At 36.9% G+C, this 123,894-nt stretch overlaps 6 protein-coding genes across 7 annotated transcripts; 4 read left to right on the top strand and 2 right to left on the bottom strand.

Moving 5' to 3' along the window:
• Positions 1-6,555: 6,555 nt before the first annotated feature.
• On the top strand, positions 6,556-12,277 carry LOC141341242 (cell surface glycoprotein CD200 receptor 1-A). The gene is made up of 7 exons (XM_073846393.1): positions 6,556-6,851; positions 7,684-7,740; positions 9,423-9,722; positions 9,990-10,262; positions 11,350-11,470; positions 11,589-11,652; positions 11,803-12,277. The coding sequence occupies exons 1-7, from the start codon at positions 6,782-6,784 to the stop codon at positions 11,893-11,895; spliced, it is 978 nt and encodes a 325-aa protein (XP_073702494.1). The 5' UTR covers positions 6,556-6,781; the 3' UTR covers positions 11,896-12,277.
• Positions 12,278-19,651: 7,374 nt separating this feature from the next.
• Positions 19,652-23,175, bottom strand: LOC141340457 (uncharacterized). Its single transcript, XM_073845434.1, has 2 exons — positions 23,075-23,175; positions 19,652-20,021 (listed from the first exon to the last, which is right to left on the bottom strand). Exons 1-2 carry the CDS (start codon positions 23,159-23,161, stop codon positions 19,842-19,844), a joined length of 267 nt encoding a protein of 88 aa, XP_073701535.1. The 5' UTR covers positions 23,162-23,175; the 3' UTR covers positions 19,652-19,841.
• Positions 23,176-24,906: 1,731 nt separating this feature from the next.
• LOC141340064 (uncharacterized) lies at positions 24,907-30,713 on the top strand. The gene is made up of 5 exons (XM_073845000.1): positions 24,907-25,020; positions 27,968-28,279; positions 28,397-28,456; positions 28,920-29,039; positions 29,596-30,713. Exons 1-5 carry the CDS (start codon positions 24,969-24,971, stop codon positions 29,685-29,687), a joined length of 636 nt encoding a protein of 211 aa, XP_073701101.1. The 5' UTR covers positions 24,907-24,968; the 3' UTR covers positions 29,688-30,713.
• A 13,200-nt stretch (positions 30,714-43,913) lies between these two features.
• On the bottom strand, positions 43,914-52,866 carry LOC141340557 (serine/threonine-protein kinase pim-3-like). Its single transcript, XM_073845583.1, has 7 exons — positions 52,851-52,866; positions 45,774-46,040; positions 45,518-45,597; positions 45,344-45,394; positions 44,881-45,253; positions 44,541-44,720; positions 43,914-44,456 (listed from the first exon to the last, which is right to left on the bottom strand). The coding sequence occupies exons 1-7, from the start codon at positions 52,864-52,866 to the stop codon at positions 44,365-44,367; spliced, it is 1,059 nt and encodes a 352-aa protein (XP_073701684.1). The 3' UTR covers positions 43,914-44,364.
• Positions 50,218-65,516, top strand: LOC141340556 (OX-2 membrane glycoprotein). Of its 2 annotated transcripts, none has more exons than XM_073845582.1 (9): positions 50,218-50,305; positions 54,806-54,911; positions 54,995-55,070; positions 55,151-55,467; positions 57,857-58,186; positions 60,295-60,579; positions 62,760-62,861; positions 63,593-63,653; positions 63,832-65,516. In XM_073845582.1, the coding sequence occupies exons 3-8, from the start codon at positions 55,024-55,026 to the stop codon at positions 63,649-63,651; spliced, it is 1,140 nt and encodes a 379-aa protein (XP_073701683.1). In that variant the 5' UTR covers positions 50,218-50,305; positions 54,806-54,911; positions 54,995-55,023; the 3' UTR covers positions 63,652-63,653; positions 63,832-65,516. The 2 variants fall into 2 exon arrangements, with proteins under 2 accessions (XP_073701683.1, XP_073701682.1); XM_073845581.1 differs by having other exon boundaries at positions 55,147-55,467.
• Positions 65,517-111,341: 45,825 nt separating this feature from the next.
• LOC141341232 (nectin 1a-like) lies at positions 111,342-117,352 on the top strand. The gene is made up of 5 exons (XM_073846384.1): positions 111,342-111,475; positions 112,321-112,632; positions 114,554-114,662; positions 115,789-115,937; positions 116,945-117,352. Exons 1-5 carry the CDS (start codon positions 111,412-111,414, stop codon positions 116,977-116,979), a joined length of 669 nt encoding a protein of 222 aa, XP_073702485.1. The 5' UTR covers positions 111,342-111,411; the 3' UTR covers positions 116,980-117,352.
• Positions 117,353-123,894: the final 6,542 nt, after the last annotated feature.

Here is a 123,894-nt window from a genome sequence, read left to right as displayed (position 1 = left end):
TGTCAGAAATGTCAGAAATATGCTCATATCCTGGGCGGGGCTTAAGCAGTATGAAGTCATAGTGCTCAGAAAATCAAAACAGCTTGATATTTAAGGAGTAAATGGATTTTTATCATTGTAAGGTGGTAGTGCAAACACCACGATGAAGTGAATTTTGCATCCGATGTCCCCTTTAAGAAACGGTTCTCTTAAGAACTGATAACTGACAACCTAAAATGGTTCTTCTATTGCATCACTGTGAAAGCCCCCCATTTGGAACATTTGGATGGGGGTATTTAAATATAAATGTAAACTAAGAAAGAGCAGCCTCTGAGCAACACATTTGTTTCCTTTGGCCTACTTCAGCACAGGTGATTTCTGGGAGATTCCTCACACTGTGCAGATGTGAGTTGCTCCCACTCATACAGTATATATGTGACCCTGGACCACAAAACCAGTCATAAGGTTAAATTTGACAAAACTGATTTATAGCTCAATAAATAAGCTTTCTATTGATGTATGGTTTGTTAGGATAGGACAATATTTGGCTGAAATCTGAGGATGCAAAAAAATCAAAAAGACTGAGAAAATCACCTTTAAAGTTGTCCAAATTAGGTTCTTAACAATGCATATTACAAATCAAAAATGACATTTTGATATGTTTACAGTAGGAATTTTACAAAAAATCTTCATGGAACATGAACTTTACTTAATTTCTCAATGATTTTTGGCATAAAAGAAAAATCAAAAATTTTGACCCATGCAATGTATTTTTGGCTATTGCTACAAACATACCCCAGCGACTTAAGACTGGTTTTGTGGTCCAGGGTCACATATAAGTAATATATTTTTTATGTATATTTTAAGTACTTAGATACTGTAATGTCCAGTGGTGGAAGTAGTTGTACTTCGTTACTGTACTTAAGTACATTTTTCAAGTATCTGTACTTTACTGGAGTAGTTTTATTTTGAGTAACTTTCACTTTTACTTCACTACATTCCAAAGCATAAGATCGTACTTTTTACTTCACTACATTCATAAAAACATATCGTTACTCATAATATATCACGTGTTCCGAGACGCAGAAGCAGTGTCTGATTCTGAACTGAACTGATTCTTTTCAATGAACCTGTTAAATCGGTTCGCAAATCGCAACAAATGATTCATTCACGAATTGGACTGATCCAACTGCAGCTGTTCTCGAGTCGACAACTCACTGATTCAAATGAGCCGTTTAGAGCGAGTCTCCAGTCAACTGAATTCACATGTGAGCGCGCGCGCGACTGATTCTGCGAAAAGTAAGTTATAATGTCAAATTTTAGGATTAATTTATTGTAATTGTCAGTTGTTTGCGAACTAAATCTGCTGTAAAGGGTGATATATGTAAGCCCACTGAAATGATTGAATGCAGACACATAAACATCTTTGTCTTTATGTTTTAGGTCAAAAAACGAAACAAAATAACAGATTAAATAAAACAACTCATGCACGTTCATATTCCTCGCTGCTGTAATGTTAACAGTTTTATTAAAATGCTACGCATTTAGCCCTATGTGACTTCTGTTTTTATATTGTTTATTAACAGTATCAATTTTTATATTGTTTAGATCAACTAGCCTAGTAGACAGATATAAATGTTTATTCATAACCATACTGAAAATAAGTAAATATTGCGGATGCTAACTGCCTAACAAGCTTGCTGGTGCTAAATTGAGGTAATTTTCGGATATGAAGTCCAAATATTTATAATCAACCAACTAGACAGATTACATCTGAGGGAAAAAGAAAATATGTGATGTTCAGAACATGGTAACAACAGTATTATCAAAGTGGGAAGTGATGCCCTCTGGGGGCATTTGGCCAGGGGTGTTTTTACAAGGCAGACAATGTTTGAGAAGAAAACTAAAATGAAAATATAGTTATATTTTGCTTAAAATGTTCTTCCTAACTTCAGACCTTATTCTCATATCATTTATAACATTCTGCAAAACAACAAGCTTTAAAACACTTTTTTCTTAATGGTGAAAATGAGATCAGGTACATCGCGATGTAAGCTTCATAGTGAACATTATCACTCTCGTCAACCTAGTCCATATCAACAACAAAAATATATCTTGGCTCCATATAGGCTAGTGGTTATTTTGGGAATATCCAAGGCATTTTGAACAGTAGGATTATGAAAAAATATATGCTAATATAAAATTAAATTAAGTAGCCTGTATAAAACTGCTAAATAAATCTTTCTATCAGTACTTTTTTTACTTAAGTACACAAAAAAGTAGTACTTTTGTTCTTTCACTCAAGTAAAATAGAAAAATTACTACTTTTACTTTTACTGGAGTAATATTTTATTATACGTATCTGTACTTTTATTCAAGTACTTGAATTGTGTACTTCGTCCACCACTGGTAATGTCCCATGATATCTTGTGTGGCAATCAAAACCAAGCTTAAACGACAAACCACCACATTGAGACCTAGCCCCCCAGAAGACCACAGTTGTGGATTTAGGTCTGAGAGGAGGAAAACCACAGTAAAGTGTATATAGGCCAGTCAGTCTCATATTATTTTTCTGTATTATTATTCCCAGTTGAACTTCCTCAGCTAACTGCTGCACACTCATTCTCAAGCGTTTTCAGGGCGATGAGTGTTCTTGCTGAACTAAAAATATCCCCACTAATAATAAGTGGAATTTTTGTCATTGTGTAAGCACTGGACATACTGGCCTCACAAGATCAAATCATCTTCAAGTTGTTTGGTTCAAGCCCTTTCTGGAGCTAATGCAGTAAAGTCAGCAGAGAGGTAAACAAAGCGTGAGGGGAAGGTGTTGATAATGAAGGTTTTGTTATATGTCAGCAGAAAAAGGTCAATTCTGATTGCGTTGCAGATTGCAAAGTGTGTGCTTTTTCTAATCTGTAGTGCTTCATCAGACATCTCACCACACCAACACACATTTGATCTGACAAAGGCTAATATCCATATGTGATTGGAGTGGGGCATGGCTAACCACATCCTGTGCGACTGCATCTGTCTGAACTATGCACAACATCTGCACAAGAATTAACTGACTGTGCTATTTTTCATAACCCCGTTTAACAAGCAAGAATTGTCCAGCAACTGAAATTCAGTTATGCCGAAACTTGAGAATTAGCCAAATTCAGCCTACTGAGATATCAAAAATACTGAAATTAGTCAAACTAGTACCACATATGTTGAGTTCCAAAATTTAGTTTATATGTTCAGTGTGAATTTTTTTTTTTTTAATTCTTCTTTCATGTTACAGTGTTGTTTTAGACCCCATTGACTTTAATTGCACGGGCATAAGCAGCCAAAATATTATCACTTTACACAAAATAGGTTTGAAGCAACATGAGGTTGTGTAACCCCCGGTTTTACAGACAAGGCTCAAGCATAGCCCTAGACTAAAATGTTAAGTCTAATCTGTTTCAACTGAAAGAAACTTACACTGACATATATTAACATATATCAGTGCACACCAGTAATGTTTTTTTTCTAAGGCATGTTTATAAAAAATATTTAAGTGTCCTAATTGAACTATGGCCTAATCTTTTAAAATTTTAGTTTAGTTTAGTTCTTTTGTGAACTATGTCTTTAATACCTTTCCAGTACCTTATTTGTTTGTTTGTTTCCTTGCTTGTTTGATTTATCACATGTGGAAAACTTCTTTTTTTATTTTTGTACAAATTGGTGCCATTGTGCTTATACATCTCAAAAGATAATTTCAAATGGCTTTGGAACTTCTGTACTCGTTTTAACCATTTTAGATGGCTCAAAAAGGACCAGAAATGGCACAAAAAGACACAAAACCATTTTTAAATTTGTCATATCTAAGTCGTTTGTTTCCTTTGTTGAAATGGGCTATTTTTCTTACTGCTATTATCTGTAGGAGCCGTCTTTCTGCTGCCTAACATTTGCATGCGGCCGTTGCATTTCGCCCCCACCTATCGCATGAGTCGAACAAAATCTTCAAATCAGTAATGAAACAGCGATAGCCCTCCACTTAATCATCATGAATGAATAATGAATGTATGTATGCATATATCTACAAACACACAAAACAAATGACCGCCAGTATGTCTGAAGGAAAAATCAATAGATTTTCTAGAGCTAATACAGAAAAATATTTTTTTAACAATTATAAAATAATAATTCTAGATGTCATAATTAATAACCACCCATTTGACAGAAGTAATGTTTATAAATGAATGATTTAGTTGGAGATATATTGAAAATTTTCACTTTGTTCTCATAGTTTTTATTAGAATACAATTCACATCTGGACTGGTGGTCACATATTATTCAACAAACCTGAAAGCTCAATAGAAACCATCACAGACATTTCTAATAGTTTCCACTACAAATACCATTACAAACCATCAACTTTTAACTATAAAAATCATTAAAAATGGATTCCTGTGTTTTGGGACATATTCCATTAGGATTTAGTGGTTTTAACAAGCCACCAATAGAAGGTGACCAGTTACCAGAAACCCACAAGCACATTACAGTTTCCATTAAAACCAGTACAATTCCCATGATAACCAGTAAAACCATTAAAATTTTTGGTTCCACTTTACCATAGGTGGCCTTAACTACTATGAACTTACATTTAAATTAATCATTTAGTACAATGTACTTATCATATTCATGTTTTTACATTGTATTTATATATATTTTTAAAAAAACCTATATATAATTACCACTGTTGACCCATCCCTTAGACCCTAACCCACCCTTAAACCTACCCATACCACCAAACCTGTCCCTAACCTTACCCATATCCCACCTTAATAGAAGCAAAAGTGTTTTGCAATGCAATATGACCACATTAAGTACATAATAGTTAATAGTTATACATAATAGTTAAGATCACCTAATATAAAGTGTGACCCAATTTTTTTTTTTACTAATGTAGTTCATACACATATGATCAGAATTCTATACTGTTACTGGAAATTTTGGTTTGTCGACTGGCGGATATAGTAAAGGTAACAGTATGTGCCAATAAAAAAGTAGATGTGGCTGTGTAATTAGTCTTATAACATATGTGACCCTGGACCACAAAACCAGTCATAAGGTTAAATTTTAAAAAACTGAGATGTATACATCATATGAAAGCTCAATAAATAAGCTTTCTATTGATATATGGTTTGTTAGGATAGGACAATATTTGGCCGAGATACATCTATTTGAAAATCTGGAATCTAAGGGTGCAAAAAAATCAAAATACTGAGAAAATCACCTTTAAAGTTGTCCAAATTAAGTTCTTAACAATGCATATTACTAATCAAAAATTACATTTTGATATATTTATAGTAGGAATTTTACAAAAAATCTTCATGGAACATGATCTTTACTTAATTTCCTAATGATTTTTGGCATAAAAGAAAAATCAATAATTTTGACCCATACCATGTATTTTTGGCTATTGCTACAAACATACCCCAGCGACTTAAGACTGGTTTTGTGGTCCAGGGTCACATATAGTCACACTAGCATTATCAGAAATTAACTCCTTCAGGGTGAAAATGTCTTGATTCATTTTGTGCTTCTGACTTTATGGTGATCCCTACTTCAAGGTCCACTGAAGTGCTTTGAAACACGCTGCGTTATTCTATGTGTTGACCTCATTTCAACTGAAACAGGAAGACAGGGCGGGACATATCAAGCAGTCCCTCCCCTTATTTAAATAACCAATAGCATTTCGCTCATCCATATCGCGTTGTCTATATATATAGCATTCTGTGTAAAATTTAAAAGGGTTTGTACGTTTTGTGGTCTGTGCCAGTGGTTCGTGTGACACAACATGAAGTCTGACTGCTTTTGCCTCAATGGAAAGCATATTTATTTACACTGTCTGAATCATTCCCTATCCCCTCTATAGTGCAGTACATGCCATTCACCGTGCAGAAAATACTAATTCTGCGAAAAGTAACAGCTTCAGCTTATATTTATAGCGTAGGTTGCGGGATGCTTCGGATTCTAAAGAGCATTGATTGGACAGAAAGTTTGATGAGAAGCTGAAGTGCAGGTTGATGTCATCAAAATCGTTGATCCATATTGTCGGAAATTATAAGCTGTATGTTTTGAATGCTTATATCTTCTAAATGTGAAGTTTTGGAGCACAGTAGCTTATAGATAACCTTAAGACTAGCATAGTCATACTAAATACTTCAATTTTGATTTCATGGGGACTTTAACATTTTTATAACATAGTAAAGAATTAATAAAAAACAATCAGGCCTCATTCATAGATTTGTAAAGTAATTTGTAATTTGTTAAATAAAACAATAAAATTAACCAGCAAATATCAGCATCAACACATCACACACTGTCAAACTGCAATCTTGCACTGAGAAAACGCTCTCACATGACAGCCGTGGTTACCAAGCAGGAAGTCAGCATTTTCATGTGGGAGAAGATATGAAATAATGAAAAAAATGGAGGAGTGTACAATAGCGTCACACTGCTGGAGGAAACAAAAGGAGGAGAATTCAGACAAGTGAAAAGAGAATGAGTGAAGATTGATAGAGAGATAAGCAGATGTGAAAAAAACATTTGAAGCTACAAATCAGCATGCGATACTTCAGCCTCAAGACTTGGATTAAGTCAGTCTAAATCTAAATTAATACTAAGGAAAAAAAATTCATGACATTTCAGAATTGCTTTTGAACATGGTACTTTGAAGATACTTTCACTTCAAGTGCGCATAACCTGCGAGTTTAGAGATAAAGGACGTTTAAAGGTCAGAGACGAAAAGTCTGGCCAAAGGTTAGTAGCGATGGCGAATAGTTGGACATTGACGGTGATCATCCTCTTGAGTATCATTTTGGCAAGAAGTCAAACAAGAGGTGAGTTTATATATATTTTTTTAATATTCTCATTAGTACTCTTTAGTCTTTAGTACGCTTTGTATGTGGATGATTGGGCCTTCTGATCTAATATCATCTTTGCCGGGTCTCGACACGTTTTGTTGATTTCTAATGGAATTTCATACATTTATAAGTGTCCTAGAATGTTCAAGTACTTGCTTTATGGTTAAAATCTTGGCATTGTTTAAATCAATAGTACAATAATACATTTTTAAGGCTTAGTAACTGTCGCTCATTTGGGGAAAGTCTATTTTTATAATGTTCCACTCAGAATGCAAGGATATTTATAGTGGATGAAAAATCTGTTCTCTCACGTGCATGTGATGCATTGTGTTTGTTTCTATCTGTGTTTGTTGCTATTTCGAGAGGACATGCCATGACGAAGCGCTCTTCCTCTCTGGGGGGATTCTTAGGGGGAGATGAGTTGCTGAGGTTTTTGAGGCTGACAGATGCATCTGAAAAGAAACTGTAAATCTAGAGCAAGCCCTAAGAGCAGTTTACATGGAATTAAATGACATTTGACTGTTGGCAATAATGCTATTTAATGTGGTAGCTGGCGTGGTGTGGCAGCCGTTGATTTAGGCCAGGTGTTCAAACTGCATGTTCTTCAGAATCAGGCCTCATTCTTTGTGTGCTACAATAATGGAAACCAATCTTTGTCTAATCTTTGAGCAATATTGAACAGCTCTGATTAACAACTTTAATATTCTGAATTTGAATTTGAATTCTCACTCGAGTGAATGATTGTGTTTCCATGTGCTGAGCCTCACATTAACCTGTTACTAACACGCTGTGCCGCTAACTGTCCTAGGAGATCAAGGCACTGTTTCACATCAGAATCAAGCTTCTGCGATTGAAAAACTGACAGGTCAGACAACGTACACTTTTATTGATTTATTTATATCTATTTGTCTAAATACACTGCAATTTTTCATGGAAAGGGTACAAAATAAGAACAGAAACTATTATAAAATTCATTAATTGCATATCCATACTGTTCATAGCGTTTTTAAAACCATTTTAAATGCATTAGATTTATATTTAACAGCTGCTTTTCAAGTGGACATAGTATTTCATCTAATATGTTTATCCCCCCAAAAAAGGTTCCATTTGTTAACATTAGTTGACTATATTAGTTAACATAAACTAACAATGAAATATACTTGTAAAACATTTATTAATCTCAGTTCATAGTAATTTCAACATTTACTAATACAGTACATTATTAAAAATCAATGTTTTATCTGCTAACATGAACTAATGTTAACGACTAATAAATAATGTAAATAACATTAACTAATGAACCTTATTGTAACGTGTCATTTGTCATGTATTAACTGAACGAACAATGAACAATACATTTTTTACTCTTTTTTTCAACTTGATTAATGTTAGATAATAAAAATAGAGTTGTTCATTGTTTGTTCATGTTAGTTCACAGTGCATTAACTAATGTTAACAAACTTGTGATTTTGATAATGCATTAGTAAATGCTGAAATGTGACCCTGAACCACAAAACCAGTCTTTAGTTGCACGGCATGGGTATATTTGTAGCAATAGCCAACAATACACTGTATGAGTTAAAATTATAATTTTTTATGCCAAAAATTATTAGGATATTAAGTAAAGATCATGTTCAATGAAGATATTTTGTAAATTTCCTACTGTAAATATAACAAAACCTAATTTCTGATTAGTAATATGCATTGCTAAGAACTTCATTTGGGCAACATTTAGATTTTTTTGCACCTTCAGATTCTAGATTTTCAGTTGTATCTTGGCCAAATATTATCCTATCCTAACAAAGCTAATTTATCCAGCTTTTCAAATGATATATAAATCTCACTTTCCAAAAATTGACCCTTATGACTGGTTTTGTGATCCAGGCTCACAAATTAACATTTACCAAGGTTAATAAATGCTGTAGAAGTGTTGTTCATTCTTGTATAACATACCTTTATTGAGTTTTACAAAATATGCACAAAAGAACAACTCACCAGAACATACCCCAGGCAGAATAAACAATAAATAAAAAAATAAAAAAAATTAAAACTCTAAGCATATTTTTATTTATGTATTCCGTATAAACATTCTTAGGCTCCATAAGTTCACACATCCAAAGCTTCTTCAATATCTCAATTTTTTACAAAGTTCAAAAACACCTTCATTCTTAGTTCATAGTAACTAATGTAGTTAACTAATGTTAGCTAACAAACTTTATTGTAAAGTGTTACCACATTAACATTATATAGTGAACTTTACTGACGAAAAGTACGAACTGTGTTACATCTTTTGTCAGAACAGAGCAGCTGTACATGCTGTAACTATTTTAGGCTTAGAAGAAGGAAATGACACACCAAAGGATAAAACTAGTCTGGCATGGCAGGGAGAGATAAGTTTAGTGTATAGAGAAAAAAAGACAAAATGTGTTTCAGCCATATTTTATTTAAATTAGTTAATAATTTACCTCAAACTGTAAAAAGAACAAAAAAATCCAATATTTAATCTAATTTTGTACAATTTATCAATTTATATATTTATTTTTGCAGTTTTCAAAGAGCAGACCTTTTTTTCGGGCACCAATGTGACTTTACGGTGTGGCAATGTCACTGATGTCAAATGGAGTGAATTAATTTATATTGTCTGGAACATCAGCCTGCAAGGCAAAAAATGTTGGCTTGGTTTGTCACCCAAGATGGACGGCACATGCAAAGATGGAAAGAGGCTGTTCAACACCTCAGATGGAGTTTCCTTATTCATTCCTAATATTTCAATAGAAGATGAAGGATTTTACTCTTGTGATGCATCATATAAAGGAGGAAGCTATATGGTTAATGTGTCTGTAAGCGGTGAGTTCAAACACATTATTGCAAAACTATTGTAAAAACTGAAATCTTTTATAGTGTACATCACAGGTTAGGTATAATTACACTCTCTGATGTTAGTTTCATTTCTGATAGACTAGTGTTTCTCAGTGTTCCAGTGTAGTCATGAACTACTGATGACTTCAGTTCATTGCACACACACACATACACAAATAGTATTTAGAGCTAACAATAAGGCCAGTGGTACTGTACTGATATCATACTAATAAATTAAAGGTTTTTTGTTTTTAGTTATCCAACTTTCCACCAAGCAGGACAGAAAAAACAGTCAAAGGATTGCTGTCTGCCAGGCCACATATAAAAAGACAGCACCCACTCTACATTGGGAACCTGCCTTGAACTATTGCTCCAATATCAGTTCTTTCAATAATGGCATGTATGTTATGATGGAAAGTAGAGTATGTCTGTCAGATAAGGTCAATATCAGTGAGCTCACCTGTGTGGCCACATACACCTCTGAGTCCGGCTCTGTGCAGCAGAAGAGCACACTTCACTTCACAACAGGTTAGTACACTGTATTTGAAAAGAATAAGCAGTTGATTTCATGTGGATCAGTAGTAAATTATAGGGGTTAATTTTTACAAATCAGATTTCTAAAATAAGCTTTTTTTTTTTTTTTTTCAACCATAGCTTTTCTTTGTCCACATGTGTTAGCTTTTTAATCTTAAACTATGAAAATTCAGCATAAAAATGTTGCATTATTTAAAAAATATCTAAAAAGAGTGAGATCATAATAAACCTTTTCCATATCCAGTGATTCATACACTTATTTACCAAAAAGACGACAGCGTCAGTGAAAGGTTTCATATGAAATACAAGATGATGCAATGTATATAGTGAAACAAAAATGTATCCAGACACCTTTAACAAATCTCATATTATAACAAAGTTTATTCGCAATAGTTTAGAAAATGGTAATAAAATATGACAAGAACTCAGAGTTAGACTGTATCAGAACAAATTCATCTTGACCATTAAAACTGAATTACAGTCAAACCAAAATTTATTCAGACACCTTCAACATTTTTCAAATTATCACAGTTTATTTGCTGTGTCAAATCTAATTTTTGGTCCCAACTTTTTTTTTTTAATCAGTTTTACTGGTAGTCCACTGTATGAAGAATTTTTGGGTATAATATGTCACAGTTTACTTTATTTTGCTATGCTCACTTACACAAATGAAATACAGTTCCTGCACCCACTATAAAAAAATATCAAAAATTATAATTTTTGGTTAACTGTTTAAAATAAAAATCAAGGTATTTTACTCAACACATCATGTTGAGAAGTTTTTGAGGGGAAAAAAAGCACAAAATTCTTGTTATATGCATGTATATACAAGTTAATCGTTTTTTCTTTTCAAGAAAGGTTACTTTTTTAAATGTCCACAGGGTTAAAACTCTTAGTATTTTAAGAAAAAAACTCTTTGAAGAAAAAATGTTTGTTTAATGGACAGCACAAAACACACAACTCTCATACAGAATAAGCTCTCATTCAGTACAGCACATTAATTAAAGTTTTTTTTTATATATATATGTTGCATTGTAACATTAATTATATTCCAAAGTAAACTAATTCTCTCTCTTTACAGGTTCAACAGAGTCAAAGTCCTCATTTCAATCGGAAGTTATCGCCATACTAGTTGCTTTTGTTTGTTTAATTCTTGTATCTCTGGGGGTTTACTTTCTATGCCGAAAGTTTTACGACATAAGGTGGGATGATTTATTGTCTTGATTCAGCACTGTTAAACTGAATTACTTTGCATAGTATGATGACTAATTATTAGACAAATATCTTATCGACATGTTTGTCTTTGCTTTTTCTTTTTAGCGCATTGAAGAGTTTTTGCTGCAAATCCAAAATCTCAACACCAGCTGAAGACAAACCACCCCAGGTAAGACATTTCTGTCAAACCCTGTTTGTTATACTACACCAAACTGCTTTATTCACCACACAGAGTGTAATTTTCAAAAATTCAGTGTGTATCCATTGTGAAAAAAGTGTTTTGTGTGGCTCACTGAAGCGTTTGTCTCTGTGTATAAAGCCTGCTGATGTTGAAGAGGTGGAACCCTATGCAAGTTACATACAGAGAGTCAACTCCATCTACAACTCCTCAGCTGAACTTTTCAACGCTTGAGAGACGCTCACTTTTCATGATGAAACAGGATACCAGTGCAAAGATATGACTGTGGTCAAAATTACACATGAAAAACAATACTAGTGGAACAATAGTCATCTCAGGAGAGCATCCCCGAAGCAAACAGCGCCTGACTGAGGAGCAAAAGCCACACTGAGTCAAAAGATGAAAGGTGATGACAAAGGAACATTTGTCTTAGTATGTGATGAGGAATAACTGGGACAACTTCAGCGTCAGCGATATCACTAATATGTAGATTTGTAGTCAGAGAACAAACCTGGTTAGATATGAATCATTTGAACAAATCAAACGTGTACATATTTATATATAATGTTTCCTTGATTAATACTAACCAGATCTAACGCAGAGAACTTATTTTACATTGCACATAATTCAAACTATGTAAATAAACTAGATTATTGCACTTTTCAGTATTGTGTACGTTCTTATAGTTTGGTCTTTGAGTTTAATAATTATTTTTAACCCTCAGGTATTGTTCATTTAAGATGGAATCCCTTCAAAACACCAAATATTAAAGAAAAAACATCATAGAAAAGAAATATAGTAGCCTACACTCATTTCGTAAATATTATATAATTATGGTTTCCAGTCAGTTTTGAGCGCTAATAACACAAGCGTCCTAAATGAGCAAACAGGTAGCGAGGGGCAAAAACTAACGCGGGGTTAATTGTAACACACGTGGTTTAACCCTTGTGCGACCATATTTGTCCATTTCAGTTTTGCAACAATGCAATATTTGCTAAAAGGCATTCATTCTCTCTGCAAGGCTTCAAATTTTACATTTTTACAAATTTTAAATTTATTTTTGCCATTTTTTCAAATTTGCCATATATATATATATATATATATATATTTTTTTTTTATCTAACACTACATAAAAAATATAAATGCCTCAATCTTATAAATAAAGAAAAAGAATTCTGCTTAGCATTTAGTATATGGAAATGAATTACTATTTTTCATTTTTCAAAAAAACAAAACAAAAAAACACCTGTGGCATTGTGTAAACAATCCAGCATTTAAAGGGTTACAATTCTGAAAGTTAATAAATGTTTGGCATCTATGGATAGAACAGATGCTGGTTAAAAATCGACTTCAGTGAAAGTGTAAAAAAAAATTAATAAATCATATTTTTATGACAGTTTTTAGACATGGACATTTTTGTCCATTTTGCACCCATGTGTACCTTTTTTTGACACACAAGGGTTAAGCTGTCATATGGTAATGTTACAATGTGCCCCTCAGGTGTTAAAATGTACCCCACCTACAGGGCATTTTGTAACATTTCACTTCCTTTCTTTTGAGGTAAATAACCAAAAACGTATACACTGTAATTATGAAACGAAGCAACATATTTGTACTAGACAAGTGTGAAATTAATGTGGAGAAAATTATACTCTGAACTCCGCGTGGATTTAAATAAACTGAGAAATTCCTGAAATTCATGCCCCACGCTGTAGTTAGATGAACTACTCTCAACCTTCACATATTAATAGTTTGATAGGAGTGATGTCGATTGTATCTGTACAAACAGGCGTTTCACATCAGTCACAGACGGTCAGTGTTACATTAGGAGTGACAGATCTGCCTTCTCGAGGAGATTGGTTGTTTATTTTTAAAAATGCAACTGTGTGAGATTTGTGGTCAAGCTGTGGAGATACAGGCCCTCTGAATCTTAGTCATTTGTCCCCCTGAGAAGACCTCTCACATTGTCCCCTTCATTCAGTGTGATTCACTGTTTAGGGGAACGATGTGGAAACTAAGGGGTAACTGTACACCTTTCTGAATTCTTGTCACTGGAAAGGAAAGATCAGGTACGCCCTCAGATATCACAGATACTCCTGCCGAAACTGAAACTGGTGGGATGTCATCGACTTTTTTCTTCAGTTTTTTTATTTTGTCGCGGGATTCCCCAAGAACTATGACAGTGTGAATTTTCATTCGGTCCAAATTTAGATCTTAAAGATTTCTACCTTTGTTCTGCGACCACCCTCTACGATCAGACTCTACATGCGACATGAATAGCATATTGCTCCATCTAGTGGTTATTTTTGGTAGCATTTCTCATTGAAACACCATATGAATGTCGCCCTCAGAGTTGAAAGTTGAAAGTTGAAAGTTTATTTGCACATATAACATTTAAAATACAGCTTTGCAAATCCAATAAAAAAGAAAAAATGAAAATACTGTGCAGGAGAGAGTGAGAAGACCCTGAGGTCTTATAAAACCACCTCCCCAAAATCCCATTAAATGGAAATAAAGTTACATGATCAAACAAGACAATACAATCACACATCAAGGATTTAAATATAACAAATTAACAAGATAAACTCATTTATATGTTAACATTATTTTCAGCTCTCTTTTGAAAGAGTTTAGAGTGGTTTTAGTCTTTAAAGCGGAGTCTAAATGATTCCAGAGGAAAGGCCCTCTATATTTCAGTGTAGATTGATTGGCCGTAGTTCTACAAAAAGGAAGATAAAAGTCTTTGCAGCGCCTTGTGGAATAAGCATGAACATCCGAAGAATACATGAAAAAATTATTAAAAACTCTGGGCATAATATTTGTCATATTCACATACTTGTACATAAAGATATTTATGCAATAGATGTTAACATTAAATATAGTCAAAATGTTATATTTTATGAAAAGCGGAGCAGATGATGACAATCTATTTGATTTACTCATAATTCTTAAGATTTTCTTTTGTATTAATAGAATCTTATTTAGATATGTTTGGCATGTTGCACCCCAAACAATATTACAGTACAGAATGTGGGGATAAATTAAACTATAATATAATGTTTTCATACATAAAATATCAATTAAAGAGCGAACTCTACTCAATATACCAACAGATTTCATTATTTTTCTACAAACATGTTGAATATGATATTTCCAGGTTAGTTTTTGGTCGACAATGACACCTAAAAATTTTATTTGGTTCACTTGGCTAATTTTTAAACCATCAATTGATACCTCTATGTCCTGACAATCTCCTTTATTTTTTGTGCTAAAAATCATATAATTAGTTTTTTGTATATTAAGAGAGAGTTGATTTACTTTAAACCATTTAGAAATGTTTTGTAACTCTTCGTTTGCTTCTCTTATCAATGTGTCAATGTTAGAATGAGATAATAGAAGACATGTATCGTCAGCAAACATAAGTGGCATAACATTTTTACAAACAAATCTTAAATCATTAATATAAATTAGAAATAATAGAGGTCCCAAAATGGACCCCTGCGGTACCCCGCATAATAGTTTTCCCCTACTTGAGCTCAGATTGTTAACATAAACAAATTGCTCTCTCTCATCCAAATAGTTTTGTACCCAATTTAAGGCTATATGTTTAATGCCATAATTTTCTAATTTTGCTAAAAGAATATTATGATTTATTGTGTCGAATGCTTTTGACAAATCTAAAAATATACCAATAGTGTTATTTTTTTTATGCAGATTTTTTGTAATTTTATCGACAAACTGTAAAAGAGCCATTTCTGTAGACATGTTCTCTCTGAAGCCATACTGGTGATCATATAAGATCAAATTTTCTGTAAAGTGTTTTAATATCCTTTTATAAACTAATTTTTCCAGTATTTTAGAAAACAAAGGTAAAACCGAAATTGGTCGATAATTATTAAATAAATGCGAATTCCCAGACTTAAACAAAGGAGTTACTTTAGCTAATTTGAGATCTCTTGGTACAACACCTGTTTTAAGTGACAAAGAGAGAACATAGGTTACAGGCTCAATAATAGAGGAAGCTACTTTCTTTATGAGACTAGCTCTAATTTCATCATGTCCTGGAGCTGTGTCCTTCATCTTTAATATGATTTCAAGCACTTCATTAGGAGTTGGAGGATCAAATTCATTTAAACAGGGATAAGGCAAATCAAAAATTTGTGAAGTAAATTTTCCTGTATTCACAATGTTTTTTGCCAGTGAAGGACCAACATTCACAAAGAAATCATTGAAACCGTTTGCTATATCGATAGGGTTTTGATAATTCTCGATACCATCAGATAACTGAGATGGAATACCTCGAATTGTTTGTTTTTTATTTAATAATTCATTTATAACATTCCAGGTGTTTTTTATATTTTCACATGAATTTCCTAACTTTTCAGAAAAATATTTTTTCTTGGCATCTTTTAGAACTTTGCTGAATCTGTTTTTATATTTTTTATAATACGCAGTATTTAACGGTGTGGGGCTAATGAGAGATTTTTTATACAACTTATTTTTAGTAATGGAAGATTTTCTTAATGCAGGTGTAAACCATGGCTTAGAAATATTCCTGTTTTTACTTCTACTTTGTACCAATGGAAAACATTTATTAAACAAAGATGAAAATATATTCATAAATGTCTGATAAGCTGTTTCGGCATCCTGATGTCCGAAGACCTGATTCCATGATATCTCAGCCAATGACCTTTTAAAAGACTCAACATATTTAGAAGTAAGTCTACGATGTTTCATACTATAGGTTGGCTTTTTTTGCAGAGAATTTGTAAAAAACAGAAATACAGGGAGATGATCTGAAATATCAGTAAGCATTACACCTGATGTGATTGAATTTACAAAATGATTAGTTAGTATATTGTCAATTAAAGTTGCCGATGAAGACGTTATCCTTGTTGGTTTATCAATAAGTGGATAAAAATAATAAGAATAAAGTGTATTCAAGAACTCAATGGAGGAATTAGATTCATGTTTCAAAAGATCAATGTTGAAATCTCCAAGAAGAATGCAAGTCCTATTCTTATCACTTATAATTTCCAACGTAGAGGACAAAGCCTCATTAAAAATGTCAATATCATTATCAGGTGGTCGATAAATGCAACCAATAATTACAGTTTGACCCCCAAAACAGCCACATTTTGAAATTTCTATAAAAACTGCTTCTGCATCAGTTTCAGAAAAATGAATACTCAAATCTTTCCTTTCAAAGAATTCAAAATCGTCATGAATAAAAAGAGAAACTCCACCACCGTTTCTATTAGTTCTACAAAAATGTACTGCGTTGTATTGAGGTAAGGAGTAAAATTGTCTGATGTCCTCTTTCAGCCAAGTTTCAGTCAGAGCAAACACAGAAAACTGATGTTCCAAAGTTGATAGAAACTGCATGAATAAATCAAAATTCTTAGGTAGACTACGGATATTCAAATGAAAAGCGGAAAACATATCCTGATTATAATTTGATTTACTTTTAGACAGTGCATTAAATTCAACTTCATTATAATAATGACATGTATCACTCGACCTTAAATTTAAACTATTTTTATCTGGATCAACCAGGTCATTATATGATCTATCCTCATCAATATCATATGGATTAAAGACCAAATTACCTGCAGAGAAACTATGTGAAAAGGACATGAAGAGTTAAAAACAAAACAAAAGGCAACAGTCAAATACCTTCACATGTAAGGCATTTTAACTGAATCGAGGAGGATGTACAATCAGTTGGTCATACTTTAGGAAAGCGATGTTCCCCTTTTTCCTCTCTTCTCTAAGCTTGGGAAGCAATTCCTTTCGCTTCATGCGGACCTTGTCAGAGTAGTCCTCATTAATATAGATGTTTGTGCCTTTTAGGGACTTTGCTCTCTTCAGTATTTCTTGTTTGTCCTTGTACCGAAGAAGTTCAATCAGAATAGATCTTGGTCGTCCAGTAGAATCATATTTCCCAATTCGATGTCCTCTTTCAAATTCAATATGCTTTGGTTCCATTTTAAGATGCTCCAGAAAAAGTTTCTTTACTTTTGCTTCGGTTTCAATCCATGTTTCAGACTTTACATCAGGAACTCCATCAATCACAATGTTCTTTTTTCTTGATATGTTATCCATATAATCCAGTTTACCTGTTAAGCTGTTTAAAGAAGCTTGGTATTCACCAAAACTTTCTGCAATGGCTTGATGTTTTTCTGCCATCTTGCTTGATTTAGCTTTTATCTCATCTACTTCAGCCTGAGAAAACTGGAGACTTGTTTTTAGGTCCTGAATGTCTTTAGTCACACTTTGGACATCTTTGAAAAGGTTGTCCATACGAACACACATAGAGTCCACAATCACTTGAACACATGATTTAAAACTCTTCTCTTGTTGATCAAGAAGTTCTTTAAAATAAGTTTTTAGTTGTTCAAGCATCTCCTGGACCATAGGCAATGACACAGAGTCGTCCTCACCTTTTCTTGGCATTTTGATGTTATCAGATTTTGATGTTATCAGAGCTTGATTTGTAGAACCAGGCTGGACCAGCTTGAGTAGGCCTTGTTTACAATCTGACAAATATCACTTTAGTTGTCAACCATCCACCTTTCGTAATCCACAATCCAAATGTATCTTGAAGTATAGGAAAAACACCTGGAATGAAGTTAGTCAAGATAGTAATGCCAGGAACATCCACTCCAACAAAGAATAGTATCAGCCAGCCATGTCACTCGGCGGCCATGTCGGCGGCCATGTAAAAACAGCTGATAAAAACATTGATGGACTCCGGTTGACTCCAGATGAAGTGGAAGCCTGCATGTTGGTAAAAAAACAAAAAAACAAAAACAAATCCGTCATTATGGCGTTTTATCTTTAAACCTTTGCTTCTGACTAAAATATGAATTCATCGTCCATTAGTTTACAACTGTTTTGTACTGATTTTGCTTGTAAACGACGCATATTTTTCTTCTGATTAATGACAGGTTACGTTTTCAGTGAAAAAACAAAAGTAATTTTATGGATAGAGAACTCGTATCCCTGCTGAAAAAAAACAGCTAAAACCAGCCTATTCTGGCTGGTTTTAGCTGGTTCAAGCTGGAAGTAGCTGGTTTTAGCTGGTCTCCCAGCCTGACCACCCTGGCCAGGCTGGAAAAGTGGCCAAAACCCCTCTAAAACCAACCTGCTGACCAGCCATGACCAGCTAAAACCAGCCAACCATCCTAGACTGGTTTTAGCTGTTTTTTCAGCAGGGATTTTAGTCGAAAGTGATGTTTTAAAGTTAGCAGTTGTTGTTGTTTTTTTTACTCGACAAGATGTGGATTACTTGTGGATTATTGTGATGTTTTTATCAGCTGTTTGGACTCTCATTCTGACGGCACCCATTCACCTTTGGAAGATTTGCAAGTGATGCAATGCTAAATTTCTCCAAATCTTTTCCGATGAAGAAAATAAACTCATCTATATATTGGGTGGCCTGAGGGTAAGTACATTTTCAGCAAATTTTCATTTGTGTAAAAACTAATAAGCATGCGCAAAAAATACAAATTAAAACAAATGAACAGCTGTTTAAATGTATTATTATATAAAATATAATGTATAAAAAATGCATGTGACAGAAATGTGACATTCACATTTCACATTTCCTTTATTATAATGTATAATTGTATGTAATGTTTTATTATTTTATATGATTATATAAATGGCTCTCGTCTGAATGTATGTGGTTTTATTGTGTTCACTTGTTGCCCAGCATTCATCATATCAAACAGATCTGACTCTTCTTTAATGAGTCACTTAATTAGTCACCTACTGATTACTATTTTTAGTTTTCATCACTGGAAAAATATAAATCTCTCGAGTTTCATTATACAAATCACTTTATGTAACACACATACACACAATACAGAAAGACAGACATAATATGCACGTTTATTCACTATGCATGTAGATGAAGGTAGTAATTACTCATAATGCTTTAAAATATCAAAAATCTTTACATTTCAAAAATATTTTACTCCAAATATGCAGTGACAAAACCAGAGCTCAAATTAAATCATTATTTAAAAAACCCTGAATAAATAAAAAGAAATCCTTGCAAAGCTAAATATCATTGCAAGTTGCAACCTATACAAAGTAAACAAGCCTTTATAGTTGTGCTTGTGTATCTCAGGTGTCCATTCCGGCTGAATTCAGCCACATGAGCATCTCAGCGCTCAGCCCATGAGCACATAATCATCTGAACTGTCTTCTGTGATGTTGTGCTTGGCCGTGTTAGTTGTGTTTTGAGGGAGCTTTACAACAGCATAATCACAGTCGTTGTCCTCCTCGTCTCGGGCAGGTCTGTTTGGATTGATGTTACCGTGGTCAATGGAGGCATAGAGCACATCTTCCGTCTGTGGATCAGAGAAAACACAAGCATGTGAATTATGCAGATGTAGTCTTCAAATAGGCTTTAAAAAGTCAGTATTGCATTAATGTGCAACCAAGGCCATGGAAAACAATGTTACTGTATGTATAACAATGGAGTACTTTCAGTGCTGTTGTTGCATATATTTTTTTATCAGGTTGTGTGGCCTAAAGAGGGTGGTGAAAACAGGGTGTATTCTTGTGGTTAAAGATTCAGGGCTAATTGCATAAACACAGCTATTATGTAAGACTGTTTAAAGATCTAATTCAATAATAGGTGATTGGTCTTTGCAGTCAGACTCAAATTAGAGCAATGTAAACACCCAGTCAAAAGTTTTTGAACACTAAGATTTTTAAAGAAGTCTCTTCTGCTCACCAAGCCTGCATTTATTTGATCCAAAGTACAGCAAATACAGTACAATTTTGAAACATTTTTACTATTTAAAATAACAGCTGAGTAGATTTTTTTCAGGTTTCTTTAATGAACAGAAAGTTCAGACGAACAGCATTTATCTGATTTATCTTTTGTCTGTATCATCACTTTTGATCCACTTAAAGCATCCTTGCTAAATAAAAGTATTAATTTCTATAATTACAGAAGTTACAAAAGTTTTTTTATTTCAGATAAATGCTGATCTTTGGATCTCTACTCAGCTGTTTTCAACCTAATACTTTTTTTGAGCAGCAAATCAGCATATTAGAATGATTTCTGAAGGGTCATGTGACACTGAATACTGGAGTAATGATGCTGAAAATTTACCTTTGATCACAGGAGTAAATTAAAATTTTTAAATATATTCAGATAGAAAAAAGTTATTTTACATAGTAAAAAATGTCAAAATGTTACTGTTTTGCTGTACTTTGGATCAAATAAATGTAGGCTTGGTGAGCATAACATTAATAATCTTTTGATGTTTTTATATATAACTGTCTTTAAAGAAAAAAACAGTCTTGAAGAAGAAATAAGATAACGGGAATAAAATAAAATAATACAAATAAACATGGCTTCCTCATTAAAAAAAGAAAAAGAAATAAGCATTAAATCCATGTTTTATTAATGCTTTTTTATGAAACTAGCTAAAATGAAAATTTACCTTAAAAAACAATCAAAATAGCTTTTGCTAATATACAATTTGATGTAAATGGCTTTAAAAATGAGATGACTAATAATACAAGTAAAAAATACATATATAAACAGAATATATAAAATAATAAAATGTCTTCTTGTCATTTTTTCCCTCTCTTCATTACTAAAAATAAATAAATAAGCATTATAGACATTAAATAATTGCTTGGTTATCGGTAAACTCACTATATTTTAGACTATGAGGAAGTTATTGTGCTCTGGAGGCTTATCAGAAACCACTTTCCATCGGAAGTGTCATTAAACAAAAATGATGTAAGTTACTGATATATCACATACATAATAGTAATGATTCATTCATTGCACTGAATTTTTTTTGTGCTGTAATTTTACAGTGTATACAATTGTGTGTTTGTAAGTGAGTGTTTATGTAAAATACACTACCAGTTTGAAACAGTAAGATTTTTAAAGTTTTTCTAAAGAAGTCTCTTCTGCTCACCAAGCCTGCATTTGTTTGATCCAAAATACAGCAAAAGCAGTAGTATTGTAAAACTATTTAAAATAACAGTTTTCTAATTGAATATATTTTAAAATGTAATTTATTCCTGTGATCAAAGCTCAATTTTCAGCATCATTAGTCTGGAGTCTTCAGTGTCACATGATCATTCAGAAATCATTCAGATATGCTGATTTGCTGGTCAAACTGTTCAAAATTGTATCTGAAATAAAAAGCTTTTGTTACACTATACACCATAACATTCAAACACTTGGAGTTATGTTTTTTGGAAATTAATACTTTTATTTAGCAAGGATGCTTCAAATTGTTCAGAAGAGATGATTAAGGCATTTAAAATGTTACAAAAGATTTCTATTTCAGATAAAAGCTGTTCTTCTGAACGTTCTATTCATAAAAGAACACTGAAAAAATCTACTCAGCTGTTTTTAACAATAATAATAAATGTTTTTGAGCTGCAAATCAGAATACTATGATTTATGAAGGATCATGTGGCTGGAGTAACAATGCTAAAAACTGCTTTGAAATCACAGATATAAATTGATTACATTTTAGTTATTTTAAATAGTAAAAATATTTCAGTATTTTACTGTTTCTGTTGTACTTTGGATCTAATAAATGCAGGCTTGGTGAGCAGGAGAAACTTCTTTGAAAAACATAAAAAAACGTACTGTTCAAAAACTTTTGACTGGTAGTTTACAGTGGTCTAATTTGAGTCTGAATGCGAAGACTAATCACCTATTTGTTAATTATATCTTAAAACAGTCTTACATAGTGGCTGTGTTTATGCAGTTAACCCTGAATCTTTAACCACAAGAATACACCCTATTTTTACCACCCTCTTTAGGCCACACAACCTGATAAAAAAAATACTTAAGTCTTACTGTAACACAAAAAGATGAGAAGTTCTCTATAATGATGCAATATAATTGTAACTAAGTGTAATTTTTCTAAAGCATTAGTTAATTTATGAATTTGAATGTGATTGCACTGAAAAATTCTATTTGTCTATTTATCCATTTGTCCTTTAAATGCATAACCAGCATTTTGAAACTTAAAGTTCAAAGTCATTTGCTTTGACACACTTTCCCACCTGGATTCTATTTCTGTCTCATCGTGAGTATCATTTGGAGAAACAGGAAAAACCAATGTGACTAAATGTTTATCATTTGAATATGACAGTAAAGAGACTCATTCAGAGGAGACATTATGAAGCCCCAAAATGCAAAACAAGCAAACGCGTCAACCGTTTTTTTTTTTAAGACGGAACAACTTTGAAAGCCAAAAATACCTGACATAAGATCTAAACAAACGCCCTCTTTTTTTAACATGATGCTATCAGGAGTGTGAATCTGAACACCAGGACTACAGATATAAGAGCTACACGAAAGTAAAACAACATTCAAACTGTTTCAAATGAATATTATGATTTGTATTCTTACCTTTGTGTCTCCTGCTGTTTCTCTCTGATTGTCATTTTCTGCTCCAGAAAACATAAAGTGCATAAAGTTACTGAACAGTGTATCCATTCCTAATATACAATTATCACAGATTTTCTCCTCTTCATCACAAAACTAAAACAATTGAATTAGCCATCAGCTACAGAAGTGCACACAGAGAAGCATAGTGTGAACCACATCAACTTTGACCTAAAATTGAACACATACTTGTGTTTTGTGTCAAAAGTCTGCTAAACCATGTAAGACACTTCCTTATTAACACATTGCATTAGCTGCTTTATCAAAACATATCATCTGAATAATTCGCTTACCATTGCTTTTAGGTTTCTTCTTTCTGAGGATAAAAAAAAAAGTATATTATAGTCACATAAAATTCTCCATTTCAGAAACATTCAAATAATCAGCTGGTATACTCTGACACTGCCATAATAAGCAATATTTGACATTACTTTTTACATCCCAATAAAAAATAAAAATAAAAAAACAGATATTATATAGACTGCTAGTATAGATCTCAGTACATAATATCAATCTATTCAATTGACCTACCTTCGGTTGCAACTTAAAAAGCTTCCCATAGTTCCAACAAGCTCAGTATGGTTTGTACGCCGCGGTAGAAATATTGAAGCTACAACCACAAACTGCAAACTGCTGAAACACTGTGGTCTGAACTCAGTTTCTAACCTGCCAATCAGACAGCAAAAAGATATAAGAGAAGGATGGAGAGAGTGATTCAGTATGAAGCGGTCAAACAACAGAGTGCTTGTATTTCCTGTGTTTTGAGGTTTTCATTTGCCTTCGAGTGCATGACACGAAGACTCATTTTCATGTATGTATGTATGTGTGTGTGTGTGTGTGTGTGTGTGTGTGTGTGTGTGTGTGTGTGTGTGTGTGTTCACATCTATTAGTGGTCATGCTTATTCCCTATATGTGTACTTGTTTAGCCTACATTGTGAGGACCAAATGTCAAGTAATTAGTAGGCAAAATCATGAAAATGTATCATTGTGGAGCAATTTTGTTAGGCCCTTCAGGGAAAACAGCTTATAAATTATTCGAAATTGTGTGTGTGTGTGTGTGTGTGTGTGTGTGTGTGTGTGTGTGTGTGTGTGTGTGTGTGTGTGTGTGTGTGTGTGTGTGTGTGTGTGTGTGTGTGTGTGTGTGTGTGTGTGTGTGTGTGTGTGAGTGAGTGAGTGAGTGGGTGCTATTCCGCGATATCTTTTCTGTGACAGATCTGCTCTATTATTTTCACTTCTCTCTTAGACGTCGTTTTCTGCAAATAACCGTGACCAGGAAAACAAACACGATGTCTGATATATTCTTTCATTTCCAAAAGGGTGAAAATAAATGCACCCATATCTTCAAAGATATGACACATGTTCGGTTTCTGACAGTTGATGCGCTGCTTAGGCACAGGAAGTTGTGCGTTTCCTTCCAGACCACAAGGTAGATACTCATTCTGTAACTGGCCTAAACTACTTTGCGTTTTTGACAGGAAATTGGACTAGCTTTATAATAGGCTATGTTAAATTACAATTGATTTGAATGCTTTCTTGTTTGTAGTGATATCAAATATGAATGCTTTTTTGACATTGTAATTTCGGTCAGAGGACAGCGGTGCGAGACTCTATCTCTGCACTGTCTCCATTAGCCCTGTAGAGGTCAGTATGACAACACTTGAAGCACGGAAACAGTACCTTTATTTTGTAGGAAAAAAACAAAAACACTCATAGAAAGAGTATACAACAATACCACCGCAACCTTGTTGCACCGTGTGCCAGCAGGAAGTGTGTAAGGCACACTTTTCTAAAGACAGCAAGCATTTGACAACTTAGCCTTGATGTCAAACATATTTACTTATGGTGGATTCCAGCGGGGATGAAAAATTATCAGTGCATCATCTTCTTTACTCTTTTGGATATTACTTTGGGTGAGAGTTATAATCTTATGTAATATTATTTTTAAGGTGGATTACTGTTAAATATTATTTAATGACAGCCAATCAAAAAGGTTTTTATTTTTAATTTTTATTATTATTATTTGTTTTGTTTTTTTTACAATAGGATGTTAAGTTGTACAAAATGTGATTTTTAAATGACACTATGACAGCGATCAGTGTTCAGGTCAGGTAGACACACTGCTTAAAAATAAAGGCTCTTTAATGGCACTGATGGTTACACGAAGAACATTTAACATCCATAGAATCTTTCAAATGTTTGAAAGGTTCTCTAGAGTGGAAAAAGGTTCTTCAGACTATTAAAATGTTCTTAGCACTCACAAAAATAGTAGTTGATTGACAGGGTCTTTGGGGGAAACAAAAATGGTGCCTGTGTTATTGAAATATGTCTGGAACCTTCATTTAAAGAGTGTATGTGAGCAAATGCAGGATTTACCTAAACCTCTAATCTAATATTTGACACTGAACCACAAAACCAGTCATAAGGGTCAATTTTTTAAACACCATCTGAAAGCTGAATAAATAGGTTTTCCATTGATGTTTGGTTTGTTAGTGATGCAAATGTTCAATTCCACGTCAGATGGGTGGGTAGAAAAAGTTACAAATTTATTCAAAGTTTTCTAAAGATATATGAGTAACAAAACAAATTCAAAAATAACCAGAAGGACAACAAGAAAGAGATTCACGTCATAAACGACTCTCATTGTTAAAGATAGGTGTGTCAATCCAATCAAATAGAACCAAATCTAATAAAGTGTAATTAAATATAGTCAAATTAGAAATCTAAGAAAAGTAAGTCTAATAGAAAGATTAGACTAGGTACAGCCAGTATCAGAGTGAAAGGAGAGCGGAGAGAGAAAGGAGAAGTAAAAAAGTCTAAATCAGGGGTGTAGTTTGAACACTTCTTATACCCTAAAACCAGACCAGACAAAGAATATGTCTAATTTTGATTAACATTAATGTCTTCGCAGCTTGTGACCAAAACATTACTAATTTGCATGTTTGCCCACCGACCCAAACTTCCTCTAATCTTTAAAAAGATAGATGAAGATATGAACATCTGTGTGTGTTGGAGTTAATGATAGATATGATAAAATGTATGAAAATAACATACAGCATACAGTCTCATGTCTCAAAGGGTCAGTCAGGGTAAAACCGTTAGGGAATTGAATAGATATTCTTAAAATTATTAATAATGATATGAATATAATAATTCATAAGACATATTCATAATACAATTAATAATGTATAATCTTTGATATGAATTGCAAATTCGTGTTAATTTCATAAAGTTGACACATCAGTTAGGATAGGACAATATTTGGCCAGGATACAACTAATGATTTTTGGCATTAAAGAAAAATCGAAAATTTTAACCCATACAATGTATTTTTGGCTATTGTTACAAATATACCCATGCTACTTAAGACTGCTTAAGGCTTTGTGGTTCAGGGTCACATATTGTGACAAGCAGGTTTAGGGAGCACAATCATAACTAGTTAGGGAGGATTACTGACTGCCTTTAAAGATACCTTTAAAATGAAAACAAATATTTGGTAGCTAATTACTGATTGATTTAGTTGTGACACATCACAAAGCATGCTTTTTATAGTCCTGAGCCTTTTTGTCAGATGGCCTATATTTCTGTCCAGCTGTGAAAAGTCTTGAAAGGCAGTGGTTGAGCATGTGCTCTAGTTTGATAGAGACATTTGTTGTGCACAAACTCAGCCAAATATATAGGAAGTATAAACACTTAATCAGATATAACCATTTAACAATATTAAGTCTAGCAAGCATCTGGGTTTCATCCTACCCCAGAATAGCACACGCATATCTCAAAGATATCTGTTAAAGACCTCTTGATCTGAAAAGCGTCTGGCAGATGTCTGTAAGATGTCAGTTTAACATGCATTCTAAATCATAAACATCTAAAAGACATCTAATAGACGTCTATTTGACATCTGATAGGAAACATCCAATAGACGCAATGCAGATGAGCAAACTACGTCTTGCAGATGTAAATGCAGACGTCACATCTCCGAGATGTGCGTTTGCTATCAGGGACAGTTTTAATTTCCCACAGAAATGTGTCATGTTGCTCTGTTGACTATTTACATGCTTTAAAAACTCTTAAACGCCGTGATGATGCACACGTTCCAAGTGACCCCTAATTACTTTTACATCATAACATTTGTTAAATGTGTTAGTAAAGAGACATATATCATCTTCAGGGGCTGTTGTTCTGATGGCTTGACTGTCTACTTTAAAGGAGTAGTTCACTTTCAGAACAAAAATTTACAGATAATGCACTCACCCCCTTGTCATCCAAGATGTTCATGTCTTTCTTTCTTCAGTCGTTAAGGACATTATGTTTTTGGAGGAAAACATTTCAAACATTTCTATGGTGCCCCCGAGTTTTGAACTTCCAAAATGCAGCTTGAAATGGCTCTAAATGATCACAGCTGAGGAAAGAAAGGTCTTATCTATCAAAACGATCGGTTATTTTCTACAAAAAAATGCTATATATACTTTTTAATCTCAATTGCTGGTCTTGTCTAGCTCTGTGTGTACTCTGTGTAGAGATTAAAAAGTATATAAATTGTAAATGTTTTTATAAAATAACCAATTGTTTCACTAGATAAGACCCTTCTTCCTCGTCTGGGGTCATTTAGAGCCCTTTAAAGCGGCATTTAAACTGCATTTTGGAAGTTCAAACTTGGGGGCACCATAGAAGTCCATTTTATAGAGAAATCCTGAAATTTTTCCTCAAAAAACAATTTCTTTACGACTGAAGAAAGAAAGACATGAACATCTTGGATGACAAGGGGGTGAGTACATTATCTGTACATTTTTGTTCTGAAAGTGAACTACTCCTTTAAGTGTATGATTTTTGAACTTGATTGTTTCTCTTTTGTAAAAGGTGCACACATATCTATAATGAAGGGATGGTCTGTAATGTTTCCTCTCCCTGAACCTCCACTGGGGACGTCCATTAATTCCATTGAATGGAAATACCACAAAGTCAACAAAACAATTTTACTGGCCATGGTTAATCTTAATAAAGAACAAGAATCAAAAATCTTCAGCAAGAGGACTGGAATGCAAATCATGAAGAATGGTACACTTCACATTGAAGATGTAAAAGATGAAGACTCTGGAAACTACTCTTGCACCGTCATTTTCCATAATCATAAGATGCGGATAGAGCGGATTTATCTTCAAGTACTTGATGGTACCTTTCTCTTCTATTTTACGCTTAACTCCAAGTCATTTATCTGATGTGATTCTCATGATAATCAGACAACATTGTAGCATCTGTCAAAGGTTTGTATATTTGTTGTTTTCTCAGTTGAAGACTTGACGACTGAACCGAACAGCATAATGTACACCACAACATTTAAACCATCAGGTACCTTTAAATTTACTGGACATTAGATTAAGAGCACATTCTGCAACTCAAATAACAGTATGACTTTTTTTTTTTCTCAAAGAAAATGTTGATTCTGTCTTTTCACACATATTTTACCTAACAAACACTTTTAAAATAATGGGTGCTTATTGTGAAACTGCAAAGCATTAAGTCACTTCCCCATTAGTAGTGTAAGGATGAGTAGTGAAACTATTTTAAAAGGGTCATATCATGTATTTCATTTTTTTGGGTGTTTAAAAAAGTATCCGTCACACCGCATTGTCACTAATTGACTGTCTTTCTAAGCAGCCACCCCACACAAAAATGTAAATATAATAAAAAATAAAATAAGTTTCCTTGTGATACAACCTTCAGAGAAACAAAAATACTGAATCTACTTGACTTGTTACAGCTAATTAATATTTGTTTCCTATTTGTTTTCTACTATTTCCTTTCCCTGTAGAGCCCAGTTTTACTGAAACAGCATTGATTGCAATAGCTGTATGCTCAGCATTTGCAGTCCTTTTAATTGTGGCCACTATTCTCATCTTCAAATGTAGAAAAAAGTGTTGCCTCACTTCAGGTCAGTGTGATTGTAATTTATTTTATTATCTTCCTCTTTTATATTTATCATACAGATCAAAAATGAAAATGTCATCATTTACTCACACCTCATGTCATATAATCCATATTTAACTTTCTTTCTGCCATAAAACACTTAAGATATTTTAAGTAATGTCATGGCTGTTATGCTCCACAATTACTATTATCCAGTTTGGTCCATATGAGCTGTAACAATAGCTTTGTGTAATGAATAGACTAAAATGTAACACTGAATGTAAATTAAAACTGGATCTGTAAACTATGGTCTGTTCAGTGGCAGATGATGTTGGCTTGAGATTGAAGATGCTAACTGAAAATGAGCTGAGAAACTTAATCAGAATTGACTCCATTAAATTCGTCATTCTTCTAAAAACTAAAGCTCGAAGTCATTCACTACATTTGTTGTAGTTACTGTATGTTTGTCTTTAAAGGATACTATTTAATTTAAAATGCCTAAGTAGAAACAATGAAAACACGATCATTTGACATGCTACTACTGTACCTACTTATACTTTGCATTTTGCTCTGTTTTGCAGATGAACCCATCTACGTCAACAAGATGGTCATAACTCAAGGAAATAAAAGGTCACAGGTGGGCAGAATGATGCCAGATAATAAAAACAGATAAAGATAGGGATAAAAACCCAGGATGCTGCTGCAGCAAATAAACTACCTCTGTTTTCCTAAAAACAAATGTATTGAGTTCTGTAGTGATGATGACATGGTTTTATAGGCCAACCTGGAAGTTCACAGCATCCTAGTTCTCTTGACAAAACGCCAATAGGATTTTTTCACTGGTTTTTGGATTGTTCCAGTAAACAAGATGTGTAATTCTTACACATTTGGTTGTCAAAATAATTTTTAACAAATGCACACAACTTCTATGAATTTTGAAGCCTAAATATGGTCACATGACTTCAACATCACCACTGTTAAGCTTCACAACAAAATTTTCTTTGAAGTTTTGAGTTGGAATACTTTGCAAGAGTGTGGTTATATAAACGCAATGAGGGTGTAAAAGTTGACTAGTGAGTAGATGAGTTTTCCTGTTTTCCATGTTGGTGTTTAACATCTCTAAACAAGTTTGTAGTCTCATTTAGCCATTTTTTTTGTATTTTCAAGACACGTAAATGCTTTAAAAAAAATAATGCGTGGGATATTACTGACGTATTTTATGTTGTTGAATAAGACATATATAGGGCTTGTGTTAACCTCAGACCTTATCTCAGACGTTTAACCAAACACCTATTTAAAAACCCACTGACTTCATAACGATGGGTTTTGGCCTACAAAAATACACCTTCACTGCTGCACTCTATTATTGTTGGTGTGACATTATGTGTTATAGTATAATAGTGTTCAAAAATCCTAGCTGAAATCTAGCTTACCGCTGAGAGCAAATTGCAAATTATTTTTAGAAACCTGAAGTTAATGTTTCCTCTCACTGCGACAAGAGCAAACGTATAGGGGTCTGAAAAGTCATGCAGCTTGCAGCAGCGGTTCTGTGGTGATCTATCTATTGCTGAAGTTGCTGTAGCAACTGTGGTTTACTGACCTCTTTCCAACTAGTGATAATGCTATAGATATATACTTTACTAAATGGGTGCCCATTAAGTTGCTGCTTTCACAAGCAAACTAAATTGTGAATAAACTAACAAAGTGAGTAATACATATACATTTGTTTTCCTTTGTGAATGTGATAATTGAGCCCCAAAAGGCTTGTGACTTCTGTGGTGTGTTGTGGTCAAGGGTGTCACTATGCAGGAAATCTGGCACTTGCTTTTTAGATGTCATCTCACTTACTGTAAACACTGATCAATGGAGCCATCTTTTGTGTTATCTGTGGTTATGCGCTTAAGGCCTTTCTGTTTTTGAAACAGCGCAACAGCAATGTTACATCACATTGCTCCAGCCACGTGATGTAACGCTCAAATCTTATTGGATGGGGTGTTTTTGCTTTGCGAAATTGAAAAGATTTGTCGGACTGGTTGTTAAAAAAAACATTAGCTCTCAGTCATCAAGTGTTAATTTTTAACACACTGTTTGTGTTATGTCTATTTTAGCACATTTTGTGTTATTTTGTGTTAAATGTGTGTTAAAAAACGAAAAAGGAAAAAGAAAATATCCAACACAGTGTGTCCAACACAATATGTGTTAAATATCAGCCAATCACATTGCTGCTTGCGTCACTTCATGAGCCGTTATTCTTCTGACACAAGCAAATTTCCTCGCGCTTCAAGTTTTCATCGTCAGGACATAACTTCGACGTGTGAAGGTAAGAGAAATGTTTGTATTTGCCGTTATACGTTGTTTAAATGTCTTTTGTGATCGTTTGTAGACGAGGGGCATTTGGCACATATACGTGGTAGCCGGAAAACTGCCTCACGAATGGCCATGCGAGCTGCGCCTGCTGCACATCCCGACGAGCTTAATTTAACAAGCTTTATGGTTTCTTTTGTTAGATTTATTGTGAACAGGATCACTTTTAATTAATCATTGATACGTTGTAGTGCTTCACATGAGGAAATCTATGCCATTCTTTGAAAATGAACAGCTTCGTGGTGCCACGTTTTGTGCAAATTGCCCTAAGATGCTAACATAATCTCTGATGCTTAAGTTTTTCTTGCCTATTTAGCTATTGCTATTTTACAATATTCGCTAAGTGTAGCCTATAAATAACAAAAGTATCTTTACTTTACTCTTGCAGCTTTGAATGGAAGACACTCCTGAAGCGCTTGTGGCAGTTACTGACGAGGCTGGAGACAAAGGAGAGGCTTCATCTCACGACCCTCACCACCACTTGTATGCAGATAAAAATATTTAAAAAAAAACGATTAAGGCTTAAGAGGTTGTCAAAAAATATTTTTTTCTTTTATTTAAAGTACAAACTTTATTAACCATTAACAACTTTTCACTCAAGGGATAATTAAAATGTTAAAATTACTGTATTTTGATTGTTTACCTCTCTCTCTCTCTTTTTTTTTTTTTTTTTTTTACATTTTTGAGTTATTTTTTCAAGATTTTTCAAAAATAACACATAATTGACACAAATTGTGTATTTATAACACATAGTGTGTAGAAATAAATCAACACATTTTCTGTGTTAGAAGGAATAACACACTGGTTGAGTCAAAACCTATAAACACAAAATGTTTTGTCCTTAACTAGACACAAAGGTGTGTTAAGAAACAACACAGGTTGTGTTGTTTTTAACACATCCTTTTTAAGAGTGCTTTTTCGTTTTTTCTATGTAGCATCCATAGGAATCTGTTGTTTTATTTCAGCGCGTCATCGCATGCGATATTCGTTTAGTTTTAGAGTGTTTTCATAACGGGTTATCAATCTGCCATATTGACGGCACTGAACATAAACGATGTCACTGAACTGAATGAAACCCACATATTTTGCTGATTATTGCAGCTGAAAACAGTCAATTATTGTCATGTTTGGGTTGTACTAATCGGTTTGACTGGGAAAAACATTTGGAGGACTATAGACTGACAAAAGGTATGACAAATCAAGGAGAAGAGTGCAAAAAATTCTCTGAGAAACAAAAGGCATTTGAGATTTGTCAAACTGAACCAGAATTTCCAGGGCAAGAATCTTGACAACATTCGTGTTTGTTCTTATTATTTCAGGTCAGGTAGGTGAAATATTTACCTAGTATCTTAATGAATAGCCTACTGCTCGTACAAATCTTTACCACCTGCTAAATTTAGTTTGTCCAAATATTGTGCCCTTTCCTGCTTACTAAGTCTTTCTCTATGTGATTTAGCAGCTTCCACATGTTTTTCCATGGTTTAGACAGCATTAACTAGCAGAACAACAGTATTCAGTAGTATATTACAGTCCATGCTGTTGTTTACATCTGAGTATCGCCAATATGGCCACACATCCAGGTAACTGACCAAATCGTGACGTAAGTGCAAACCCTCTATACACGAGTTGGGAAGTTATATGATGTCAGATCACTTTGGCTGGAAGATGGCAATGTAAAAAAAATCTTAATTCTTAATATTATATAAAAAAAAAATTATTTTCTATCGTAATTGTACATATTATAATGAAATAATGAGGATGCTATTATATTTTGCAGATGCAACTGACAAAAACTATATCCATCTTATTTTTCCCGTAAGACAGCTTGTTTTGCTGCTTGATCTTGCAAATTGGTGTCTCTTACTATATAATTTTAAACACACTGGTTTGTAGTGCTGAACCGGAGTATCAACCATGCACCTTTCTCACTTTTTTTTTTTTTTGGACCTTTCTCACATTTCTGGGTTTGTCAGCAGCGGAAATCGTCACAAATGTATTTTTTTGCATTCCCATTTGCTCAGATAGCAAAAGAAAAACTACACAATAGTGTTTTCATGACTTTCAAAAAAAAAAAAAAAAAAAAGGAAAAAACAAAGACTGATATTGGCAGTCCGAAAAGAGAACAATGTCAAATTTACCGTCCGTCCAATAGACGCTGCATTAGTAATACCCTCGCATTAGTTTTAACATTTTTTTTTGTAACTTGATGAAAAGGTACAAGTAGTGATAATGTAAATACATTTAAAGGGGTCATCAGATACAAAACTCACTTTACCGTGTTGTTTGAACATTAATGTGCGTTGGCAGTTTGTGTACCCAACCACCCTACAATGATAAAAATTCACCCAGTGGTGTTTTTTTTTTTAATCTTTAAAAGTAATATCTCCTTTTTAAAATCAGGTCATTCTCAGCTTCTTGTCGGTGTGATGACACACAGACGGAGGCAGCTCCCACGATAGTTGATTGACATGAACGCCTTACCTTAGACCCGCCCTCACCGAGCTGAAATGGTCCGAATACATTGCCACTGGGAAGACAAGAATGTCTCAGATTGAGCGACTGAGGTGTTCTGTTGTTAGATGTAATAATGAACATAGCAGTCGTCATTTACTCCCGACATCTGAGCCGCTGAAGACGCAGATGATTAATGTTACTTTCATTTTAAAAAGGAAAGCGCGATCTACATATGCCTCTGTTCGTGCAAATCATTTGTAATGCAGCTTCACCCACAGCAGAAGTGAGTATAAGGGTTTTTTATGCATCTTTGCAAATGGCCTTTCATAATGTGCTTGTTGGCAAGTAAACATTACAGCTCATCATCTCACAGCAGAGAGGGGCAGGGCGAGCAGAGCTCATTTGCATTGAAAGGAACATGCAATAAAATTAAAATTAGTTTATTTGTGCACAGCTGATTTTGACAGGGTAAAAGGGTGTTTTTTTTACACTATTTTTATTTTTATTTATCCTTTATTTAACCAGGTCAAACTCATTGAGATTAAAATCTATTTTACAAGAGAGACCTGGCCAAGATGCAGCATAAAAAAACAAAGAACAATTTCCAACATATATAAAAGAACACATCAAATACACATACATATAAAAGAACACATCAAATACACATACATATATATCACAAGACCCTGTGCTGAAAAATGCTTAATACTTTATGAACAGTTACACTGACCAATGTTCACCTGCTCCACATTTTTCAGAGTTGAAATAAACTGTCTATAAGAAATAAAGGTAGTAATTTTCAAGGATTTCTGAAGAATGTTCCAGGCAGAAGGTGCTGCAAACATAAAGGCTTTTTTGCCTAACTTGTTTTGACACGAGGGACCAACAAGTGTAGTACATCATTTGAACATAATCCATAATGGCCGTGATTTCTTGTTAAAAGGACACTCAAATAAGTAGGAGCTAGTCCAAGAAGTCCCTTGTAAATGAAACATAGCCAGTTAGTGTACCTTCTTGCATAAAGAGAGGGCCATTTAGCTGTATAAGAAAGGATACAGTGATGTGTCCTATAACCACAACCAGTGAAAAAACGTAATGCACAATGATACACAACATCCAGTTTCTTCAAACATTGGGCAGAAGCATTCATATATATCAGATCACCATAATCTAATATGGGAAGAAAAGTGGCCTTCACCAGGTATTTTCTAGCGCGAATGGATAAGCATGATTTTGATCTGTAAAGATAGCCAAGCTTTATCTTAAGCTTAGAAACCAGATTGCTAACATGAGTTCTAAAACATAGTTTAGAATCAATGATTATACCCAAATATTTATAACTGTTAACTAACTCAATTTCGTTTCCTTCAGAAGTTGAGATGCTAGAAGAAGAAACTGGAAGTTGTCTTGAGTTTGTGAATACCATTATTTTTGTCTTTTGTACATTTTAGACCAGTTTAAGCTGTTTTAAATGGTTCTGAACAGTATTAAATGCAGACTGCAAAAGTTCAAGGGCTTGTGCAGTAGATGATGCAGTACAGTAGATAACAGTGTCATCAGCATAAAAGTGATACACAGCATTCGATACATTTTCACTAAGTCTGTTTATATAAATTGAAAATAATATGGGCCCTAATACTGAGCCTTGAGGAACCCCCTTGGAAATAGGCAAAAATGAAGACACAGAACCAGCCACCCGAACACTTTGGGTTCTACCTGACAAATAATTTGCAAACCAATCTACCGAATGCTTAGACAAGCCAATGCTCACAAGACTATTCACAAGAATACAGTGATCAACCGTATCAAACGCCTTCGAAAGACCTATAAACAGCGCAGCACATATTTTCCTATTATCCAATGCCCCAGCAATATCATTTATCACCTTTAATGCTGCAGATATGGTGCTATGTTGTTTCCTAAACCCTGATTGAAAAGGTGATAAGATATCATTTATGTTTAAAAATTCCTTTAGCTGTTCACCAATCAGGCGCTCAAGGAGTTTAGCTAAAATACACAGCTTAGAAATAGGCCTATAGTTATTTAAAATAGATGGATCGCCCCCTTTTAGTAATGGTGTAACATGGGCTGACTTCCATACTTTAGGGATGTCGTTTTCGGCAATTGTTAAGTTGACAAGGAAATATTGTTGCGCTCAGATGAAGGATAATTGTAAGTCCAGGTGTGTGAAAACCAATAAAGTATAGAAGAGACTGTAGATGGTTCGCACTCTGAAAAAGTCTTTAACAAAAAGAATCAATTATTTTAATAGAGCAAGAGCAGACGTTTCAGCCATCCAGCTATTCTCAATGCTCATAATGAATCAACACCAGACATGCAGTCAATTAATACTCAGTAGGTAATCAGGAAACAGGTAACAGGTGCAATGGGAGGGGCTTCAGCCCAGACCCAGAGAACAGGTAGAAACACAATTCTTTTTATAAAAAAATTAACAATGTTTATCTCTAAAAAGAATAAAAATACTTACAGAAAACATGAATAGTTTATCTCTTCATTCATCCCTTTCGGGAAAAGACTGTTGAGTTCAAAAATCCAAAAAGATTCTCTCTATAGCAGTTTTTTTTTTATCTAAATCACCACCTCTCCTTTTAGGCAAAACTCTTTCAATGCCCAGAAATTTCAGGTCAGAAATTGCATGCTTAGCTAGTTGAAAATGTTGGGAAACAGACGAAGTTGCATCACATCTCCTAATTGCACTCAAATGTTCCAAAATTCTCGTTCGTAAAGCCCTGATAGTTTTGCCTACATACAACAATGGGCAAGGGCAGATCAAAATGTACACCACGTGGGTAGATTTACATGTAATCAATTGCTTGATTTTATATATCTTACGTGTGTGCGGGTGTGTGAAAGACTGGAGTTTAAGGTAATGTGAGCAGGAAGTGCAACTTTTGCATGGAAAATTACCCTGGGTATTGGAAAGAGTACTAGAAGGAGGCGTGGCAGTATCAGCATGGACCAGCCTATCTCTAAGATTTGAGCTTCTAGAAAAGACACAAAGAGGCATATTTTGAAAAAGCCCATTCAGTTGATAATCACTTTTAATTATATGCCAATGAGAATTAACAATGTTTCTAATTTCTCTGCTCAAAGGACTATAGGTCAGTTTTAGAATGCAGCGGTTCTCATTTTTTTTAGAAACCAAATTAGACGAATGTGTACCAGAGGCACGTACTTTGTTTAGTGCGGTATCAAGCCAACTGTTGGGATATCCCCTAGAGTTAAAATCTCTGTATAGAAGTCTTGCTTTTACCTCAAAGTCATTTTTGTCAGAGCAGATACGATGCAATCTGGTGAACTGACTGAAAGGCAGACCACATTTCAGAGATGTTGGGTGAGCACTTGTGGCATGAAGTAAGCTATTTTTCTCTGTGTCTTTCCTATATAAAGAAGAAACAATATGTCCATCAATAACAGAAATACAGGTGTCTAAAAAGTTCACACTAGTGGCACTCGCTGTGTACTTAATAGAAGGTCTTAAGCAATTCATGTATAAGACAAACAGTTCAAATTCAGATAATGAGCCATGAAAAATCACAAAACAGTCGTCAATGTATCTCTTGAACAATATTATCTTCTCCAAAAAAGGATTGTTATTGAACACATACTGTTCTTCCAAAAAAACAAGATATAAATTGGCATAGTCAGGGGCCATAGTGGCACCCATAGCTGTGCCACTGATCTGAAGGTAATATTGATGTTCAAACAAGAAATAGTTTTTAGTGAGCACTAATTCAGACATATCTACAATGAATTTAGTAGGTAGACCATCATCATTAGTCCGGAGATCAAGAAAATACTTCAAGGCAGTCAAACCATCAGTGTGAGGAATGTTTGTATATAAAGAGGTTACATCCATAGTAGCAAGCAAAACACCCTGACCTAGATGACCAATCTGAGACAGACATTTAAGAAAGTCAGATGTGTCCTTGAGATAACTTGGGAGCAAAGTAACCAAAGGTCTGAGAATGAAGTCTACAAAATTAGAAAGGGGTTCAGTAAGACTATTATTACCTGCAACAATTGGGCGACCTGGTGGATTAGATAGATTTTTATGAACCTTAGGCAAAATATAGAAAGCTGGTCTAGTTGGGGTATGATTGAACAAATATTGGAATTCTCGTTCAGAGATAAGAGAAGAGGAGTGAGCTTGCTGGAGGAATAGTTCTATTTCCTTTTGAAATCTACTGGTAGGATCAGTGGGCAAAGCTCTATAATAGGTCAGGTCTTGTAATTGTCTTAGAACCTCCTGATCGTACAGGGTTTTGGGCATAATTACTAGACCACCTCCCTTATCAGCTGGCTTCACCACAATGTTTTTATCTTTGCAAAGTTTGTCAAGGGCCTGTCTTTCAGAAAATGTCAAATTATTCATGCCATTGTGAGGATGAGGATTGCTAAAAAGCTGCTCAACATCACGTTCAACAAGTCTACAGAAAGTATCCAATGAGGGGTTAAAGATGGGAGGGCAAAAAGTACTTGTAGGTTTAAATTTACCTCGCTCCTGTTTGTTGTAAATCTGAGAAGAGGTAGTTGTAGTGTCCTTGTAATAGGTTTTCAGTCTCAGATTGCGAAAAAATTTAAACAGTTCTATTTTAGTAACTAAGGAATCAGCAGGTTTACTAGGGACAAAACTCAAACCCTTAAGGCTTACTTCGTCTGGGTGTAGGGTGTTGCCTGTGAGGTTGAAGATTAAGTTATCTTTTTCCGGCTCTGCTTCTTTACCATTGATGTGGATTTGCTGCCTGATCTTACTGCCTCGTCGACCTCGGCGCGTCTTCTTAGGCGTGGGCGTGTGACACTTTGGAGGCTGTCGGTGTCGCTGGACTGTCCTCCTAAAAAATCACTCTCGACACTAGACGCTGAGGTCAGTGAGGCACCATCTTCAAAACGGACTTTGCGAAGTGGCCTGGTTGTTTTGGTCTGATTTAGCCATGTGTAAACTTGATTATCCCTGTAATCCATTGTATCTCTGCGAAATTTTCTTATCTTGATTTGTTGTAGACCTTGTTTGAATTTTGCCAAAGACTTCTCAAGAAGCTCAGTTTGTTGTTTGAACACAGTCTCATCATGGGAATCAATAATGGAGATTTTAATCTCATCAATGTCTTGTTTAATCTTAAGTAACTCTTTTTGTGTGAACTCTGTAACCAAGAGAGTAAGATCTAGAGATGCCTTGTTCATGATCTCACACCATCGTTTACAAAAGGCTGGGTCTTCACGGCCAATAGTTGGAGCCTTCTGGATACGAAGGCCTCTAGGTATGCGGCAATTGTTAAGTTAAAAATATATGATAAAGGCTGCGCAATAAAGTCAGCTGCTAACTTTAGAAAGAAAGGATCTAAATTGTCAGGACCAGCAGACTTTTTTGTGTCTAATTCCTGAAGGGCTTTATGGACTTTGTTAATTGATACAGGAGAAATAAAAAATGGTTTTTCTGAGGTTAAACATGGGTCAGAGGGGTTCTCTTGATAGAAGGATTCAAGGATTCAAATAGGGATCCTGAAGAAATAAAATGCTCATTAAAGCAAGCTAACATTTTTTGTTTATCAATCACTATTGAGCATTTTAAACCAAAGTATATTATAGACTTTTAATTAAATTTAAAGGTCCACTAGTGCCTTGAAACACGCAGCCATTCTATGTGGTGACGTACTTTTAACTGAAACAAAAACATATCGCCCAGCCCCGCCCACTTATTTTGAATAGCCAATAGCGTTCCATTTATATCTGCTCGGGCCAGAGCCGTTAAGCTCGATAAAGCCGCATTTGTAAGCTTATGACCAGGGTTCGAATTACGGGGGAGCTAAGGGGAGCTCGACTCCCCTGAAAAGGACCTGGGCTCCCCTGAGAGCCTACTTTGAGACATTTAGGGGGAGCTCTAAAACACTTTCCATTTTTTGTGTCGCATATAGATTTTGATTTTCTGTACATCAAGGTTCCTGAAATAAATGATGATATTAAAAATGTGTCAATGTTGTGTGTTTATTCGCTCATTACATCACTATTTCCGAACACTATTTTCCGCTGTCTCCTGCTGTGACCATCCATGCGTGGCGGCGCTGCAGTGAAATTACTACGTTTACGTCACCACTTGAACTTCTCACTGAGTTGGTATTTGAATGTTAGCTTAACTTCAACACTTGGAACACTCTGTGGATACTAATAAGAATGTCAAAAAGAAAGCAGCCAAACCTCAGTCAATTTGGATTTACAAAACAAACGAAGAGGAGTGATGACAGCGCACCAGCTACAACAACTAGCTTGCCGGTGTTACCGCCGCCGCCGCATCTGTCAAACAAGGTGCTTGCGTTTGGAAGTAAACGGTTTACTATAGACCTATTGTTTTAAATGCCCGAACATGCACCAAAAGCATTAAAGTCAGTCAGGGAGGATCGGAAAATAGGGCTCCCCCGAAAGCCACTTTGTAATTCGAACTCTGGCCAACACGGCACAACACGACTTGATCTGGGGAACACAGAGACAGACATGGAAGACAATGCAGCCAGGATGATTAGTGGGGAATGGGAGTTCTTATAGAAGTCTAATGGTGAACAGGTGTCTGTATGATGAGTGCTAATGACAAGACAGGTGATACAATCAGGGAAGTGCAGTGCAAGGGAAGGGGAAACAGCGACCTCAGGTGGCTGAGGGAAAACCCCCCAGCCCAGATCATGACACTTTCAATTAAGAGGTGGCTGTCCTTAACCCTAACCCATAAATTTCAACTTCTGAAAATGATATTGAAATAATTTTTGCATTTTATTCCATTGCTGTTTTTAAAAATATCTTTTTCATTTTTAAAAAAAAAGTTAAAAAAAAAAAAATCTATGTTTTTTAATATATTCTTTGTAAATTTTGAAACTTTATGTAAAAGAAATGTGTCCTGCATTTTCATGTCACTACCCAGTCAGTGTATGTTTTAGTCCACTAGCTGAGACTGATTTTAACTGCACCCCTACATTTATAATCAGGAAATATTCCTGTGTGTCTCTCTCTCTCATTGCTACATGGTGATGGCCCCCATTATTTTAATAAATGAACATAAATTAGTTCTAAAGTCTGAAAATCTACAATTTTTCTGCTATTAACCAATCAAGGTGTTACTCCATAACATTTAGTTTTTATGTGTGTACAACTGTCCAGAACTGTGTTACCTAACCATGTGCTGATTGGCATCTTTGAGCTAAAACTTAGGTAAAATTGTCACTACCGAAACAGTCACAACTGAAACATGTCATCGCTTATCTGAACAAAATGTGGGAAGAAAATCGTTTTTGAGTGTATAAACATTCAACCATTACAAATGTTAACTAAAATAATAAAAAATAAAACTGACAATAGACAATACAAATATTTATTGATAATAAGCAACCATTTAAAACACAGTGTATGAACTCATAAAAACACATAAAAAATGCATTTCAATTTACCAGCATATTCAAAGTAATCATTTAAAATATAAACCCATTTAAAACACTTTTAACATGACTAATATGTGACCCTGGACCACAAAACCAGTCTTAAGTCGCTGGGGTATATTTGTAGCAATAGCCAAAAATACATTGCATGGGTCAAAATTTTTGATTTTTCTTTTATGCCAAAAATCATTCAGAAATTAAGTAAAGTTCATGTTCCATGAAGATTTTTTGTAAAATTCCTACTGTAAACATATCAAAATGTAATTTTTGATTTGTAATATGCATTGTTAAGAACCTAATTTGGACAACTTTAAAGGTGATTTTCTCAGTCTTTTTGATTTTTTTTGCATCCTCAGATTTCTGATTTCAAATAGATGTATCTCAGCCAAATATTGTCCTATCCTAACAAACCATACATCAATAGAAAGCTTTCATATGATGTATAAATCTCAGTTTTGTCAAATTTAACCTTATGACTGGTTTTGTGGTCCAAGGTCACATATAATCTTTTTATAACAATATTCCAGCATCATTAATTATTAGTACTAACTACTGCTACAGTAAATACTGGTGCTAACAGTCAATGACTATAAAGAAACAATCAATCCAAACCATAAAAACCATCAAGGTAAATAAATATAGATTATTTAATCCATCAACTTTTTATTTGCTTCAATATGGCAAAATCATGAATTTAGTGAGAATTAAACAAATCGTGTTTATATCACTATATTTAAAGTATTTTTGAAGTGATACAATTTAATGAAATATGTGCTAATTTGCATACATTTCTAGTACAAAAATCTAAACACTGGATGAAGTCAGTTTCAACATTCTTGTTGACATATTAGAGTCAAATGTTTTTACTGAGGGAATTTTGGGTATCTCATATTGTCACTCCATAATTAAAAAAACAATTAGAACAGACAGAAAACTAATTGAGAGAAAACGGCCTTTAAAAATATGTATTGTAATTAAATTCTATTGACACAAATAGATAACGTGCTATAAAAGAAACACTTAACAGTGTCTTTTGGGTGTTTTCTTTCCATCAGTCTGAAAGAAACTTTATGAAACACCAAAAAGCCCAAAATCTTAAACTTAATAGGTGCATGAAAAAACAGTGTTTTTGCCTGCAATGTCTCCCCTTAAGCATTTTACATTAAAAAAAGAATATAAAACCATTAAATCACGTAATACTGCAGTTTTTAGAGTGGAATTTCATGGGAAAGACTTACATAAACAAAGTTACAATAAATGGTAACTCTAATTTGTAACTAAAATAGAACATTTGTAAACTAACAAATTATATTTTTAAGATATACTTAAGTTTTGATGTTACTCATTCAACATCAATATTCATCATTTTAAAAAACAAGTTAATTACAACAACAACAACAACAACAACAACAAAAAAAAAAAACTAAGCTGGACACAACAATCACATGCAGAGAGAGGGACAACATCATATACTCACAAAATAAATTCATTACACTACTTGATTTAATTGAAAAACATTTTGCACACAATTTAATTTAATTAACACAAAATAAATCTGTTTAGTTTGGTCAAGACAGCTTAGTTGGTTTAGGTCCAATTAATTTATTCTAGCATGTTCAACTTCATGTTTTGCCACAGCCTAAGCACAGGTGACCACAAAATTTAAAAACATTACAGAAACTCCTCTAAATGTACAACACAACTTAACATTAATAACAAATATGTCCTTTTCTTTACTAAAAAAAAAGTAATATATCGCTTAATCCCTACATTTACTCTCCTAAAGCAGTCAGTTTCAAAGCATGCTGGGAAATACTGATCCACCGTCCAGTTAGTTACGTCAACAAAAATGATTCATGTAGTTTTAACACAAGTGAAATAAGAAATCTTAAATTTTTAAATGTATTAAGTAGAGTAAACATAATAAAACTGTTACAAAATGTTCAACAATTGTGGTACAGTTTAATTAAACTGAAGAAAATGTGAAAAAATAAATAGTAATAATAAATAGGTTTTTTTAGCATATAAACATTCTAGCTGAATTACATTTTTTAACAAAAAAATAATATAACTAATACTATATTGATAATAAACAACTATTAAAAACACAGTGTATGAACTCATAATACACACATAAATTACACATTAAGCATTTGACTTTACCAGTATATTTAAAGTAATAATACAAAATATAAACCTATTTTAAACACTTTTGTTTTTTGGTAACATGACCAATATAATCTTTGTTATAACAATACAAACGTTGCAGCAACATTAACTATTAGTACAAACTACTGCTACAGAATTGCAGTCAATCTCTCTACACTCTTAAACAAATGAAATATTTTTACATTTTAAATCAATTGTTTTATAATTATCTGTTGTTGTAAAATTGATTAATAATAATAATAATACATTTTATTTGATGGCGCCTTTCAAAACACCCAAGGTCACCTCACAAGCAAATAAAGATAAAAAAATAAATAAAGATACAAATCACTACACAAAGCAAAAACACACAGTAAACAGTCCGTATATAAAAACAAGGTGCAGTAAGTAAACATATTATAAAAAATCCTGTATAAAAAGATATGTCTTAAGACGTTTTTTAAAAGTCAACAGACAATCACCTTTGCGAATATCAAGGGGAAGGGAGTTCCATAAGCGGGGGGGATTAATTGCTTTATAGTTTTGTAGTTTTTTCCTTCATTAAAGCTGGAAAGTACACAATCTTAGATTTATTTCTCTAAAGTTTATTTCTTCAAATGTTTATTTCTGGGTCCCTTTCCCTGTCCTAATTTTAAATTACACATCATGCTACTTTGCATATAAAAACTACAATCAGTACATTTATTTCCCTACTTTAAACTCTGCCCAACAAGCTGGTCCCATCAGAGCTTTGGTTTCAACTGGTGCTGTGTGTTCAGCTCCTCCAGCATCCACCCAGAGCAAAGCTGTTCTCTACAGTTTCTGTCAGTCCTGGTCACCCTATACAAACAATTCAAATCATTTATCCAGACTGATCCTAACAATACAATCCAACCAATGACTGCAGTGATTCACATGAATGTAATGTCATTGTCCACCTGTTCAGTGTAACCAGGGGTGGTGCTCAATGTCGTCTAAACTGGGGCGATCTGCCGCCGCTACACTGAGACACCAGCTGATCAACTGACGGTACTCTGTTACACACAACACAGTACTTGTGTTCAGCAACACAAAACAGCAAACTTCACCTCGATCTGGACATGATTTTTATCTCTTGCCTGTAGACAGCTCACTAGGAAAGTTCAGTATGGTTTTGGAGGTGACCCTCGATGCGGTTCTGAAGGGCAAACGACCGCACAGGATTTTGTAGAGCGTCACCCCCACTGACCAAACAGTAGCCGGTCCTGCATAATAGCGGTGCCGACGAAACCACTCAGGAGGGGCATACTGAGGTGTGCCTGAGAGACCCCACAAGACCAAAAAAATCCAGTGAAAAGGCTCCAAATAGAGTCAGAATAGTTTCTTTTAGTTTGAACACCAAAAGTTTATAAATGTCCATATACAAATACATCCACAGAGTGTTGTAGTGAGATCTTTCCTGCTGTAGCAGAAACCAACCTTCAAATGATCTGTAGGCTGAGTCCTTTAGTAGATCTCCACAGCCAAAGTCCAGCAGCTTGATGTTATGTGAGTCTGTGGAAATCAGCAGATTCTGTGGCTTGACGTCCCGGTGCAGGACTCCGCGGCTCTCACAGTGTTTCAGTGCCATGATGAGCTGCAGCAGCACTTTCTTGGCCAGGCTCTCATCCAGGCCGCTGTTCTCTTCACAGAAACTCTGGAGATCTTGGCAAGGAACTGGGCGTTCCAGGATCATGCTGTAGTGATCGGGACTGTCAAACCACTCCACCAGCAGCAGGACATTGGGGCAGGCAGGAGCTGAGTTGACCAGGGTCATCAACGCCACCTCCAGCGGCAGCCGACCATGGCCTTCCTGCAGTGACAAATGCCAAATTATACCCAGGCCTGAATGAGGATGTGTGCAAACCAATGAGATGTCAAACACAACAACAGATTCACTTACAACTTTCAGTCTCCTGTGCATCTTGCGTTTAGAGACATACTTGATGGCGACCTGTAGACAGATAAAGCACAGTAAATCACACCTGCCTAACTGTGGAACATGACATTTACTGATATCAATTCTGAGAACATTTCTGAAGGCTTTTTAATTAATTTTAGGAAAAAAATGTCTTACTGGCAGTCCATCGGACCTGCGCGTCCCAGCATAAACTGAGCCAAAGCCACCTCTTCCCAGCAATGGGCCCTTCTCATATGCTTTTGTAACATATAAAATCACAAAAAATTATTTTCTGAGAAAACATGTTGCAGTATCTACAACTGTAAAAGAACACTACGTTGACAGTTTTTACATCAAACAGCTAAAGAACTTTTTCAGTGAATAATCATTTCATAACTGAGCCATAACGTCTTTAATATAAGCCTATTCTGACCTCTGCAAGAGCGTTTGGCAGGTCTTCTGCATGAGGTGGATGGACGCTCATCTCCCTGGCTGCCGCTCTGCCACTTCCTCTTCCTGTTAGGCTCATCCGTGGACACAGAAACGGCCAACTCAGAAGGCAGAGGTGCTATATAGCCAGGTAGGCTCAGTGGCTGGCTTGGGTTTGGCAGCGGTTCCTGATCCTGGTCTCCAGAGCCACGTCTCCCAACCTCCTGAATAGCCGTCTGGGTAAAACCAGCACTCCTGCATCTGGAGCGGCCTGGGGCTGGAATATTTCATACATACAACACTTAATCAGTGTCACATCAAATTGTGTTACGTCATATTTTTTAAGTTTTCTTGAGTAAAATAAAATAGTTTCCCACTATTATAATTATGACAAGGAATAAAACATATTTTACTAATTCATTTTAACTAAGTTAAGTGTTTTGATAAGGCATTCAGTCTCATTTACAGGAATATATTTAGCTAGGGAAAATTTGGGTTGAAATAAGTTCATTTACACACATTTCTTTGCATTAACTTAAAATGTACAACATCACACTATAACATAATGTACTAATAATAAACAAATGAAACATACCGATAATAATACCATTAATAAACAAATGAAATATAAAACACTCACCTGGTCTTTCACTCATAGCCACTGAAACCTCCTGCAAACTCCAATATATGAAAAAATAAATAAATGACTAAAATAACTAAGCAATTAAACTATCAAATAAATATAGAAAGAAAGAAAGAAAGAAAGAAATACTGTCCTCAGAAATACTCCTCCAAAGAAGAAAAAAATGAAATAACTCTCCAAACTTCCTCCAAATTAAGAAAAGTACAACAAAATAAAGGTGTTTTCAGATATAATCTGAACTCCTTGCTCCCAAATCCTCCGAAATCCGGTAAAAATCGCAATTTGTGCACAGAAAGTATTCTCCAACAGTGTTTGTAGTCGCCTTGTCTCTCACCAACAGATAGCAATGGGTTCGAAAGTTTATATATTCAGTCAGAATTCATATCATTACACACGTCGCTATAGCAACTAAAATTTGAATCAGGCATGTGCACGCCTGACGTCGCGTGCGTGCGTGCGTGCGCGTACGTCGCATCTCATCATATGTATTGAATTGAAAAGAAAATCCTGACTTTTTTTTTATTTGTGAAATTTATCTGAACACGTAAACTTTTTCCCCTACCCCTGATTCATCATATAGTCCTAAAAATAAGTTAGCTGAATCATCTTCTAATTTAATTTCATAGTTTATTACAAATAGAAATCAATTAAAATAGATTCGTGTAATTTATATGTATTTATTTGACTGGGAATCTGTTATTTGACTTATTTAACATTTACAAACTCATTTATTAATTACTCGGGAAAATGACCTACTGTTGTTTGCCATCCAAACGAAAAGCTGAAATTAAATCGATAAGTGTCCGACTGTGGAAACGGCTCAAGCAATGTCCGACGTAAAGCTAATGCTAATTACCAATGCTAATTAATCACATATACAAGTCTTATGTCAGTTGATTAAATATTAATACAGAATCCATTGTACTATCGCCTACCTTAATTCAATATATTGATTTGATTTAATTCATTATTACCACACATTTATTACGTGTGCGCGTATTCAAATCACGTGACCTTTCGTAACTCCGTACCTCAACTAGTTCATGGTTGCATCCGAATAGGCATATAAAATCGCAGATTGGTTAAGCTGTTTGCTAATTAATAATAATAAAAAAAAGATGTTTACTAAGTTCCTTCTATTATCTTTTGCAACCCTCAATATGTTTAACATATCAGTACTCTTATATAAAATCATCATTTATTAGGTACTTTCTGTCACGTTGAGAAAGGAGGAGATCTGGGTCCAAATGCGGGGGAAAGAATAGCCTATCTTTAATAATAACAAATAAACACATACAAACCAAACAAAACACAAACCAAAGGCCAATATGACAGCCACAGACTAATAAATTACCCCACAGATTCAATATGAAACTCCTGCTAAAATAAAATAATGATCATAATCATGCTGAGGCTGTGTAGTTTAATACATGCCGATCGCACATATGAGCGCATATGATCTGCTCCGTGTATTGCGTCTCTGTGTAGGGGGCGGGACAATACGGATTCTAGAGAGCATTTGATTGGACAGAACGTTTGATGAGAAACTCAGAACTGAAGAGTACGGAGCCCCTTACGTCACCTGTAGAAGAAAAATAATTAATCCATGGGGACGGTTTTGCAATTCGTTCCCTCAGTTTATAAACCGTACTCACGAATTCTTAAATTGTTCCCTCGGTTTAACAATTCGTGCCCACGGATTAACAAACCGTGCCCACGAATTTCCAATCCGTGCGCTCAGATTTTGTAAACCGTACCCTCGAATTTTGAATCCATACCCACAAATTCATAATCTGTGCGCACGCTTTCGCAATCCGTTCCCACAGTTTGTAAACTGCTCTCACGGATTTGTGGCCCCGCCCCTAAATTCAACCTGGACACCTGTTTAAGTGCTGGATGCATTGTTTTGCATTTTTAAACTTTATCTCTCAGTAGGCTATATATGAGACTATGCAACACTGACAAAACAGAGTTTATTATAGCTTTATTTTATATTAATCACCAATAGATTAGCTGTCAAAACACCATGTGTTTTATCCTATTGGTTATTAATGTAAAATAAACGTTAAAAAGAAGCCTGTTTTGTAAGTGCGGTATTGGTACCAAAATAAAATAATAAGTGAAGAGCGCTGGTCAAACGGCTTTGTTTTATTTAATAATATTTTTCAAAATGTAAAATTACCTGAATTAAAAAAAAAAAAAAAAAAAACGCGTTTTGGAGAGGAGAGGGTAAAAAGCAATACAAAACAAATAATGTACAGGTTATGTTGCCATTCCTTTGCTCTCAAACTAAATGCAATGTAATAATAGGCCTTATTTAATAATAACATTAATAGTGCAGCATGCATCTAACTCTGGGTGAAAAGCTTATCATAATCACAAATCCGTGAGAGCAGTTTACAAACTGTGGGAACGGATTGCGAAAGCGTGCGCACGGATTATGATTTTGTGGGTACGGATTCAAAATCCGAGGGTACGGTTTACAAAATCTGAGCGCACGGATTGGAAATTCGTGGGCACGGTTTGTTAAACCGAGGGAACAGTTTAAGAATTCGTGAGTACGGTTTATAAACTGAGGGAACGAATTGCAAAACCGTCCCCACGGATTAATGATTTTTTTCCTACAGGTGACGTAAGGGGCTCCGTAGTAGTGCACGGTGATTTAATCAAAATCGTTGATTCATATAGGCGGAAGTGACGAGACTGTAAGTTTTGAATGCCCATATCTTGTAAACGCGAATTTTGTCGTTGTTTTGAAGCACACTAGCTCATAGATATTCTTAAGGCTAATATATTCATACTAAAAGCCAAAAAACTTTAATTTTGATTTCAGGGGGACTTTAATTACCCTAAAGAATCATATGAATTTGTGGAAAATGGGCATCCGATGACCAATTAAAAAAAAAAAGCCATCACAGTCTTGTGATGAAAAAAGGTAGAAAAACCTTTCATTAATTGTTTCATTGCGTGTTTTTTTATTTTTTTATTTTTTTGGTCACTGACACACCTCCAACTTGGAAATTTGGGGCTAGGTGTTTCCCACTTGTAGCCTATATACAACGTGATGTTTCCCTACATGACTTAAACTCACCGTTATTATTAATTGATGATCTTGATCTAAATATGACCCATTTATTAATTATGTCAAAACAGTCTTAGGTAACAACATTTTCACAACTCACGTTTTGTTTGTTTGTTTGTTTAATGATCAAGTATTATGAGCAAATGTGTGAAACCCATTTTGAACACTAGGGGTCAGGCTGAGAACATTCCTGTGCTGTGAGTCTCTACAGAAATACTTCCTAATGCATATTTATTCATTTGCCAGACACTTTTATCTAAAGCGATCTACATTGCTTTCAAAGTATGCTTAAAAAATAAAAATAAGAAAGAAAGAAAGAAAGAAAGAAAGAAAGAAAGAAAGAAAGAAAGAAAGAAAGAAAGAAAGAAATCAGTTCTTGTTCAAATTTTTAAGTATTTCAGTAGGCTATATAAAGTTATTTAATGTGCTTATGAGAGAAAAAGAACTGTTGAGGTTAATGGTGTGAAATAATGAGGATGCTGCTGAATTCTCATATCCTCCAAAGGTCTTTAGTGGGGGTCTGTGGCATCACTACAGGTGGTCTGCTAGTTGTATTATCTCAAAGTAAGTTTTATTTACTGTGTGTATGTGTGTGGTTGTAAATACATGAATATGTTGGTTTTTTTTATTTAGAAAAGCTACATAGTAGGCAGCTCAGTGAGTTTTGAGATGGAGTCACCACGTGCTTGACTCTGCATATGCAGTGTGTTAGTGATGGGTGGAGAAAGGACCATTTGCAGTCCAGTTGGAGTTGAGTTTAGTGTGTTGAAGAGTGTGTTCTGAGAGCAGAGGGCATCTACTCCACATAGAGGTATGTCAAAATATATTATTAATTAATCTTTATTGTTACACTATGACTTTATGGTTACTTTCATATTAAACTTTAGCCTCATTTTGTATTTAATTTTCCCAAATGGCACTGTCGGATAAACTGATAATTTTACTGAGTTTGAGTATTAATAAATTGTCAGTTTGTTAATGATCAATTTATCAAGGGTTGATATTTACTATCTTTTTTATTTCGTAATTAATATGTTTATTTATACGTAAATAATAGCAAACAATCCCGTTTACTAACGATTTTAGCTATATTTATAATTAAAGTATCCTTGTAGAATATTTTTGGCCTCTTAAAACAAATAAATGTAAAATCAAAAGATTTTAATTTAAATTTACTTAATATCATCATTGTTGTGGTGCACTTATGGATTAAACTGCTTAAACCCACATTAATGATGTTTTCTGAAATGTGCAATTATTCATTACTGATGTTAAAACTAAACACAAAAGTTCTTTATTATTTTTGAAAAATGGTGAAAGAACACAAATAACACACATAATGTTTGGTGTAAATTCATATACACTTCTAGTCAAATGTTTTTGAACAGTAAGCTTTTTAATGTTTTTTTTTTTAAAACGTAGTCTCTTCTGCTCACCAAGCCTGCATTTGTCTGATCCAAAGTACAGCAAAAGCAGTCAAATTTTAAAATATTTTTTACTAATTTCTATTTGAATATATTTTAAAATTTAATTTATTCCTGTGATTTCATTACTGCAGTTGCATGATCCTTCAGAAATCATTTTTCTGCTAAAAAACGTTTATTATTATTATGTTAAAAACAGCAGAGTAGATATTTTTCAGGTGACAATAAATGAAATTGTGTATAATTCAATTAAATTAAATTCAGTTCAATTCAATTCATGTTTATTTGTATAGCGCTTTTCACAATACAAATCATTGCAAAGCAGCTGTAGAAGAAAAAATGTAGGCTACTACAATATATTTAGTAGCTTATTAGTGGTGACTACTGTATGTTAAGTCGATGTACATATGGCATAAATATTAAAAACAGTAATGGTGTAATCAAAAACAGATGATGAACACTAATAGTAATGATTATGTGTTGCAATCAAACTTGTAGAAAATTTGTGTAGTGCTGTATGTTGTTTCAAGGCTGGTGGTCGGCGGTCCTCTGGGGGGTTGGCATCATCTCTTCTTCTGAATCCAGACTGAATCTTGTGTAATTCCTAGTTACCACGGGATGGAAATCCCATGGCAGAAACAGAGAAACAAATAGAGAAATAATTAGCGTAGCTGCTGTTCCAACCAAGCAAAAATTAACTGTTTAGCCCAAGCTGAAGAATGTTGATGTGCATTTGATCAGATATAACTGAAGTACAACGTTATGAGATACCTTATGTGAAAGCTTGGCTAAAGAGATGAGTCTTTAATCTAGATTTAAACATATTGGCCTGGTTTCATAGACAGGGCTTAGACTAAGCCAGGATTAGGCCATAGTTCAATTAGGACATTTGAGTAATTTTTATAAACGTGCTTCGAAAAAAACATTACTGGTGTGCATCTTGAGACAAAACAAAGGCACTGATATATTTCAAGATCAGTCCGTGCAAGTTTCGTTCAGTTAAATTATCTCAGATTTAGATTTTAGTCTAGAACTAGGCTTAAGCCGTGTCTGTGAAACCGGGGGACAGAGTGTGTCTGAACCCCGAACATTATCATGAAGGCTATTCCAGAGTTTGGGAGCCAAATGTGAATAGGCTCTCCCTCCTTTAGTGGACTTTGCTATCCTAGGTACTACTAAAAGTCGAGAGTTTTGCGATCTTAGGGAGCGTGAAGGATTGTAGCGTGGTAGGAGACTAGTTAGGTATGCAGGAGCTAAACCATTAAGGGCCTTTTGTAAGTGATACGGAACCTAATAGGTAGCCAGTGTAGCGACCGTAAAATTGGGGTAATATGATCATATTTTCTTGATCTGGTAAGGACTCTAGCAGCTGCATTTTGGACTACCTGTAGCTTATTTATTGAAGAAGCCGGACAACCACCTAGTAGTGCATTACAATAGTCCAGTCTAGACGTCATGAATGCATGAACTAACTTTTCTGCATCAGAGACAGGTAACATGTTCCGTAGCTTAGCAATGTTTCTAAGATGGAAGATTGCTGTTTTTGTAACATGAGAAATATGATTTTCAAAAGACACCCAGATTTTTAACAGTAGAGGAAATAACAGTACATCCGTCTAGTTGAAAATTGCAGTTTAAGAGATTCTGTGTACTGTTTTTGGTCCAATAAGTAATATCTCAGTCTTATCTGAATTTAATAGTAGAAAATTATTGGTCATCTAGTCTTTCACATTTTTAACACACTCTGTTAACTTTGCTAAGTTAGAAGTTTCATCTGGTCTTGTTGAAATATATAGTTGAGTATCATCAGCATAACAATGGAAACTAATCCCATATTTACTAATAATATAATCAAGGGGTAACATGTAAATTGAAAATAGCAGAGGACCTAGGACAGATCCTTGTGGCACTCCATACTTTACTGGTGATAGCTGCGATGACTCCCCATTTAAATAAACAAAGTGGTAGCGATCAGTCAGGTATGATCTGAACCATCTTAAAGCCTGCCCTTCAATACCTGTATAGCTTTGTAATCTATCTATGAGTATGTCATGATCTATAGTGTCGAACGCAGCACTAAGATCAAGTAAAACTAGCAATGAGACGCAGCCTTGATCTGACGCAAGTAGCAAGTCATTTGTGATTTTTACAAGTGCAGTTTCTGTGCTATGGTGGGGCCTGAAACCTGAAATTCTTCAAAGAGATTATTATTTTGCAAGAAGGAGCACAATTGAGCAGACAAAACTTTTTCCAAAATTTTAGACATAAATGGAAGATTAGAAATGGGTCTGTAATTTGCCAATTCACTAGGGTCTAGCTGTGGCTTCTTAATAAGAGGCTTAATAACCGCTAATTTGAATGGTTTTGGGACATGACCTAAAGATAGCGATGAGTTAACAATATTAAGAAGCGGTACTTCTGCTACAGGTAACAACTCTTTTAGTAATTTAGTGGGTACAGGATGTAATATGCATGTTGTTGGTTTAGATGCAACGATTTATTTAATTCTTCCTGTTCTATAGTTGTAAAGCAATGCAGTTTTTCTTCGGGTGTAATGAATAATGCTGAAGTATCAGTTGCTGTAGTATCTATATTTGTTAATGTATTTCTGATGTTGTCTATTTTATCAGTAAAAAAAAATATAAAGTCATTACTATTAAACTGTGCAGGAATATTTAGGTCGGGTGGCGTTTGGTTAGCCACTGTGCTAAATAAAAACCTTGGATTGTTTGGTGGATGTACTCAGCTCTAGCAGCTTTTAAAGCCTGTCTATAGCTGGACATACTGTTTTTCCATGCAATCCTAAAAACCTCTAAGTTAGTTTTTCTCCATTTACGCTCAAGATTACGAGTTTCTTTTTTAGAGAATGGGTATTACTGTTGTACCATGGCACAGTACGTTTTTCTCTAACCTTTTTTAGCTTGATGGGGGTAACAGCTTCTAATGTATTAGAGAAGATAATGCCCATGTTACTAGTCATTTTGTCTAGTTCATTTGCATTTATGGGTACACAGAGCAGCTGAGATAAGTCAGGCAGGTTATTTGTGAATCTATCTTTGGTAGCAGGAACAATAGTTCTGCCCAGACGATAGCGCGGAGCTATATAGTTAACATCAGTAATACGCAGCATGCACAATATAAGGAAATGATCAGTAACATCATCGCTTTGAGGTACGATATCTATATCAGTAAGATCAAGTCTGTGCGATATAATTAGATCTAGTGTATGATTAAAACAATGAGTGGGTCCGGTGACGTCTTGCTTGACTCCAAAGGAGTTTATCAGGTCAGTAAACGCAATCATTTGTATTATCAACATGAATGTTAAAATCCCCAACAATTAACGCTTTATCAAAATTAACCAATAGGTCTGAGAGGAAATCTGCAAATTCTTTTAGGAAATCTGTATATGGCCCTGGAGGTCTATACACAGTAGCCAGAGCAAGAGATAGGAGAGATTTCTTTTGCATATCTGACAGAGTAACATTAAGTAGAAGTACTTCAAATGAATTAAACCTGTACCCTGTTTTCTGAGTAACATTGAAAATATCACTATAAATTGTTGCAACACCACCGCCACGACCAATCTGACCAATAGCTTTGATCACAGGAATAAATTATATTTTAAAATATATAAACAGTTTTTTTAAATAATAAAAATATTTCACATTTTTACTGTTTTTGCTGTACTTTGGATCAAGTAAATGCAGGCTTGGTGAGCAGAAGAGACTTTTTTTAAAACATAGAAAAACTGTTCAAAAACTTTTGACTGGTAGTGTATAAGCACAATTTGTATTTGTTTACAAGCTCATTTTAAGCTTCTTTGTGTGTATTTTTTCTGTATATGTTTTATATATAGTCTTTGTGTCTGTAATATGTGAACACAGATGGCAGCCCTTCAGTAAGATGTTGGAAACGTCCCTAACTGTCTTCATTTTCATTTTCATCCCACAAGACTGAGCTGGACTGTTAAATGCCCTCTCAATATAAAGGGTACAAACAACTTAAAGACTCTAAATATCTATTATAATTTGACTCTATAGTAACTGAAATGCTGTATTTCCTTTCTTTTATAGGCTAAAATGTTTGTGGTCTCCTTGCCAAGATGTCTACAGATCTGTGTGTCTTTGGTAATGGTTTCCAGACTACAAGGTGCGTGATTATTGTAATCTCGTGTTCGGTGTGTAAGCATCGTATTCCGTTTGGTTTCAGTATTGGTTTGTCTCAGGCAGGGTTTCAGCTCCAAAACGTCTGGAGGCCCCGGTTGAGCAGCCCTTCACTCTGAGCTGTACGCTTGTCAAAGCCAGAGGAGAATCGGTTCAACAGATCCGCTGGCTGGATGTGCAGAACCAGACGTTAATCACCTACCAGCCTGGTGAACAAGACAGCGTGAGCGGACAACAGCATGTAGAGCTAGCTCCTTCACCGCGAGATGCCAGTGCCATCACCATCAAACGGGTCAGCTACAGAGATGAGGGATGTTACACTTGCATCTTCGATCTTTATCCCAAAGGCTCAAAGGAAGGACAGACCTGCCTTACTGTCACAGGTGAGTTTTGGACAAGATGTTTTGGGAGGATGCATCTATAGTTTTACTCACCCCCTTGGCATCCGAGATGGAATCAGGATTTCTCTCCATATAGTGGACAGTGCCCCTGAGTTTGAACTGCCAAATTGCAGTTTAAATAAAGCTTTAGAGGGCTCTTAACTATCCCAGCCAAGGAAGAAGGGTCTTATCTAGCGTCCTTTTGCAGTTTAGACAAGTCACAAATGACAAGTCATCGTGAGTAAGTCATTGAATCAGTCACATGGCTGATTCCTTAAAAAAATGCTGATTCACTCTAGTATGAATCAGTATGTGTTTCAATTTAAATGCTGTGCCCTTGGGGCAATTACTATAAGATAAGAACTGTTGTTCCTTTTGAGGTTTAATAACTGTCATTTCTTTTATACTTTTGAATGTTTCATTTTTTCTAAAATGAGATAGCTTCTATAACATATGGCCAAATGTGGCCACCTCTCAAGGACGCAGCCTTTAAAATGAGACGCCGTTAAGAAATGAGTCATTGAATCATTCTCTCAAAGCTCGTTTGTTTAAAACACTGATTCATTTAGGAACAGAACAACACTTCCATGTACGGGTGGGAAGATCAGATACTGCATTTTTGAATCGTGTTCAGCAACATTTTATTCCTTCATCTTTATACATCAGTTAGTTTATTTGAGCCGAGTTAAAATAAAATGTTGTGTTTTCACATTTACATTTGTAACCTTTGATCATACTCCGACTTAGGAAATCATTGTAATGCACCTTAGTCAAGCTATTAGTAGCTCACCTCAGATTCCTGGTCTTTCATTTGTCACACACTCTATTGACTGAAAATCAGAGAGAGGTATCACTGTAGACCATTGCTTAATTCTAAATGAACATGCATTAGAAAGACAAATCTTACTTTAATGAATATCTTTTTTTTTTTTTTAGATATGCTTTGAAACACTGATATTCAACTCATGCATCATCAGGTTTTGTTTTTTGGCTCTCATAAAGCAGGTTGTGGGAATAATAAAAAAAAAACACATCAGCATAGTTGTGGCTTTGGATGTTGCGTACTTGCGTTGTGGATTCTGGAAGAGAATGTGAAAGTAGATAAGAAACAGCTGCTTGGTGTGGCAAAGATCCAGCTAATATAAACATCTCATGAATTCTCTGCACCTGCCAATCAATTGTTGGGATGATGTGGTGGAGACTACTGTCCTTCCCTCTTTTTTTTCATTTAACACATCATTGATCATGTGGGAATCTTATTCTGGATGCTCCTTTGGCAGCTATTGTTTTGTATTGACACTGAAAATACTCATCTATCTCATCTTGGTTTCACTGAAACATCTTTTTAACCTCACTCCCATTTCTCCTTTTTTGTTGGATTGTATTGTTCCATGAAGAATATTTAACATTCATGGAATCTTTCCATTGGACAAAAGGTTCTTTATTGTGGAAAAAAGTTCTTCAGATTATAAAACTGTGCTTTACATGCCCTTCAAATGGAACCCAAAGTGTTTCTATGGCATTGCTGCAAAAAAAAAAAAAAAAGTTTATGGTTGTATGCTTATTTACTCACCCCTATATCACCTAAGATGTTGAAGTCTATTTTTCTACAGTCGAAAAAAAATTAAGGTTTTTGCCAAAAAAAAATCTGGAATTTTTCTCCATATAGTGGACTTCATTGGGGATCAACAAGTTGAAGGTCCAAATTGCAATTTTAATGGAGCTTCAGAGGGCTCTACACGATCCCAGCCAAGAAATAAGTGTCTTGTTTAGGGAAATACTGTAATTGGTCATTTTCTAAAAAAAAAAAGGTCATGCGAACAAGTGAACTGGAACGTGCAAAGAAAGTCCAACACCCTTAATAAAAACAGGTAAAACAACTATGTTGGATTGTTGAAGGAGAAAATGAGATGAAGTTTTTCGCTCAACCCTAACTTTTTGAACCGAAGCACACAGACAAAGAACTAACTGCGAAGACCTTTCCAACATGATTATGCAATACGTGAAGTCACAGATGCGCATCGCAGAGCTATAGTGCAATACAAGCATTTGTGGTTAAAAGTATATAAATTTGTATTTTTTTAATAAAATGACCAATTGTTTTGCTAGATAAGACCCTTATCACTCAGCTGGGAATGTGTAGACCCTTTGAAGCTGCATTGAAACTACAATTTGGACCTTCAACCTGTAGAGTCCCATTGAAGTCCACAATATGGAGAAAAATCCTGGAATGTTTATCTCAAAAAACCTCAAATGGATGACATGGGGGTGAGTAAATTATATAGTTTATAATACACTATACTGAATTTTAATATGACTTTATAATTATGTACATACATTGCATTATAATGCTACTGTTAGTGTAGTAGTGACTATTTTCATTGTTTTACAGCAATGGTGTTCCCAGAGGGCAATAAGACTGCAGTGGGTGGCAAACAAGCCTCTCTGGCGTGTCGGTACGGCCTGCCGGAGAAAGTCAAGCAGGTGTTGTGGAAGAAGATTGTGAATAAAGCAGAATCCCGTGAAGTTGCATCTTTTGCAAAGCAGAGTGACCCTGTAATTGAAGAAGAGTTTGTGGACCGCGCGAGCCTGAGCCCTTCCCTGTCAGACACAGAGCTCACATTATGGCCGGTCCAAGCTGAAGATGAGGCCTGCTACACCTGTGAGTTTCACCTTTACCCAGACAACACTAAGAGTGCTACCAGTTGCCTCACTATATTTGGTAAGTCCACAGTTGCATTGAAATCTTTGCTGATATTTGTCAAGTTGGCTGATAATGATATTCAGTCTCAAATGTTTGATATTTTTGATGCTTGCTCTGTTTGTTATTAGGATGATGTAAAGTTAGAAAAGTTAAGTTCTAGGCTGGTCTAATAGCGCTTGCCAATATTTAAATGATTGAGACCAATTAAGGTAACTGAATGGTAACTTTGCGACTAGATGTCTAGCAGTCATCAGAGTATTAGTAGACTGTCTGCTTAATATCTGCTTTATTTGATGGTCTTTTAACAGACATTCTACTACTACGAACTTTGCAAATTTGAGTCTTATTCTGGTAACCTTTACCCTAACATTGATTGACATGATTGCTGATTTTCGGAGTCTAAACTGAGTGAAACACAAATCTAGTTCAGTGTATGCATCTGGTAGGGCTGTAGCACAGAGTGGTAGAGAGGGCAGGACAAGGCTAAACACACACAGGACTGGAGAAAATGAGGACAACAGACAGAGAGAGAGAGAGTGATGTGAAAGGAACTGATTGTAGGAGGGTGAGACTGTGAGATCTATGATTTATTCAGACTGTGGCCAACGTGAATGACTGTGTCACTGTTCCACTAACACAGTGCTTCTCTCTATGTGCTGCTCTCATTCTCCTGCCTTGTCTCTCGTAGATTGATGTTCACTTCGTGCCTCATTGCTCTGTACTGTTGTGTTTGCATAAACTGAGGATGCAGCCACCAGATAGCTCAAAATGAAAAATGTTGTGTCAAACCTGTATCACTATATTTCTAAAGTTTTCTTCATACGAGGAAGGCAGTGGGGTTTAATCATATTCGCTCATCTCTTATTCATACCAATCTTCGATTGTTCAGGGGTCATGGTTTTGTAAGAATGTGAAATGCTTGTTCTCCAATGGAATGCCAAGTGTATACCTCTGTTTGGGCCAAAGCTGTGGTTTGAATGGGCATCTCTGTAGCTTTGAACTACTGGCGAAAATATGTGGGCTGCAAACACTCAGAGATGGCATGGATTTACAAAGCCAACTCATGCTTTTCAAGCCAACACAAATGGTTATCATTCAGTAGAGTCAATGCATGATTTTGTGTTGGGATCAAGAGGTCAAAGTTTGTCTGGATAGCATGGCTCTTGCTGGTAGATGCTGTGTTGTCATCTGTTTTTAAAGGTATAGTTCACCCAAAAATGACAATTCTGTCATTAATTACCCTCTGGTCATTCCAAACCCGTAAGACCTTCGTTCATTTTTGAAACACAAATTAAGATATTTTTGATGAAATAGAGTTTTCTCACCCTGCATAGACAGCAATGCAGTTGTTCAAGGCCCAGAAAGATAGTAAGAACATCATTAAAATAGTCCATGTGATATCAGTCGTTTGACTGTAATGTTATGACGCTAAAAGAATACCTTTGTTTGCAAAGAAAACAATAGTAATGTTTTTATTCAACAATTTCTAATCTTCCGCACTTTAACACACTTTCAAGTACCATGACACATGTGTGTGTCTTCTTCTGCTTGTAAACAAAATTTCTGGGCTTTGAATGTGGTAGTTGCTTTGCTGTCTATGAAGGGTCAGAAAGCGCTTAGATTTAATCAAAAATGCCTTAATTTGACTTCCAAAGATGAATGAAAATTTTACAGGTTTGGAAAGACATGAGGGTAATTAATGACAGAATTTTCATTTTTTTGGGTGAACTATCTCTTTAAATGAAGTATGGGTTACCATACTTGGCTACACGTCACTTAAATAAATAAGGAAACATTTAGAAAATAAATTAAAAAAGATCCAGCCATGCCAGAATCTGTTAAAGCTTATATGCTTATTTGCAATCCTGAAACAATATTTTTCATCACATGTGGACCCGGCAGATATCATTCATTTCTTTTAAGCATTTTGCACATTTGCTGTCTGACTTAGATAGAATGACTTAATGCTAGGGCCAAAGTGAAAATCTTACATTTGATTCTTTGATGTACCCTAAATGGGTCCACTAATGGACATTCACATGTAGCTGTGTATTCTGACTACATAGCTCAAAAATAAATTCTCTGGGAGTAAGACACAAAACAACTATATCCTATATCATTTGCAGTCCTGCCCAAACCTCAAGTAAGCTACAAGACCACATCTCCCGGAGTGACCGAGGCTAATTGTACTGCCGTAGCCCGGCCACAGGCCGAAATAGTGTGGAACGTGGAGGGGAATAACCGGACCATTGGTCCACCTGTGACCACCGCTATCCAGCAGAGTGACGGGACGACTCTGGTCATCAGCACCTTGACCATCCAGGCTGGACTCCTGAAGGATGTCTCTGTCAAATGCCTTGTACATCATAAAGGACTGGAGACTGCTATTGCTGTTTCCATGAACACTAAAAGTGAGTGTTATTATTATGCAATTTGATTACAAATGTTTATATTGGGGTTCTATGGGTTCTAAACTAAAAAACCATAGACCCTCCAGTGAAACCATGCTGCAAAAGATTATCCTTGGTGAAATCAAACCACAGAAGTTACAGTGAAATATGAAATTTTGAAAAATCTCAACATTGCATGTCTAATTCTTCTATGTTGGTAATTTCAGTGGTATGAATTGTGGTTTACAGCCTGACATGCAGTGCAGCTCTGGTATGTCGGGTTTTTGCACTCATCATTCAATGTTTTTCCTGGCCCTCGCTCTATGTTCATCTCTACAAAAGTTGCTTTTGGGCAGAATGCAGAGCGACGCTCAGGAAAACAATTTTTTAAAGCCAAGAAAATACAAAAAGGAGTGAAAGGGAGTAGAGAAATCCTGATCATAAAGGGCTGCACAGCCTGATAATGGCCTACGGCTGTCAATAGCATGTAGTATTGTTATATAGCAGTTTAAATGCATTACATGCATTCCTTGGTTTTTGTTTGTCTCTGTATGTAACGTAGAGTTACTTATACATATGTTCCCTGTTTAATTTGACCTGTTTGAAACTAGAGAACTTATTGTCATAGCAGTAACAGTGTTTCTTCAACCATGGGAAAATAAACTCATTGTTGAAGTGTAAATGTTTCACACTCTCTTCACACACAAGTTTATTTGTTCATTAAAACTGTCCAACAGTGGACATGCAGTTGAAGTCAAAGGTTTACATACATCTTGGCGAATCTGCAAAATAATAAATAAGAAGGATTATCAAAATGCATGTTATTGTTATTTAGTAATGACCTGAATAAGATACCACAAGACGTACACTAAACAAGAGGAAATAATAGTTCAAAAGTTTTTGATTCTTAATACTGTGTTGTTACCTAAATGATCTCTCTCTCTGTGTGTGTGTGTGTGTGTGTGTGTGTGTGTGTGTGTGTGTGTGTGTGTGTGTGTGTGTGTGTTTGTGTGTGTGTGTGTGTGTGTGTGTGTGTGTGTGTGTGTGTGTGTGTGTGTGTGTGTGTGTGTGTGTGTGTGTGTGTGTGTGTACCTGGTATTCATCACGTTGTGGGGACCAAATGTCCACAAGGATAGGAATACCAGTCAATTTTGACCTTGTGGGGACATTTCTCAGGTCCCCATGAGGAAACAGGTTTATAAATCATGCACAATGAGTTTTTTTGAGGAAGTAAAAGTGTGCACAATCTCCTGTGAGGGCTAGGTTTAGGTGTAGGGCGATAGAAAATAAGGTTTGTACAGTATAAAAACCATTACGCCTATGGAATGTCCCCATAAAACATGTAAACCAGTGTGTGTGTGTGTGTGTGTGTGTGTGTGTGTGTGTGTGTGTGTGTGTGTGTGTGTGTGTGTGTGTGTGTGTTTATAGTGATAGTTGTTCATGAATCTATCTTTTCACACTGAGGAAAACTGAGGGACTCATATGCAACTATTACAGAAGGTTCAAATGCTCAATTATGCTCCAGAAGGAAACACAATGCATTTAGAGCCAGGGGTGAAAACTTTTGGAATTTGAAGATCAGGGTAAATTCCCCTCAGAAGTTTCCTTCTGAAATATTTGTACTGGAAGTGAACTTCTCCTTTAACATTTTACAGGTTTTGCAAGGTGTATGTAAATGTTTGACTTCAACTGTGTACACGAAGTGTATTACTATGTAATACTTTTACAGTTTGACAAAATTGATTGGAAATGATTCAAAGGTTGGTGTAAACTATAAAAAAATTATAGTTAATTTTTTTATGGTTTTATGGTTAAAATAAAATACAATTAAACTTTTATTTGATATAAGCTACTTTACAAAATTTCCAGTTCTTGTTTTCATTTAGTTTAACTTGGCTCAAATAACAAAAATTAAAAACTAATTCAAAATGAATTAAAAGAAAAATTGTTTCAAAAAACAAAAAATGATGCAAGCATGAGGAAAAAATATGATTCAGTTATTTGTATGACTCCGAAACCTCCATATGAAGAAAAAAAAGTTAAAATCTTAGTTTTATCAAAATCATAACATCAACAGGATATAAAAGTGCCTAGAGTTAAAGAAACACCGAATGATTAAAAATTTAGAAGTCATTCCAAAGTGAAATGGCAATTGAAGACAAATGCTCTGAATCTGTGGCTTTCTCTGTTTCTCTCACTAGTTGGCACAGCACTCGCTATCCTGATCTCTGTGACTACTGTAGCGTTCCTTCTAGTCCTCTGCCTCTGTTTCTGTTTGTGGAAGTGTGTCCTGCGTAAAGATGGTGAGTATTTAGAAAGCAGTTAATTAATGAGAACAATCCAGAACAGTCAAGCAAAATGTTACGTCAAAATCATACAAAGTAATATACAAATATGTGACCCTGGACCACAAAACCAGTCATTAGGGTAATTTTTTATTATTATTGATATTTATATATCATCTGAAAGCTGAAAATTAAGATTTCCATTCATGTATGGTTTGTTAGGATAGGATAGGAATATTTGGCTGAGATACAACTATTTGAAAATCTAGAATCTAAGAGTGAAAACAAATCAAAATACTGAGAAAATCACCTTTAAAGTTGTCCAAATTAAGTTCTTTGCAATGCATATTGCTAATCAAAAATTAGTTTTTGATATATTTGCGGTAGCAAATTTACAAAATATATTCATGGAACATGATCTTTACCTAATATCCTAATGATTTTTTGCATAGAAGAAAAATCAATAATTTTGACCCATACAATGTATTGTTGGCTAATGCTACAAATATACCCCAGCGACTTAAGACTGGTTTTGTGGTCCAGGGTCACATATTTAAAGGGAAACTAAAATCTATACTGCTATACAAGCTGCACATTGACTACTCTAAATATATCCAAGTTTCATTTCTTTAGTATTGTTCCTTGAGAAGATATACTAAAATGGTTGCTGAAATGTGAAGGGTGTACTAACTTTTGTGACATACTGCATGTTTGTGTTGTTCATGTGTTGTTCACATGTTCATGAGCAGAACCTGAAGAGCATCAACTACCGAGAAGAGGCCGAGAAGAAAGAGAGGCAGACAGTTGAATGTAGGTGAAGCCTCTTCCTGTGACCTATTTCTGCTTAATTGTGACCTGTACTTCCTTCAACAGATATTCTTCAGATCTGATCTACTCATATGAGAAATTAGTCAAGTTTTTATTTATTGTGTGTGTAGAGTTACTGTTACAGTTACAGTTACATCTTTGCTTGGTCATGTTTCCACAGACTGAATCACTTTGATTGCAACAGATGACAAGCTTCAGTTCTTTTTACAATACTGAGACATTGGTGAAGACGAAAATCTCTAGTCATCATGCTCCCTGCTTTTTCAACCAAAGAAACCAGTGACACGTTTCTACATGAGGAAAGATGCTATATTTGGACTTTGTAAATCCATCACCAATATGAAGGTTTTATCTTGGTACAGAGGGGAGTTTAAACTTAGCATTGTCTGTTTTATTACTCATTTAAAAGTGTAAAAGGATAAAAGGACATTAAAAACATCTCAAAACTTCTTGAATTCTTGAAAAAATAGCTGTTCACTCAAAAAAAAGTGTATGAAAACTTGCACACTATTGAAGAAAAAAACATTCTATTCTGTCTTTTTGGATTTCTGATACTTATGTTATCATCAAACATATTCCTTTATAGTTTATAATCTTGATTTTGCTTTGTCCTTTCGTTTTTAAGGTGGACATTCGCACTGCCGATGAAAGGATGTAAGTCCAGTGAGGTAGACTGAGCACTACACAGTTGTTTTTCACACTAGTCAAGACTTTGTATACTTTAGGAAATCAATGATATATTTAAACTCATTCTATAGTATTGTTAAATGTTTAGGCAGACTGAACTAGAGATTTAGAGACTAACTAGAACTATTCATTCGAAGTTCTTCAGTCTCTCAACCCAAAGCAATGGTGGGAAAAGAGGTCATGACCAGCTTGTCAAAGCGTTCAGTGAAAATGCATTATCTGCAGTCTGGTGTGAAATTAAATGGCTGACAAATACTGTGGATCAGCTGGTTTCATTACTGGGAAATCGTGTTGTTTTGATCTTTGTGCCAGCGTTATGATAACTGATAAAAACTGAAAGACCTTTTATTTTGTCCTATGTATGTTCAATGATTTGTCATATTCCTGAAGATGTGAGAGTATAGTAATTCTTTCTGCAAGTAAAGTATGAAATAAAGTACATTGTTTTCTTATTGCAATATATGGATGCTGCATTTATTGTGTGCTTCAAGCTGGAAATTGTAAATGATATTGACTTGCATACAAGTACATAGTGCATTTCCATTTCCATGCTTCGATTTTATTGAATCTCTTATGAAACTGATCAAATTCTGTTCAATTAAATGACACAATATGGGTTGTACAACTTGTTTATTGCTGTTTTTGAATTGTTAATGACAAAAATAGGGAAAAATTAAGTATTTCGTCTCATGTCATAGAGTCCATTTATTGTCATGCATATTTGCAAAGACAAGAAAGAGAAAATTTTTTAATACATGCAGTCCTTTTATTTATAGAATATTCCATTCCAAACTTATTTTTCTTTTGTCCTTGCACCATTGATTTTAGGTTAATATTTTAGGTTGTTTAAACCAATATTGATTAAAAAAAAAGAATACACCTGAATCTGATTTTGTGTTTCAGCTAGTAAAGCAGGTCACCTACACTCTTAAAAATAAAGGTGCTTCACAATGCCACTGAAGAATGTCACACCCCTGGACTATTTAGTTGTTTTTTCCCCGCTGCTCTGTGTGTTTTGGTTTATCCCTCATTGTCTACACCTGGGTTTGTTATCAGTCTGTCTATTTAATGTGTGAGTTTTCCTTAATGCTTTGTCGGTCTTTAATGTTACAACCCTGTGTTCCTGTTGGATTTATTAAATACTGTTCGTTTTAACTACGTCGTTGTTCGTCTGTTCCTGCCTGAATCCTGACAAAGAACCTTTTCTTGTCTAAATGGTTCCATAAAGAACCTTTAACGTCTGAAGAACCTTTCTGTTTCACAAAAAGTTCTTTGTGGTGAAAGAAGGTTCTTCAGATTATAAAAAGGTACACTGTAAAAAAAATTAACCAGTTTCAACTTAAAAATTAAGTTCAGCAGCTGCCTTAACTTTTCAAGTTAAATCAACTTAAAAGTACAAGTCATTTTAACAAATTTTATTGTCATAAATTGAAATGACTTAAGTGACTGATTTAACTTAAAATTTTAAGGCAGCTGCTGAACTTAAGTTTTTAAGTTGAAACTGGTTAAAACTTTTTACAGTGAGAAAGAGATGGTTGTTTTAAAGAACCTTTGACTGAATGGTTCTTTGTGGGACCAAAAATGATTCCTCTGGCATCACTGTGAAGAACCTTTAAAAGCACCTTTATTTTTTAAGAGTGTAGCAAAGCCTTTTATTAAAGCTTATTTTTTATTATATATTTTTTTTTTATTAAATCTTTTACATCTTTTTCTCTAAATGCTTAAATGTAAATGTGATGTTAGTTTAATGCACACATTAGTGTGGTTCATCATACATTCTGCCAATGACATTGAACATTTTTTATTTATTTTTTTGTATCTGCGTTCCAGGAAAAATGTTTTCCAGCACTTGTGATCTTGCCAAATCGAACTCATTTTACACTGAAGAATTCAGATTAATAGATCTAAACCTGCCCTTATGTTCTCCTGTAAGACAGCTGATACAACAGCTTTGTTCATTTGTGAAAACAGTCAGCAGTTTGTTCATGAGATCCAAGAGAGGCAAAGAACATTGCGTGTGGCCGTGTGACTAACAAATTCTGTTTCAATTGACACTTATTTGATATGCATCTGTTCTGGCCTTGTGACTCTGCTGGCCTTCTCCAGTCTGAGAAATGTCAGGTTCAAGGCCTAAACATTTCAGAGAGAAACTGGACATCATATACTAAAGAATGAGACTTTAAGTTATTCCTAACGCAACAAAATCAAACAGAAACGTATGTTTTGTTGCTAAGAAATGACAAATGAAAACCGTATGTGTCATAAATATTCATCCTCCTGTCATCCTCACCTGGATGGAATCACTAAGGCTAAAAATCATGGTCTGTGCTCATCATACACTACACAATTTCTGCTTAATACAATGCAATTCAAAAGAAAATATAAAAATATATTTTTTATGTTTTTTAATGTAATGTCTTTTCTGCTCATCAAAGTTACATTTATTTGATCAAAAGTACAGAAAAAAGTAGTATTTTGAAATATTATTGTAATTGAAAACAACATTAAAGTATAATTTATGTCTGTGATGCAAAGCTGAATTTTCACATGATCATTCATAAATTATTTTAGTATGCTGATTTATTATCAATATTGCAAACAGTTGTGCTGCTTAATATTTTTTGGAACCTGTAATACTATTTTTAAAAAGTTAAAAAGAAAAGCATTTATTAGTCTTTACTATCACTTTTTTAAAAATCAATTTAACACATTGTTGCTGAATAAAAGTATTAATTTCTATTTTAAAAAATGAAAGAAAAAAGTACTGACCCAAAAATTTAAACTGTAGTGCATATTGTTAAAAAGAAATCTGGTTTCAAAAAAATATATAAAAAATAATAAATCAGCATATTGATTTCTAAAGGATCATGTGACACTGAAGACTGAAGCAATGATGCTGAAAATTCAGCTTTGCATTACAGAAATAAATTTTATATTTTTAAGTACATTCAAATAGAAAACCACTATTTTAAATTGCAAAAACATTTCACAAAATTACAGTTTTTTTCTGTATTTTTAAATGCAGCCTTGATTAACAGAAAAGACTTCTTTAAAACCCTTACTGATTCCAAACTTTTGAAAGGCAGTGTAACTCAGACTGTCCAAAATCTGTGGACTGGCTCTGACTTTCAGCAAACTATTGTCAAGTATTCTTATTAATGTAATAATAATGTATTAATGTAATCTGCATAATTTATTTTAATATCAATATAACAGGATTTTATTTAAAGACACAGTACACTTACATTTACATTCCAGTCATGTCTAATGGTTATTATTGGTAGACAAAAGCAGTATTTAAAGGCATGACTCCATCTACTGGTTTTCATCAAGAGTTTGATTGTATTTAGGGTGAGTCAAAAAAAGACGCCAGTTTATGCGGAACAAAGAATTTTCATTAATAATTGTCCTGGTATATAACATAGCTATAACATATCAAACGAAACAGTCATTACATGTAATTTTTAAAAATATGTTTCACACGTCTGAACCTACAGATGTGATCAAGCTCCAAGATGCATAAAAATGAGAATTTTCCTTTTAAATATAAGCCTCTAAAAGAACACAAGCATTGTACATTTTTCAAAAACATCAATGATCAGCTACAAGGAAAGTATATATTGTTGCAAAAGTTACATAAAGCATCAGGTAAATGAGGACCACTGTGGGGAAAGTTACTTTGTAAATGTAATAGGTTACGGATTACAAGTTACCCTATTTAAAATATAAATTGTGTAACTATTTCAATTACTTGAATAAAGTAATGTAACTGATTACATTTAATTACTTTTTTGATTACTTTTCTAAATTTCTAACATGTTTTCAACTGTTAATCATTCTGAAACATTTAAAGCAGGCAGCGTTAACCTTACAGGAGTACTCAACACTGATTACTGCCAGACTTTCAAACTCCTCCATCACTTGGATTAAGATTATTATAATTTAATTTTAATGCACCACCACAAAATCAGACTTTAGCTCCTCTTTTTACTTTAAGACCATTCTAAGTTTAAGTGCAGATTTAAAATCATAAGATATAGATTAATAGCTATGATCTTTGCACAGCTATGACAGGAAACACGGACGTGTAACAGTTAATCTTAAAAAAAAAAGCATATACATACACCCAAATAGGAAATAAAACAATTATCAAATAGGCATGTGTCCTATTCTAACTCCTGAAACATTGGTGTCTCATATTTTAGATCAGTCAATGCAACTTGGGAAAGAAATCAATCAAATCAGTATTCAGATATTTAACCCTCTTTGTAATCATTAAAATGTTCATAAATAACAGATATTTATGTTATTTATTTTGTATATAATTATGTAATTCGGTTACATGTAACTCGCTCCTCCCCAGCACTAAGGACATAATTTGAAAATGCTCTGATGTGCGTTCTCTGTGCATAAACAGCTTGGCTTGTAACGTAAAGAAATGAGGAGAAAGCAAATGCAGGTGAAAACACAAACTTTATTGAATGATTTGATGATGAATGGCGTGACGATGATGACAGTGATGATGGTGATGTTTTCCCGGCTGAGTGACACGAGGGCTAGATGGCTGGTGAGATGAAGCGTGGTGTATTCCGTAGTGAAGGTGAACATCCAGTGAATCCAAGAACAAAAACTCTGACAAGGTAATCCACAAGACACGAACTCCACAAGACAATCCACGACATCCAACACAACGAACTGTCAGATAGGGGAGAAGAGATTTGAGTGAGTATATGTAGCCTGTGATGATGAGGGACACCTGGTGCAGGACTGATTGGCAGCTGCGCTGAATGAGCGTGACGCACAACATAATCACACACACACACACAGAGACATGGCCTGAGAACACGGCAGATGTGAGAACCGTGACATGGCTTAAGCAGTCATCTCTCATGAAGAATAAAGTATCATCACCTCCATCTGACACATGCAGTGCAGACCGTTCAGGTGCTAATGTTAAGCCGGATGTGTGGTCATGAGTGCTACAGTGTTTCTTCAGAGTACTGCACACAGACATATTCATCACACTTCAGAAGATCTGTAACCTAGAAACACAAGAAGACAACTGTTAGTGTAATAGACAAAACAAATAATAACAATAATAATAAAAATAGACAAAACAACAGAATATCACAGAAAATGATGTTCTGTTTAAAGTTCCCATTCTTCAAACCACTTCATATTGTTAAACTCCAATTTTGGAGTAAATTAACTACTAACTATATTTTGTAGATATAAGTAGACTCACTCTCTCAGTCGAAACCAAGGAGTTATAAGGGATCTTCCACTGTATAATGAGTTATTGATTTTTATTATATTGACATAACTATTCTTTGCATGATTATATTTTGATATTAAGATTGCCGTCTGGGACATTTAAGATGTTAGAAAATAAGGCAGAATACATATCAAAAGTTTAATTAGAGTTATTATAACTAGGTTCTGAAAAAAAAAAACATAATTACATCTTGTACACTACACAGTTTTCTGCCAAGTCAAACTTGGCCGACTCAAACTGAAAAAACTGTGATAAGACTGACTGTACTGCTATGATCTTTTCTATTTTTACTAATCTGTGGGTAATTGTTGAGCCAGCATTGCCTTGTATATACAATCTGGTTTAAGCAGTCATTTCTCATGCAGGAAAAAACAGTATCATAACCACCACCTGACACAGTGCAGACTGTTTAGGTGCTAACATTAAGCCGGATGTGTGGTCAAGAAACACAGCGGAGTTTCTTCTCGGAATTGCACACAGACACATTCATCAAACTTCACACATGGTCAATTTAATAAGCTGCATACGTATTTTTCATTATACTGTTATAATATGTGTTATTGATAACTACTTATACAGCACTTACAATACTCTTTGCACAATGAAATACATTTATTCTGTACATTTATTTTATCATTGGTCTGTTGATGAGAGTGCCGTCTGGGACCTTTAAGCTGAAGCTGTTTAAACTATGTTCTGGAAATTAAGGTATATTTTATTTACATCTACATAACCCTGGACTTTGTAATATATGAATTGCTCTCCACATGAATTAATTTTAAATGTTATTCATTTTTGGATGTTTTATTATTTTTTTTTATTTACATTATTTAATTAGTTTTTAATGTGTCCTGTTTACTGACATTACCAACAAGGCATTCAATAGGTAATATAAGAATTAAAAATTTACCTGAACCTGGGATCTCTTTGCGTTCTTTCTTCTTGAACCTGAGAATGATCATTAAATGGACAAGTCAAGATCATGACAAAATGTAAATATCTCAGTGGAAAATAACAAAATGACTTACTTTTAAATCCATTAATACACAGAATCAAGATGAGCATTACTATGAGAACCAGAATCACTACACCCAAACAGATGAAGAGATACGGCAGCCACCATGGATATGAATCAGAACTGCTATCAGTGTTTTCTCCTTCTGTTGTCACTAAGAATCCGCCCCCACAAATTTACATAACACAATTATAAGTCGGAAATTTTCATCAATTAAATCATATGAAAACTATGAGATTTGGCAAAACATGAAAATCACACTGTGATTAGATTGCTTAAATAAACCTGCTCTTACTTTCAGTACAAGACATTTCATCTTCCATGCTGTCATCTGTGGACATACATGTTTTTTTTTTAGAAGTGTTAAAAAATGTATTTGCATTTGTATTTAAATGATCAATGATGAATTTAAATGAAACAAAAGTATTATTTGTTAACATAAAAAAAAAGAAAAAGTTACCTGAGACAGAAACATTGATATGATGGCTAACTGTTGATAAGTTTGGTAACTTTAGTTCACATCTGTAGATACCATCATGATGCTTTAATATATTTGTGAAAGTTAAATATGAAGTCAGCATCTTTGGATCGGATGATGAGTAGCTCTGTGATGTTGAGATTTGATCTGCTTCAGACACTGGAATCCATTTGCTTAAGTTTTCTTTGGTCCATCTCACATTGACTGTCTGACCATCACAATACACCAGATTGCAGGAGATCTGGAAAGGCTTGTTTAAACAGGCTTTATGGACAGTCCCTCTCTGAACTTTAAAGACAGGACATTGGGAGCCATTACCTAAAAAATATAAGATTGCAGCAAATGTATTAAGATAATGACAATGGTAAACAGTAATGATGATTAAATATAATAAATAAGTTTAAATGAGACAATGCTATGTAACTGAACAGTTTTGGTTAAGTATAAAATGAAAATCACAACATCAATTGTCAATTTTGTCTTGTACATCATACACGCCGTGAACTCACCTTGTGCGTCAGTGCTCACATGGAGAATGAAAACTAGGAAAAAAGTCGTATTCCTGAAGTATAGCCAATCCATCTTTAATACAAGGCAGGGAGACGATAGATGTTCTCAAAATATAAATTCCAGTCTAATCCTTACATTCGCCATCCAAATCACGCGACTGAGCGTTGTGCTCTTCAGTCTTCTAGTCGTGGTTTCTATTTCCGTGTTGTTGTGTACCAAACATGCACTCAGTGTGCTCTGTGTGCTTTTGTACATTGTATTTTTTTTGCATATTTCATGCAGTTATTACATTTGAGGAATACACAAAGCAACCCAAGAATATGTAAGTATTTTATGAGCTGGTAATATCTAATGAGTTATTCATCCACCCGTAAACATATGTATATTTGCCATGTGTGACGTTACCCATCTCACACATGCAACTTAAACTGTTTGCATGAATACCTAAATTCTGTAAATTTATTAATAACTAATTAACTCTTAAAACTTTAATTCTAACACGGCATAAACACTTTCTGTCTAGACTTTCTCTATAAATGCTTGGCATGTGACCCCGGTATAGGGTCCCCACTGCTGTATAAAGGGCCAACAGTCTAGCTAGATTCCAGGGCTTTAGTCTTATTTAGTTATGCGTACATTAGACATGCATTTATTTAACTGATATATTTGATTTGTTTTGGTCATGATTTATTACCTTTGGCTGACGAGGTACAAACAATATTTGACACTTCTTCTTCTTTCCATTCATATGAATGTATTAGACATTTTATTCTAAGTCTATAGAAAGTGTTTAGCTATTGGCCATATAGCCTTATTGTCATGATCTGGGCTGTGGGGTTTTCCCTCAGCCACCTGAGGTCGCTGTTCCCCTTGCACTGCACTTCCCTGATTGTTCACTCCTGTCTTGTCATTAGCACTGATTACACTCACACCTGCTCACTATTATCTGGACTATAAGAACTCTCATTTCCCACTAAAACTCCTTCCCTGCATTTGGACCCAGATCTCCTCCTTCTCAACGTGACAGAATGCAACCAGCACAGATGGGTCCAGCGGGGAGGATCTTTTTTGGAGGAGGCGGCGTTCCCCCGCTTGGGGGCCAGAGCCTTGCAGGTTCCTCCCTCCAGCCCCGCCCTGGCTGTCCACCTCGGCTCCTGTTTGGTTAGAGCTAGGGGTGGGAATCTTCAGGCACTTCACGATCCAATCTGATTCCGATTCTGGGAGTCATGATCCGATTCCAAAACGAAGATCTTGATCTACATTTTTTCGCCAATTAATTCTTCTGCTGTGCAAATACATCTTTACAACTTTACAATTTTAACAAAATGTAAAATTGCAGTTTCTATGCTTTTTGTTTATAGTTGGAATTTCTGTATGTCAGTACTGCCATCCTAAATGTAGGGTTGTGAATCTTCATTGGTTTAATGATTAAATTTAATTATGATTTTCAACTAAATATCACGACTGATCACATTCTCAGTTTTCAATATTACTGCACATGGCTACATTTTCATATACATTTTATACCAAATTTATTTTGCGCAAAATATACTTATTATATGAGCAGGCTACTTTTTTAAACAAATACTTATTTAAAACAAGTGTTCTTTAAGTCTCTGAAAGAAAATAGTTATTGTTTTTTCTTTTTTCCTCATCATTACTGCCATTATTACTGATTATTACTAATGAGATCATAGAAAGATCATATCTAAAGTAAAATACGGCGGTGGAAGCACACACTTTCCAGCAATGCCCCGTGTTTCACAGTGCAAATTATGTGCAATGAAGCCTGACGCGTCTCTAGCATGCACGTGTGCCATATGCGGGGGGGAAAAACAAGCTCAAAATCGATTCTTAAATATTCAGAATTGTTAAAAAGAGAATTGTGATTTTCTCACCCCTAGTTAGAGCCTCATGGGTCCATTCCTTCTGCCCTGGCCATTCCTGGGGATTCCTGTTTGGTCGCAACCTCATGGGTCCATTCCTCCAACCCTTGTGATTTTCTCACCCCTAGTTAGAGCCTCATGGGTCCATTCCTTCTGCCCTGGTCTGCGAGACAGGACTCGAACACGGGACAGCCGAAACGCAACGGCGCTGCATGTCGACGCACTGCCCACGAGGCTATCGACGCCGACGTGTTGTCTGTTGGTCTTGTGTTGTCATGTCATGTTCCTGTCTTGTATTTGGTGGTCCTCATTAGAGAGGGTAGTGTCCTTAGGTCTAGTTTGTTCATGGTTTTGTGACAGAGCCCTGACACTCCTGCCATGTCTATGTTTTCATGTGAGCACACTTAAAGCTGACCAGTTTCCTTGTTTCTTGTTGGAGTGTGTTCAGATCCCAGCACTCATGTCTTGTTGAGCTTCGGTTTTGTGTCGGGGTTCGGATACTCGCACTCCATGTTCTGTCTTCTTGTGAGAGTGTGGTCTTCAGTTTGCTTGGGCCGTATGCTCTTCTATCCACGTGGATTACGTTGTGTTTGTGTAGCAGGTGATTTGTGCTCGGCCGCATACTTTTCTCGTTGTTTTGTGGTGTTGCGCGCAGTTCTAGTTTTTATTGTCTTCTTCTTTTTCATGACAAATAAAGGCTACATCATTGTGGCCAAACAATTCCATTTTTGTTTCATCTGACCATAAAACAGAAGACCAGAAGTCTTCTTCTTTGTCCAGATGACTTTTTCACAGTGTGGAACGTCTTGTATTTTTTAATAATACTTTGCACTGTAGCCACTAGAACTTCAAAACCTTTCGATATGGTCTTATAGCCCTTTCCTGACTTGTGAGCAGCCACAATGCGCAGCCGCAGGTCCTCAGTGAGCTCCTTTGTCTTAGCCATGACTGTCCACAAACCTTCTGTCCACAAACCACAAAGCTTCTGTTTTTCACCTGTTGAGTTGATTGGATGAATCAGGGTAATAGGCTCTATGCACACGTACTTCCGCGTTTGACGCAAGGCTGCTATTCCGTTTCCGGTTGGAGAGGTTTGAAGCGGAGAAAAACGCGATTATGGCAGAGTCGACGAATTTTCCTCGGTGTTTGCAGGAGTTGCCCAAATGTACAATCACTGATGTGCAGTACAACGCCACAGAGCAAACTTGAGAAAGGTTTCAAGTTTTATGTGTCTTCGTATCTGTGCAATTATGAAGGTAAATTCAGCTGACCTGAACCGCCTGAACTGAACTTCTATTATTTTTTTACGATTCGTCCAGCAGCAGGCTAATCACGTTATCAAATCACGTTATCAAATGTTTGACATTTAATGTGTTTGTAATTTTGTCTGAAAGTGTCAGGTAAAATCAGGGCCACAAATGAGATCTCAGTGAAAGCTCACTGCTACCGCTCTATGAGGAAAGCAGAGACTCCACACCAACTGAGAGTAGGAGTAGTAGCTTAAAAGTGACGTTCAAAGTTCTGTTGGACATGTTCAGTCCAGTTCAGTTTTTACTTTTCTAACGTTACCACTGTTCAGCTTGGATAACCACAGCTGTTATCTTAGCTAGTATGGATGATTATTGTACAAAATAATAAGAATAAAAAATGTAATGCAGTTCTACGACAGATGAATAGCACTGCATTATCACTGCTAATTATAGCTGAAACAGTGGTAATGGAGATACAAGGCGGCAAAGTTGGTTTTATAATCCCACATTCTTTAGGAAACGTGTGGAAACTTAGAAAAGTGTTAAATTTAGCAGATGCTGTACACTGCGGCACACAGCAGTGGTGGCTAGAGGGACTGTCCTCCCGTCTTTTAAAAGATACTTTCATACGTTTAGATGTTTAGATATATGTTTATTTAATATAATAAAGCAAATAAGCATCAACAATATGAGTGGAGTCTGTTTTTGTGTCTAACGTTACCGTAGTATAGAAGACAATACAAGTTATTAGAAAAAATAGTACACAGCACTCTACAATCACGCCGGAACGGAAGTAATCCAGCATCCTTATATTCCACCGGAAGTACGTCATTCACCGCCGTGCATACAGCCTATTAGGATGCTTTAGAACAGTTTGGACTATTCGGAATGGTATAGAACTTTGAATTTTCCCATAGACTGACAGTTTTCAAAGGGTGTGAATAATTTTGGACATGCCACTTTTTGTTCAAATGTAAATAAAAGCAGAGAATTTTTTTTTTTTCACAATGATGTCTCTTGTACGTCGTCTTAATATTTCTTTGGAGAAGCCTGTGCCATTTTTTTTTTTTTTTTGCCAGGGGTATGAATAATTTTGGGCTTGTCTGTAAGTACATTCACACCAATAAGTCACCTTACTATGTTTCCCTAGGGTGTTACTTATAAGGTACTCAGAAACATGGACAACAACTAAACATAATTGTAATTATTTAAAGACACAGTACACTTATCAGGGTTTCCGCGGGGTCTTAAAAAGTCTTAAAAAGTCTAAAATTTAAAAATAAAAATTTTAGGCCTTAAAAAGTCTTAAATTCGCTGTTCTAGGTCTTAAATAATTTCACACAGGTCTTATTTTTCCGATGTCCATGTAACGCTACCTCTAAAGCTCATTTAAATTCTCTTTTTGTTGTTTCCGTGGTGTTGTAGTTCTTTATTTCACTATTCCAAATATAATTTGCTGTATTTAAACTACAAATGAGACCAACATGCAATAGCCAATCAGCTTTCTGTTATTGGCGTACCGCAGAAGTAAAATGGATTTAACTTTTTAGCTTTGGGGAAGTGCAAGTTTAGCGATACTTAGCTTGAAAAAACTGAATATAGGGCTTGGCTAAGGCCAGTTGCTAACAACTGTAGATTTTTTTCTCCCCCTGCGGAAGTTAACTTACTGCGTCTTCAGACAGAATCGCAGTAGCAGAATACAGGTCAAACTACCCTTTTCTGTATATAATGTTCTCAATAATAATAATAAATATAGGTTGAGCTAGCTGACCGCCAGCCTTCGAGATACTTTTAAAATGTTTTTTTTTTTTACTTGCCTGACCGAACAAACCGCCTGATTAAAACTGAAGTGACAAAAACAACTAGCGAAGCATCGAAAGGCAAGAAAGATTCATATTTTAATAACGTTACATTCAACGTAAACAGAAATTGATAATGGATAGTGTATTTCTGGTCTATTCGTGACATACTTTAAAACAAATGAGCATAACAGCACTCTAAAGAAACACACCGAGGTAAAAATGTTAAATGTATAGTTTATTTATAAAATGATATAGTTCTGTAATATACCAAGTGAGCTTTTTGCTGAATATTCTCACAATTACAAATGTTACATTAATTTTAGCTCAATAAAAAAGTAGTTAGTCAAGTAGTTACTTACATATTAGACAATAAGCAACATTAGCAGAAGCATTCTCCTATCAGCGTTTTGCTATGATTCAGCGTTTTGCTCGAATAAGTTTAAATAACTCGCTCATGAAGTGACTTACCGCCACCTGCTGGTAGTTTAATGTGTTTAAAAGTATGCCTCCACACCCATTTCTAATTTATATATTTATAAATCAATAAATGTATTTAAAACATTAATCTCACTTTTAATTTTGCAGTGTAAATTGTGTAATCTCACTGCTAACAGCCATTTACAATTTATTGATAAATTCATAAAATAAAATTTCAAAGTTAATGCATACATTTCAAAAGTAAAAAAAAAAAGGCCTTTATAAAGGTAAATCAAATATGCAGATTTAAGATGTAAAAGCTTATAGAGCACTGATGAAAAAATTGCTTCAGAATTTTTTTTTTACATCAGTTATTTCTAGTGGTACTTTTATGGGGATATTTTGTGTGGAATAGTATCTGCTGATATGAAAAGTTCACTGTATATCGTAGTAATAAATTTAATTTATGACAGCCATGAAATTGTTTACTTTTTACATTAAACACATTAAATATTACATATATGCATGTAATATAATATCTATTTCAATTACAGGTTTCGGTCTTAAATTTCATATAAGGTGGTATTAAAAAGGTCTTAAAAAGTCTTAAATTTCACTTGTTCATATCTGCAGAAACCCTTATATTTACATTTCAGTCATGTATACTGGTTATTCTAGATAGACAAAAGCAGTATTTAGAGGCATGGCTCCATCTACTGGTTTGGATTAAAAGTTAGACTCTAGGATGTGTCAAGAAAATAAGATGTCAGCTTATGTGGAACAAGGAATTTACATGATTAATTGTTCTGGTATATAACATATTAAATGCAAAAAAACTTTTTTAAAAAGCATCAATGGGTGATCAACTACAAGAAAAGTATATATTGTTGCAAAGTTACATATTTACATAAAGCATCAGGTAAATGAGGACATGATTTGAAAAAAGGTTTGATGGGTAAGCAGTCTGACAGGGTGTTGTAGATTATTGTGTTGGTGTGACGTGATGCAGAGATGCATAAACAACCTGGCTTAAGCAGTCATCTCTCATGAAGAATAAAGTATCATCATTTCCATCTGACACATGCCGTGCAGACCGTTCAGGTGCTAATGTTAAGCCGGATGTGTGGTCATGAGCGGTTATGTGTGCCACAGCACTTCTTCAGAGTACTTTATGTAAACAGGATTAGATCGCGGCCACTCAGTTATGTCCGCTTCATTTATACGAAAGCAACAGCGATATTTGCCCAGTTAATCTGTACTATTATATTACAAGTCAAAGATGACCGCACATATATGTGATGCAGGGTAATTTATTTAAAAAAAAAATGCCTATGTCACTTAAACATAGTTTGTGTAGTTTGTTTAACACTGTTTTTCCATAAATAAATATTATCAGTGTAACTAAAGATAATGCAGTATTTGATTCTCTTATTGATTTCATACAGATACATACAGGTCATTTTCTAAAAAGGGAAATGTTCTATTAATCATTCTATTTCATTTGATTATTTCACATTTAATTTATATTTTAGAGTAGTAATAGTAAATTACTTTGTGGAATCAAGATGTGAGACCACGGCTATAAAAGCAAATGTGGATTTACCTAGAAGCTTTTGTTTCTTTAGCTCAGTATACTATATTTTTTGCTGGAGACTTCTCTTATAGAGCAAATGGATGTCACCCTGTTTCATTTGTAGAGACAACATTTAATGGTCAATACATGTCATAAAGAAAGTACAATTAGAAGACTGTCCACCTCTGTATCAGGCCTCTCTGCCTGCAACTCACACTGCAGTCAGAAATAGAAGTACACAAGTAGATACAAATTCAGGCCAAATTATGCATACACCTACAGGTACTTCCTCCAAACCACAGTCTTCTGACAGGGTTGCTTCACTGTCCTGTGCAATGGAAACAAAATGGTGTTACAAAGGGATGTGGTTGTCATGTATCTGGTCTGTCTTCTCATCATGAACTCTTGCACTACACATTCTGGACTGCAATCCCCATAAGCCACTGCACCAATCACTGCACACAGCTGTTCCTCGTTTTCCACTGAACTGATTGCTGCACACACCTGTTTCACATTTTCCCACATGCATTTAAGCCAAAGACACACACAGCCACCTTGCGAAGTCTTACCGTTCCCTATGGTCGTAATTCTAAGCGTTTTCCATGTTTCCATGCTCCCTGGCCTTGTTGTTTCCTTAGTTTATTCCTGGTTTGTTTTGTTTGTCTTATTTGTTTTCTTTGTCACCTTGGACTGCCCTTCTGGATTTCGACCCCCCGCCTGTGTTACGGATTACTCTCTGGATTGTCTTTGAGGTTACTGTTTGCCGATATTTTGACCCTGTCTGTTTGACCACGTCTGTTAATAAAGCCTGCTTGTGGATCCAACCCTGTCGTCCCGACCCCCTCCTTGTGACAGAAGACTTCGCCATTACAAGGATCCAGCAGCAAGTATGTCATCCGGTTCCAGCACGAACTCCACGGTACAGATCATGCTTCTCAAGCAGGGGGAGCAGACAATTGAGGATTATGTCATGGCTTTCATTGATTTGGCAAATCTGTCTTCGATGGATGAGACGTGCCTCATGATTTTCTTTCGTGGAGGACTCTCAGAGCCATTGGCTTCCAACATGCCAAATTTTGAACTTGGCTGGACTCTGCATCACTACATGGATCTGGCTCTTTTGTTGTGTGGCTCTCCGTTTACGGTGGGTGAGGTAGAGCCACAGCACAAGATGGCAACCGCCTTCTCACAGTCTCCGCCGCCAGAGCGCCCTCCTGTGACCGCTCGCCCAGAGCCTGCTCTTCCAGAATCTCCGCTGGAGACGCCCAGCCCTCCTGAATCTCCGCTGGGGTCGTCCAGTTCTCCAGAGCCCGCTCCTCAAGAGCGTCGTCCAGAGCCCGCTTCACAAGAGCGTCGTCCAGAGCCCGCTTCACAAGAGCGTCGTCCAGAGCCCGCTCCTCAAGACAGCCTTCCAGAGACTCCGCTGGTTCAGCCCAGCCTTCCAGAGACTCCGCTGGTTCAGCCCAGCCTTCCAGAGACTCCGCTGGTTCAGCCCAGCCTTCCAGAGACTCCGCTGGTTCAGCCCAGCCTTCCAGAGCCTCCGCTCGTTCAGCCCAGCCTTCCAGAGACTCCGCTGGTTCCGCCCAGCCTTCCAGAGACTCCGCTGGTTCTGCCCAGTCTTCCAGAGACTCCGCTGGTTCCGCCCAGCCTTCCAGAGACTCCGCTGGTTCCATCCAGTCGTCCTGAGATTCCTGTCTGCCCGGTTCTGGTCACGGAGCTCATGCATGGACTGTTCCCACCCACCCTCCCTGCTGCTCCAGTTCCGCCACCTCTGTCTCCTGACAGTCCCTCTGCTCACCCACATCCCACCTTCGGTGCAGAGGACTTGCCGTGGGACTGCCAGTCTCCATCGGTGTCCAGACTGAAGGACCCCTCACCATCACCTCCAGTCTCAGAGTCCTGGACTCCACCTCGGCCCTCCGACCCTGCGGCTCCACCCCGGCTCTGTGCTCCCTCGTCTCCGTTGTCGGCCGTCGGCCCACCAGCTCCTCCGGGCTCCATCGTCTCTCCGGCTCCGCCCCGGTCAGTCGTCGCCCCACCTTCGCCTCTGGACTCTACTCCTCCGGCTGCGCCTCGTCACTCCGTCCTGCCGGCTCTGTGGACCTCCTCCCTCCCGTGGGCACAGCCTCGATCCTCTGTCACTCCGGCTCCGCTGCGTACCTCCGGACCTCCATCTCCGCCGGGGTCGCCAGAGCCTTGGGTTCCGCCGTGGCCCTCCGGATCCTCTGTGTCGCCCAGGACCATCGACTCTCCGGTTCCGCCTCGGGCTCCACCGGCTCCACCTCCGTCGGTCGGCCCCATGCAGGAGCCAACCCTTCCTCCATCATGGCTTCTCCCTCCGTCGGCTCCGCCTCAGTTCGTGGTTCCAGTACCCCTACATGGACCTGGTCCTCCATCCCTCCCCCTGTTCCGCCTCCGCTCCACCACCCTCCAGGTTGTATTATGTGGTTAGAGCGTCTGGAAGCCGCTCCTTGGGGAGGGGCTCTGTCATGTATCTGGTCTGTCTTCTCATCATGAACTCTTGCACTACACATTCTGGACTGCAATCCCCATAAGCCACTGCACCAATCACTGCACACAGCTGTTCCTCGTTTTCCACTGAACTGATTGCTGCACACACCTGTTTCACATTTTCCCACATGCATTTAAGCCAAAGACACACACAGCCACCTTGCGAAGTCTTACCGTTCCCTATGGTCGTAATTCTAAGCGTTTTCCATGTTTCCATGCTCCCTGGCCTTGTTGTTTCCTTAGTTTATTCCTGGTTTGTTTTGTTTGTCTTATTTGTTTTCTTTGTCACCTTGGACTGCCCTTCTGGATTTCGACCCCCCGCCTGTGTTATGGATTTCTCTCTGGATTGTCTTTGAGGTTACTGTTTGCCGATATTTTGACCCTGTCTGTTTGACCACATCTGTTAATAAAGCCTGCTTGTGGATCCAACCCTGTCGCCCCGACCCCCTCCTTGTGACAGTGGTACTGCCCACACACACACTTTTTTATTATTTATACCAATAGGCAGTATTGAACTTCAGAGTAAGCAAATTATATATATATATATATATATATATAATAATCCCAATTTACTGTGCATACTTCAGTCACATAGTGGGAACAGTTAAAAGTCATGGAGTGTTATGCAAAACTACACACAAAAAAAATTTAAATAAATAAATGTAAAGTACAAAAATCATTTTAATTAGGGAAACAACCAAATATTTTACATTGTACAAATAGAATTATAAGCTCATTTACCAGTTATGAAGGTGCTGCAGGTCTAAGGAAGAGCTGCCCCCAGGGATGCCCTCAACAATGGGTCTAGTGGCATTCAACCCTAGGGCCAGCTACTCTGCCGGGGTGTGAGGGGGTGCAGGACCACCACCTATCTTTTTTTGCTCTTCCCTTTTCTTGATCAAGAGACTAAAAGCAATATAAGTGATAAATATTACCATTCTGTAGAATATTCTTATTTCACTTTTACTTGTTCCTATATTCTAGTGGGTCCTGTTTTGACTCTAATGTGAAAGAGGATTTCCTTTTCTCTTCCCTGTAATATAATATAATTCCTTTTAAAATAATATAATTTTAGTCTCTTGAAAAGAGACTCTGAAATAATCTGTTTGTTTGTTTATAACAGCAACCAAAAAAAGGGAAGAGCAAATATAATATAATATAATATAATATAATAACTTACGAGTTTAATTTGTCTCCTTCGACATGTTCGCCGACCAATCAAAGAGTTGCCGATCAGTGTTTCTATTATCGATACGTAGCCCCTTTTAAGTCACCCAGTGATAGATTACTTCATCCAGCTATACTAATCATCAACAACAGGTGCGTTCGGAGAACCGGAATAGCGAGCTCATAGTTAGCGCGATGATTTGATCTTGGATGTGTCATTTGATCTTGGATGTAGTAAGCGAGGTACGAAGAACGGACCCCTGCATGACATATTTATGGGCCAAGTGGGCATGGGTTTGATCTGGGAATGCATATATGGGTATTGCATGACATATTTATGGGCCAAGTGGGCATGGGTTTGATCTGGGAATGCATATATGGGTATTGCATGACATATTTATGGGCCAAGTGGGCATGGGTTTGATATGGGTCTTGCATGACATATTTATGGGCCAAGTGGGCATGGGTTTGATCTGGGAATGCATATATGGGTCCTGCATGGCATATTTATGGAACAAGTGGGCCTGGGTTTGATCTGGGAATGCATATATGGGTCCTGCATGGCATATTTATGGAACAAGTGGGCATGGGTTTGAACTGGGAACACAAATATGGGTCCTGCATGACATATTTATGCGCTAAGTTTGGTTTGAACTGCAAATACAAGCCAGAGATGCACAGATTTTCTTAAAATATAATTCCAGTTTGATCTGTACAGTCACCATCCAAGTCACAGAAATGAGCATTGTGCTCTATAGTTGTGGTTTCTATTTCCTTTATGTACGGAACATGCACTCAGCGTGCTCTGTGTGCTTTTGTCTGTAGCAAGCTTCAAATGATTTTGGACATGATTTTCTTCCTTTTCGTTATGCACACTTCATTCAGTTATTACATTTGAGCAATACACAAAGCAACCCAATAATACTTACGCTGTAAAAAAAGTTGAGTAAACTTGGAATAATTTGCTGCCCTAAAATGTTCAACTTCAGGCAGCTGAAATAAGTTTAGTCAACTTGAAATGTTAAGTTGTAGTTAGAGACAACTTAGATATTTGAGTTGACTTAACAAAAAAAAAATGGTTTGTTAAACTTAAAAGCTGGATAAGTTACTTGGTTACCTTAATATTTTAATTTAAATCAACTCAAATATCTTTAAGTTGTCATTAAACTGTTCGCATGTATATCTAAATTCTGTAAATGTATTAATAACTCTGATAATTTAATTCTAACATGACATGCACATTTTCTCTCCTGACTTTTCTTTCTCTATAAATGCTTGTCAGAGTGACCCAGGTATAGGCCTTTTCCCCACCACTGTATAAAGGGCCAATAGTCTAGCTAAATTCCAGGGCTTTAGTCTTTTTTAATTACATAATTATTTAATAATAAGAGGTCACCAAAAATTGTCCGTCATTGACAGAATTGACAGGCCGTCCATCACTTTGACAGATTACATTGAGGTAGGGCTGGGCGATATGGTAAAAATGTAATCTCGATAATTTTTTCCCCATATTGAACGATAACGATATATATTTCGATATAAGCTGTTAATGCTGCCAGCTTTAAAATAGTATCCAAACAATGACTGAAGCCACAAAAATTAAAGGGTTCATTAAATTACATTTTAAAGTATAGTTTATTAACAAAAAGAGATTAGGTCTTAAAAATTAATGTACAAAATGTAAACATAAAATTATTGTAAAAACATAATATGTAACACAATTAGACCACAGTGTCTGACTTTAAGAGGAAGGTCAAATGTGCAAAACATAAAACTATACATCTTCTATAGTGAACATAATTTGTAAAACTTACAAATTTACATTATCTTATTTATTTATCTATTTTTTTTGCCATAAAACTAGTCTGTGAACAGTGTCTGGCGTTAAGAGGTACATTAAATGTGCATAATGTAAACAAAATATTCAACTTCTAGCAAGTGCACACAATTTGTAAAACAGTTTTTTTTTTTTTTTTTTTTTTGCCAGGAAGAATAGTCTGTGAACAGTGACTGGCTTTAAGAGGTACATTAAATAAAAGGTAAACAAAAATCAATTTCTAGCTAATGCACTCAATTTGTAAAACGTTTACAGGTTTTTCGCAAGAAAGACTAGTCTGTCCACTGTGTCTGGCTTTAAAGCTGCCCTGTTGCAGCACACAATATTACCACCTGTGCTAAAAGCACGCTCTGAGGGTGAGCTGGTGGCAGGAATACACAAGTAACGTTTTGCCAGGAGGCTCACTCTGGGGAATGTCGCTGCATTGATCTTCCACCATACCAGGGGGTTGGTCTCACTGTCTGCATCAGGAGCTTGCAGGTAGCTGTTTAGTTCAGTTTCAATAGCCTGCTGTTCTGTGAGACCAGATGTTGTAGCAGACTTAGTGTAGGACTTCTTTAAAAAGCTGCCCAGTGTCTTCTTCTGCAGTTTGGCTGGTGTAGCATCAGCACCATCACCTTTGCCTCCTCCCAGTGCAGTGGATGGGAATTCAGGAGTAGCTTGCGATGTGCTCTGACATTCATCCAGCATCTGAGCCACAGCTCTAGATTTTACAGCCTCAAGCTTGTCATCTTTGATGTAGCGTTTCTTAAAACGAGGATCAACAAGGGATGCTATGCTCAAAAGGTCATCAGTGTGATCAAATGACACATCCAAGATCAAATCATCGTGCTATGAGCTCGCTATTCCGGTTCTCCGAACGCACCTGTTGTTGATGATTAGTATAGCTGGATGAAGTAATTTGAGATCACTGGGTGGCTTAAAAGGGGGTATGCATCGATAGTAGAAACATTGATCGGCAACGCTTTGATTGGTCGGCGAACATGTCGAAGGAGCGCGCACAGTATTTTTCTGCAGCAGAGCAAGAACTCTTGATTGAGAGATTTCAGGAGTTTCAGAGTTTAATTAAAATGCAAGGGAACACTGCAAAGGCTGCAAAAGCAAGGAGAGAGGGCTGGCAAAAAGTAGTGAACAAATTAAATGCGTTAATGCTGCCCATGTTACATGTTTTTTCCTTGATATGTTATTTTATTTATATTTTTATTTTTTTATACACTACTGTTCAAAAGTTTGAGGTCAGTAAGACTTGTAATAGTCTTTAAAGAAGTCTCTTATACTCATCAAGGCTGCATTTATTTGATTAAAAATACAGAAAAAAAAACAGTAATATTGCAAAATGTTTTTACAATATAAAATAATATTTTTTATTTTAACATACTTTAAAATAGAATTCATTCCTGTGATGAAAAGCTGAATTTTTATCAGCTGTTACTCCAGTCTTAAGTGTCACATGATCCTTCAGAAATCATTCTAATATGCTGATTTATCATTAGAATGATCAATGTCGGATAATATCAACAGTTGTGCTGCCAAATACTTTTTGGAACCTGTGATTTTTCCCCCCAGGATTCTTTCATGAATATCAAGTTTAAAAAGTACAGTGTTTATTCAAAATATATATTTTTTATAACAATGTAAGTTATTTATTATTAAATTGTAATAATTTTTTAATTATTACCTTAATACATCCTTGGTGAATAAAAGTATTAATTTCTTAAAATAAATAAATAAATAAAAATGTACTGACCCCAAACTTTTGAACGGTAGGTTATATAGATAGATAGATAGATAGATAGATAGATAGATAGATAGATAGATAGATAATATGTGTGTGTGTGTGTGTGTGTGTAGCTGTGGTCATCATTCGTGTGTGAATCGTCGTAATTATTTTCTACACTTTCTTGCAAGATACTTTTCTTTTCCCACGTGAGTCAGTCCGCGTCAGTCGTGATCTTTGACCAATCAGATGTGACCTCGCCATTTCAACCAATCATAACCCGCCAGGAGCAGGTTTAAGCTTACGGACACCAAGGGGGTATGACACCAAGGGGGTGTTCCATAAACCAAGTTTACCAAATAAGTCAGGCTTATTTCAGTTAGTCTGACTTATTTTGAGCCAAATCAAGTGACAATAAGTCAGACTAACTGAAATAAGCCTGACTTATTTGGTAAACTTGGTTTATGGAACACCCCCCAAGTCTGAGATGCGCATCGAAGAACGAAACAATCCAAGATCAGGACAAATCCACAACAATCAAATCCAGCTAACTGAGTTAGCGACGTACGAAGAACGGACCCCAGAACCTCAATATCCTGCCATGAGGGAGCCAAGTGCCTTGTTTTTTTATCAGCTGATAAAACTTTTGCAATGGCCTTCTCCTGCTCTAGTACTCGTGCAATCATTGCATGGCGTGACCCCCACCTGGTCGGTGATTCTGTGATCAACTTGTGCTTTGGCAGCTTGAGCTCCTCTTGAGTGGCCGCTAGTTCGCGTTTCTTTTTCCAGGAGAAGGAAAAAGCACTGACCACTTTTTTGCACACACGCATGGCTCTTTGGATTCTCTGGTCTCTCATACTCCCCTCTGATGATGAAGAAAACAGTATAGGCACATGCTCAGAATCTTTAAAAGGCAAAGATTTTTTTTATAAAAAATTACTTGTTGTTTGTGATGATAAAAAGTATTTTTTGATGATAAATTACAATGTTTTGAGATTTTCAATCAATAATGAGAAACAACATTTAGCACACACACACACACACACACTAGGGCTGTCTTTTTATCCCACAATTCTGAGTTAAATAAAGGCTAGTTCACACTGCCCCAATAAACTGACATAATGGCTTAAGCATGCAATGACAACAAAAATGAAATGAATTATGAGAAATCATCACGTTATTATTGTAGAACAGATGCATTACTCACTTTTTAAAACATTAACGCCATGTAACATGCTTAATATATATATATATGCATATTTATTAAATGGTGTCAGGCAGGTCCAGACGATCATTTATTTATTTATATCTGCCTTTACAGCGCACAGCCACACGCAAGTTGGTGTTTGTCAGGGCAGTGTGAATACAACAGCATTTTCTAAATTATGCAGTCAAACGTGATAGCCTTAAATGCTGTGAAATCGTAGGATATATTATAAATCCTACGATAGGGTTTATAAATAAATGTTAGCATTGAAAACTTTAACTTTAGTAGATGCTTAACTTACCAATGGCTAGATGCAGCCGGTGACCAAAACACTGCAGGCGAGTCCAGTTTTTAAGTGAGACAGCCTTAACAATGTTTGCGCCGTTGTCTGTTGTAATGCACACCTGGCGGTCCTCGCTAAGGCCCCAAGATGCGAGTGCATCCTCCAGACCCGCAGAAAGTATTTCCGCAGTCCCCAGTCCTCGTCGATGTAATGAATTGTGAGGCTCAAATATGGCTCGGATGTGCGGCTGGACCATAGGTCGGTGGTAGTGGCAAAGTATTTCACGTTCCTTAGATTATTTTCCAGCTTTCCGCGGCACTCTTCATACAGCTGAGGTAGTGCGCTTTTGGAAAAGTATTTTCTGCCAGGGAGTTCGTACCTGGAGTCAAGCACTTTCACTATTTTCCTAAACCCGTCTTGCTCTACTGTGCTTAGGGGCATCATATCTTTCGCTAGAAAGTTAGAAACGGCCCTGGTTATATCCTTGCTCCTTTTGGAACACCTTTCATAAGGTGTAATGGCCACGAAAGACGACACGATCGATTTCTGCTTTGGTACAGCCCCACTGCTAGCCCTGCTAGTTGACGGAGTAGCATCGGCCCACATTTTCACACTTTCAGTGTGGTCGTTTGGGTGATGCTTTTTTAAGTGATGGAATAGGTTGGTTGTGTTGCCAGTCTTGGTTTTCACAAACCGACGACATATTTTACAGATCGTTTTAATCTGTGCCTCGTCATTTTTCAGATAGCCAAACCACTTCCATATAACGGAATTCGTGCTACCTTTTTTGTCGACAATTTCAACATCTTTGGACAATAACTTGATTCACTTTCGTCGCTGCTTCCACTCATTTTTTTGTCGTCCTGGTGTCAAGTTTGCTTCACAAAGTGCGGTAGGAAATTAACTTTGACGTGCACGGCATGCGCAAGCTGCACGCTGATTTGTTGTTGTCGTATTGTTCTGCTGTGTGATTGGCTCTTAGATTAATCCATATCGAGCAAAAAATGTCTAGAGCTCATCATCGTTTTTAAAATAAAATTAATCGCGATTCGATATGATATCGTTTATCGGCCCAGCCCTACATTGAGGGTGATCTATTGTAATTTGTAGCTGTAATTCCCACCCCTGTCCAGTTGGTGGTACTCCAGTGTGGCAGCAGAGCACTGGATTCAGAACCAAAACGAAACTGTAACGAATCTTCTGCTATGCGTTTGATTACGCACAGGCGACTACACAGGAGCTACAACGATCCATCACGCCACATTAAAGAGCGCCAAAACGGTATTTATTGCTTGAATTTCCTAATGAAATTGACAGATTCTTTGAGACTTTGTTTCATTGCGATTTATTGGATGGGAGGCACACTATGTACTGTTCAGTTATCAACTGAAAACAGCAATGACCAAAATATCGACTTAGATTTGCAAATTGATATTGTTCATAAAAATAAGAATATATATTAAAATACCTGTCATTGCAGGGTGTGGTGAAAAGAACATGAAACATGAAAAGTTAGGCAGTCTAATCTGATCATCTGTTCCCGTCAAAATAAATGCATAAGCCTATATTGTCCTGTAGGTTCATAATTAAAAATTTAAATGTGGAAAAAAAAAAAAAAAAAAAAAAGCAATTAAATGTGTTATCATTAAAATATCAAAATTAAAATGACGGGTAATAATGGATTATGACCGAATTTTTACGACCCTGTCCATCAAAATGTTAAAGTCTAACACAACCTCTGATAATAATAACTGTGTTAATCTAATTGTAACTTTACATGCACATGCACACACAGAGGAGGCAGAGTTTTCTGGTGGCACTTGCAGTCTTTTATAACTGTCACACTCTGCAAAATAATAAACACAACAAAAAATTTGAGACAATTTCATAGCGTGTTGAAATGACAGGCAGTGTGACTTCTTCATAAATGAGCGAAACTCCCATTCAATAAACCCAAATAACACCATTTCCTGAAATAAACAATATTTAAAAGTGTTTAAAATGTACTGCATCCACTCACTTACATTAACATAACAGTAATCAAACCACAATACTGTACTAACATACACAAACTGTGTAAAAACACATTCTTTATATAACTTTCTTAATCTTATAAAACTATAAACTCTCTTCACCAGGAATGACAGAATAATATAGGCCACAAATGACTTAAAAATCAAATATTATTCGTCTCTCTCTACAAATAACATTTAGCGCATTGTAGTCTCATTGTAGACGACATCAATTAATCTGTCATGTTGCAACACCTCACCTTTTTACAGTGTGCCGATGCGGTTAATTTTACCGATATTAAACACAAGTGCCTCAAACAAACAAATTGGATACACAAATAAACATTTCATAAACAAACTGTGACGCCACATCACTTATCTTACCTGCATAATTAATAAACACAACAAGAAATTAAATTAGATACAATTCCATAGCGTGTTGAAATGACTGGCAGTGGAACTTCCTTAAAAAGTAGGGAAATGCTCAGGCGCTCACTATCGCCCCCTCGCGCCACCGCCAGTGTATACAGACCTAAATGACATTAAAATCTAGGCATCATTACACATTATACACTTAATTTTATGCTAGAGGAGAACCAGTATGCTTAATAAATGCTAACTAATAAAATGAATAACAATAAAAAAAGCAATACAACTGCTTGACTTTACACCCACATTGATCTGACTGATGTACTAGCTAGATTCAAGCTCTTTTGTTGTGTATATTATACATGCATTTATTGCCAGATTTTATTATTTTTTTTATTTTTTTTTTAGAAATGTTAATTTATTGCCTTTGTCAGAAGATGTACCTAATAACATTTCATTATTTCCATTCAAATACATTAATTTAGCCTTGTAAAAATATAGTCTTGTAACCAATGCAACAGGATGTTAAGACCCCTTTCACACCAAGGACAATAATGACAAAGATATGGCTGTAAAAACTGTTCTAACAATAACAATACAGAGGAGTGAATACAGAGAAGCATAATATATTAAAAACATTGACAGCCAATCAGAATCTATGCTGTTGTAAATATCTCAAACATTTAAAGTGGAAGACCACAAAATATAGTTACTGTTATGTTTATCTTTTTAATTATAGTTCTTGCTGCAAACAGGCCTTAAATCACTTCATTGTGTTCCTTTTTGTATTATAAAGTATTCTGTCTAAATAGAATTGTATTTATTCAAATATACAAAGAAAATATACTGTAAACCTGTAGTATCAGGTTATTATGTTGCAAAGGGTTAGAAACAGGCTACTCTTGGTAGACTGAAGCAATATTTAGAGCCAGTCTTTTCAGAAGACTGTGAAACAGACCAATCTACATTTTTATGTAACAAAAATTCACAAGTCTTAAAATAAAAAGGTGTTAGATGACTACCTTCTCAGTGGTTTATGTAACTGGCAATGGTAAGTATTCTTGGGGATGTACTGTTGTTGGATTAACATTATTTTGTGTTTTTACATGGGCCATTCTACAGAATTGGTGCAAACTGCTGTCCCGAAACCAAAAAACACATTTAAAAAGCATTTAAGTATTCAAAGCTTAGATGTTTAGTAATCTCCTTCTATTATCTATTTAAACTCACAATAATATTTAAAATGTTAGTAATCTTAACCCCTTAACTGTCACTCCTATTTTTGAACAGAGACGTGAACATTTAGAATTCAAACTTATAATTCATGAACAAAAACATTTTGCAATATGATCTTGATGTACATTTTCCATGTTAATGCAATGTCTAATTTTAAATGTTTTTCAAAGGATGAATTTTTTATATACATTTTACAATAAATCTGTTTAGAATAATTCAAATGAAAAAAATTAAATAAATAAATAACCTATCAATATAAATGTCAATAGAATTTTGAAAAAGTACAAAACACAAAAAATAAATAAATAAATACATAGAAAACATTCAGATCAATTACAAAAAAAGGAGAAAAATCCAATTCTCCATTTAAACCTGGGAATTGAGTTGCTTTCAATGTATAAATCCAAAAAGACTCTCTCTGTTGTAACCTTTTTATTCTATCCCCTCTCCGAATTGACCTCGGAACATGCTCAATATCCACTATTTTCAATGTACTGGGATTACCATGATTTTTATCTCTATAAGGCCATGGGATAATGCGGGTTGCAGATTCATATAGCATTTTTATGTTCTGCCAATCTCTGCTTCAATTTCCTTTTTGTCATCCCTATGTAGAAACAACCACAAGGACTTTCTAACCGATACACCACAAATTAAGTACGAATGGTGTTTGGTTCAATGTATATTCAAACTAATGAATCCTTAACTTTGAGATCAGTATGACAAACTTTTTGCCTTTTACAAAGAAAAAAATTTTTTTTAAATACAACAAATATGATAAATTACACTTGTTTTAACATATTGTTAAAAATCTTATATAAAGTTATGGATTTACCTCTGAATTTTTTAATAAAATAGCAAAAATATATATTTACAATGTAGATGTAAGCAAAATCTTAATAGGTTTTTATTATTACTGTGTTTCAGTAGTGACAAATTTAGGGAGAGGACAAATATTCCAAAACTTTTTGAAAATACAACATTAGAATTAACTTATTAATATTTGCCATATGGGCCTTTACTATTTTGTAAGTTGGACAACTCTACTTTTTTTTTTTTTTTTTTTTGGAAACAGGCTTATTCTCCAACTCCCCCCGAGTTAATAAGTTGAGTTTTACCGTTTTGAAATCCATTCAGCCGTTCTCCTGTTCTGGCGATATCACTTTTAGCATAGCTTAGCATAGATCATTGAATCCTATTAGACCAATAGCATCACGTTCAAAAATGACCAACGATTTTTGATATTTATCCTATATATTACTGCGCCTGCTTCGCCATATTACAGCAGCAAACTTTCTTGACTATTACGCCGGAATGGGAGTGTAGTTTCTAATCTTATCGGCCTAGAAAATCGCAGCTTTGCATTTTCCACCGGTCTTAGTACACAACATAACTACAGAAGAGTCAAGATTTAAATAGGACAAATATCGAAACTCGTCATTTACCAAAATGGTAAAACTCGACTTATTAACTCACGGGGAGTTGGAGAATGAGCCTATTTAAAAAAAAAAGTGGAGTGTTCCTTTAAGACCATCGGGACAGTCTTCGGGCTAATTTTCACGTCATAGCTCAGATGTGGGCCAGGCTTCGGCCTTGTTATAGGCCTCTCCTTATTTTATACATCCATTAATTATGGTGATGAAAAAAATTGTTTCTGGTGGCACAACACGAGACCAGGCTACCACGACTGTCAAGAGCGGCTCGGACGGTGTTTAGTGTCCCGTCAGCAGCAGCGAGCACAACAGCGAGCACAACAGCTGGAAGAGTTTCACATTCAAGTATATGCAATAGGCCAAAGCTTGCCGCAAAGCACAGGCAAAAGTACTTACCATGAATGTGTTGGGGGAAATAGTAAGGAGTTGTTTTAATCATTTATTAATAAACAAGTGTTTTCTGAGTAAGTATCGCAAAGATGAAGTTGGTGATCCTGACATCTTCTTGGATGCGCATTTAGAGAGAAATGCATCTTTAGGGATTTTATAGTGAAAGAGTTTTCGTTTTGGATTTGAATTATTTTGTTTTAAAGTTGTAATTCAAAGCTTTCTATAGATATTTTTTTTTCTCCAGTCAGTGAGGCTATTTGCTGAATTTTGTTTTAGATTAGATGCACTCCTGCTCAAAACCAAAAGTGCACTTTTTTACCTTCTCTATTTTTATAAAAGCACAACGTTTTGTAAATAAAATTAGACCCTTTACAGTTCCGAACTATGCATTACTCTTACCTTTATGAGCTAAAATGATGACGTATTTTGAAATGTTTCCTATGCAAGTGCTGTAAAGCACGCTTCAGCTTACACTCTTTGCACAAACAATTGGATATGAGTCTAACCTTTATATAGGTTAAGCGTTTAAACCAGGGGTGCCTAACCATTTTCCTGCAGACTTTAGCTCCAGCCCTGCTCCAACACAGCTGTCTGTAATTATCAAGTGCTACCTAAGAGATTAATTAGCTTGTTCAGGTGTGTTAGATCAGGGTTGGAGCTGAACGTTGTATGGTAGATCTCCAGGAACAGGGTTGGGCACCCCTGGTTTAAACTAATGCTGCTTTCCAGGCAGGTTTTTAAGCTCGTAATTCACGACTTCAAATCACGACTCACGACTTTGTAGCATTCCAGACAAGTCACCCCAAACTGCCTGAGCGCATTTATTATTATTACGTTATTATTAATTTGTTTTCAATGTTAAATTGTCCTAAATTCTATTTTTTCACTGTGTACCACTTGCATAAACACCGCTCCCGTAGGGGCTAACATAGGGGTTTCACAGGCTATGTCACGTCAGAACTCGTAACTGGGAGTACATCAATGTAGTACGAGTTCACGAGTGGGAAGTCATGGATTTGACTGCCTTTCGGGTGCACTTTCACTGGTAGAAGGTTGGAAAAACACTAGTAACGGGTTGCCTGGAACGCGGCACAACATTGTGATATGCTTGAGCTGTTTTATGTCTATAGATTTAATTTTAGGCAAGTCGTGATGATTTGAAAAAGCTAAATTTATCAATCATAGGCTATGATCAACTCACTGTCTGCCGCTGTCTGCTTGGTCATTACTTTAAAAAACTAAAATTTACATTTAATGATTAAAAAATGCTCCAAACTTTTTTCTATATTAACTTTAGTAAAATACCAAAACCAAATATAATCTAATACAAAACTGAACTATTTTTAATTGCTGAAACAGTAGCTCTGGTGTCAGGTAAAGTGTGACATGGTTTAAAATAGTTCTGAATATTAAGATCTCAAGCTATTCTACTTGCACAATAAAAAAAAAGAAAAGAAAAAAAAACTGCCACTGATTTGAAGCAAACACTGGTGCTTCAAAACCTTCTTGAAAAGATCAAAAATGGCAGCACTTTTGCACTTCTTAAATGTTTTGTTGCAACACAGCATTTTGGGTGAACAGACTTTCAGTGGAGGGACAGAAATCGCTCATATTTGATTGAAAATATGAGCAAATATTTTATAGTTTGGAACAACATGAGGATGAGTAAATGTGACAGAGACATAGGTTTTTATGTACAGTAGTTTCAAGTAATTTACATTTGCTAGTATCTGTGACTCAAAAGATCTCATGAACTGGAATTTTTTTTTTTTTTTGGAATCACCAAAATACAACAAAATAATTAACAAACATGTAACATGTAACAAACATAGCTGTTACTATTTTAACAATCTTTAGTGCATAACACTTAGACTACCTGGTCCTCAGGATATGGATGTGTTGCATCAGACACATGTGATTACTGGTATGAGTTTCACTTATAGAAACCACACTGAACTTACAGCAACTATTTTCCGTGATGTAATGAGGAAAGTAAACCATGTGATGATTTGTACTGTGCAGTGTGAAAATATGCACATATCTTCTGTTTCCTGCTAGACAGAATAGATTAACAGTGCTCTTTTACATACGGATCCATTCTGTTTCGAGACTTAAAAATGTTGTTTAACTTTGGTTTTGTATAACCTGCAGAGAGAAAATCAAGAGACCCGTATAGACGCATACTCTGAAAACTCCTCTTGTGTTTGACGGGGTGTAGCAGATGATGTTGGTGCGAGATGATGCAGAGATGCATATACAACCTGACTTTCTCTCCTGTTAGACAAAGGATCATCACTACAGTTGGACACATGTGATGTAGACTGTCCAGGTGGTAATGTTAAATTGCATGTGTTGCTGTCACTAGAGTTCTGCTGTGTTTCTTCTGAGTACTGTACACAGACAAATTCACCACGCTTTAGAACACTGGGGTTTGGTGACGACAAGACAGATGTTGCTGTATACTGCAAATACAACAGGATAATCATTAATGCAGTACATTTAGATGTGCAGAAGTTAAGATTTTACTTTTTGACAATTTATGAGTTCGAATTTGAAATGGAGTGAGACGAAGAATGTGCTAAACTGTAAGTTAAAGAAATTAACCAGACAAGAAAATATTACAGAAAACTAACTTCTTAGCTCTTTTGTTTAAGGTTCCCAAGATGCTTTTGCTTGTAATTAGAAAATACAAATACATTTAGATTAAATAAAAAAAGTGTAATTTTAAACATTAATTGTAAATGTCAGTTGTATATCAATTTTAATATGTGAAAATAAGTTTTCACAAAAATGATTGTTAATTAAATTCTTTTCCATTTAATTTATAAAATCAAAATCAAGCTACAATTTTGCATCTTGCATACTGAAATGTAATTTCAAAGGCATTCAATTCAGTTCTGAATGGCACATTTACTGGTTGTATAAAAATAAAAAATGCACCTGCGCTCTTTGTGTGTTCTTTCTTCTTGAATCTGAAAATTATCATCAAAGGGACAAATTCAGAGTCAGGCCAACATATCAAAATCTCAAAATAATGTAAAATGACACAATGACTTACTTTTAAATCCATTAATACACATGATAGAGATGAGCATTACTATGAGAACCAGAATCACTACACCCAAACAGATGAAGAAATACGGCAGCCACCATGGATATGAATCCATGCTGCTATCGGTTTTTTCTCTTTTTGTCGTCACTAAGAAAAGGAAGACTAGTGTCATTTTCAAAAAAGAGAAACAATGTTTAGCTGGAACAGCAACATATCAGTCTTTGAATAGATAGAATCTGATCTTACTTTCAGTGCAAGACATGTTTTCTTCCCGCATGTCATCTGTAAAAGTTCAAAAAGGCCTTTAAACTATTTTAAATTCATTTGAAGTCACATTAAATTATCACATATAGTTTTTGAATCTCATTTGTTAACATAAAAAGTTGAAAGAAAATAATTACCTGAGACAGAAACATTGATATGATGGCTAACTGTTGACGATTTTGGTAACTGTAGTTCACATCTGTAGATACCATCATGATGCTTTGATATATTTGTGAAAGTTAAATATGAAGTTAGAATCTTTGGATCGGATGATGAATAGCTCTGTGATGTTGACATTTGATCTGCTTCAGACACTGGAATCCATTTGCTTAAGTTTTCTTTGGTCCATGTCACGTTGACTGTCTGATCATCACAATACACCAGATTGCAGGAGATCTTTAAAGGCTTGTTTAAACAGGTTTCATGGGCAGTCCCTCTCTGAACTTTGAAGACAGGACACTGGGAGCCATTACCTGAAATATATAACATTGCAGCAAATTTATTAAGACAACGACAACAGTAAACCGTTAACATAATTAAAAGATCATAAAATGCTATGGAACTGATCACACATAATCTACAAATGAAATGAGACTTTAAATCTAAACTAAACTGGTTTTAAACCATTGTTTTGTTTCTTAGGTTCACCTTTTAATTGAATAATTTACCTTTTGCTTTCCCACATTTTCTATTCCAATTCAATAAATGTTGTTTATGCCAGAACTAGTTTGTTAAAATCACAGCATCAATAGTCGATTTTTTCTTGGACAGTATACATGTAATAAACTCACCTTGTGCATCAGCGCTCATATGCAGGATGAAAATCACCAGCATATCAAGGAACAAAGCCATCTTTCTTAAGTATAGCCAATCCATCCTAAATACAAGCCAGGTATGTCACAGATGGTCTCAAAATATAAATTCCTCCAGTCTAATCCTTACAGCCACCATCCAAATCACACGACTGAACACTCATTATTGTCACTCTGTCATTGTGCTCTTCAATCATGTTCTTTCTTTTACTTGTGGTTTCCATTTCCTTTACCTACGCAGCATGCACTCATCCTGCTGTGTGTGCTTTTGCAAATGTATTGCGCTTCACGTGTTTTTGGACAGGAGAGTTTTGTTCAGTGGTTTTGTTTTTTGCATTTATGCACTTTTTACCACTTTGTTGTTTATTCAGTGTGACTGCGAGTGAAAAAATCACTCACTCACACATCCACATTGTGTCAAAATAATAACGTCAATTGCTATTTTTTAATAATAATTCTAAGAGCTAAGGCCTCTACTCTTACCTGGTTGAGGATGAAAACCCTCATTAGATTTTAAATGGCTTTTGTCAGAACTTTCAACACTTATTCGGTATCACTGCATGCAACCGTAAGTATGTGACTAGAAGAGCGCATTAAGTTTAAAAGTGTCTCCTGTTTCATTTAACTTATTCCCTCCGGCTTCAGAGATTAGATGGCGGGATCCTGGCCTGACAGAACCACCATAAACCATAAACTTAAACTTTCCCATAAAACCATAAACTTTCCCATAAACTTTCCCATCGTGTTCAGTGAGACCCACGCTTTGCACATTTTCTTTCCACTTACAGGAAGTCTTAGATGTGAAACTAAAATCTTTTGAAAGTTTTTTGGTGTAAAACATCTGAAAATACCCTATATGTATATGTATGCTAATATAATTACTTGTTCCATGGGTTTCAGGGTTTCCGCTTTCATCTGTACAGTGCATATGTATTTATTGACTCATTTAATGAAATTTGTGTGGGTTTATTTTTTTTTATAACCATGGTCTATTAGATAATGTGATAAGTAAGGAACAGTTTTCAAAGCCATAGAAAAAAGACAAACGTATTTCAGTAATTTAGAACAGTAAAATATAAGCATAAATTTGTATTAAATACAATAGCAATTTGTGACAATGTCTGATATATGTCACAAATGACAATGTGTAATTGTCACAGACAAAATCACAAGTGTAAGAAACAAAGCCACAGTTTCTAGTCAACGCCTCTAGGTACAAGCAGCACATGCCACGTCAACAACATACAAAAGGTGACAACCGACAGTTCTCACTTCTTCCTTTATTTCCTTTAGCAGCATTTTAGGCAAATGGCAAATTTCATCCATTTAAGGTATAAAGTGCAGCAGTATGTGTGTTCATGGCAAGCATATTTGTTTTGTATTAACGAATAAAGGATTGACCTTTATGAAGTTTTTGGCTTCCAGTTAAACCCCTTAAGTTAACTTTGGTCAGATATTTACATGCTCAGAATGAAGGACTTTCTGAAGGACACATCAGATCACGCTCCAAGGCTTCTGTATGTAAATATTAACCATACAGTTGCTCCTAATATCAAACTTCTCACGGCTGTTTGCTTTTTATGCAGTGACCAGATACCTGCCTGCACAGGAACTTGGACCACAGATGATTCTAGCTGACTCAAACTCTCCCATGTCTTCACACTGCTTTTCTCTGAGAGCTGTAGCTATTACAAGCTGAAATACCAAACAGGACAACACCAAGATGCCAACAGACCGCTCCTCTCCTTAGCCTAAATGTATGTTTAATGAATGTCCATTATGAAACACTTGCCAAACATGTTGCCATACTGAAATATTCTCTTGCGAAGAGCTATAGACAGCAATTACACGGTTTGTTTATTTGTGTGAAACGTGTGTGAGAAATGTGAAGGAACAGTGGATTGTTGGATAAGGGAGGTGGATAGGAGAGAAAGGAGGGCGATACAGAAAGAACTGGCACGTAGGAATGAAAAGGAAAGGGAAAATGATGAATGTGAAGAAAAAGTAATCGCACCACATAGACGCACTAACCCCTATGATGTATTTCTCTCTCCACATGTGCCACCGCCGTATCATCACTATCCCGTGGCTGAGATGCCGTAATGGGAAAAGACAATATGAGAAAGACTGGTTTAGAAGTAGGAGAACTTTGAGCAGTAATAAATATTTTGGACTGAAAAGGTGTGTGCGGTTTCAGTAAGCCTGTTTTATTTAGTTGCAGGAGAGTCTGTGCCTCACTTACCTGTTTTTGAAGGCCAGGGATCAGCAGTGGTCTGAAGTGGAGTTGTTTGTAAGAAGCTGTATTGAAATCACAGATTGGAGTGAGAAAGTTGATGACGTAAGATATAGTGAGAGTTTGGGGGCATTTATGTCAAGAGTGTAGGCATAACGTAGAGGTACAAAGTAGGGATGCACCGGTTGACCGGCCATAAATCAAAACCGGTTTTCGTTTTTATCCCGGCCGTTTTTTTTCCGGAAGTGTGTACGCGGGCTGCGGCATTCGATTCATTCAGAAACATGTCACTTGTGTGGAGGTTTTTCGAAATCTGTGAGCAGGACATGAAGATTGCAATCTGCAATGTCTGCAAAGGACAGCCGCTTTTCTGTGCTCGCTGAAGTTGCGCGAGCATACCTGTCCTCGCCCTGCACAAGCGCAGACAGCGAACGTTTGTTCAGCTCAGCTTCTCACGTGACAGATGAAAAAAGAAACAGACTTGTGACAAAGCTGAGATGCTTATTTTTGTAAAAAAAAAAAAAAAAAAAACAAGCATTATTTTACTTTTGAAAAGCCAAAAATAAAAGTCTGTTCTGTTAAGAATAATTATTAGCTATTATTTTACATTAAAATGCCTGTTGGCTTACTGTTTTACTTTACTAAAAGCATGTTTTACTTATTAAACTGTATTTAATGTCATATTTTTTATTTTTTATTTAATTTCAGATGTCAGATGCTATTGATTCAATAGCCAAAGCCAGTTTGGCCTGTTAAATACTAAATAAACATGTTGTTTATGTTGTTTACTTGCATAACTTCTTGTTTTTGAAAAAATCGGAAATCGGTATCGGAATCGGCCAGCTTGCTTGTAAAAAATCGATATCGGAATCGGCCATGAAAAATCATGATCGGTGCATCCCTAGTACAAAGAGTTCCCTTTCGGGAACTCTACACTGCGTCATCAAACGCTTTGGGGGAATGACATTGGCGAACCCGGCTCTGAATCAGTCTACAACCAATAGGATGACGGGAGTGAAGTATATAAGCACGTGCGTTTCAAACCGGCTTCAGCTTTTGTCATTCAGCGAAGCGCTCTATGTTGGTCTGTCTGTCTGGTTTTCATTGCTGCTTTTTTGTGCCAGTTTGCACAGCTTTTATTTGAGCAATGTCTACTAAAAGGGGAAAGAAATTTGTGGCGGTTCAGCAGTCACACAAGCGGTGTGTTCCTCCCTGCCAGCGATTCATCGTTGGTGGGGATACACACAGTTTGTGTGTTTTTTGCTTGGGAGCGGAGCATGCTCATTCAGCCCTCGAGGGGGCTGGCTGTCCGCAGTGTGAGCGCCTTCCGCTGCGGGTGCTCCATTCCCGGAGGGCTCTCTTCGAGGAGGGAGCCTTCACTAGCGTTCCTCGCGGGTCTGGCCCCGCTTCCGCTGAGGCGGAGCGGCAGCTGCACTCGTGGGGTTCGCAGCTTGATCTGCTGGAGGGAATGGAGACGGGTGATCCCCTATCTCCCTCCTCACCCGGCAGATCGGTTGATCTCCTCCTGGATGCGGAAGCCCGCACTGCGGTTTCTTCCCCACGGGAGGAGGTCTCAACACTTCAGCTGGCTTAACATCAGCTGGCCCGCCGAGCACAGTCATGAGCCGCATGAAAGCAAGCTAGATGAGCGCTTTCTGCAGACACACAAGCCACCTCCAGGGAGGAGCCTTCCGTTTTTCCCTGATCTCCACAGTGAGCTGTCGAGATCATGGGAAAAACCATTCTCAGCCCGTGTCTTCACCCCCTCCTCCGGTTACTACGGTAACGTAGGGGGGGTAGAGGAGCACGGCTATAAGATGATGCCCAGGGTTGAGCAGACGCTAGCAAGCTATCTGTCGCCCGCTGCGGCATCATCTTTGAAGGCTCCAACCTTGCCCACCAAGCCATTAAAATTAACATCTAGCTTGTTGGGCAAGGGGTACGCGGCAGCAGGTCAGGCTGGATCGTGCTTGCACACAATGTCTGTGTTGCAGGCTTACCAGGCTGACCTGCTTAAAGACCTAGATGAAGGCAGGGAGGTGAATGTGTCTGAGCTGAGGCGGACAGCAGATTTAGCTCTCCGCGCCACCAAGGAGACCGCCCGCACTGTTGGGCGGTCTATGGCAGCCCTGGTGGTCGCGGAGAGACACCTATGGTTGTCCCTGTCCGATATGAAGGAAAAGGACAGGGCCCTTCTGCTGGACACCCCGCTCAAGTCTCCGGGTCTGTTTGGTGACTCGGTTGAGGCCGTTGTCAGCAGATACCAGGAGGCCCGCAAACAATCTGCGGCCTTCCAGCAATACCTCCCTCGTCATGTCTATTCTGGGGCTGCTGGACGGGAGCAGCCCCAGCCGCGTACCAGCTCCTCACACCGCCAGACCCAAAAAGCTAGCGTGGCTGCTCACGCCCCTCCGGATAGATCTAGGGGGCAGGGCAGATCACGCTCTAAGTCGGGGGCCTCTAAGGCCAGGCCAGACCTGAGGGTCGTCCTTCAGTCAAAGAGGTCCTCGGCTAAACGGCCCTGACTTTTATGGCTCAGGGCCATCGAGGGCAGCCCCTCTCGGGGGAGAAGCGGGTCTACCACACTTTATGGTGCCCACTCTTCCTCGGGGCCCTCAGGAGACCAGTCAGCTAACCCTGCCAGTGTTTCAGGGCGCGGCAGTCTCCCGCAAACCTCTGCTGGGGTTTCCGCCCGACTTCGTAGCGGACTCAGTAAGTTTGTCACTCCTACGGGGGTCCTCAAAGCAATTAGTTCAGGTGTCGCTTGCCAGTCAGCTGTTACAGGCCACCGAATTAGTTCCTCAAACTCTACCAGAGGCCAGTCTCGGGAGGCTGGTTCCCTTAGTACATTTTTTAGCAGCGTGGAAACTACTGCCAAATGTGTCTTCATGGGTTCTCCGTACGGTAGAGAAAGGCTATCAAATCCAGTTTGGCGCTCCTCTGCCTCAGTTCAGCGGAGTATTTCCTACTCTTGTAGGCCCAGAGCAGGTTCTGGTGATGGAACACGAAGTAAATTCTCTTCTAAGGAAGGGGGCCATCGAGGTGGTCCCTCCTCAGCACAGAGAATCCGGGTTTTACAGCCGGTACTTCATCGTTCCCAAGAGGGCTGAGGCCCATCTTAGATCTCAGGCTACTGAACCGCTCAGTCATGAAGCTGAAGTTCAGAATGCTAACTGTCAAGCAGGTCGTGTCTCAAATCAGGTCCGAGGACTGGTTTGTCACGATAGATCTCAAAGATGCATATTTTCATATCTCCATCCTTCCTCAGCACAGGAAGTTTCTCAGGTTCGCTTTCAGGGGCGAAGCTTACCAATATCGAGTTCTTCCTTTCAGCCTAGCACTCTCACCCCGCACATTCACGAAGTGTGTGGATGCTGCGCTGGCTCCTCTGCAACTCCAGGGCATCCGCATACTCAACTACATAGACGACTGGCTGATTTTAGCCAGTTAAGAACAGGTAGCGGCTCAGCATCGAGATGTTGTTCTCGCTCACATGAAAAGAACTGGGGTTGAGGCTCAACGCCAAGAAAAGTGTGCTGTCTCCAGTACAGAGAACCACTTATCTAGATGTGGCGTGGGATTCGACCACGATGCAGGCACAAATGTCTCCTGCTCGGATTGAGTCGATCCTTACTGCAGTCAATGTGGTCAAGCTAGGCCTTTCACTCACTGTCAAACAGTTTCAAGTACTGTTAGGTCTCATGGCAGCAGCAGCCAACGTAATACCTTTTGGCCTGCTGCATATGAGGCCACTACAGTGGTGGCTCAAGACCAAGGGATTCTCCCAGAGGGGAAATCCGTTCTGCAGGATCAAGGTCATGCGGCGTTGCCTTCGTGCCTCAGACATGTGGAAGAAACCTTGGTTCCTATCTCAGGGCCCGGTCTTGGGAGCTCCATGTCGCCGCATCGCGCTAGAGACGGATGCATCCCTCACCGGGTGGGGAGCGGTCATGAGTGGCCGCTCGGCCTCCGGCCTATGGACCGGTCGCCATCTCTTGTGGCACATCAATTGCCAAGAGATGTTAGCAGTGTTCAAGGCCTTGAGGCATTTCCTCCCAGACCTGAGAAACCATCATGTGTTAGTTTGCACCGACAACACAGCGGTAGTATATTACATCAACCACCAGGGAGGTGTGCGTTCACGCCCCTTATTCAAGCTGGCGTACCATATCCTCCTGTGGTCCCAAGGGAAACTCCTCTCACTGAGTGCAGTTCATATCCCTGGGCATCTGAACATAGGGGCAGACATCCTATCGAGGCAGGGGCCGAGGCCCCGGGAGTAGAAACTTCACCCCGAGGTGATGAAGCAGATATGGAGAGTGTTTGGCCAAGCTCAAGTGGACCTCTTTGCGACTCAGGAGACTTCGCAATGTCCCCTCTGGTACTCTCTAGCGCCTGGACGCATGGTACAGACATGGCCGAGGCTTCGTCTGTACACTTTCCCCCCGATCGCGCTGCTCCCAGGAGTTCTAGAAAGTAGTAGCCCCGTACTGGCCGGCCCGAGTATGGTTCTCGGACATTATTTCCCACACCTCATAGACAGTGGTTTCTCAGCTGAGGTTGTTGAGACCATCCTTCACTCTAGAGCTCCCTCTACAAAGAAACTTTATGGCCTTAAGTGGAAGGTTTTCACTTTATAGTGTGAAGAGCGACACGCTGACCCAGTTCACTGCCCGGTTGGTACAGTGCTGGAGTTTCTGCAGTCTCGCCTCTCCACAGGGTTAGCCCACTCCACCCTGAAGGTTTATGTGGCGGCATTATCGGCCTTCCACACCCCTCTTGGTGGCGTGTCAGTGGGCAAGAACCCCTTGGTCATACGTTTCCTTCGTGGTGCACTCAGGATAAGGCCTCGGGTGATACCCAGAACCCCTTCATGGGATTTCGCTGTGGTTCTTGAAGCCCTCTCTCGGCCTCCATTTGAGCCCATTGAGGAGATTTCAGATCGCTTCCTTACAATTAAGACGGCGCTGCTGTTGGCTCTTACTTCTCTGAGGAGAGTAGGAGACCTTCAGGCCCTTTCAGTGGCCCCTTCATATATTGACTTTGCGCCCGGTTTGGCCAAAGCATTTCTCTACCCTAGACCAGGTTATGTACCGAAGGTCCCAACAGCGGTACTACAGCCAGTCACCCTACAGGCCTTTTATCCTCCTCCATTCGTGGAGAACGACCATTGGAAGTATAACTGTATGTGTCCAGTGCTAGCACCCAACCCCCCCCCCCCCCCGTCCCTTATTCGCCGCCCTTCTCCAGGCTTCTGACGGGAGTGGGTGTGTAGGGGAGAGGAGGGGCGAGTAAACATCTCGGGCTGGCGGCGTGTGATGAGGGACACGTGAATGGAAAGAAGCCTCATCACCGCCGCTGTTTAAATGCCGAGCGCACCTCTCCTCAAGAGACCGGTCTCTCCCCCGTGCATGCACGCTGGTGTCCTTGCGGGTCCAGGAAGGGGTGAAGAGGGAATCCCGCGCTGCCAGGAGGACGAGCCGCCGGACCCGTGGTCCGGCTGAAGACCGCACCAGAGACGGCCGACGGGCCAGGATTCCGGGCCGTAGATTCCCCGCTGGAAGCACCGTGAAAGCTCGAGAGGGACGAAGCCGCAAGAGATGCCGCCGCCCCTAGCACCCCGGTCCCAAGCGGGGAGCGCGTGCGGCCGCCGGACTCCGCCCCTTACCTGGACCCTTCCCTATCGAACACTACCCATCCTTCACGAAACCCCAGCACTCGAGGACACCAGATCCCCCTTTTATTTGGACACTTTATTCCCCTTTTGGACACTTTTCTTTCATTTTCTGTTTAATAAAAGCCTCTCCGAGGCCTGACGCCACACCCACTGTGTCTGTCGTTTGCTCCTCCCGCCACACTATTAAAAGATGTAAAGAATTGAAAGCCTTTAAACTTCAAGCTGAAGCTTTGTCGGTTCAATGAATTATCATCAAAAGAGAATGTCTCAGAAGAAGAAAAAATGGAGTTGGATAAGATCAATTTTCAAATCAATGAACTAATAATATTAATTGTATCCTCTGTTTGTTTGATGGCTCAGGAAATATTCTCTGTTATGAGCAATTTTTGACTTTCCATTGTTTCCTGATTCCTCCAAAAGAATTTAATAAAGTGGTTAAAGCAATTTCACCTGGTTTAATTCACCTTGTTAAAAGTCATACTTTATTTAATCCAAGGAGTTCAGTTGTTACTCTGTCTACTTTGCTATTGGAAGGCGTTGATCTGTTAGACAAGAAATGTAATAATAGGCATGTGCCAAATTTTTCAATTCAAAAGGAAAATTTCTTCAAGAGGAAAGTTCTACTGGAGGTTCTTGGTTGATGATATAGACTGGAAAAGATCCTGGCTTTTACCTGGGAAATATTGTATTTCTAATAAGGCAAAGGAAACACATTTTAAAATTTTACATAAAATATATCCTGTTAATTCTAATGTTTCTAAATATTTGGACATTGACAGCTCATTTCTTTTGGCAAACAAGCAGAGGAGACTTTAGTACATCTTTTTTTTTTATTGTCCTTTATCCAAGCAATTTTGGTCTGATCTAGATTCTCATGTATATGACTCTGCCAACGTTGTACACTCCCTTAGTTTAAAAGATATTATTTTTACTATAATAATTCTAAAAATAAACCCCTAGAACATATTATAAACTTTTTTATTTTATATGGTAAATTTTTCATTTGCAAATAGTTAATAAAATCACTTCTAAAATCTTTTCATCTTATAAAGAATAAAAAAAAACAAAAAACTAAGATTCCTGAAATATTATACAGAGGTATTTAAAGAAAACCTGTGTATGTAGATGTTTTCCTTATATGTGTTTGTTTCAATTTCTTTGTAATATCATGTAATGTCATTCACATTCTGGTGTTTTCAATGTTTATTTACTGTTAATGTGTATACATTTGTGTTTGTCATTAATGTTTAATTTAAAATCATTGGTGATTATTTTATGGATTTGTATGTGATGCCTTTGCTATGTTCTTTTTGTACTATCTGTTCAAGCAAGAGCAAGGACGACTGGAAAGCAGTATGGAAGCAGCCTGTGTACAAGTTAAAGCCAAATGAAATTCCCGTGTCTCGCCAGAAGATGGTGACTTCTCTCATAGAGCAGCTTTTTTTTTCAGTGTAAACTCTAAAAATAGTTCAATCCAAAAGTGTTGTTTAGTGTAAAAATTTTTTAAAATGATCCGATAGACAGTAATACACTTTTTTGGCTAAAGGTTGCAGACTTGCCTTTTATTGGCTTTGGCTGAATCATCCATTAAATCATTTTATAAAGCGCTCGTCCATGGCATACATCGTAATGCAATGTAGATATAAATTCATTGTAAATTGATTATAAAACTGTATAATTAGAGTTTATACATAATTTCCATGACAGAGTTCATGATAAATCTTTTAATCTTACTAATGGATTTGCCAGTTTGCTACTTTCAAATGATAATTAAACAGCAAGCACAAACTATGCAAAAGCAGCAGCCCTTCCAGTGCACATATTCAGTCACTCATTTTCATCCACCCTTTCAAGTGAACTGTATTAGCGGCCTAATGCAGGAAATAATGAATGAGGGTATAGGGGGTGGTTTTGGATACAGCAATAGATATTGCATTGCGGTCCCTGCAGTTTTCAAAAAAGATCCAGAGGCAGAATATAACACCGTGGTAAATGTGATAGAAAAAAAAATCCCTCGCTTTCACACTTTGGTGGTGCATCGCTGTTGTTTTATATGAATGAGTGGGCAGGATGATTTTTACAGAATTTTGTAACAAACTAGTTAACAAAAGCAACCACAACAGTCTGGTTAAACATAATTTTCTCAAAAATACACACATTTACAGTTGCAATTAAAATTATTCAACTCCCTTGACCTGCAAGACATTTTGCTGAAGAGAACAAAATTTTATGAAAACAATTCAACAAAGGCATCACACTATTGGAGAAGGTTTATTAATACACATTTGAGTAATTCTAAGGACATAAGTTGATGAATAATAATAATAATAATAATAATTTAAAAAAAAACGTTTGTATTCCAAATTATTCAACCCCCAAAAGTCAAATTTGGTGCTGAATCATTTATTCTTTAAAAACACCAATGAACAATGCTTGGAAGTGCTGCAATCTTGGCCCATTCCTCACCTAAAAAAAGCTTTCATCTCACAGATAATCTGTTTCACTTTGCCACTGCTTTTTCCAAATTCAGCCAAATATTTTCAATGAGAATTAAATCTGGAGACTGAACAGGCCACTCAAGAACATTCTATGCCTGATCCCTGAACCAAACATTAGTAGATTTAGATGTTTACTTTGGGATGATTGTCCGGCAGGAAAGTCCTTTGATCATTAGCGTCAGTCACTACACTGAAGGCATCACAATTCTTGACAACATGGCCTGATACTTCCATGACAAAAACAATCCATGATATCCCTCATACAATCATGATTTCCACTTTTTGCTACAATAAACAACCTCATAACAGTCCTGGCCCATGCACCTTCATGTTTGACCATGGATCTGGTGTTCTTCTGCTTATGAGCGTTGCCCTTTTTTGCACTAGACATACTGCTGATCCATGAGTCCAAAATGTTCGAGTCAGGTCACATCACTCCATAAAACATTCTTCCAGAACTCCAGAGTCTATCCAAATGAATTTTAGCATTTTAAGTCTGTCTTTTTGTTGTTCTTGGTCAAGAGTGACATTTAGAAATATGCCTCAATATAGCCATACTTGTCTAGTGTTCTTCCTCTACACTGAATTGAAATGTTTTTCCTCCTTTCGTGGGGTCATCTTGCAAGTTTTAGCTGTACATTGCAAGTTTCTCTCGGTTGCTCTGATCAAACATTTTATGATATTGTGTGATTTTTGTTTAACACCCTAAAAGGTTTTCTGGTGCTACACACTTTTAACTAAGGAATACAGCTGCCAGCTGTATAGGAACTTTTAATGTCTTGGAAATATTCATGTAGCTTTCTAATATAATAAAACTATTTCTTCTCATTTTGTGAGAGCTGTTGACTTATTGCTACTCCATATTTGTCACTTCACTTCAGCACACACATGGGCTAAATGTATGTACTGTATAACAGCCCAAGCTAATTCAGTTTTTTTTTAAGTTTCTAATGAGTTTCTAAAGGCTTAATTGTGTTTTAAGACAATTAGTCACAAATAAGTGACTTAAATACATCAGTGTTGAATAGGGGTTGAATAATTATGACAGGTGTGTTATTAAAAAAATCCTATAATTCAAAAACATTACATTACATATTGACTTTATTACTTTTAAAATGTCAGTAAACTGCTGTAGATACAATTTTTATAAAGTCCTTGATTATTAGAAAAGCTTGTATTTGTAAAGTACTGCAGTCTCTGTGGGGTTGAATAATTTTGATAGCAACTTTACATATTATACATAATAATGTAGCACAGTTTGTGCTGAATACAATGCAATTAAACTATAGTCATCTCTATGAGCAACTGAAAAAGACATGTCAAAAATTTGGCCCCAAAGACTGCCCTTCCATGCATCAGTTCTGGTAGGTACTAACCACTGCATACCAGAAAACACCTCACAAGACTTGTCATTTAGCTATCACTGACTTTTGTCAGAGTCACTGAGATATTTTTGCTTGCCCATTTTTAATGCTTTCAACACATAAACCTGAATAATTGACTGTTCCCTCGCTGCCAAGTATACCCCATCCTCTGACAGGACCCATTGTAACTATAATAAATGTAATTCACTTGACCTGTGAGTGGATTTATTTGTGATTGTTCATTTTGCAGATGATTTCATTATGTACATGTGCTCTCTGGGTATTGATTGCTAAGGCAAAAAAGCCATATGATATTGGAGAGGGGCTAATCAAGGAAAAAAGGTCAGAAACCACTGCCCTAGAGGACGCAGTGTCTTGTTTCCACCTCAGGGAACCATGGTTAGGCTACATTTGTAATCTATGTTTTAAAGCTGAATAAGCAGTCCAGTTTTTGCTTTTAAATTATTCAGACACAAATGGTTTTACAAGAATTATTACTGACGCATAAAACCTAAACTCGACTCTCAAAGTTATTACATATCAATGTTAAGGATCTGCTAACAACAAATAAATTTAGTGTTACTTTACATAACCCGGTTCTGATTGAGGGGAAATGTGAAGGAAAATTCTGTTTAGTTCACTCTCAGTTCCTTTGCATTTCTCTCTCTCTCTTTGAGAGGTGCATACTGGGAGTGCGTATACGTGGGAGTGGAGCGTGTTGGTGTTTAAGCGAGTGCAAAACTTGGTGCTTTTTGTCTTTCTTTAATTTTGTTTTCCCCCTTTTTTTGGCCAATATAATTTCAGACTTGAGCTGTGTGGTGCAATTTTGACTTAGCGTGGTTTTCTTTGTCAACATGGCTGAACCTGGTCAAGGCATACCACACCTGGCATACACCTGGTTGCAGGTGTATGCCAGAACTTGGTGTAAGCGTGGAAGAGGTACTTGTACTTTCGTTTCGACAGCAAGTTTTTGACCTAACCTGAACGCACTTTAGAGATTTCTTTTCATGTCAATCACTGAGAGAATTTTTATATGCAGGCCCGTAGCCAGCCTAGCAAAAGGGAGGGGGGGGGGGGTATTTTTTCAAGAAGTGGACCTTTTTCAGTTCCCATCCATTTAGTATCTAATTATGAGTTTCAAATAGCTTAATTAATTATGATTACTTCTCTGTCTGTTGGTATTTTAATAAGCATGATTTTTGATGCACCAAAAATATTTACTGCAATGTTGTCAAAGATTATGTATCACCTTCTTCAGTAAATATACACAAATAGCTAAAGCAATTAATTAACATTATATAATGCAATACATGCACAGATCCTATATACTGACATACATTCAATTTTGTTTATGTTTGTAGGATTTATAACCATCTGGGCCTAAGCCGAAACATCAGGGGTTAATGGTGGTGGGCGGGGGCTCCTATCATGGTGGCGTAAGCCCTTTAATTTTAAAGTTAAATTAATTAATTTGGTGCACTTTGAGAGTTCGAAAATAGTAGCTCTAACCCATGTTCAGTGTGCAAATTGAACAAACAAAAAAAGTCAATGACAATCTGAAAAAAGGATCTTTGACCCATGCTACATCCCTCAACTAAGTTTCCTGGGCCCCATAACCTCAGTGTCCTCTTTTTCAAAACACAAACATCAAGGAAAGGAAAGGAAATTTTATTTAGCTATTTAGGCCTACATAATATCTACATGGTTTTAAAAATCAAATATAAGGTTTTTTGTTACATGCAGAAATAGAATTAATGTGGAATGAGCGGGGTAGAGCAATGTCTAGTAACATATTTAAACTGATATAATGATTTACAGCTCTAATAATTTTCATCAAAAACAGTCACATCTGTAAAACCTCATTTTTATACAGTGAAATGTATTAAAAGTAACCCTTGGTGTTACTGTAGCATTCATAATGATAACTAGTAAAAACACACACATAGGCATATAGCACCTCAATACTATGGTATAAAAATTAATTTTAGGTATTTGTATGAAGAACAGGGGTCTTAGTATTAATGCACAAATGCTATAGATTAATCACTAAATACTGTAGTTATATCACATTACTCCTTTAATACATTTAATACATTTCTACATTAAAATGTAATACAATCTGTAGCCGTAGACCGAGTGAAACAAGCGGTTCTGTCCAAACAAAGATGTGAGGAATGATCAACAACAGTCAGCCGCTGATATGCCTCAAAATGGATCTAATGTTACAGCATGCAAGAGGAGTAGAGGCTGAAACGTCATCAAAAGAAGAAGATTAGTCAGATGAGGAGAGTGAAAGCGATGACAATGTAAACACGGGTGAGAACTGGATGTAGTTCTGCTTTTGGTGCGCGTCTTCCTGACAAAATTAATAATGTAGATGAAATTAAGGAAGGAGATAAAATAAAAATACAGGCTGTTGAGGAAGACTCAGGAGATGAGTTTGATGGAATGTCACAATGTAGCCTACTAATGAAGAACAGAACACAATATGACATGGCAAAAGTTAATAAAGGACATATGTACACCGTAGAACAAATCATATAGGTAAGTGACTTTTTTGTGGCTTCTGTTATGTGGCCAAGAAAAGTGCTTACTGTAGTGACAAAGCGCGCGCTCGCTCTCGCTCTCTCTCTCTGTGTGTGTTTCATTAATGTAGGTGGCTCTTTTGAGCGTCTGTCACCGAGTAGCCCCTGAATCGTTTAGTGTCACTGGAGAAGAACAAACAAGAGCAAGGGGTGACGGAAGTGTCTTACTCAGAGACCGCAGATGAGGCTCATGTATAGACATGTTTTCCCGTCACTTCATTACGATAGCTGTTGTTTATTTTCTTCTCAGCAGTGGGACTGAAGGTAAGCGATTTACCTCTTTAGAACATATTTGATTCAATATTCGTGGTAAACATTGATAGAAATGCAAAAAACAAAACAAAAAACTTTTAATTATAAAAAGGGTTAGCCAAAGTGATAGCTATGTTATATGGTGACAGGTTAATAGTGTAGGTAAGATACTTTGAATAAGATTTAAGTATACAAACAGGTTAGCCTACCTGCATTCTCAGTATCAACACCACTTTTCTAAACGTTAATTATAACTATAAAGTAAAATCATATTCTGCTTTAATTGAATGCAACCAGACCGAAATTATATTGTGTAGTTACGACTTTGCTTAATGCGTTTATTCCCTCTGATATCGTTTAGTTTCCGTTTGATGCGTAGCTATGGGGCACTAAGGGCGTGGATGCTTGTTAATACAAATTATCCAGTTGTTACATTAAAAGAGAAGACAGTAGGCTAAACTTAAAAAAAGAAGACAGTCCGGTGGGGGAGAGCAAAGTTCTTCATGTGTAGGTGTACATAGGCTGTCAAGGCTATTTTATTCCATTTAAACATCGGGTAAAGTGCATTATGTGGCACCTTTAATATTATGTTAAGAGATCAGTGGGCTTGCTGCGGTTATTTAAATAAGAGTCCTCAGTCCCAGACCAAACCTAAAATATGTGGACAAGGCAAAATAATTTAATAATTATAATATGACCGGGTGGTGAACCTATGAACCGAAATCATATTTAGACATTTCTCCATGCTCTGTACACATGCTGTGTAATCATATCTATCCTTACAAGTACAATTTTGGCTGCATTATTTGTGTCCCCTGACTGTATGACTGACTGATCTTGTTATTTATGGTCACCAGCCACAAGCCCTGTGAATGTGAGTGTGACTGTGGATGCCATCCCTGTTGCTGGACGTCTCAAGGTTACCCTGGCGACTTGCACAACTTCCAAAACGAAGCCTGCTGCTGAGGTGTCATGGAATTTGGGTACTTTATCAGATTCTGTGAAGGTATCAACCAACACTGTGAAACATCTGGACGGGACGTTCACAATCGCAAGCAGTCTGATTGCCACTCCAACTGCACAGATGAATCAGCAACTTGTCCAGTGTGTGATCAGACATGCTGCCATCAAGGAGAAACTGGAAATTGATCACAAGATACTTGTGCACTGTAAGTGGCATGCGCCTTTATAAGAAAACCCAAACATTTCACACCCTTAGACATCTGATTGTGAAAGTTTATCAGGGTTTTAGCAGGTTCTCTGTTATTTAGAGGCCACTTCCTGCCTCAGCTTGTTGACGGTAATTGGTAAATTAAAAGGGAAGTGCTATAAAAATGACAACACTTATTTTCCATTGATCCATAAACACAAACAGAGGCACTTTGGATAAAAGTGCCTACTAAATATAAGCAAAAATACTTGTATTAGTTTTTAATGTGACAGTGGAATCCCACTTATTCATTAAAGGGGTCATCGGATGCCCATTTTCCACAAGTTCATATGATTCTTTAGGGTCTTAATGAAAAGTCTCTAATATACTTTGGTTAAGAATTCTCAACAGTAGTGTAAAAAACACCCTTTTACCTTGTCAAGGACTCACTCCATCCAGCTCACTCTCTGTTCAGACACAAAAACTGTACGTACAACCTGAGATATAACAGAGCGGATAGCATCATCACACATAGAAAAAGGTTCTTCAACAGTTTCTTCCCCGCCACAGCCAGACTCTGTGGCTAAACAAAAACATTAAACATTTAAAATAACACCACACTACCTCACCTCGCTGGTAATGTATAAGGTGGTTTTCTGTGAAACAGAAGAAAATGTGTAATAATATTCTTTCTTATGTGCAATAATATCCATCCTATGTGCAATAATATCCTTTCCTATGTGCAATGATATTCTTTTTGTGGAAAAGTAAAAAATGGTGCAATAGCAAATCTTTGCAATGCTATAACTGTGAAATATCTGTAATCCAACTTGGACTAATTTTTGACCAGTATTAGTACCTGCATTTAAAGAAAAAACACTTATGTCTTAAGACTCTATTTATTCATAGATACTTTATTTAGTTTATAATGTTATATTTTCTTTTTTCTTTTCTTGTTGTGTCTTTCTTATTCATCTCTTAACTTCTTTAAACATGACTCAGAGAGCTCTGCACTAGAATTCCAATGTACATGGGACTGTTGGTTTTATGTGTAAATGGCAAATAAAAAATCTTGAATCTTGAATCTCTGCTGAGGAATTACAAGCGGTATATTTACTTTAGCAACGTTTATCGGCAAAACTTGCCAACAAGCACATTACTAGGAAAGGTCATTTGCAAAGATGCCTAAAAAACCCTTGTACTCACTTCTGCTGTGGGTGAAGCTGCTTCACGAATGATTCACACAAACATAGATGCATATGTAGATCAGGATCGGCGCTTTCTTTTTAAAAATGAAAGTAACGGTGTCCTCTGCCTCTTAAGCGGCTCAGATGTCGGGAGTAAATGACGACTGCTATGTTCATTATTACATCAAACAACCGAACACCTTAATCGCTTAATTAGAGTCTTCCTCTGCACTTAAGTCGACACAATCGTATCGCGTGTTTCAGCTCGGTGAGGGCGGGTTTAAGGTAAGATGCTCATGTCAATCAACTGTGTTTCGTCACAATGACAAGAAGCTGAGAATGACCTGATTTTAAAGAGAGGATATTACTTTTAAAGATTAAAAAAATACCACTGGGTGTATTTTTATCATTGTAGGGTGGTTGTGTACACAAACTGCCAACACACATTAATGTTCAAACAACATGTAAAAGTAGTTTTGCATCCGATGACCCCTTTAAGTATATCCTTGTGAAAAAGAAGTACACTTTAGCATACAAGAAAGAGTTTTTATGGAAGAAATAATATAATTTAAATGAAAACATTTGCAGACACATCACTGATTGTTATTTACAATTAAATAAAATGTATTATACTTACATATCTTTATATGTAATTTCATAGTTCGTAAGCCATCTGAATTTGTTTAGTTGGATTGTAATTAGCATATATGTGGTATCTTTGAGGTCAAATGTTTGTGTTTCTATGTTTTAAAGATCCACCTCAGCTGGTATTTGTGACCCCTTTCAAGGATGGCTCTAATGCTGAGGTGTATCAGTGTGAGGCAGATGCCAATCCTGAAGCTACACATTTCAGATGGCACAGGTATGAAAACAATCATTAAAAAAAATATTTTTTAGTAAAAAAATTCCTGTATGTTCATAAAAAGAAGAATCATAAAAAGTGCATTTTGTCTAGAAAAAAACAAAACATAACAATGACTGAATGTGCACTTAAAATATTTTACATACACTTGATTTATAGTATTGCGTGTCATTATCTGGATGATCCATACATTTTTAATTACTAACAACTTGCAGATTCAGTAAGATGTAACAACTGAATGTGTAATGCATGACAATGAATAAAGCAACATAGACGCAAACAGGAAGTGGTTCAATAGGGAAAAGAATTGTATCCAAACATTTGGATTTTACTGGATCTGTTATTAGAAAGTAAAAGCAGCACAACTCAACTGACTGGTGATTTGCATAGTTTGCTTCCTTGAAGCAATGCTGAGAGTGACCTATCAACAGCAAGGTCAATGTATTGAAGTTCATTTGCTTTTATTTGGTTTGCAGATGCGTTCTTCACAAACTGACATACAGAATTTGTGACCACGGACCTCAAAACCAGTCATAAGTAACACGGGTATATCTGTAGCAATAGCCAAAACACTGTGAAACCAGAGTGATCAATTTTTATTTTATGCCAAAAAGCATTAGGATATTAAGTAATGATCATGTTCCATGAAGATATTTTGTAAATTTCCTACTGTAAATATATCAAAACGTAATTTTTATTTCATAATGTGCATTGCTAAGAACTTTTAAGGCTATTTTCTCAATACTTTGATTTTTTTGCACCCTCATATTCCAGTTTTTAAAATAGTTGTATCTTGGCAAAATTTGCCCTATTTTAACAAATCATACAACAGAAAGCCTTTTTATTCAGCTTTCAGATGATGTATAAATCTTAGTTTAAAAAATAAATTACCCTTATGGTTTGTGGTCCATGGCCACATATCTACATTATGTAAGTCAGCTTGTGAAGAACGCATCTGCAATGTAAATAAATGACTGCTGTGAAATTAACATTTATGTACAGAACAACTTGGAAAAAGTTAGCAAAAAAACTTTTTGGTTTTGTTTTCTAATTTAGGCCCTAGTATTTCACTGTCTTTTTTTTAAAATTCTTTTCTTTTAATTCTTTTCTCTTGTTCGTGGAGTAGCACGCACCAGACTATCCCTAATGATGCCATTAAAGCAGAAGGAAATAAACTTTACTTCTTGAAACTGACCTCTGACCTGAGCGGCCTGTATATCTGTGAGGCTTCAAACGAGTATGGCAAAGGAATCGGCTCACTCTACTGGCAAAAAGGTGAATTCCTTGGTTTACTACAAAAATTAAAAGTTTATTTTTAACTTAGATGTAGGGGTGTGACGAGATCTGACTGGTCTCGCGAGAACGTGACGATATCATGGCAAAACATTTTGCAGTGTTTACATTAGAGCTGCATGACTAACCATTAAAATATCACAATCTCTATTCAAACACCCACGCAATCTTATTCATGAATGACAACGAATGACAACGACATTCAAATCTGTATTTCTGCTGTTTCAGAAAGCTACACAAACAGATTTTTTTTTAACTTTTTAACCACATAATAATCATTATTTCTTTGTTACACACATTTAAATAACATAAATACTGGGATAAAAGCTTATAGTTTGGGTATAAACGAAAACGAAAGTAGGCTATCTTCTAACACGTATGTAGAGTAACGCTTGTCCTCTTCCGCCAGGAGGTGGCAACAACTGCACGTTTAAAAAAGTATTTGTCATTGAATCATACATTCAAGAGATTCCAATAGTGAAACAAGCCTTTATTAATTGAGACACTGACTCCTTCATTTATTTTTTTTATTTTGTTTTTTTGTTCAAATGTAGACTTAAGCAATGAACATTATGTCAGAACCACTAGTAAATTATGTAATTTTGTTTGGATTTCTAATCCTTTTTTTTCTTCAGAATGGAGATCTCCAATGTATAAAAGAAAATTGTTTTTCAATTTATCCAGAATCATGCAGCATTAGTTTACATGTTTATTACTGCATATAATTCATTAAAATAGAAGTTTAATTTCATAAAGTACAAGTTCATATCAAAATGCACCTGTATTTTTTGCATTATTTTTGTTGACATCATTGAGGATTTCTTTAAAAAAGTTTAAAAATCTTGTCTGGTCTCGTTCTTGTGAGATAAGTTTCTCATTGCACCCCTACTTAGATGATAACCTGCTATTTTTTTGGTGTGCATGTGCATGTGGAAGATACAGGAGTTTGTTTAGACTACATCATTTATCATGTGCTATCTGTTTTCTAGGACAAAAGCCAGAAGACAACCATTCTGAGTTCTGAGTCCTTTATACTGGATGTAATTTAACATTTTCTCAGTGTCATCAAAGCACCTTTAAGGAAACTCAGGAATGAAAGCTGCAGCTTGGCAACAATTATATTATGCTTCTTAAACTCAAATCATGCTAGAATCTATATTATCAGTACATATGAGCATTGTAGAGTAAGCAAACAGCTGATTATGATAATGCCTCTATCAACAAGGTGACATTTACCCAAAAGGAAGATGAAATATTGCCATTTTCAGGATATTGTTTTTTAATCTCTGTATGAGTGGACCGTCTACCTTGTATAGCCTCTGAACATTATGTTTCTTTAAATTACTTGTTTCAATTCCTGACAAATCTGCTAGTAAAATTGTTTTGTTATATCTATATATATATATATCATAATTATATTGGCTGGTTCTATATTAGCCCTACTGACCCTTCACTGGACGGACAGTTAAGAAAATGGGTGAATGGGGTGTATTTGTAGAGTTGGATAATGAATAACTAATCACCATGTGATAATCAAGAGCAAATTCGAGTCATTATTTAATAGATCTAAATATATTTTGAAACTAACCTGCTCTGGAGCAGTTTTTCACATTGAGCAAACATTTTCTCATGCTTTCTCATGAGAGATAAGTAGTTTGTGAGAAGGAAATACCATATTGTGTTCTCGCTTCCCTGTTAGAACTGCCCTTGCTGCAGCTCAGTAGTCTGTACAGTACTGCCGAAATTCAGCTGAAGTAAACTGTGGCTATGGCTCCCTCGTAATACAACATGCACTTCAGGCTGCTGAAAACTTTGGAAGCTGAGGGTGAGCTATTTTAATGTTACACAATTACTAGTCAACAAATACAACTACAAACTTGCACCAGGGACCAGCAGGCAAAGGGTTAGTGATTAAGTATTCTCTCCTGTGTTTTATTTTGAGGGCCCTACAATATTTCCTGCCACCGAACTGACATCCTTGCCCTCTGGCACACTTGTCAAGGCCCTGATGCCCTAAATGAGCTCAGATTTACACATTCTCCCTCACTGACTCATGAAGACAAGTAGGAAGCAGTATGATAGCATCTCAGATGAAAGGTATGTGCTTGGGCAACACTTTGTGAGAAACTTCTATCACTGCCTGGAGATCTGCATCTCTGTCTCTCTAATGGCATCTAGATAGGATTGCATCAGCTCCTCAAGTTACAGCCTTCTCTTAAGTAGCACTGTTCTTTAGGAGGAAGTGTGTCCGCTACCGCTAAAGAATTTACTAGGAATATGCATCACTTTCACATTTAAGTGAATAAAGTGCATTAGATGCTGACCCTACTGGGACACGATCAATATCATCATTTCACGAGTTCCCACTTACATATAATTAGCTGGAGTATGTAAGCATGTTTGGCGTGCTGTCCGGGGAAGGGCTCCGAGCTCGGGAATGGCCCGAACCTAGAGTACCCCCCCCCTATGTATATGTGTAGAAGGAACTCGGAGTGAGGAGATGGGGTGGTGGAGGGATGCTGATAATCCGTCAAATGGGTAGAGGTGAGTCGGCTGTATTTATGCATGATGTAGATTGGCTTGAGTGAGTACCAGCTGTGTTAATTAGGCTAAGTATCTGACGTGCTCCTCCCGAACTTTGCTTTAAGAAACATCATTTCACGAGTTCCCACTTACATATAATTAGCTGGAGTATGTAAGCATGTTTGGCGTGCTGTCCGGGGAAGGGCTCCGAGCTCGGGAATGGCCCGAACCTAGAGTACCCCCCAATAAGCAATGGAGTGTAGGACAGCCGCCAGCGAGAGGACCCCCCCAAGCGCTGAGATCTGGCGGGGGCCGTTGTTTGGGAGAAGATGTTTGGTTAGCTGGCCGGGGGAGCCTTTCGTACTCTGATGGGAGAGGTTTTTGTCTCAGGTCGAAAGGCTCTACCGGCTGCTTGTATGGATTACGGGATTTAGGGCGTCCGGTCGGGAGAGCTCAACCGATACTCAACGGGAGCACACGGCGTTGGAACGGGTGAGCCCTACCGGCCGAAGGAGGAGCAGCGTGGTTGGGGCCCGATCAGGAGAACCCGGGTTGCCTTGGCCGGAGCAGCTTACGATGTTGGCATGAGGGCTCTGCTGGTCGATCGGCCCCTATTGGAGCTGACCGAGAGGACCCATGAAGCCTCCGACGGGAGATCAAGACTCAGAACGTCAGACGAGTGGGTCCTCTCGGTTTGGCAGGTAAAAAGGTTTTGGGACGCCTGGTGCGGGCGACTCTCGCGACATACGATGGGAGACCAAGGCAAACGGCATCGTATGGATAAGTCTCGCTTGCAGGCGCCAAGTAAGTAACCCGACCGGGAGAACTCTCGCCGGCGTCCGATGGGAGACCAAGGCTCGCGGCATCGAACGGGTAAGCCTCGCCGGCCGGGGAGGCAGAAAGGGAAACCCGACTGGGAGGGCTCTCGCCAGGCATTGGAGGGGAGATCAGGACTCAGAACCTCGAATGGGTAAGCCTCGCCAGGTGGGGGGGAAAAGATGTGAAATTGGCCTGAAGGGGCTCAGATAGTGTCCGGCGGGAGGCGGAGACTTGTGGAGTCGGACGGTTGAGTCTCGCCGACCGTCGGACGGAACGGAAAAATTGCATGGTCGGTTTGGCTCTCGCAGCGTCCGATAGGAGACCAAGGCTCGTGATCGGACGGGTAGGCCTTGCCGACTGTAGGGAAGAAAAGTGTAGTTGACCGGGCGGGGGCCCCTGCGGCGTCCGACGGGAGACCAATGCTCACGGCATCGGACGGGTAGGCCCCGCCGACTGTGGTGTCGAAAAGGTTAGGTGTCTGACCTGGGGGCCCCTGCGCATCCGACGGGAGACCAATGCTCACGGCATCGGACGGGTGGGCCCCACGGGACGTGAGACGGAAAGGTAAGTTGGGGTCGGGGGCTCCTGGGGTGTCTGACGGGAGGCCAAGGCTCACGGCATCAGACGGGAATACCTCGGCGACCGTAGTGAGGAAAAGGTCAGGGATGGAAAGTTTTTTTTTTTTTTTTGGATTGATAGCCAATGAGAGTTTTGTGGGCTTCTCTGATGTGGAATTGGTTAGTTCTTATATAGTTCTGGAAGGCTTCTGAAGACCATCTTCCTAGGGTTTGGATTTGTTGCCTGGAGAGGCCTTTTTGGGCTGCTGAGGTTGCTGCCCCGATGCGGAAGGAGTGGGCAGAAAAATTTTTTGGCGAGATGCCTGATGATTGAAGGACGGATCTGAGGTGTTTTTGGAACCAGAAGCGAGTGGCCGGTTTTTTGGATTCGTCTAAAAATAGGGGTTCGTCGGGGGATTTGGCTTGGGAATTTCTGAGGCGGAGGAATTCAAGGATGGTCTGGTATGGTTGGATTGGAGAAGGGAGGTTGAGGATGTAGATGAGATGACCTTTTTTGTTTTGGTCTGTCTTGCTTTGTTTAATCAGGAAAGAGATTGTTTCGCTGTCGAGTACTGTTAGGTCTGAGATGGTAGGGTTGGAATTGGGGTCAAATTTGGAGGAGGCGGTTAGTTCTGAACATCGAAGGAACCCGAAAAAGGCTAAAATGAACATGGCGTCGAGTGTGCGGGTGGTGTTAGAAGATTGATAACCTGTACGAAGGGTATGGATACATCTTGTGAGGATGTCTAGTGTTATGGGTTGGCGTGGGTCGATTCGGGTGGGCCGGGACTTTTGGATCCCTTTGATTAATAGGGACGTTTGCGAATTACTTATTTCGGGCGAGGGGGTGCCAAATATGAGTTTGTGAAAGAATTGGACGCCGCTCAGGTAGCCCTTAATGGATCCGACTTGCAGGCTCTTTACGCTGTTGAGGAAGGATATAAATGAGGTAATTGAGAGTAGCGAAAAATCAGGGAATGGTGTGTTGTATGAGAGGTGAAAGGCCTTGAAGCATCTCCATGCTGTTATGTATGACTGTAGAGTTCTTGGAGAAACTGCTTGCAGGATAGTGTCGAGGGAAGCGTCCAGGAGGGGTTTCAGCGGGTGGGTTATGGGAATATTAATTCTGAATAAGGAGGAACTGGGGTTGGGGAAGGGTCCGCCTCTGGAGCCAGCTTCCTGAATTTCTGAAACAGAAAGCGAGACAAAGAGTCAGCAATTTGGTTGTCAGCCCCTGCTACGTGTTTGGCGCTTATTAGGAATTGGTCACATGCTGAGATCCATATTAAACGTCTTAAGAGAGGCATGAGGGCGGGGCAGTGAGAACGGTTTTTGTTAATGCAGTGAACAACCGCTTCGTTGTCGCAACGTACTAAGATACTTTTAGAGGCCCATTCATTTCCCCATAGGAAGGCTGCAACCACGAGGGGGTATAACTCGAAGAAGGCGGAGGACTGAGGGGAGCCCTGCAGCTCGGGGGGCCATGGAGATGCGAACCAACGTCCCTGGTAAAAACCCCCGAAACCTGTTGTGGGGGCTGCGTCGGTAAATAGTTGGATGTCAATGGGGGACGAGATAAGGTTGTTGTAGAAGAGGGAAAGGCCGTTCCATTGATTGAGGAACATGCTGATAATCCGTCAAATGGGTAGAGGTGAGTCGGCTGTATTTATGCATGATGTAGATTGGCTTGAGTGAGTACCAGCTGTGTTAATTAGGCTAAGTATCTGACGTGCTCCTCCCGAACTTTGCTTTAAGAAACATCATTTAATGAGTAGGATCAATGATGGTCTGCTGGCAAAATCCAACCCAGGCAGTCCGTTTGTTTGTTTTTTTGTTTTGTTTTTTTAAATGCCTGCACTCTGTTTCAGTCAAAGTTTGGGAACAGAATGTGGCTACATGACCACAGACTTGAAACAAAGCAGCTTCTGACCCAAAACTGTGAGTGAGTTTCTAGAGACTGCAATATGCAAGAGCAGGAGCTGTGGCCAACTTGCACTTTACTTTGCCCTTTACTTTGCTCAGTGCCTGTTCATGGACATCCATTCAGACTGCATCCTTCTGTAGCAGAGCTTTGTTGCATTTGGCACAAATTTGTCTAAATAATTCTTCATTCCTACAGTGTGGTGACAATTATGGTTTCAGTCCATACTTGACCATAAACAAGTATGTCATCCATTACAATTAAAGTGCATCTGTGGCCTGTTAGATGTCTAGTCATTTCTCTTTAGAAGATTTTAAGTGCTGGGACAATGGTAGTTTATTAACACAGAATCAAGGAATTATAAAAGTGGAGTTTGGGGGCAATATCTTCTAATGTTGGGTGAATGAAGTGCTTATGTTTTACAGCCTGATTCAAATGTTTAAGGTCTACACAAATCCTCAGAGAACTTTAAAGGTAGTAGTTAATCCTAAATCCTCTGAGTAAGATCAGAACTGGCAAGTTTGTCACCATGAGATCCTGACCTGCCAGCGTGAGACTCTACTCAACATCAGGTTTCTATAAATAATTGAATATTAAAATAAGTGATGACCCACCCTCTGTGATATTCCATCTCCAAAGAACGCAGTCCTGTAAACTTTGGTTCCGGCCACATTAGTTACATGTGTTAGTTCCACATTAAGGAAAATGGAGAAGTTAATTATTGCTGAGGCAGGTTTCCCCATAATCTGCGATGTGTCCCTGTTTGCGTACAGGGACATGAATAAAAAAAAATTATAGGCAACATTTTCCCGCTAGAACCCTTGTTTTTCAGCGGGAATGCAATTCATTTGCTCAAAACAACACCAATTTCACCAATTGCAACCAAGACGGTTTGCAATGTACAGTAGGCCGCACACAAATTCATATTAATGTTAATTAAAGACCAAGGCTAGTAAATGTCTCCTATTATGTTGAAATTAGACTAGCACTTAACCATGAACACAATAGCCACACCACACAAATGGCTTTTAATTTATTTTGTTAGCAAACATGTAACTACAAATAAATTTAATTTCTTATTTTCCCATTTAAAATATTTAATGAGGTTAACTTACACACTACTTGTGGTCAGTCTGCACAAGATTGACATGCTTGTTTGCTTTGCGGCAGCTTTAAATACAAGATCAAGCGTTTGATCGTCAGAGCATCAATGAATCTTTCTCAAGCGTTGCTGGCAGGGTGGCCAGAGCAAATTTTGATGCTCTCGCCAGCAGCGGTGTGAACGCACAGTTAGAGACTTCATTTGTGAAAAAAGACATATTCATTGTGTTCATCAGGTTCGTTGCCAAGCAGAGATGTGGAGATCTTCTATTTGCCCTGTGGGAAAGATTTAGCCCCCATCTTAATTTGCATTATTTTTTCTTCCAGGCTTAACATTTATATGCTTTTGAATACTAGATACTAGGTACTCTTTTTCTCTGTAATATTACGTCCTCCAGGCTGTGATTAAAGGGATAATTCACCCAAATATGAAAATTCTGTCATTAATTACTCACCCTCATGTTATTCCAAACCTATAGGACTTTCTTTCATCTTTGGAACACAAATTAAGACATTTTTGATGAAATTTGAGAGCTTTCTGACCCTGCATAGACAGCAAGGGTACACATGTATGCATTAAAGACGCGAAAGAGAAGAATTTGTGCACAAAATTCTTTATAACATTCCAGTTGAACCACTCATGTCACATGGACTACTTTATTTATGTCCTTACTACCTTTCTGGGCCTTGAATGTGTGAACTAAGTTGTGTTGCTGTCTATGCAGGTTCAGAAAGCTCTCGGATTTCAGGAAAAATATCTTAATTTGTGTTCAGCTTAGTGAAACACTAAAGATTTTAGTCCCCAAGGTGATAATGTTGAAAAGGGGCGTCCGCCTCAGCAGGGTGTCTCCAGTAGACTCCACATATTAACTTCAGTCAGGTGCGTAGGATAATGTTTTTAACAAGTGCTATTAAAAGTCATGACTGATGTCACTGCAGTGTAAACAGCACTGTACAAGTCTCAGCCTTAGTAAATATAGCTGCCTTTTACCCTTGCTCTTATTTCTTACCACACCCG

This window comes from Garra rufa, chromosome 8, assembly GCF_049309525.1.
Source record: "Garra rufa chromosome 8, GarRuf1.0, whole genome shotgun sequence".
NCBI lineage: Eukaryota > Metazoa > Chordata > Actinopteri > Cypriniformes > Cyprinidae > Garra > Garra rufa.
The sequence above is the reverse complement of the archived record's forward strand: the minus strand, read 5'-3'. Positions and strand labels throughout refer to the sequence as shown.

What these genes read in the sequence shown, in the direction of transcription:
- LOC141340556 (XM_073845581.1), top strand. Translation starts at nt 55,001, where the DNA reads ATGTTTGTGGTCTCCTTGCCAAGATGTCTACAGATCTGTGTGTCTTTG. An exon ending in GACCTGCCTTACTGTCACAG is followed by an intron (nt 55,468 to 57,856) that starts GTGAGTTTTGGA and finishes ATTGTTTTACAG; the next exon opens with CAATGGTGTTCCCAGAGGGC. An exon ending in GTGTGTCCTGCGTAAAGATG is followed by an intron (nt 62,862 to 63,592) that starts GTGAGTATTTAG and finishes GTTCATGAGCAG; the next exon opens with AACCTGAAGAGCATCAACTA.
- LOC141341242 (XM_073846393.1), top strand. Translation starts at nt 6,782, where the DNA reads ATGGCGAATAGTTGGACATTGACGGTGATCATCCTCTTGAGTATCATT. An exon ending in CACACTTCACTTCACAACAG is followed by an intron (nt 10,263 to 11,349) that starts GTTAGTACACTG and finishes CTCTCTTTACAG; the next exon opens with GTTCAACAGAGTCAAAGTCC. An exon ending in CTGAAGACAAACCACCCCAG is followed by an intron (nt 11,653 to 11,802) that starts GTAAGACATTTC and finishes CTGTGTATAAAG; the next exon opens with CCTGCTGATGTTGAAGAGGT.
- LOC141340457 (XM_073845434.1), bottom strand. Translation starts at nt 23,161, where the DNA reads ATGGATACACTGTTCAGTAACTTTATGCACTTTATGTTTTCTGGAGCA. An exon ending in AAACAGCAGGAGACACAAAG is followed by an intron (nt 20,022 to 23,074) that starts GTAAGAATACAA and finishes TCTGATCCACAG; the next exon opens with ACGGAAGATGTGCTCTATGC.
- LOC141340557 (XM_073845583.1), bottom strand. An exon ending in TGCACAGGAGACTGAAAGTT is followed by an intron (nt 45,254 to 45,343) that starts GTAAGTGAATCT and finishes TTGTCACTGCAG; the next exon opens with GAAGGCCATGGTCGGCTGCC. An exon ending in TCCTAGTGAGCTGTCTACAG is followed by an intron (nt 44,457 to 44,540) that starts GCAAGAGATAAA and finishes TGTGTGTAACAG; the next exon opens with AGTACCGTCAGTTGATCAGC.
- LOC141340064 (XM_073845000.1), top strand. Translation starts at nt 24,969, where the DNA reads ATGAAAAATTATCAGTGCATCATCTTCTTTACTCTTTTGGATATTACT. An exon ending in TTATCTTCAAGTACTTGATG is followed by an intron (nt 28,280 to 28,396) that starts GTACCTTTCTCT and finishes TTGTTTTCTCAG; the next exon opens with TTGAAGACTTGACGACTGAA. An exon ending in CACAACATTTAAACCATCAG is followed by an intron (nt 28,457 to 28,919) that starts GTACCTTTAAAT and finishes CTTTCCCTGTAG; the next exon opens with AGCCCAGTTTTACTGAAACA.
- LOC141341232 (XM_073846384.1), top strand. Translation starts at nt 111,412, where the DNA reads ATGTTTTCCCGTCACTTCATTACGATAGCTGTTGTTTATTTTCTTCTC. An exon ending in ACACATTTCAGATGGCACAG is followed by an intron (nt 114,663 to 115,788) that starts GTATGAAAACAA and finishes TTCGTGGAGTAG; the next exon opens with CACGCACCAGACTATCCCTA. An exon ending in CTCACTCTACTGGCAAAAAG is followed by an intron (nt 115,938 to 116,944) that starts GTGAATTCCTTG and finishes TCTGTTTTCTAG; the next exon opens with GACAAAAGCCAGAAGACAAC.